The sequence below is a fragment of the Diadema antillarum genome, unplaced genomic scaffold (genome assembly GCF_040938485.1).
Source record: "Diadema antillarum isolate AM-2024a unplaced genomic scaffold, OU_Dant_1.0 scf00000140, whole genome shotgun sequence".
Classification (NCBI taxonomy): Eukaryota; Metazoa; Echinodermata; class Echinoidea; order Diadematoida; family Diadematidae; genus Diadema; species Diadema antillarum.
The window spans coordinates 1,068,661-1,212,839 of record NW_027271029.1 but is presented as its reverse complement, the minus strand read 5'-3'; the positions used below and the strand labels follow the sequence as shown (position 1 = coordinate 1,212,839).

General features: G+C 38.1%; 2 protein-coding genes across 2 annotated transcripts; one reads left to right on the top strand and one right to left on the bottom strand.

Moving 5' to 3' along the window:
- Nucleotides 1–33,400: 33,400 nt before the first annotated feature.
- On the top strand, nt 33,401–122,034 carry LOC139721239 (sodium/calcium exchanger 3-like; the record flags this gene model as incomplete). The annotated part of the gene is made up of 17 exons (XM_071632561.1): nt 33,401–34,120; nt 51,069–51,163; nt 51,705–51,755; nt 82,561–82,644; nt 99,932–100,089; nt 101,026–101,125; nt 108,084–108,111; nt 109,654–109,812; nt 112,594–112,756; nt 113,977–114,100; nt 115,729–115,858; nt 116,870–117,036; nt 118,072–118,194; nt 118,980–119,055; nt 120,313–120,466; nt 121,069–121,244; nt 121,915–122,034. Coding segments are annotated over 17 exons (2,628 nt in total), but the record flags the coding sequence as incomplete, so codon positions are not given.
- Nucleotides 122,035–132,243: 10,209 nt separating this feature from the next.
- Nucleotides 132,244–139,402, bottom strand: LOC139721238 (fructose-1,6-bisphosphatase 1-like). The gene is made up of 6 exons (XM_071632560.1): nt 139,228–139,402; nt 137,572–137,827; nt 136,629–136,769; nt 135,547–135,684; nt 132,898–133,017; nt 132,244–132,432 (listed from the first exon to the last, which is right to left on the bottom strand). The coding sequence occupies exons 1-6, from the start codon at nt 139,395–139,397 to the stop codon at nt 132,244–132,246; spliced, it is 1,014 nt and encodes a 337-aa protein (XP_071488661.1). The 5' UTR covers nt 139,398–139,402.
- Nucleotides 139,403–144,179: the final 4,777 nt, after the last annotated feature.

The following is a 144,179-nucleotide window of genomic DNA, read 5'->3' as shown; positions in this document are numbered from 1 at the left end:
TGATTCCCTACTCCGTCTACCGTCGTGCTGCATGCGTAGGTCAGTGACTGTAGGTCAGTGACTGTAGGTCAGTGCTGAACAAGAGACGTTTCAATCATTTTGCGTTTCGATTCTCACACAGTGAGTTCTTGACTCAGCATACTGAGTCACTTGACTCATTTAATGACTTTAGTGAGTAAACAGACTCAATATTCGGCAAAAGTGTGTCACCACACGGACAAACTGAAGACTCACGCAAATGAGTCATTTGACTCAGCTGTGTGACTCGGCTGTTTCTCTACTGAGTCAAGTGACTCAGTAAGCGTGAGTGAAAAGACTCAATAATTGGAAAAAGTGTGTCGCCTCACGGACAAACTGAAAACTCACGCAAATGAGTCATTTGACTCAGATTTTTTTTTTTGTGTGTATATATGCATACTATTATGATATTTGGTAAATATGATGCTATCTATCAAGGGTAACCTCTTCAGTGTAAACTCTGTTCTCCCACCTACCCCGCCATATAATTACCCTGTATCATAGCCAGGTATATACCAATTTATACCTATTTGTTAAAGGTACGTATCCATGCCCCAGTATACAATATAGGGGAAATGCTTAATGAACAAGGCATTGCTCATCTGATTCAAATACATGTCGCAGCTGTTCTTTATACCGGAAGGTCAACTGCAACACAAGTACCATTAACATCCGAAAAAAAAGAATAAACAAAAGAAAGTTCCAGAATTCTGCGATTCATCCTGCTTAAACGAAACTTCGATGTGAGTGACAATCACATAGGCAAATTAGTTGATACGATGACGTTATCGGCTAATCATTATCCTGTCGGATCGTAGTTGCATAAAGATGTTACAAAATTGTTCCTTTTAATCAATAATCCTCAAATATGACCTCCTTCTTTTTCAAAGTCATTATTTCTAAATCATACCCTAGAATTTTGAGAATTTCGATATGTAAGTTATGATTTCAATTTTTTTTAATTCGCCTTACAAGTTTTGTCGAAAAATTTAGTGAAGATAGGTGTGAAGTCAAATGTGAGACTTATCTTACCAATTTATTTGGTGAATGAAATGTGTAGTTGAATGAAAACACGCTTTCTGTATAAATACATTGTGTGGTATTTGAAATTTCGATAACTTCCCATTTTAGTGATCCAATTTGGATGAAAATTCAATCATTCCCTTTGTTAGTATTTACTCTTTTTGTCACTGAAGTTAAAATCAGCCAATAAATTGATGAACAATGGCTGATGCTGGCAGCCTGTAATTATCTTTATACTCTTTAAGGACTATTTTTTTCACTTTAGTAGTCGATGTTTCGTGTTTTGTTTTGTTGAATCACTTATCTCTGCCTTTATTTTCTCTCTACGAATTTCATTCTCTCTCTCTATTTCTCTGTTTCTCTGTCTGTAAAATGTCTCTCTCTCTCTCTCCCTCTCTTTCTTTCTCTTTATCTACCTCTCCCCTCTCTCTCTATTTCTCTCCCTCTCTCTCTTCCTCCCTTCCTCTCTCTCCCTCTCTCTCTCTCTCTCTCTCTCTCTCTCTTCTCTTCTTTCTTTATCTTCCACGGCATCGTATCCGGTCGACCTCTGCTCCTAAAATGACTGTCATATCACCACCTGTTATTATTTAACCCGGATTGAGTCCCATGGCTGAGCATTAACCAATTACGATATCTATTTTTCTTTCTTTTTAATCTTTGATCGTGATTATAAGGCATGCCACCACCTCCCCCCCCCCCTCCCGCAAATACGTGCGATTGGATAACACTGTATATTTCGTTCTGTCTCCATCTATTAAAGACGGATGAACGAAGACGAATAAAAGGAAGCAGACGCTGACTGACTTTGAACTTGGCTTAGGGTCAGACATGAAATCGATTCCACCAGCCCAGTCGGAATAGCGGCTCTCAGTCGAAGCAAGAAAGATGTCACGACTTCAGAGAAACTGCCACATATATTATACCAAAATGGTATCTCGTCATGGGCCACTGACTCTTGACATGACCGGCCTGTGCCGGCTTGCATATCCTGGGCATGCCGCCTCTCGTAAAATATTAGAGTGATTCATTTTGGGCTTCATAGAGACAGTTGCCATGGCAACGCTCACCACTGTCTCTACCCTGATGGGAAGCAGCAATGAGAAGGCGCCCTAAATTGATTATGTTCATCGGCTCATTACACTTGGTATGGACAGTTTCATAACCGAATGAACGCGCGGAGGTCTGATTGTATATGCTGAAATGATTGCCCCTTTCGTAATGACACGGCTTGTTAAAGCGCCAGAGATTCAAAAGTTTGGTGTCTATATTTGTGTTTGTTTGTTTTTTAATTATTTTTTTTTGCAATACTGTTAAGAGTTTAGAAGAACCTGTGTTAGTCGTCTCTGATGATGTAACACCACCACTGCGTTGCGACGAAGTATGAGGTATAGATTCACGCAAAAGGTCATGATACATTGGAAACCAGTTACAAAGATATATAGAATTAGTTTCCTCTAGCATTTCTATTGAAGTTTTCTCTTCCTATTCTGTTGAGTATTCATCTGCCCGCCCTAGTTTCTTTTTGTTCTTCGTACAGTGTCCTCATCTTTGTTTTCGTTGGGGTGTCTCACTTTTTCGTTAATCCTCATCATGATCCTCAAATACTTTTTCATCTTCTTTATCCTGTTCTCCTCCTTTTTCTAAAGAGTGTATCCCCTGGGATAATGCGTGGTCGTAATCATTCATACAGATAAAAAAAAAATCGAGTCCTCACCTTTCGACGCCTTGTGTGTGAGTGTATGTGTGTGTGTGTATGTGTGTGTGTGTGTGCGTGTGTGTGTGTATGTTTTGTATGTATATGTCCCTTTGTCTGTCTCTCTATCTCTCAATCTTAATACACGCACACACACGCACACACAAAACATATATATATATATATGTGTATGTATATATATACACATGTATATATATATATATATATATATATATATATATATATATATATAAATATACGTGTATCAACATATACAGTAACTGCTGAATATCTTTAATCTACCGCTGATAGGTTTCGATGGTTATCTGCTCAGTTATCTGAAAGGAAGGAAGCCATCAAAACCGGTTGCTAGGCACCCGCAAGCAGTTAGCTAATGGCGGGCTGTCTGATGGTGACAGTTTTCGACTGCCTGTGATGCCGCGATGGTGCACTCAGCTTCATGAAGTGCACATAACAAAAAGAAAAAGAAGAAAAAAAAAGATGCACCGCATCATGCTGGATAATAATGATGTCCTGCAATGAACCTCCATTGTCCAGCTCAGGTATGGTCACGGGTTGCCATGCCAACACAGTAGAGGTAATTAGGCCTAAGTGATATCAATGCGAGTGTCATTTCTTTTTTCTTTTTTTTGGTCATGCGAGTTGGCCAACAGCATCCAGCTCTCCTGATAAAAATCTGATTTCGAGCATGGAGATACAGGCTTAGAGTAGGTAATCATAAGAATTCTGAAGGATGATGACGTATGTATATATATATATATATATATATATATATATATATATATATATATATATATATATACATGTATACATAGTATTCGATATTGACAAAGATATATAGATGAAGATGTGGAAATATATCAATGTTGGCTTGTGCGCGCACGTGATTAGAACGCTAACGGGGAGATTAGGCGTGTTTCTATTTAGAAATGACACATAACATATCAATTATTATAGGCTCGTAAACGAGCTTCCTTTCCTGTCTGTAATAATTGTTAAAAAGTTTCTACATTATATTTGTGTCTCTTTGAAATGCCTGGAAATTATATATATATATATATACACTTGTATATATATACATATATTGGAGATGATGACGATGATAACGATGGAGGTAGTATACAGTCACAAATATCGGAAAAAACCTTAGTGTTCAAAAGAGTGGTTTCATAAACTGACCATCGAAACAATGACATCAGCAATAACATAAATTGCTGCTTTGTGTAATCATGTAAATGATTTTTGTCTTAATTCTGTAATTGCGTTTTATATTTGATCAATAAAAACTAAAAGAATAAACATAAATTGCATATTACACTTATGCATAGTGATATACGTGTACCTTTATCTTGTATATTATATATATATATCTAACCAGCGCATTTTAGTACACATTCTCACAATGTCACTTTGCCGAATACATGTACATTTTTTTTTTTATGTCTGCGTGTCAAAATAGCGATAGCTAAAACCACCTTGACCTTAAGTTGTAATTCTCTTACCCGTTTGGGAGAATGGCAAAATAAAATAAAATTGACACATTGATATAAACAACATTGACAAAGAAATTTGCTCAGAATCATGCTATGTAGATGGTTACGTGCCATCAAAACGTAAGTTATCATAATGGAAAACAGACGGGTAATTATCGAGAAATTTATAACGCACTATGACATTATCCCGCTTTCATTGTTGGATGATATTTTCATCAGCGACAAATTTATCGATCGGAGTAGTAATGTTGCTTCTTCGAATGATTAAAGTGCCATTAGGTTAACCATTTGTGTGCAGCTTCATTAGCAAGCGCCAAAACAACAGATCGATATGATTATTTTTGGTTCTGGCCGCACGGTACAGCTAGGATCACGACCGCAGGAACGTGGCTTTGGTTTTGATACAAAAGTCATCGAATTTTGTCGACTGTTTATCTAACTTTGTGTCTATATATGCGTGCGTGTATGTGTGTTTGTGTGTATGAGTGTGAGTGTGTGTGTGTGTGTGTGTGTTCGTGTGTGTGTGTGTGTATGTGTGTGTGTGTGTGTGTGTGTGTGCGGGCGCGCGCGCCTGTTTGTGTTAAGTGGTTGTTTTTTTCCGCACGTGCTCACGTGTGTGGAGTATTCGTCAGTCCCACTATCCGCACTGTCTGTCTGTCTGTCTATCTATCTGTCTGTCTGTGTGTTCCACTCTCCGTATCCACACCGTTTTAAAAAGATTCATTTACACGAGGCAGATCCATTATTCTTCTGTGTACACTTTTTCGCTATTTTTTCCACTCCGTTTGGATCCAAAACGGATCACCCATTCATTAGACCAGCTGAAATGTGACGACTATACCCTATCACTTGCTTGCAGTGACAACGTCAAAATTGGGTGAAAGCTCTTTAAAATGAATAACCAACCAAACAAAAAACAAATCTACAATGATACTGATAATAATGATAATAGTAATAATAATGATAATGATAATAATAATAATAATAATAATAACAACTATTATTAATATTATTATTATTGTTATCATTATTATTGTTGTTATTATTATTATTATTATTATATTATTATTATTATTATTATTATTATTATTATTATTATTATTATTATTATTATTATTATTATTATCATTATTATTATTATTTTGTTTTGAATTTGTTAAGGCAACACATTATGAATGTCCCGCCCCGTCCATCAGCTGATGAGGTGACACACAAACAAACACATCACCAAGTCAACTCATTAGGAAAATGAGATAGAGGAAAGGATCGAGGCGTGCTTTGCCATGTGATTTGGGGTTGTCTCATATAGCACGATGAGCATTCATCATTTTCACACTGACATTGTGGTCTCATCCGAACATAATCTATATTGAAATCTTAACCGTTACCTTTAATCCCAAGAATTGTCTTATTCGATATGATTTTTTTTTTCGGGAAATTATCACCTGATTTTGTTTTTGTTTTCCAGCAGATGAAATTCTGATTACTTCCTCATGACTCTCGTCAAATAAAAAAAAAAGATTATCAGAATTTTGCAGCTATCCCCTATTGCAGCTGAATATGGGCTATCAAGCCATCTTCTCAGGTGGAAATGAAACAAACAAACAAACAAACAAACAAATATTTTGTAACTGTGACGTCGTAGTCATAAATATTATCAGCTAACCAACTGATTAGACCACATCACATTTGTTTGCTGGGTTTTTTTCTTGTGCTTTATATCCGCATCTTACCTCGAAAAATATAAACACAAATATAACAATAATAACTAAATTACAAACTATAAGTTGATGTGATTAAACATGATAATGCAGAAATCCTTGTCTAATCTTACAATTTGAAACTTGATTGGTCTGATTGTAGGACACATTGCTTCTAGCCAACGGGGAACAAAAGAAAGATAAAAATACAGGAAAATGCCAGCATAACAAAACTTTACTCAGATGTTAGCCTCGAAATTTTCTTGAATGTAATTTTATGACATATATGATATATTGATATATATTATTGTTGATATATATTTTACATAATGATATATATATATATATATATATATATATATATACATATATATACATATATATGTGTGTGTGTGTGTGTCTATTTAAAGAATATTTGTTATCTATAGATATATAGATATATAGATATCTTAGATATGCATGATAAAGTATTATGTATATGTCCCTCCATTTCTCTCTTCCTCTCAAAATAAATATGTATCATTATAGTAAACATACATTATGCATATGGTGTGTGCATTCCATGCGGGTTGTATAGATATGGTAAAATCATGGAGTATGATACTGTAATACCCGTTTATACGGCTGAGACATTACATGACACGGTATATGCAGATATAATCCATGTTGTGACATTTATTCAAATTTATGCATACCAGCTTGATAAAGGTTATCAACGTCACATCTTACATTTGCCAGAAGTGTGTCTCAGGCCTCAGGCCTCCTGACCCACTGAAAATGACGGTATGCGAAGAGAATTCTAGCTGTATATAAAGGTAAAGGTAAAACGTACAAGAAGGAAATAAAAGCACGCACACCCATCCGCACACACGCACAACCACGTGAATTAAGTGGCTCGCTGGGGCTAAAAACATTCATCAATTTCAATTCATTAAGAAATGTGTGTTATTTGAAGGAAAAGGAGCCGGTGAACGGGGCTATTTTTGTTTCAGAGTTGAGTGATCACATCTCGCGCTTTCGTTTTTTTGTCCGACCGGAGCGATTTCCGCATTTCTTTCGTCGAGCACCTGTCCATCAAATGTCATTGGCATTTTGTCACCTTGGCGACCGCACAGAACTGCGCATCGCAGTCTCTGACATTTCAGCGACTCCGTTTCCCGCTTCCCGCGCGCCCGTCCGGACACAATTCAAACACGTAGGGTATTTTTGTTTGTTTCGCAGACAACAGACTTTCTTTTATTTTTGGTTGACCATTTCAGCGCAAATCAATACCACCTCTTAAGAACTTATCCTTCGGCGCGGCTGGCTTAAATCTGCCTTTCAAAAGGTGACAGAAACGTGCATCGATTAGTTGATTACGCCGATTAAAGGCGAGCTGGGAGGGTCCCACTTGTAACGTCTTGAATAATTCAAATTGTTTAGTATTTTGTGTTGTATGTCCTCTCATTGCTCCGGGTTTAAAAGCCAAGTTAGCAATACTGATGATTGGAGTAATCTAGTATAAGAAAAGAAAAAGGAGAAAGGAAGTTTTTATATGCCGACCGAGGATGAAGGATTGAGTTACGAAAGCGACGCGGACGCCGTCGCCTTGGCAACGGGACTGGCATCTGCAGCCTGAGGGATGGAATGGTGTAAAGGATGGTCGATGTCGAGCTTGTCAACGGGCACGCCGACGTATACCGTCTCTCTTTATCGACCAGAAAGTACATTGCGGTATATCCTATGCTGAGTTATTCATTTTTCCATGTCTTCTCTCCTAACATGTCAACATTATGCGATGCCTTTATCCGTCACCCACAAGCGAGTCTACTCATAATTTGCTCTCTCATACGATGACATTTATGACCATGTTACAGACCTATTTAAATTTCATACCTGCCTTTAGAATAAATGTTGTTCCTTACAACCAGAGAAATTGCCTAATGCCTGCCTGGCATAGCAACAAACAATGCATGCAAACTGGATTTCAAATGGGGACACTTACTTGATAGAAGAAGGTGAAATTAATATCTTGTTGTTATTTCTTCAGGGGAAAATATTAACTACATCTTTATTTCTTATTTCACACTTCAAAAATGTATGAAAAGAACCGACTTCCAAAATAATCCTTGATAGAGCGTCAATTGTCCTAGCATTAGATTCAAAGTGCTTATATATATATATATATATATATATATATATATATATGTATATATATATATATGTATATATACATACATACATGATACATACATATACATACATACATTTTTTTGGGGGGTGGAAGACAGTGACGCCATAATGATAACATTTCGGTTTTGTGTTGGTCAATATCGGATGTTGAGGGGCTACATAATAAAGGGCCTATCACGTCCGTGAAAGTGTAGATCAAAGATACTATCATTATAACTGACTGCATAATATGTTTCTTCAATACAAGAAATTTGAATACAGACTCCTTCCAGTAGTTGCAAAGATGTGAGATTGGAAATTGTTATTTTGTCTGGCTGTTTGCTTCGATTCTCTTTCTCAAAATGTTCTACTGGAAGACTAGCAAAAATGTACATCTTACATTTTAGTAGCAAATTGAATAGACAAGAATAAAAAAAAGATTAAAGTGACTCGTGCTGTCCTCTCTATCGGAAGAGAAAGCAACAAAAAATAAAAGAAACAACACCAATAGCAAAGGGAAAAATGACTTTTAATCATCATTACTTCCGTGGGTGGAAACTGGAAACAAATGGTTTGTTACATCCCGTTAAAGACTAATGTAGGCTGAGTGACATTTTACAGACGCCGGAACTGCGTTATTACGGCAAAATCAATTACTTTCATTTGACGCGACCCGTGATGAGCTGCTGAGCAAGCCCAATGAGCACTTCATTCATTGATTTGCACGTAAACGCATCTGGCTGTTGTTTGAATTATTTAACTTCAATAGATTAGAACTGAATTCAGCATTTTTTTTTTGACCCGATGCCTACAAAAGTCCCCAATTTGCGAGAAAGACAATCATGATTAGGTGAGATGAAAACGAATTTTAAAATACAAGAATTATGTAACTTCAATAGCTAAGAACTGAAATCAGCATTTGTTTTCACCCGATGCCTATAGAAAAACCCACATTTTGTGAGAAAGATATGATTCAGAGAGATGAAAATGAATTTTAAATAAGACACGCGCACCGACAAATTCGTACACACATTCACGCAAAACAACCCGAAGTAAACACACAAATGATTTTAGGAAATTATGGCTGATGAACCAATATGCAACCTTTCCATAACGTTTTCTGTCGTATCATACACGCCTTTACCCACTTTATTTCCCCTGTATGCATTCCAGGGTTATCCGACCGAGATGCTTACGGAATCTCAACTTCACGCTCAAATTTGTTTGTTCGTTTTCACCGTTATCTTTGTTAAACTTTCATTAATTTCATAATAGATATTATCATAACATCGAAAGTTCACACAGAGTCATGTGTTCGACTTTGTGAAAACAAAGTCCATATATACATACAAGTCAGAAAGTACTCGAAAACTATATGGATTGTGATAGTTCACTTTTGAATATACGCATGCATGTACACACACACACACACACACACACACACACACACACACACACACACATATATATATATATATATATATATATATTCAATATATGTGTGTGTGTGTACATGACTACAATGAGAAATCATGTCAAAAAATGAATATCTATGAACCTTGACTATTCAAGTCATCAGGGGTTGATGTAGACACACTGCACACATTCTGTTACGACTTCCACCAGGTGTCAGTGAAAGGGATTCATAAAAATAATAATAAAACTTTTTGGTGAGAGCGAAATGGGGGGGGGGGAATGATGAGGAAAATGCGGACGAAGGGTTAACAAAATCATCAGTAAATTGGTGCACTAAATCACACAATGCCTTCTTCAAAGTGACGAAATGACCCAGTATCATCGTGACTATCGTGACTATAATTACGATACTGCCGTGAGCTTTCGTGGAGTTTACTAGAAGTTTGTTGTCATTTTTTAATCATTTCTGTCAATAAGCATTTGAAACCTTTCTGACGTAAAAGGCAAATAATATTCTTTCTCTAAGCCACCTTATCACTATCGCGTGTAAACAGATTTATTACTATATACGATTATAACACCAATGTACATTTGTAACTATTTCTTGTTTTGTGATATTACGCGACGTTATGTAATGTAATGTCATGCCTTTCATGTTTTATCGTACTCCGTTTTGTTGTGCTGTGTTATGTTGTACATGTACATGGTCCAACAAGACCCCCAGATAAAAGCAACTGCTAGACCTAAAAAACAAAGAAAAAACGAATAAACGAGAAAAAAAAACCACGCTTGTTATGGCCAACGATTTTTACCAGATGATTAGATTAGATTCACCCTGCAGTGTATCAAGATATTTTGCTGAGGCGTCTTAAACAATTCTTATTCATTCGCATCCCCTCTCCTCCTCTTCCCGTCTCCCATCAAAATAAACATTTCTCCACCTCATCACCTGTTCATGTCTAACTCAAGTTTGCTTTGATTGATCGTAAAAAAGCCTGAGTCTTTTTTTTTTGTACCCACATGTAAATCCTGGCAGATTTCGCCAAAGATTTCGGCGAATTACCCCTGGATACCCCATTTGCAATGCTTCGGCGCATCTCACCCAACCTATACCGACAATCTACTGCGACCGATTTCGAATATAACAGGTTTGTGCCTTGATACGACCATACATAGCTTTGTCTTTCATTGAGTTTCTCCTTGCAACAACACACGATCTTTTCAAACGTTAACAATGCATTTTATCAAAGAAAAAAAAGCGAAATTTGATGTCTCGAATAGATGCCAGAAAAAATCTGTCACTATAATAATAATGCGATGAAGCGCATGGGCTTAGGCACGTGCACATCATTAGTTCCGCTTAAGATGAACGTCGCTGTTTGGTGAGTTTGTCTCTTCGTGTCTGTGTCTGTATTTGTGTGTTTGTGTTTGTGCATATGATTGTGTGTATGTAAGTTTGTAAGGGATTTACCTATATCTTCAACTATCAGAACATCGGATCATAATATGTTCCGTGTATCCGTTTATATAGAAATTGAACGTTATTCCTGACTGAGCAAACGAAAACGAAAAAAATAAAAAAGAAGAAGAAGAAGAAAATACAAGGCGATAGAGTAGTGGTAAAGTGACATTTTCAAGCATTTGGGGTGCTGCATCGACATGGTCGGATTCATGTCATTAACTTTGTCCTCTTTACTTTCGACACAGGTCACACATTCACACACAACACACACACACACACACACACACATTTTTTCCTCATTTTTTCTCTATTACGATTGCATTCTTTACTATATGCATTCCATGTTTAAATATACACACAGACACACACTGACACAGACACAGACACAAACATATTATGTATATATAAATGAATAAATAAATATATATATTGAGTAGGTTGTCCACGTGTTGGCGTGATAATAAGATAAAAAACAAAACTGGAACAAAGTTCATGCTGTATTCACCAACAGTTTATTTCTGCAAACAAATTTTCGAGCGATTCGCTCTTTCTCAAGTGTTGATACTGCGAGAAAAATAACAATTGTTATCTTTATTGTTATAGTTCTCTCAGTTATTGTTCATTGTTATTGTTCTCTCAGTATCAACACTTGAGAAAAAGCAAATCGATCGAAAATTTGTGTGCAGAAATAAGCCGTTGGTGAATACAGCATGAACTTTGTTCCAGTTTTGTTTTTTATCTTAGATATATATACATGTGTACGAAGTAATAGCAAATGAGCTATAGTATAGGCGCCATTCTAAAACATTTTAAAGTAAGTCCATCATCAGATGAAGCAAGTGACACCAACCTGATCAAAAATAGGTTATGAAGCGAACTTATATCTGTATGAAAACAGTCATTTCACCCTGCCACCCTTATGGGCAGAGTGGAAATTCAAAAATGCTGTTCAAGCTCGGTACGATCTCCAATAATTATTTATAGCAAGACAGCATGCTTCTGAATTTCTTAGATTTTCAAGTCAACCCGAAAGCCCTCATACCCTATGTTCTTGGTGTTTGGTGTCACAGCTGGGCATTGTTCCCCTCGCACGACATGGGATGCGCTCCTCACTTCCTAAATTAATCCATCTCTCCTGCAATTACAGCCCTCCGTGGCGAGCTGATGAGCTGTGAGAGAATTCAATTGCTCGCTCTTTTCGGGACACGTTAATCATGACAACGCATAACGTCAGAACAGGTTGTATATGCGCCACTGTCTTTTACTGCTCTCTCTTTTTTTTTCTTTCTTTTTTTCTCAATCCGAACTTCGTCAGCGCAAATTTGTCTATCGCCTCCCGAACAATTTTCACGGTGCGATATAAGATGTGTTCGCCGTGTGTGTTCGCGTGTGTGTACATACTATACGTGTATGAGGATGTGTGTATGTGTGTGCGTGTGTGTGTGTGGGGGGGGGGGGGTAATGCAGAAAATGAGAGGCTATCGTTTCTCGAAGGAGGCGCCAATTTGCCCTGGTAGATCCATTGGGAAACAGACGCGTTTTAGGCGTTTGTCTTCCCCCTGTTCGTTCTTTTGTGCTTGTCGAGATTCGATGATCAGATGTAAGCTATCTATAGACAGATGGAAACTCTCTTATGTAGCCCTCTTTCTACATACATGTACTCTAAGAAATATCAATGTGTGTGGCAAATGCTATCAAAAAAGCTGGAAAGACCAAAGTTCTTCTGAACGCCCCTGTCATTTTTGTGATCTTTACTTGCATTTGACATTTTGAAAATACACACACAAAATGTATACATTTTCACATACATAAACACATATATAATATATGCATATGGTCTGTGCATGTGTATGTGTGTGTGTGTGTGTGTGTGTGTGTGTGTGTGCATGTATATATACATGTAGTTACGTCTAAAGATGTGTTCTTACTCATCAAATCAATTTCGTATCATACCTGCAACATGCATGTTGTTTTGCTAACGGACGTGGTATATTTCATAGATGAATTGCATGGACTTTAATACCTTTGAAGGGGGATATCAGTCTTTTTTTTAATGAAATCTTGAATTTGTGCGAGCTCTTATAGAATCTCGAGACACTGAAGTTTGTTTTGTTCAGCGAGGAGGACGCTCGATGTCCCTTTAAAAAGAGAATAGGGGCGATGGTTCAAGGCTTGACTTTTGAATTCTAAACACAACGATCTCTTGGAATTCCTCTTCATGTGATTGCAAGACGAGGTTTTTAAAAAACATATAATGAATGAAAATGTCAAGGACATCAATCCGATATATGACGTAATGATACTGTGCGGCATATTTTTCCCCCTTACCCTTCAGCATTTTGTATGATATCAAGACAAACAGATATCTGAAGAAAAAAAACTGCATAAAAAAAAATCACACGACGAACCACCATCTCTATTTTAACATTTTCTGAGCCTCTCGCTCGTGAGGTGCTTCCTATACTTTACGCAAATATTTCATGCAGTATTCAACCACATTATATCAAGAAAAACAAGATCCAATTTGTATCAAAGATTTGTTCTGGCAACATGAGGCAAGGAGAAAGATCATGTTAAGGGAAACGAAATGTCAAGTGTAAATCATCAACTTTATCACGGGGATTAAAATGGACTCATATAGCTGACATATCTTTGCGATCTTCAGTATATCATAGAGTTTGTGTTATTGATAAAGATGATTCGAAAACTTGTCAAATGCGTGATTTAGACGATTCTTGATTTACAGGATCTTACGTGATCAGAAAACAATGAAACATGGTAGCAAGGAGAAGAATATATTCACTTGCACATAGCTTTATTACATCACAACATTTTGAATCATAAAGATGAAATATATTGTAGGGCTATTTCCCGTGGTTCAAGGAAACGATTCGTTTTACTATAGGTTTCATTTATGAGGACGAATATCAGTGGTCAATCCGTCTTGCAAGCAAGAGATGGAAATGTATTTAGAGCCTACATTCTCATGTTTTGGTATTGCGTAAGGATTTCTCTCATGTTTCTCTTCATGTTTTTCTGCTTTTTTTTTTACATCTGTACAAGATCAGTTCAAGTACGATCTTTTTGCTGCATATTTCTTCTTTGAGATGTAAAAAATGATCGTCTTTTTGTGCATGTTATGAAGTTGTGCTACCGTTATATATCGTTTTTTTTAATGGAAATAAACCATGAAATTGAAACTGAAAGCATTATGGCGGCAAGTTATGCATAAGTTAGAGTTACTGGAATGAAAGGATGTAAAATGGGAAAATATTTACAATAGCATGCCGGGAAGCGAGACACTCTCTGAGAATTAAATAGTGCAATTTAATTATTTTCAAGGTCTAATAAATGTACATCTATCCGGGTCAGGAGCTAATTTAGGAGCTGTTTCATAAGTCGTTAAAATACATGAAAATAGGGAGGAGGCAAACAAAATAGCTGTTAAATAAATGGTAAATTATGATTGCAACTGCTGAAAAAGTATAAGTGTAAAGGTTGTTTGATTTCTTTTTCTATCTCTTTATACACCCCTTCCTTTCTCCCATTATATTGTATCACAGTTTAAAAAAATGTTAGTGAAACTGAATTAAGACTTCTCGATTGTGGAAAAAAAAAACAACAACAGCAATTCCCTTTGAATTTGTCATTAAATATACGATTACTTTCATTAATAAAGTTAAAAGGAGCAATTTTGGGGGGTCATTTTTGGGGGTATCTTTTGTACCTTCATCAGTGACGTTTACTATTATTCTATTCCTTCGGTTCCTTAGTGTATGACTTCGAATTATATTCATCTTCAGACACATTCATGTTGTATTGTATTATCATACAAAAACAAGATCAGAGGTCTTCTGCTAATAATTATGAAGAACGATAATCTTTTTTAGTGAATTAGTGAGAATTTTGAAAATGAAAATGTCTTTTTTTTATTCATAAAACCCAGAAACAAAAACCGAACGGAAATGTATCGTGACGGTGTGTGTGTGTGTGTGTGTGTGTGTGTATTATGGGATGACATATAGTTTAGTATGTGCCTTTAATATGTGCAGAATGCGGTGGGTGCACGGTGAGGGGGAGTTTTACGCGGAACGACAGATTTTGACTGCTGGTTTCATTCTTTAAGATAATCCTCCCAATTAAGTTTGTAAACTTGTTTTGAAATGATTGATGATTGAATCAAAAAAAAAGAAAATCTATCTCAATACAAATATTTCCAATACAAATTCAAGTGAATGCTCGTGATTCATGAATAATGCAGTAACCCTGACATTACACATAAATCCTGTGTTTATTTTAATTTTTCTGTTTGTAATAGATTAGGACATTTTCATAATATGCCTCTTAGGCAATAAAAGATTAGGATATAGTTATGATTGATTTAGTAAGAAACATTATTATTCTTATTTTTTCTTTTTTTAATATCCTTCTTTTTTCTCTGTCCCATAATAATTTTGATTTTATGAGATTTAATTACAAACTTTTTTTTAACATTTTTCTTCTTTTCGTTGCTTCCAGGAAAGATCTGTTATTAATAATTGTACGTAATAATGGTACATTAATCTTTTTTTTGTGTGTGTGTGTGATAGTTATTGATAGGTAATGAAAGTACCAATGAAATTAGTGAACGGTACAAATTCTAAGATTGTAGTTTGAACATAAGGTTATTTTACTCCTGTGCTCCTTTGGAGAGACCGATGTGACTCCTTAAATTGATAGATGTGTAAGTCCCCTTATGACGTTGATGTGTATGAGTACATTGTATGTGTGTGCGTCTGTATATGAACGTGTGTGTGTGTGTTTGAGTGTTTGTTTGTGTATGTGTTTGTATGCATGTGTTTGTATGTACCATGTGTGTGTATGTATGTACACTCTTTCTTTTCATTCCCTCTTCTTTCAACAGGTCAGTAGATTTCTCATTACAATATCAATTAAAGTCCAAAGATGTTAGCGAAAAGTTCTCCCTGATGCATATGAATATAAGAAGTTTAAATAAAAACTTTGAAAATTTGCGTATTTTTTTAGATAATTTTACAGACTCATTTTTTTCTGTAATTGGGCTTACAGAAACATGGCTCACTGATAATACTGCCTCTTTAATTAATCTCCCAGGATATCATTTGATAAATAACGACAGATATAATAGAAGTGGTGGGGGTGTTGCCTTCTATGTTAAATCCAATTTTGATTTTTTCATTCGAAAAGATATCTGTCGAATGGAAAGTTTTGTTGAATCCTTATTTATAGAAATCAAAGTGCCTAATCGGAAAGATATTTTATTAGGCGTAATATACAGGCCCCCTGATGCTAATATAAAATTATTTTTTGATCATTTTAATGAATTATTACAAGAATCTTCAGTTTTGAATAAGGAATGTTATTTAATGGGTGACTTTAATATTGATTTAAGTAAATGTAATGATTCTTATTATCCCGAGGAATTTCTCAATATTATGCTCTCTACATATTTCTCACCCTTGATTTCAAAACCAACCCGTGTAACAGAACAATCTGCCACTTTAATAGATAATATTTTTTGTAATGTAAACCCTTTTCCTGATTCTGCTATTATACTTACGGATATATCTGATCATTATGCTATTTATATGTGTTCATCTTTACAGTTAAAGACGAAAATACCTCAGAATTATGAAAGAAGGCGTAAGTTTACACCTCAGAATATAGCCCAGTTTCAGGAATCTTTGATGGAAATTGACTGGTCTGACTTATATGTGGTGCAAGATACGAATGTAGCTTATGAAATTTTTATAAATAAGATTGTTATTTTGTTAGATACACATATTCCATTAGTTAAAAAGAAGTTGGGTAGTTATAAACGTGATCCAAGATTGCCATGGGTGTCAAAGTCATTATTACGTTCAATTAATCGTAAAAATAATTTGTATTATGTAAGTAAGGCTAAAAAAACACAGCAATCTCGTGATAAGTATACTGCATATAAAAATACTCTCACTATGGTATTGCGTAAAGAAAAAAGGAATTATTATATGAGAAAATTAGATTTGTTTAAAAATGATATGCGCAATACTTGGAAATTGATAAATGAAACATTGAATAAGCATAAGGAAAGAAATGTTATTTCTAAAATTAAGAATGATGGATTTGAAATAAAAGATTTACGTATGATAGCAGAAATATCTAATTCACATTTTTCAACTGTTGGCCAGAATCTTTGTGCAAATATTCCGTTGTCTACTAAAGAATTTTATGATTATCTGGATGTAGGTAATCAAAATTCAATCTTTTTTTCCCCTGTAACAGTATATGAGATTTTAGATATTGTTCATAATTTACCTTCTAAAAGAAGTTCTGGTTATGATGATATTGATAATATACTGTTAAAAAATATAATACCTTATATTGTTGATCCTTTGTTTCACATTTTTAATCTATCAATATCACAAGGGCAGGTACCAGATGTTATGAAAATATCAAAAATAGTTCCAATTTTTAAAAAGGGTAATAGGGAAGAATTGAATAATTACAGACCTATTTCTCTTTTGCCTAATATATCTAAAATATTAGAAAAGATAATATATTCTCGAGTTATAGATTTTTTAAATAGAAATGACATTTTGTCAAAATATCAATTTGGATTTCGCAAGAAACATAGCACAGCACATGCAATATTATCTTTCACTGAAAAAGTATCTCGAGCAATTGATAAGTTTCAACATACTGCAGGAATCTTCCTGGACCTCTCCAAGGCCTTCGACACGATTAACCACGACATTCTTCTTTATAAACTTAATCATTATGGTATACGTGGGAAGGCCTTGGAGTGGTTCAGAAGTTATTTGAAAGACAGAAAACAATTTGTTTGTATAAACAATGAAAAATCTTCTTTGCGCTCAGTTGATTGTGGAGTTCCACAAGGAAGTATACTAGGGCCGTTACTTTTTATTATCTACATCAATGATTTTCCCAAATCTTCAAATGTTCTTTCTTTTATATTATTTGCAGATGATTCTAATCTTTTCTTTTCTCATTCAAATCCTCATACATTAGTTGATGTCATGAATATAGAATTGAACAAGATAATGCAATGGCTAAGAGCAAATAGATTATCGCTTAATTTGCAGAAAACAAATGTGATGTTGTTTAGTAATACCCTTGATAAATTGCCACATGATATAATTTTTGAAAATGAAGTGATAAAACAGGTTTATTCTATTAGATTTCTTGGTGTAACTGTAGACAGTAAGCTTTCTTGGAAACAGCATATAGATTGTATATGCCGCACTATTTCCAGTAACATAGGTGTAATTAATAAAGTAAAGTTTTGTTTTTCTGTTAAAAAGTTGCTAATGTTATATTCAACGTTAATTTTACCTTATTTAACGTATGGAATTATAGTATGGGGAAATACACATTCAACTTATTTGGATAAATTATTATTGTTACAAAAAAAAAGCACTTCGAGTAATATGTAATACCTCCAAATATTCCCATACTGACGGATTATTTGTGGAGAATAAGGTTTTAAAAGTAAGGGATTTGTATTATTATTACCTTGGTCAATTTATGTACAGTTTGTATAATAAGTCACTTCCTTCAGTTTTTGAAAATATGTTTAATAAGAATAAAAATATTCATAAACACTCCACTCGTCAAACAGATGAATATCATTTGCCCCTTACCCGAACTCTATTTACAAAATCCACGTTTATCTACAGTGGCCCAAAATTTTGGAATTCCCTTGAGAAAAATATAAAAGATTCCATTAGTTTGAAATCATTCTCTAGTAATTTAAAGAAATATTTGATTAGCTCATATGTACCCCATGATTAGTTTGACTGTTTGGAATTGTTGTTCTTTTTCTTCACCCTGTATCGAGAATGTTGACCTGCCCTTCGCTCTCTCTACTCCCCCTCTCCCCCTCCCGCCCTCTCTTTCCCTACTCTCTTCTGTGTGTGCACAATGTATGTGGATGCATACATGTGTGTGTACGTGCGTGTGTGTGCGTATGTGTATGTGGGTACGTGTGTGTGCTTGTGTGTATGTGTATGTGTATGTGTATGTGTGTGTGTGTGCATGTGTATGTGTATGTGTATGTCTATGTCTATGTGTATGTGTATACATGTGAAAGCGTATACACTGTACTTCATGTAACCATCCGATTTGATTGAATGAAAACTGTATACTTTCAATGATTAGATTGTACGGTACATGCATCGTTGTATTGTGTTATAAAGTCATATATAATTAATGTATTGTAGTAATGTAACGTAAGTGAGGGGACTGCAATCTACAAGTTCGCTTTTTAGCAGCCCCTCAATTTCCATTTCCATGAATTTCTTTTAAGAACCAATATGTATTATTATGTTCCAATATATGTAATCATGTCAAAGTGTATTACCTGTGTTTGATTGGAAATGAAAATAAAAAAACATGCATGTGAACATGCATGTGTGAAATGAATGAAATGAAATAATGAACTCAAATAGAGATTATTGAGAAAAAGAATGTGTGTGTGAGTGAGCTTGTTTTATACCTATGTGCTTGCTGGCCTTGCATAAGGAATGGGACAATAAATAATTATATCCGCCATGTGAAGTTGTTTCTTAACAACTCCTTTTTCTTTCTTCTATTTCCTTTCTGCTTCTTTCTTCGTTTTCTTTCTACTTTTTTTTTTGTTATATTCACTGTCCTCCCTTTCGTCATGTCTGTGTGGTGTCCTCTCTGTTCATTCTTTCTCAGTTTTATCTTTTCTATTGAATTGAGGGTCTCTAATTGCGTCCTACCATCATTTATGCTCACATTCTTGAGTGGTAATTAGCCCCGACTTGAAGTTACTGCAACTTCTCATTGTCGAGCCCTGTTGAACGAAATGGTATAATCAATGTGTAATTAGTCCTACGGATGACACCGGATGCACTTCCGCGGCTTTGTGACGTCATAATTGAAGATACTGTCGGCTCTGTCACGTTCGAATGTCATCGATTTCGCAGAAAGATTTCTTTTTTTTTAATAATTATTATTATATTGTAGACCCGCGTCTTAGAACGTGCCGTGTAATCAACTTTTGATTTCAACCTTTTATCATCCACTCTCTTAAGATTCTCGGGGCAGAGTAACCGCCTGAAGGGATATTTCGTGTCTGTGATTGAAACAGGTCGTTTCGTCTATCTCTACGCGCGTAAGCATTACAAAAGTATTTCCACGAACGTTTTAAAAAATGATGTGTCAAATAAAGCTAGCGTGAAAAGGTGCAGTTTGTTTAAATGTATCCGATTTGAAAAGTGGTGTTGGGTATAAATTTCAGCCTTTGAGTGTCTAAATTGCCGTAATTCGCTAAAAACCAATTTGGTAGGCCTACAGAGCTGTGAAATGTTGTGGATTTTCCCATGGAATACATCGTAGGCACACAACACTTATCGTGAATAATAAATAATCTTCCATTGGCTGGTTTTGTGGGAGTGAATTTTCACATCCGAGAAAGAGAAAATAAGAAATACCGCCGTTTCGGGACATTGTAATACTATAAGGAGTTAAGATATCTTGAACCTGTCAGAAGTACATTAGAAATTCTTATTTAAATACGTTATTCATCATTCGCAGATGACACAAAAACCCAGCTTTAGTGCTTCAAAAGAGTTCTAAAATGTGAGTCCGGGATAGAAACAATCAATGTAAAAAGTTGAAGCAGTATAATCAATGTTAAGAATTGTTAAATAGTCAAAGTGTGAACAATATTTATAATAAGAATGTTTCTAGACTAAACCGTCTACATGGTTTATTGAGAAAAATAGTGATATCTCCTTACATTTTAGGCTTTATTGGGAAATTTTTATATGATTGGATGTTTTGTGATGCAACTGACCTACACATATATGCATCAAATGAGATATCTTGAACATTTTTAAATCACTGCTCCCAATGGTAAACAGTACATTTAATCCTACTTTCCTTGTAGAATCATTGCTATTTCAATTATCATGTCGTTCTTGCCGGGAAATATACTGAAATACAGTACATGTATTAAAATGAGAGAATAGACTGGGTACACAGCAACATTTAAAGTAGAAAATGCACCTATGTACAAACAAACACGAAAGAAACCTACCGAACGAGCCTGTCGTGTTTTTAGCCTTGTCGTGCCAAGAGGCGATTCAAACAAGTTCAGCTTGTAAGGCTTCTTTAACCTTGTTGTCCTATGTGTTCTGAAATAAAAAGCGAAATCCTCCAGTAACGAGTGTTTCATGTTAGGATACAGGCATCTGACTGCTTTACCTCCGCTTAGTGTATATCAGTGTATCACAAGTTAGTATTACTTATTCATACAAGTGTTATTTTTATACATCATGCATGTGTTTACTTGTGCGTTCATAGGTGTGTGTGTGTTTTTTTTTTCGTATTGTTCACCCTTTATTTCTCAGTTCTTCAAAACACAGATAAACAAATTTTATCACATAAATTATGAAAGGTCTGATGCTGTCGGACGATTAATGCAAGATTATCGAGACGTTGTGTCTGATTGGTCTCGTATCAGTATACGTCGTATTATATCCCTATATACGTCGAATGATTATACGATAACTCAGTGTGAATTGTCTCATTTCGATACGTTGTATCCATACGTCGTCTGATTTTACGATAACTAGGTGTGCAGGGTATCAGCATATACGTTAATTGTATACTAGAGTACGTCCTATAAGATTACCGTATAAGATAACTCGTGTGAATAGTCTCATATCAATATGTCGTATATTCCTACATCGTGTGAATATACGATAACTCAGTGTGAATGATCTCATATCAATACGTTGTATGTCCAGACGACGTATTGATAAACGATAATTCGGTGTGAATGGTCTCATATTAACATGTTGTATATCCATACATCGTATGAATATACAATAGCTCAGTGTGAAGGGTCTCATATATCAATACGACGTGTATCTACAACGCATGGATATACGATTATTCGGTGTGTTTGAAAGCGACCATTAAACGTCGTTTAACCGTACGCCGATCGTATCTGTATGCGTCGTATATCTATAAGAAAACTCTCTATAGTTAGGGGGGGGGGGGGGTTGACCTGCGTACGAACTACCTCACAGCAATGTCGCTGAACGACGAACTTAAAGGGAAAACCTATCAGGACATCATGTTGTTCCATATGAAAACAGTAAAATCAGAGATATAGATCAGTGTAAATTTTAGGAAACAAATCTTAGTTATATACACTTAAAAAATGAACTGCGAACATTTAGAGAGTAAGACAAAAATTGATAATAAGCAATTTTGTGTGATCTATATAAGGTGTTGAGCAGCTCTCCACATATCTGCTTCTCTGATTTTCCGTTTTCATACAAAGCGGCATGATATCAGGATGAAATTAAGAGACGCCGTTATCCGGCAACTATCTTGTAAGGACAGGAAATCTCTTCTTTAAAGTGCCGATAAAATGACGTAAATGGATGGGAAATTCTCAATCGATGTCCATTTCATATTCCTCAACAAGCATCCTATATACGTTTTATAAACACTTCATGGATACCCTAAGTATACATCTATAATCATGTCATCTAATTTCACTTCAAACACTTCAGCGTATACATTTCATATAACATTTTGTAAAAAGGAAAATCTAGATAACACTTAACCTCTTTGCTTAAGGAACTGATTTCGAAATATTTTCAGGTTTTGCCATGTTGAATAAGTGAATTATTTGCGGAGCAAGAAAAAGGAGCAAAAAACGTTATCCTTCATAAAGTGACTCGGGATTATTCTATCTCTCGGCTCCTTGATTGTCCGCGGCTCTCCCCGACACTTCTTGGCTCTTCATGGCTGTTGACGGTTTTCATTACGCCCTCGCAAACAGCATTTTTCCTCTTTTTTTTTTTCTTTCTTGTATGAAGATACGTGACTGTATATGCGTATGATGTTGCCGAAAAACCTATAGAGAACAATCTGATATAATATGAATGATCCTATGATCATGAGTGGTATATTCAGACGCTGCTCGTTTCCTCACACGTGTCTCCATGGTTATCTCTCATATGGTTTTTTTTTTCACTTTATAATCTCTCCATGTTTTCTTTTTTTTATGTCGTCAAGATAATGGTCACCCAGAGGACTTTCTATTTGTCTCTAGCATACTGATCAGATGCAGGGCAAATAACACATCTGTTCATGCGTGGTATTGTCTGAGTATATTAGGAGCATCTCTTAAAGGAATAGTTAAGTTTTGGTTGAGATGGGCTTCAGGTTTTTAATTTTTTTTTTTTGTGTGTAAGATAATGAGAAACCACTTACGAAATATGAAGGAGCGTACAATTCTGAGAGGAATCCAAAGTTCATTTGTGGAAAATTGGTTTTGAAATGCCTTAGATAATAAAAAACAAAGTCTTCCTGATAAAAGGTGGGTTCCATCTTCTTTAGGACCTTTTTTTTTGTTTCTTTTTTTGGTGGATACCTGCGCCATATCGAAACCGATTTTCAGCAAATAGACTTTGGATTCCTGTTAGAATTGTACGCTCTTTCATATTTCATAAAGTAGTTTCTCATCATCATCACACAAACAGACACAAACACACAAATCTGAAGCACCATCTCAACCAAAACTATACTTCACTTTAAAGGGTGTGTACAGTTCTGGTTGAGGTGAGGAATTAACTTTTAACGTTTTGCGAGATATTCAGAAACCACTCTATGAGATGTCAAAGAGCATACAATTCTAAGGGGTATCAAAAGTTTATTTGATGAAAATCGGGTTGGAAATGGCTGAGATATCCAAAAACAAGGTGAAACAAAGAGATACTAATAAAAGTGTGACCTGTCGCCTTTTATTATTATCACTTTTTTGGATATCTCAGCCATTTGAAAACCAATTTTCATCAAAAAAACGTTGAATCCTTCTTAAAATGACCTGCTCTTTCATATTTCATAAGAGGTTTCTCGTCCTCTCACGTAGGAATGTTCAAAACACGAATCCCCACCTCAACCAGTACTGTACAGTCCCTTTAAAGCCTTCTGTTTGCAGCGCACTCTTTCCCTCTATCTGCCTCCCCCCCCCCATGTCTCCTCCTTCGCTTTCTATCTCTCCGATGAATTATTTTCAGCCGAGTGACGTGAAAAATTGGCAGATATATAGATGGTGCGATCGAAATAAGAGTGTGAAGAATAAGAAGAGAAGAAGATGTGGGGATTTACGAATCATAGGAGTGGAATATGACGCCGAACCCGAGCCGGCATCCTAATGTGATTTATGGCAGCTGTAATTCCACACTCCTATAAATTACTTCCAAGACAACATACGCACATTGAATTAAACGAAAAAAAAAAAAAAAGACACACTCGCAATAGAACCACGGAATAAGTTTTGGTGAAGAACATCAACCGAAGTGACAATTAAATTTTTTCAACGGGGGGGGGGGGGGGGGGGGGGGGGGGGGGCGTGAAAAATCAGTGATTTACACTTTTATGCTGGTGTAAATTCACAGCGAGTTTCCACCAGCCCTGTCTACTGTAATAATTGCCACTAATCTCAGCATTAATACCATCATTATTTTGCATCTTTTTGCCCTTAAAAAAGACTGAATTCAAACACCATAATGTGTACGATTGGTACACAATCTAGTGTCGACATTTCGATGTTTAGTGGTAGCTCTTTACCAGGATCTGTGTTTTTGTGGAAATGAAGTACATAATTACTTGGATATAGGCCTATACTATCTGGAGATAAGTAAGTACGAATTATTCTTTGTGTGTAGCTTCTGCAATACATTTCACATTTCAGTTGTTTACCGGGAAAAAGCTGACTTTTCAAATTAAGTTTAGAATCATAGCGAGACTAAAGAAAGGGGTGGCAATTATCAATGATGAGGTTTAAAAAGTGTTCTGTACTTACATAGTTCAACGAACTCGAAGTATTTTTTTTTTTACGTTAGCTTTAATAAAATGTGAATCTGGCTTTGACTAAGTATACTGTAATCTTCTTTCAATGCACAAATTAGGACGTAGTTTATGCCAAGTGCACATTCCAGGATCCTTTTTTAGTGTAATTCTCTGCATAACCACAACATCCTGTAAAGATGGTCAGAGTCATCGGATTGGGGGAACTCCCTCCTAACTAAACCTCAAAAAGGTTGCGGCGATCTGATGATGGGAGTATGACTTCAAATGCATCGCCACAAACAAACCCATGTTACGTAATGTCCCTCACACCACTATTTATTCAGTACACATTTGCCATACAGGCGCGGTTACTATAGTGCTAACTTCTTCTTAATTGGTGGTATTGTGCGGCCAAAGGGCTCGTCCTTCGGCGCAGTATTGGTATGCAAATAGAGTATTATCGTCTCTGAAAAGACAGACTTTCGCTCGTCGATCGCTTTCCGCTTGGCGACTTCTAACTCCGCTCGCTGTTGCGTACTCACTCAGAAAGGAGTGCGTATGGATGTAGGCGTATGCGTGTGAGTGTATGGTTTCGGCATTATCTAGCAATCTGGGTCTGCCCCTCCGTCCGACTCGACTCCTCAATACGATACCACCACTCAGTGCGCGATAACAACCTGCACGGTCGCGCGGCGTGGTACCCGCGATCGCGACGAGTTGGAATTACCCTACTTCTTGGATCTGGACGTAAGTTTGTGTTTCAAATTCCCATCAGCGGACGTTCATGAGTGGATGTACATTTACTGTTGTACAAGGAGCTTACGAGGAGGGAAGTGGATTATGCTACATTTTTTTTTTCGCAGAAGTGAAATAAAAGTTTGTTTTGTCCAGTGCGCGAGGGTAATCGAGAATCCCGAGCGCCGCAGGTAGCTCTGAGGAATAATTGGTGTCGCGCGCCTAGAGCTCCGGGGAAAGAATCCAGCCACTTGGGAGTTCTTCATTTGCGTCCACTACCGCTGGCCACTCCAACATGTCACCAATAATCTTATACCGTGTAACGAGGAATAACCGGGGACGGAGAAAATAATTGGAATACAGAGGTGAAAAGTAGTATCCTCTCGATGGTGGATGTTTCCTTTGGTGAGTAGGTTTTTTTTTTTTCAACATAGAAATTAGAATTAAAGTATCGTTCGGTGTCTCGCAGCAGTGTCATCCGTCCGTGTTCTTTCTATAGGAAACCGATTGGTTTGAAGGTTAGAGCACTTAGTCGCTAAAAAGACAAACCAGCTCATATGCAATATGGTATTATTTCCTACATCTACATCGTATCAATAGCCGTTGTGAAATCGAGTTGTCTCATCCCTGTTGTTAAAACTGTACTATATAGGGCCTTATCAAGGGAGTGAGTTTGCCCATTTATTTTGATGAGGTGTTTTGGGTGGTTTTTTTTTTCAGTTTACTGCCACTCGATGGCCCTGCCCATCCATCTTTGGCTTCAACATTTAGCTCTTGGATGCAGACATAAGCATTTGATTCAAATCGTGTGATCTTGATACAAATTCAGCATTTTAGAATGAAATGGGAAGTTAATTCTCATTAATTTTGATGCTGAGGTTTGGAGGATTAAGAATTCATGGTGGGATACATGTTTATTTAATAAATCAAAGGTGATTTCTGTTCGTCCATTTGCCATTTGTATTCATCATTTCCCATTTGAGGGTGTGGTAAAGTCATTAGAAAAAATCCTCAAGGAAATGTTTTGGTGCTGCAGAATGAAATGTCATGACATGTGTAGTTACTTACGGGTTAAGATGTGTTTTCACAAAGTGATATAAACATTTTATGAGATTCAACAGGAAAGAAATGTTGACCTCCCTTCTTGATCATGGCAAGTAAATCATTAGGCCCATATACCCAGATCAAATTACGCATGTGTTATCTCTTGTTTTTGTGTAATGCCCTATCTGGTAACTATTTGCTCATTTTGGAGGAAAGAGTCGTGGTGTGATAACTATAAAATACGAAGGGCAGGGAACATTACAAGGGAGTTGCATACAAATAGGGTTCGCTCGGAATACCAGCTGACGCGAGGCATGATTTTGCGATGTTTATCACTGACTTTTGTGGTGCCAGAGGACAATAGGCTATCCTCTCAAGGAAAATGGCATCAAAGGTCAACAGCTGCCCAATGTGTCGATGAAAAATAGGGGTAATTGTATCAGATGAGTGGTGCCAGAACAGATTTTCAGTGGAGAATTATGAATAGACAAGAGCTTATTATAGATGCGTGCTGATTCACCAGATTTTTACAATGGTGACTTGCGTGTTTCCAGTGCAGATACTGTTTTGTGGTCATGGGCATCTTGTGATCAGATTAACTCAATATCAGAAGAAAAAAGAATTAGAGAAAACATACAAAGTCATTTTTGTGTAGTGATATATTCAGATGTGGATCATAAGGCTGTGCATTTGGAAGAAAACAGAAGTTGAATTTCCTTTCTTCCAGTCGTGGTATCACACAAATTCGGAGGGGGTTATATATCAAATTTCAAATCTAGTCTACTTGCATTGTTTGAGATGACAGGTATGGTTCACAAGTGAGTGATTTAAAAAAACTGCTTTAATTTTCATAGAAGTCACAGAATGCAAAGAAAAAAGTGATGAATGCTACGAATGAGTTGCAGTTTATACAATCTTACATAAAAATTGTATATATAATTAATATTTGTGGAACACAGGGAGCAAAAGTAGTAGTGTAGGCTTTGGCTCTGACTTGATCCAAGGACCTATATGTTTCCTTGTTTTGTGGCCAGAGGGAATAGTGGACCCCTAAAATGTACATGTATGTCATGCACCAGTACCTTTGTTGTTTGAATGGAGAAACCTTGAATGATGTGCTATTCCCACTGGGAATACCTGATATTTGTACGTCTGATCACTAAACTGGGCTCCTGTGCATTGACCCTAGAGTGAATGCTAGAAACTCTTGACTAGTCTTTTGTGCATGCCCAGTGTGAGGAACGTTGCTTCACATTTCTTGTTGATATGTTTGGAAATTGAATTCTTTCACATTTTCAACCCTATCAAAGCAATTGTAGTATCCTGTCATATAATTTTAGAAACACTGAAATATATACTTCATAACCACTTTGAAATATTACCCATTTATCGACAAATGTATTTTGATGATATACAGGTGATTTTGTAAAAAGGTCTGCTAACACAGACTACTAGGCACCCATGTGTGTGTTTTGCGACACAACAAGCGTCCTGTTGATAGGGGCACTGAATAGGGAGCGACACGTCTCTTCATTGTGCCACGGACCTCGTCGCTCTTTTCTTCGCTAAAGCCCGTGGACCATGGCACACAAAAGCAAGCTATGCATATCAGTTTGTCATTACTGACATTGATAGGATTTTGCAGCGGTGTGGTAGAATGTCAAGTAATTTACTCACCAGAGTGTTACACATGTATACACCCGTCATCTTTTTCAATCTGAAAGATTTTACATACTAGTAGAACAACAGTTATTGCTGGAATAAACTAAAATGATGCTGCTTATAACATGAATAAATTCAAAGCTACTGTAGTTATGCCAAGGAGTTATTCACCCTCTTGAATACCTTACTAATAAGTTGTTTTTTAAACAATGTGGGTGAAGAACCAAAGATTGTTTTGTCTTTTGACAAAAAAACAAAACTGTACAAACCCTTTCCACAAATTTTGCAGGCATTGTTACAACTCTTTTTTCTGGTGATGCTTTTAGTAAAATGTTAGATAACAGCTTGTGCTGTGTTGCTTGCTAGTGTTGTGTCATATCCACTGCTCCAAGTATTTGCTTATAATCACACAAGGGAAATGGATGGCATTTACTGGGATAACTGTCATGGATTAACTGCTAAAAGGACACTTTGTACCAATGGGAGTGGGTGGGAGAAAATGTTCAGCTATATAAAGTCCAACATAAATCTTCACGCAAGAAATGTACACAGAGAATTTGTGTAATTCAAGATGTTTGTTCGTATCTCCATGGTTCAAATGTCATGTGTTCTCTTTACACCACTGAGATGATCCTCTTGTTTTCGGGCTCTCCGGTTTCAAGCGTGGCTTGATGTGATTGGATTTGAAGAAAGTGGAACAAATTATACAACGTCTTCTCCCTTCTCCGCCCAGAAACCCTGATGGGCAGATTGAACCGATGGATGAACATCTGTTGGTGCTGAGAGGAAAAATGATACATGTCTGCCAGGAATGATGATTAATGGGAGAAAACATCATGTTTGACTTACAGTGTGATTGATATTGACACAAACCTAAAGATAGGGTATGGGTGAATGAGGTGACTGGTTTTGGGAAAGTAGTGCCTCATCATGTTCAGTTTTGGGAAAGCAAAAGAAAAGGAATAATACAACACAAATTTTCACATATTTTTCATTATTGTAGAATGAAAGCTGATATCAGTGCATGATTATTGATACATGTACAAGTCTGAACTAGAGCTGACTCATATCTTGCGCAAGGTTAAGTTGCTGTCATAAACAAAAACTGAGTCCCCCCCCCCCCCCCAAAAAAAAAGGGAGGAAATTTTGTGAGATTTGTGCATGGGTCATGGGACTTGTAAGCTATAATGATGTCATGATTTCATCCAATTTGCATGATATAATGGTTGTCACTGACATGTCTTTTTTGATTTTTAAAATAATGAAAATATGAAAATTGAATGATTTCACAATCGTTTAATTTTAGGTGTAATTGCAATGAAACATACATAAAGCATATACATACGTACATTTGTACCATACATACAGTTTGATGCATTTGGCTGTGGTGTAGCTTTTGAAGCAAGAGCTGCAAAAATGCAATGAAGTGAAGTACATGATCTTTTCATTAGGTATTATGTACCTGTTAAAAAAAAAAATTAAAGTTTATCGGATTGTGATTATGTCCATTGAGATCTGTTTTGAAGAAGTGAAATAACAGATGACAATAATCTCAAACCATCGTTTTCAGCAAAAAAGTCACTATTTTGTTTGGATTGAAGTCACATGGTATGTAGATGGTCTACTTTATTAAAGAGTGAAATGAATTATGATGTATACTTTATTTGAGATGTGTTCTTTTATGTTATAAAAAATAAACAGTGGTGTTGTACTGTACTGATTGTGCAGCTTTTAGATTACAAATATGCCACAAATGTTAGTAATCAATTTTGATATATTCTATTATAGACTAATTTATCATAAGAAGGGAAATAGCAAAGTAGTGTACGATTGTAACAGGGATGTGCAGAGTGGGCTTTTATTCTCTTATTTATCATCTTTAAATTATTTTTTTGTTTTGTGTTTTTCTCTTTGTTTGAAATTTGAAATTATTTTGCTCTAAGCTTCCATCTACTGTACCAGTCATTGACACATTGGACATGTGTGAGAATAGCTTGTGACGTTGCTGCGGCGCAGTGATTTAGTTCATTTGTAGGTGTGATGAGACTAAAGTGCTAGATGAACAACGGGGGAGACCTGCGCCGCTAATGAGCTCATGCCCATATCCGTGGACCCTTATTTGATTAGGGGAGTCAGGTTGCATGCCATCATCACCATAGTGATGATATAAACAATGACAGGAAAGATTGCACTGGTTACATCGTGAGAAGTCAAACTTGATTAAGACATTAATGCATATCAGCTTCTCGTATTGCTTTCATGAGCGATCTAGTCAGAGAGCCAGAGAGAGGGGGGGGGGGGGGGGGGGGTCTATCCACTCTTCTAAATTCTATAGTCAAGGATCAGACGATCCATCAGTAAAGAATATTCTAGATTGATAAAAGCCATTAGCTTCACTACTTACTTGAAAAATGCATCAACAAGAGTATACATATCTGCTTCTGCTTGTATGAAGAGCAAATAACAAAAAGTCAAACATATGCTAGTTTAGCTCAGACAGCCGATAAGTGAACACATTGTAGCTTCTTAATTTCAGATTAGATTGCAGATGTATAAAAATGAAAAAGCATTCACATGATTGTTGTGCATTGACAATGAAGAAAAGACTAGGAAGAAAGAGAGAGAGGAGGGAGAGAGAGGGGGGAGGAGAGGGGAGGAGAGGGGAGGAGAGGGGAAAGAAAAAAGACTAGACATGATATACTAGTCATGATATGACCATTTATCAACTTTACTGACAATAGACAAAAAAAGCACCCTCTCTGAGAACAATATGCTTGAAGGTTGATTTCAGTCAGTTCACTTCGCTCCAAAGTTACCTAGCAGCAGCAATTACTGCTAATGCGTCCACACCTTTTAAAAGATAACATGACTAACAACAAACACCAGAAGGTATTGCCATGGCAACGCATAGATCAACAATACCATGTTTGCCTTCCTTTATTTTTCATGCTTTTGGTCAGTGTTTTTTGTTATTTCAAGACAAAGATGTTTTTCCCCTCTTTCCATCTCAAAAGGGATATTTGTAAGATCAGGTAGGCATGTAATCATTCTGTAAGGACTCCAAGCAAGCTAGGAATGTAAAGCCATGGAGGGGGTAACTACGGAAGAGCAAGCACACGGCTTATAATGCCCAGATTTGATTACCACAGGGGCCTAGTTAGTCTGATTCATGTCTGCCAAAGGCGAAGATGGGACGGGATTGTCTGACGCACGTGACTAGAATTCCTTCCTCAGTTAGAAACCTTCTTTTTTTTCCTTTCTCTCAGTCTCAGATGTCCTAGCAGTCAACAAAAAGCAAAATTAGAGAAAGAGAAAAAAAGGACAACCTGCAAATTATTTGATCATTGCACATGTGTTTGAAACTTACTACTCATGAAGACTATACATCCTGCCCTAAAAGAGAGATGTTACAGTGTTCTGTCAAAAAAAAAAATATTCCCACATTCTGAGCTGATTAAGGCTGCATTTATCATCTTTCCCATGTTTGAAGCATGTGTCAATACCTAGCATCAAAACGTTTGCAAGGGGCTTTATAAAAACGGAGGGCATTTCTCAAGTTGATGCATTTACATGTATCATCTCTATGGTGAGGAGAGAGGGAGACCTTGTCACTGAGCAGCTTTACTCCACAGTTTGACCTGAGGAGCAGAGATGTGTTGTTGGCAGTGTTGATGTTAGTAGGTCCAAGCTTGAGATAGTTTCAAAATGACTCTTCGTTTATCATCTCCACAGAAATACATACATGTGTAGTATGTTTCTGGCTCAAACACGTACATTGTATACAGTATGTGGTTGCACTTTTTTTGTGTGTGTTTCAAAAATGCTTTTCCAACCCCATAATCAAAACAGCTTTGCATTGTTCAACTGCCCATCCACGTACATGTATCTCCATGAAAGTTATTTTAAAAATGTGATTCTTTGCCAAAAAGGAGTACGTGTAGTTTAACACACCCTTAGTCTATCTTGGTGATCAGAGGGTGTAATTCTTGCAGCAGAATTACTATTTTTCAAAATACATACCTAGCTGAGATGGATTTTAATATATCTTTGACCAGCCATAGCATCATGTGGATCACCACTGTCTGTCCTGGCAAGAAATGCCTCTAAGAATTCATTTTTATCCCTTGAGATGCTTGTCAAAATTGTTATGTTTTAAGAATATGAATGAATCCATACATGTACAGACTAAAATGTTTAGGTCAACATGTTTTTCATTTGATTAGAATTCTAACTCTAACTGAAGTGGAAGCATTCAACATGTTTTTGAAATTCTGAAAAAAAAACACCCTGATCTAGAGAAGCAGTTGAGTTTGGATGTTTTTCTATAAAACAGATAATGTGGTAATGATTGTAAAAGTTAAGAAAACACATTCTTGAATTTTCTTTCTTTGGCAATTAGTTAATACTAGCAATTTGCCAAAGCTGTGAAATACAAATACTGGTACAGTTGTACGTGAATTGTGTGAGTTGTATTTGAATTCTCTTTCAGGTAGAAAAAGGAAGAATACTTTGTCCTGTCATTGACATGTGTATGGTTTTACGGGTAATAGTACTATCTTTATCATGGAGGTACTATTGTTTCAAGGGAAGTCCTATTTCCTCTACCAGTTTAAATGCACATACAAAATGTATGATCCAAAACATGTAGAAAACTTTGGGTGCTTTCCCTATAGTTTACGTGATCAACAGCTTGTGTCATTCTCCGTACAGCACAATGAAACTCATTGTGTGAAAAGCATTGTCTGATACATGTTTCTCAGTGGGGTCCCTGCGCAAACACACATATATATTAATAGTGTAATTAATCATGCAGAAAACATGAATTTCTGAATCATACTATTCTTCATTGTCTGCTTGTAGTGTTACATATTCAGTGGAAGTTCTGAGTGGTTTCACAAGAGGCAAATAGTCACTGAGTACAGTCAGTGACATCCGGTGCTTTAGACCACAAATAAGTCATTGATTACAAAAAAGAAAAAGAAAAAAGAGAGCTAACTCTTATTTTTCTCTGACTTTTCCTCTAGATTAATCTCTTGCCTGTAGCTGGCCATGTTTACCCGAGGAGGATCTTGACCAATGTCCAGGACAGCCATCTAGCACAATGACGGAGTATGAGCGGTACTACAACAACTACAGCAATGGCTACATTGTGGAGCTGGTCCCCGTCAACAGCACGCCGTGTGAAAGCTGGATCCTGCTGCCGGCCGAGAACCTGTGGCCTGCATGGTTGCGGGGCATCCTCTACTTCATCGCCATGTTTTACATCTTCATAGGGATCGCCATCATCAGTGACATCTTCATGTGCAGTATAGAGGTGATCACCAGCAAACAGAAGACAATCATCAAGTATGACCCCGAGAGGAAAGTGCAAGTCAAGAAGGAGGTGCTTGTGTGGAACGAAACGGTGGCCAACCTCACGCTCATGGCGCTGGGAAGCAGTGCGCCGGAGATCCTCCTCAGCACCGTGGAAACGCTGCTCACCATCACGGACACGCCCGACAGGAAGGACAGCCTCGGAACTTTCACGATCATCGGCAGCGGGGCGTTCAACCTGATGATTATCACGGCGGTGTGTGTGGTCAGCGTCCCCTCACCGGACATCAAACGCATCAAGGAATTTGGCGTGTTCATTTTAACAACAGTATGGTCAATATTTGCCTATGTATGGATTCTAATTGTTGTGCTCTGGAGCTCGAGAGGAGTTGTAGAACTATGGGAGGCATGGGTCACATTGGCGTTTCTACCCATCCTTGTTTTTACAGCATATTGTCAAGACTGTGGGTGGTGGTGTAAGAGGGGACCATCTGTTGGAAATGATCCCAACTGTGAAAGTAGTTTGGTAAGTACATTTTCTCTTTTCTGATTTGTCAAAATTGTGAACTGACTAATTTAGCTTTAGACTTGTACCGTCATAATTGGAGAGTCAGAAGACATCTTTGAAAAGATGCATTCATGGCTCCATTTCTTGGATGCCATTTAAGACTTTGATGATCTTGATGTGGTTGTGTGGATGAGCTGAATGATCTTCAAGGTGTATTCAATAATGTCAAGATATTTCCTTTCACATGACACAAGGCCCATTCACACACACCCCAACAGGGATAGTTTTGGAGAAGTTGATTTCTTAACCCTTTGAGGATGAGTCCCAAGTACAATGTATACCCAGGCATGTGTCTATGGGAAATTTGTGTTGTAGCAAAATCAGTCCATCCTCAACAGGTTAATGTGATGCAGAAACTAATGATTCTTCTTTCTTGTGGCTGTGCCTTGTGTTTATTAGGACATTGTACAATCATGCAAGTCACCTGTCAGGACACAGCACATGAATACTCATCCATACTTGTACACATACATAATGTCTCTCTGCAGCAAGTTGAGTGTGTATATTGTCATACTGTATCAGCAGATTGTGCTAGCTGTCAGAAGATATGCTCCTCAAGTTGTGTAGTTGATGGGAGGGGGGGGGGAGGGGGTGGGTGGGGGGAGGGAAGCATGAGATGGGATCAGGGTGGAGGTGGAGGCAACATGACAACCAAAATCCCAAACCACAGATGCACAGATGATGTTATGGTTTTACAGGGTGCTGAGAGAAAAGAGAGAGAGACCTCTGAGGCCCCTTTGACTCTGCAGAGGGCACCCCTAAACACCTTTTTCATCATCTTGGTTGAGAACTTAATTTATTAAAGGACAAGTTCACCTTCATAAACATAAGGATTGAGAGAATGTAGCAATATTAGTAGAACACATCATTGAAAGTTTGAGGAAAATCAGACAATCCGTTCAAAAGTTATGAATTTTTGAAGTTTTTGTGCAGTACCCGCTGGATGAGAAGACTACTGCAGTGTATGAATAACTTAGATGTCACATGCGTACAACAATATAAGGAAAATATAAAGAGAATTTCACAAAATTCCATCTTTTGAAAAAAGTACACATTCCCCTGACTCGTTACCGACAAATGTTATGGGTAATATTATTCCCCCTGCCTTTAGAAAGAGGCAAGTCAAGTGCTCTTTTATTATGCGAAAAAAATGAAAATATGTTGAATTTTCTTTTATATTTTCTTTATACTGTTGTACGCATATGACTCACAAGCTGTAGTAGTCTCCTTATCCAGCGGTTCCAACACAAAAATTTAAAAAAATCATAACTTCTGCATCGATTGTCCAATTTTCCTCAAACTTTCACTGATGTGTTCTACTAATATTGTTGCATTTTCTCAATCCTTATGTTTATAAAGGTGAACTTGTCCTTTAACCCATTCAGGACTCCAGTCTCAAAATTCCATCTCTGTTGCCTGTGTACTGTAAAACGAGAAATTTTCGCGTGCATTTTAATTTCGCGGGCGCCAAAATTCGCGAAATTAAAATGCACGCGAAAGTTTTTGTCTACACTACATGCATTGAACGCCAGTGGCAATTCGCGAAAATTTCATGCCGCGAAAAAGGCTGTCAGCTCCAATTCGCGAAAATTTCATGCCGCGAATATATCATGTTTTACAGTATATTCCCATACGTGGCTATGATAGAGCGAAGGCAGCTTGATCATGCATTGCAAAGCAAGGTTCCATATTAGATGAACTAAAATTGATGAGAATGAAAATGTGACTTTTAACCCCATGTAAGTTTCCTTGCTGGTGAATCTCACTGAGGAAAATGGAACATTTACCAGACTGTTAAGTTATATCTTGAGTGGCAGCTATCTGTGTTCTTAAATTCAAAGTTCATGCCACTGGAATCAACTGACAGTGTTCATTAAAGATGATATCATTCAAATCCAGCTGAGCAGGATGAAGTTAACTTATTTCCCTTTAGAAGTTATCTACATTCAAAACAGCAGGAAACTGCATGGTGGTACATACATTACCTATGATACTTGTATTTTCTGATTGCCCAGAAAAGGAATAGATCTGTCCTCAACCTTCCATTCATATTACAAGTATGATAACATTGTAACATCCTAACATTCTTCTTTCATTAATAGAAGCATAAAATTTAAAATGTGTTGATCCAGGTGAATTGAAGCACGCCGTGTTAAAATTTCCACCTCACAGGGCATTACTGACGTATTGCGTTCAATGTAAAAAGACATGGATAGAATTTGACAGCTATTCTCTCACTGATGCTGTGCATACAGTGTAATCCATTTGATACCAAAAGAGGACTAGTCTTCCCTACAACCACATGAAGATATTCCTGTAAATTGTATCTGGCCAGATAAAGCGTTGTCTACGGACAAACAATGTGACATTGTGTAAAGGTTACATGTGCAGAACAAAATCAATTTGCGGCGTCTATGTACCTGTACGTGTAGAAGCATTGATCAAACAGACCCAGCATTCTCCATCTCGTGGGCAACCGGATCAATAGTCTTTTCACTCTATTGAACAACTTCGGTGTGCAAGATGAATTGTGTATATCTGTTGGGGAAAAAAAAGTTTGGTCTTGTTACAAGTCTTGGCTGTGGTTGCTAACAGCCTTGTATGATATAGGGCCAGGTCCAAGATTTTCTTTTGGTTAGGAATTTGAATACCCTTCCAAACAGGCTGAGCACCTGTACAGAATTAGAATCAATAGAACCGCATTCTTGTATTTGTAGTTTGGCCCTGAAGCTACTTGTGTATTGTAAGTTTATAACTGTGTTAGAGATATTCCATAAAAGGCCTACATGTACATGAAACTACAAATTTTGCTGTAGCAGAAGAAGGGTTAAAGGGACACATCTGCATGGAAACAATCAAATTCAGCAAATTTGAAACAATAATAAAATATCAGTAAAAATTTGAATGAAGAGGGAGAAAAATTATGCCAAGCCAGATTCTGGTAAATTATCTTGTACAGCATCACACATAAAATTTCCACAGAGTTGTCATGTTCATGTGGTTGCGGCATGTCTGTCATAATGCATATTCATTTTACTTGTACCATAGTGGTTCATATAACATTCTATATGACACATCTTTAAATTTTCAGCTCATTTAATCTTTCAAATAAGCCTGCTTAGTATGGCTCATGTATGTATGTAGATTGTTTTCTTTAATCAGTTCATCTTTTAAGACAACAGAAGTTCATTCCCTAAATGCAGTTCATTCCCTAAATGCAGTTCATAAAATTTTGTAGAGTAATATTTCTTGGATTTCCATCTAAACTGCTCTGTCTTTGCGGTGAAACATTCTCTGTAGACATCTGTTAGAATTAAAGGTACTGTTTATCATTGGTAGAAGTGATTTTAAATATGTTTGAGTTATCACTTATGATGCATACACTGTGTAGGTCAGTTGTAGCACAAAACAACCTACCATATAAAAAATTTGCAATAAAGCCTAAATTATGAGGAGATACATGTATTTTTCTCACTAAAACATAACTGTAGATGGTTTATTCAAGAAACGATTTTATTATAACTATTGTTCACATTTTGTATATGTATCTAACAATACTTAACATTGATTATACTAGTGAGAATTTGTACATTGGTTGTTTCTATCCCTAACTCACATTTTAGAACTATGTTTGAAGCAAAGTGTCTTGTGCTGCTTCTCCTGCTGTCCCCAGTGGACTACAGCCTAATGTAAATGTCTGTCAACAAGCAAAATATTTATCCGTGCTTGAGAAGACATGACCAGTTGAGGAATTTTCAGAGAAATATTGAGGAAGTTGTCGTGGTCTGGGAGGAAAGCAAAAGCAGAGAATGAAATTTAGATGTAGCAAAAGAATGATACCTCTTTCTTCATGGACTTACCCTTCCTGCTAATGCATCTCCACACTACCCAAGGTTGGACCGTCTCTTCCCCAGTATTCCCCGTACACCGTCTCCAATCCATGGTAGCCATCTGTCACTCTGCTCTATGATTTCTGTTCAAATTTCATCCCTAAGCTCTGTGCATTCTCTTTACAGACCAATACTATGCCGTCTGATATATATCACCCCTTTAGTTATCATATCTTTTATCTTTCTTCATTTTCTTCATGGAGCACAGAAGCAATATTCCTGCAGAAGGGGGATACATGTGCTACCTCGTTTTAATCAGTGTTGCTTCTCCAGCTAAATGTTCCCATGGGGTGTCCATGTTTTCTTTTTGGAAGTGATTAAATACATTTTAGAATGGTTTGCTTATACAGTGAAACCCCGTTATAACGAGGTCCGTGGGACCGGCGATATTACCTCGTTATAACCGGTACCTCGTTATATCCGTACGCATCAAAAACAAAGAAAAACATACGCACGAAATTATATACCCATTAATGAAACTTAAGGACATCCTTTGCGTTGTTATTACACAATCATGGATCATTATTATTGACAGAATAAAGGGAAATTATTTGTGAGAATAAAGGGAAAGTATTTGTGAATTAGACGAAAAATTAGGGGCTGAAATGAGTTAAATCTTTATTGCAATAATTCTTGTTTGTTAAGTTTTTCTAAGCACCAGCGCGAATAGAGTAACATACAGGCCTTGTTTACCGTAACTTGCGAGGTGTCTTTACGCTGTTTGTGCCCAGCGGGAATGCGATGATTTAATGAATCATTTCGGCTGTAATCTTGTACAATGTATGATCGTTGCGCCCGAAGGGATTAAAAATGCGTTCTTTATTTTCTTCCCAAAAATCTCTTCGCGTTTTGTACATCCGTTCTTGAAAAATATGCGGCAGGATTGAATATGGAAGGTTGTGATCCTTTTTACGCAAATCTGTACCTGGTAGACCATTCTGAAAGAAAGAAAAATCTTCATTGTGAAATGCAGTGTTAAAATTGTAATAATGAACAAACCCAGATCTATTCAAACTAATAAATGCGTTGGTTTCTTTTTCTGATTTAGGTTAACATGTGTCATTCAAATTTTTTTTTTTTACGCTACTGTCACCTGGCGAGATCGCGATGATTTCAGGGTAACATACATGCGTTGTTTACCGTTAACTTGCGAGGTATTTTACGCTGTTAGTGCCCAGCGGGAATTCGATAATTTCATGAATCATTTCGGCTGTAATTTTATACAATGTATGATCGTTGCGCCCGAAGGGATTAAAAATGCGTTCTTTATTTTCTTTAGAAAGTCTCTTCGTGTTTTGTACATCGATTCCGTTCTTGAACTGTTAAATGCGTTTGTTTCTATTTCCGAACACCGATTAAGTAGGTTAACATGCGTTATTCAACTATCTTTTACGCTACGGTCACCCGGCGAGATCGCGATGATTTCACTAATCATTTCAGCTTTAATCATACACACTCATATTTAAATTATCATTTGTTAAATGATAATGAACAAATCCAGATCTATTCAAACTAATAAATGCGTTTGTTTCTTTTTCTAAACACCGATTAAGTAGGTTAACATGCGTTATTCAACTATTTTTACGCTACCGTTACCCGGCGGGGTCGCGATGATTTCATTAATTATTTCGGCTTTAATCATACACACTCATATTCAAATTATCATTTGTCAAATGATAATGAACAAATCCAGATCTATTCAAACTAAATAAATGCGTTTGTTTCTTTTTCTGAACACCGATTAAGTAGGTTAACATGCGTTATTCAACAATTTGTACGCTACTGTCACTCGGCGGGATCGCGATGATTTCATTAATTATTTCGGCTTTAATTATCCACACTCATATTTGCTAACCAGCAAAAGAACTGGAATTCGGAACTAAAAATGAAAAGGATATTAAATGATGAGTTGACACGCATTCCAATTGTCCATTTTTGGCCACAAGTGTCGCTACATGAAAAGTTTTTGAATGCGTTATCCTTTTTTTCCTCGTTGCGCTGTGGTCTGACCTAATATCACGCACGCGTATCTCGCAAAAAAGAAAATCGAATGATTATGTTTAATAATTCAGTAGGAACATGGGAAGGCATTCCTGTGTCTAGCTGCGTGGTTTAGAAGAAAAAAAAAATGGAAGGAACGGCTCTCTGCAAGACGGGAAAAAGACGTGGATAGCGTCAATTTAGTTTTCAATGTTTCGTTTGTCGCGTATTTGAAAGCGACAATTTAGTCAAGAAATGGAACCTCGTTATATCCGATCAAATTGCTTATGTTTTTCTTTATCATGATGCACCGAAATTGTCCTCGTTATAACCGGAATCTCGTTATAATCGAACTCGTTATAACCGATTCGTTCTACCATAGGTTTGCATGCAAAGGAAAACGGGACCGAAGCGATCACCTCGTTATAAGCGGTTCCTCGTTATAACCGAACTCGTTATAACGGGGTTTCACTGTACTGATGTAGGATATTTCTAACCATGTGTCACGTGTATGAAATGCCACCACTAAATGGTACTTTTATATGCAATTGAACAAAGTTTGCTTCTGGGTAATCATGTATATTTGTATTGCAAGAATATGTTTAGTGCAGGTCTTTTTTGTTTTGTTTTCTTTCTTTTTTTTTCAAATCAGATAGTATGTGTACAGAGCAGATTATTGTTTTGATACTATCGTTTTTATATCTTTATGCCCAGTGTCTTTTATTTACATTGAATGAGCACAGTAGTCATAATCTTTGACATTTCGGGCATTTATGTTAAGAGTGTGATGTGCCTGATACCACCTGTCATAATTTTGAATTAGGAACAAGAAGACTCAAACTTTGTTATGTCTTAGATTTCTGCTATAAAGGTCTAGACGTGAAGTAGTGACATGATACACTCACACTCTGATCTTCACTGATCTAATGCCACTTGCAAACTAATTACTGCAGTGATTGATCATACTCAATGGATAGATGAAATCATTTAGTAAACCTGCAAGTAGCCTTTTAAAGATAAGAAGAAAAAGGGCACAGTTTGAGTGCCATCTTTGAACAGAGTAAGATTTAAAAAAATATATAAATACATAGACACAAAGGGATCTAACTTGAGAGATAATCAATCATCACCAGTAAGTGTATATTAGTGATTTGAGCTGAACTATTTCTCAAGGAATGCAAGAAAGTATCTTGGAGAATGAAATATTGGGTGTGGTAGGCTGTTGTAATGACATTTAGCTTGCATCAGTATAAACTATATGTTTTACGGGAGGGGATGCTACATACGTGTACCCACTTGTCCACTCGTGCAAGGCAACTAAATCTGGCTGTCTGGCAAGTAAAGTGGTTGGGTACTGGCTTATTTGAAAGTATAGGGTCATTGCTCAAATGCCCGGGGGGGGGGGGGGGGGGGGGGGGGGGGAGGGAAGAAGAAATATTTAGTTGGAATAGGTCTTCTTGATGTACAATGTAATGGTGCTCCTGCTGTACAACCTGTGCATGGGGATGTGAAACCCAATAACGAGGGACCGCCAAAGGAAGTGAACGAGGAAAATTCAAGGGAGCTGCACTGAGCGATGATGTTGTTATCTACGTCGGATGAGATAAACGGAGTTTGCCTACTTCTCTTGTGATAGAGAACACATTGACTTTTGCTCATGGGTTGACATTTGCCTGGTTTGTCATCCCCCTGGAATGATTTAGCCGTTGAGTTTTGTGCATTTGCTCTGCAGGAGTATACATTTTGTAACTTTCCTTTCCCATGCCATTTGACTGTGCTTGAGACATAAAACAAATCTCAGTCTAAAGTGTTCAAAAGCAGAGAAGTTTCACACCTTAATGCATATTCAAGGAATAGCACTGTCTGATTTTGATTTGCTTTGTTTTTTTCAGTGAAGTAAGGAGTAACAACACATGTGATGGGTACATTGCTGGACACTATTCCAAATGACCTACAGCTGTATAAAGTTATATTTTTGGGTTCACGGTATTGATAAAAAGTCACATCAAGTGGCTGCCACCAGTTTGATGAAAAGCAATATTCATCTGTGGAAGATACGTTTCTCTTTAGTGAATGCAGTAACAAGAGTCAGCCACATTCAAGCCATATTTGCCACAAAGATAGAACTTATACCTTTTTGAATTATCATAATACTACATGTAGTATGGTGTAGCAGGACTTTGGCATGTTTAATGCAAACAGTAGTACAACATTGCTATCACTGAGTCGGAACGTGGACCTAGCAAAAAAATTTAGGTCCATGGTCGGAATGGCAGACAATTATGACTTGGCTCTGGTGATGCAATTGAAAGAAATTCTCTTAAACAAAGTGCTGGTTGGGTGTTCGCCAGATGGGGTCTGATGCATATCTGTTGTTTAGGAATTAAAAAAAAAGTGATGTACTTTTAAAGATGTTCACAAGGAGGTTTCAGAAGTGAGGGTAGTTTGACAGGCATCTGTCATTCTACAACAGTGACTTAACAATAAGAGGGATAACATTGTAGGAGTGGTCCAGAACACACACTGTCATCTTTCTCACTTTAGTATATTTCTCCTACCTCAATATTGAACAGCCATGTGTGATAGGTCTGCTGTTACAGAAAGTCACGAGCCAAGAATGTTTAGACCCATTTTCAGAATGCATATATTTTTTTTTTCTCACTGATGACAAGAAGAGATTGATGTGTGGCAAGACCATCTTCTCATTACAGTGGAACATTTGCTGACAAGGTTATTTGTTCACACTCTCATTTATCATTATACTTCTACCTTTACTAATATGAGGCTTTTTTTCTTAAGGACAGTTTGGCATGGTGGCTCTTGATGGTGACAGGTATGAATGGGATATTAGATGTATTGAGACGATGTGCATTTTAAATTTAATATTATAACTTACCTGAAGTGACTCTGGTACTGCAACTCTCTGAGTATTCAGTGAGAGTTTTTCAATGTGCAGCTTGTGTTATAGAGCTACACAGTTTGCCAGGGGTATTGTAACTTTGAGATCTAATGAGATAGTAGCTGGGGCTTTTGGCACTCAAACAACTAAAGGATTGTGTTTGAGCTAGACCGGATTTGTACTCCAACGTGACTGTTGCCACCTGTATTATAGTCAGTATTAATGCTGTTGTTGCTACTTTCAGCTTCTTTGCATACAATGTCAGTGGCTTTTTGAAATAGTGGCAGAGAGAAGGTTAAGTTGTTTACTGCTTCAGGCATGTGTGAACTGTAATTACATCCCCTCATGCAAAAAGAGAAAGAGCACTGCTCACCTCAAAGATGGCCGGATTGTGTCCTCAAGTGGCTCTCTCTCTCTCATACTTTGGGATCTCATCGTCTTTGCGGTTTGACAGTTTATGAACCCTTTTCAATGTCAATGGGAGTTCATTGCCATTTGTAAGAATTATGTAGAAAGCGATTAATGATTTCTATCATAGAAAAATCAACTACCCTTTGCAATTGAATAAAACATTCACAGCACTGAGGTGGGCATGCCATTACTATTTCACATCAACACATCAGTTCATGGAAGATGTCTTTGTCCTATTCCTCTTTTAATCTACATCTACATGTACAATGTAGTTCTTTCTGTCAATTTCTGTGTGTCATTGTAACAGTGTTTTATATAGGCCTAGTTCTTAACCTTGCTAGAACCTAAAACTACATGTATATTCAAAGGGAAATACTCTTTCACTTAATGGGAACATTTGTTGCTTTTGAAGGCACAAAGAACAAGAAGGGAAGTATGACAAAGTGTTACAAAAAATGACAAAGAGGGTCAGAATGAAAGATCAGCAGGGAAGACTGTTATCCAGATCTCTTTTTATTTCTTTTCTGTGATGCTGTGTTTTATCAGGATTTCTTAACTTGGCAGATGGTTGGTCACCTTGATATGCTTTCCAACTGTCATAGAATACAGATCAACTATCACATGAGCAGCAATTTTAAGAGCAGGAGGATGCATCAAAACTGAAAGCATGGCTTTTCTGGGCATTAGGAAAACACATCAACCATCAAGCTGGATCAAGAGATGACTCGGAGAGTGCATCGGCCATTCAATCTGGTGGAGTGAAGTTGCATTACAGGATAAACAGTGCTTTGTTCACACAAGCAAGTCGTTTTTAAATGCTACAAATGCAAACTGATAACAGTACTTATTGAAACATTAAAGAATATATTCACATCATATGATTTTCACATTGTATAGTACAGTGGTAGATAGACCATCAAACATAAGAACAAACATGCGATGTAAGTGTCGAGAGAGTTCATTTAGACCGTCAAATGTAAGAACAAACATGCCATGCAAGTGTTTATAGAGTTCATTTGGACCATCAAACATTGGAACAAACATGCTGTGTAAGTGTTTATATAGAGTTCATTTGGACTATCAAACATGAAATTGAACATGCTGTGTATGTGTGTCGAATTCATTTGTAATCTTTTCAAATGTACCTAAGTATCTTGTCACTGTGTTGCCCCATGCAATTTTCACAAGGCTGCTGATGCCATGTAAAGAAATAACGAAGGGTTTATATCTAGTTTCTCTGTGATCGCGGTTGCTATCTATTTTTTAGTAGGTCCTTACCTGGCTATCCTAGCAAAAGCTTTCCATGCCACCCGTATAATAGATGATTGTTGAGCTGCTGTGGCGGTTACACGTTTACATGAATGCTAAATTCCGCCTCGGGGTTTCGGTCGGCAGCTTACCGAGTACTGCACCTGCACTCTCCCTGCCCGTGAAATGGCTTTGTCTTAGCTTGTGTAAAACTAGACCCACCGGCACTCACTTTTGGTCATCGTGTTGCTCCATCATGTTTGCATGAACAGAGTTCCTGGATACCAATAGTCACCATATAAGCCCAATTACTTTCAACTCTTACATAACTCCTAAAACTGATTGTTTGACTCTACTTTTTGTAGATTTGTGATTGTTTGCAGAAATGGAAAGGCGACAAATTTGTAAAGTGGCTGCAACCTATAGACTACATTATATTTAATCGCCATGTGTACTACAGGTTTCTTATCTTTACTCGAGAAGTCATAGTAATACATGTAGGCCTATGTGCTGGATGTAACGTTAAAACATGAAACCATGTTATATCCTATTGATTGTCAGAGTGTTCAAAGTGACTGAGAACATATACTACTAGGGTGGCTTGATGGATGGAGTATTCTGTGATTGACCAGTGATATTGGCTGTTCTCATCATGGTTATGTCATCTAGTCATAACATTATCCAAATACTTGTAGTCAGCTTTACAGAATAAACGATAAACATCCTTGACTGAAGTCATTTATCTTCACATGAGAAAGCGTATCATACATTGTGGTTGTTTTTTTTTTACACAATGATCATTAACCTTGGTTAAACAGTCATAAACTTGAACAAATTGATGACATCAGAAAAATTGATCACGCCCAGAGGTAATTAAAATTTAATCACCTACGATATTGTTGAACGTTCAAGAGCACATTTATCCTGTAGGTTCGTTGTGGTATTGGTGAAAATGTTGGGTTGACTTTTTAATGAACTCTAATCCTAGTTGGCGATATTCCAACTGTTTTGCTGCAGTGAATTACAAACTGACTTTCAATGTGAGAGTAGAATCAACAGCTTCCGACATCTCTCAGTCCTTAAAAATCTTAAGTTGCACTTGTACCATTGTCATGTCTCTCTCTCCCGCTGCTCCTCCGTAACTACCAACATCATCCTCCACAGAGACAGAGGCTCCTTCTATGGAACCCCCCCCCCTCCCATTCCCGTCATACAGTTATATTCAAATGTCATTTTTAGCACCGCCTCAGGCTGCTGGTTACAAATCCCGCACGAGGCTGAATAGCTGGGCGCAACACTGGCGCACCGAGAGACCCACTTTGGTTGCCTCTTGAAGACAGCGAAAAAAAAAGACAATAGGGAAGAAGAGAGACAAGAAGGAGGGAAGGAAAGAGCAATGCCAAAGGCACTCACCTACCGGTCAGAAGCAATTAGTTTGACCATTGTTTGGGATGGGAGTTGTAAATGAAGCTGAGAGGACACTAGCACAAATGTAGGGTATTCTTGCCTTTGTTGGAGCTTGCTTTGGTGATGGTTCCGAGCTGTAGAGAAACCCTCCATGTGTAATCGCATCAAAAGGTTTTTATTTTGCTCAGTTTGTTTTGCATCTAGTTTTCTATCCACAAGTGAAGAGTACAAGGATAATCATGTTGCCATAACATTAAGTGCAGAAGCATTGAATGCCGGTAGTACTGTACCTCTCCATGGACATACATGATGTAACAAAAGTTGTAACATACACTATTTGTGACGTACAGACTTATACTTAACAAGATATTACTGTGTTTAAGTAAGTCAAGTGGCCAAATAAAGAAGGGAATTGTCCATTGTGTGTTTTCCTCAATTCTCTCAGCTCAGATTCCAGGATACAGTGACAAGTAAGAAAACTTGGAATACACCACTTAATTCTAAATTCTGAAGACAAGAGAAAAAGGAATCAAATGTGTTCAGATCATGCCAAATCAGACATATGTGTGGAGTGGCACTAAAAAATGGTATGAACTTCAAGGATTCTTATTTTTATTCATTCTTACTGAAAAAAAAAATGAAGTGATAATTTTTTATTGGAGCCACAGAAAACAGGTCAGTGTTAAAAATCACAAGTAACTTATAAATACAAAATTATTTGTTGTTGTAGACTCATGCAGTTATATATTATACTACATTCCATTATTGATTTTTGACATTTTGACATTTCTTGCAGAACAAATCCTTAATGTAGCATAGTATAGTACCCATTACAGAACCAAGATTTCAATGTCATATCAGTGGAAATACATGATGGCTGCTGTTTATGACATTTATTTTTAGTGTTGATTTCCTGTACCTGTGTTTGAGTATATGCCTAAAATGTACAGCATTGTAAAGTGAAAATATCTTCAGCTATCAAAGATCCATAAGAGGTATCTGTGGTGGCAAGGGCAATCACAAACGAAGTACTCGGTTTCCCCCCTGGCAACGGGGGTTCTAATAGGATTAAAAGCAAAGAGAGAGAAAGAGAAAGAGAGATAAAGGACAAGTTCTGTCAGAACACTGTACTCGTGAAGTGTTCAATATGACTGAATAGAATGCCTTAGAATACATCTGCATGGACTGAAAGATTGTGGCAAATCGATCAATCTTCACTGAGAACAATGGAGTAGAGTGTGAACCGGGCACTTAGAGCCTCATGTCTCTTACGTTATTTCATGCCGCACAACGGCACTTATCTTCTGGAGGTCACATCTCATCCCCTTTTAGGCTCTATACTTAACTATACGCAGCAGTCAGTTCGTACACAAGTACACACCTGTATATAAAGTCTGTGATGCAGTGATGTACTGTATGTATCTCAAATGCAGTTTGATTCTTCAATAAATCTACTTCATGTATCAGGAACACAGAATCTAAAAAGATGTCTAAAAAATCGCTGCCGTGTTGTCATCAGCTGGACCGAAAAAGACACTGATGTCTTTTTAATGACTCTCAGAGTTCATGTCCGGTCCATCCAATTTGAGTAGCTCCTTACAAAGGGGCTGGAAGGGGCTCCAAAGATTGCACTGGGTCCTGAGAGGAATAAAGATTGAGATTCTGTTTGTTATGGTATCTTTTTGTAAACCAGTTTGAAATGGTTGAGGAGATAAAAGTGTCCTGATAAGATGGTATGTGGAAGATGTAGGCAAACAGTGGCCAGTGATAATATGGAAAAATGTATCCGTTTCAAGTAAATTAATCCCATATGCCACAGCGATGTGCAGTTCAGTGTGACGGTCAAGAAAATGTCAAGGGTTTGTAGACATGCCATATCACATTTGCCCCAGAGTTTGGGGAGGGGGGGGGGGGGGAGGGAGGGAGGAGGGAGGTGGAGGCTTTTGAAATATCAAAATGTGAACTTTCATAAGCATGTAGGTCAGATATTATCATTCTCTCACGGCGGATGCTCAGTGGGTACATGCCATTTTTCTTGAAGGTCAAATCAATTTGATGGTACACGCATCTGTGTCTCATCACTGAGGCAGACAAGATGTCACTGTGCAATGTCAATTATATTCTCCTAATTGTGTGCGTTTCCCTTGTTTTTATGAATTGCCATTGTATTTGTACTTCTTGTAGTCAAGCTGGGCAGGAGATGCCTGATTTATAGTTGAAAAAAAATCACCATCTTCTGCAGACTAAACATTCTTTTTTGTAAAAAAAAAATGAAAATATTGAGCAAGTAGGGGGGCATGTGTGGTTATCCAGGAATAAACTTTGCCCCCCCCCCCCCCCCCAAAAAAAAAAAGAAGAATAGACGTGATGAATGAAATAAGTGAAGTACATGTAGTTATAACTACAGACCAGCAAACTATGTAGGAAATCAGCAGAGAGTTGAGAAATTTACTATTTGACTATCAGTAAATCATCTGACCTACTGTAGAAATGAACTCGTAGTCACATCACCACGACGTAGCTCAGATGGAAATCTTTACATGCAACATGAGAGACATTGATTTCAAAATGTGACTGCTTTTGCTTGTATGTGTACAATTGCAGATGTAGATAAATCCCATGTGCCTTGATGGATGAAGTACTATAAAATCCTTAATTTTCTTTTCCTCAGGCAACTTTATGGGGACATGCATTTCAAGCAACTGTAGAATCACATAAGAAAAATAAGATAAGGAATAAAAATATGTAGAATTACTTTAAACTTAGCATTTTGATAGCAACTGTAGCAAATTCATGGAGCATTGAACACAGACATTGCAGATGCTGTGCACAGATTGTCCTTTTCCAAGGTATCAACCACCCACATTAGATTAACTGGCTGATTCATAATACAGTCACATGGTCTACTCAAAGCCCTCAGAACATTTGTCGGATCTTTCCTCAAATCTGCACTAATCTGCTGGACTCTGATTCTGTTGTATTCATAGAATGCAAACTGTCTTGAAGGACAATGTTCACTGATGTATGTAAATGACATGTTGTATTGTCTTTCTGTATGTGTGTGTGTGTGTGAGTGACTACGCAGGTGTCTAAGATCAGATAGGATGCAAATTTCCTAGTTACCATGCCGACACACTATCAAAGCATGCATTTGGTGAGAGAAAGATGAGGGCAGAAGGATAGATAGAGGAGAATGGAAAGGATACGTGCAATAGATGCAATAATTTGCCATGGCAACCACTGAAAGAAAACAAGTTGAATATGAGGAAAAGATATATTGAGTGAGAGAAAAATAGATGAGCAGACAATAGTATTGTCATTGAAGGATTATTGAAGAATGGTCTACTGTAAAAAAAAAAAAATTATCATGAATTGGAGCCAACAGCCTTTTTCGCGGCATGAAACGTTCACAAATTGCCAGTGGCATTCAATGCATATAGTGTAGGGAAGAACTTTAACGTGCATGTTAACATGAATCTTTGCTCGTGAAATTTGCGAAATTAGAATGCATGTGAACATTCGTTGTTTTACAGTATTTTTTAATTGCTTTCATACATGTAGTCATATGGTTGATGTCCTCATGGGAGAAAAAAAATGTATAATTCAGCTCCATTTATATGAAATTCAGAGTAGGTTGATGATGATATTAGTCAGAGTAAATTTTTCTGTCTTCAGTAAGATATCAATGAACTATATTCATGGAGATTTCCTTCACACTTACCACTGTTGCAACATTCTTAGCATCCAGCACATCAGACAGCAGTCTGAATATTTGTTATTCATGTGTCAAATCATGGTGTGTGGATACAAAAAGTGCATATCTAGGAGGTGCAAAATGCATGCCCCCCCCCCCCCCCACCCCGACCATCAACATTTCTTAATTGCCAGGGGATTTTTTGACTGGCTGTGATTTTTGTCACAGAGTGCTGACATGATGCTACTGCAATAAAATTTGTTGGGTATGATGAGCACAAGAACAGAGGTGAAATTTAATCAGTTCTTCACAAAATTAAACGTAGCAAGAAGCCATTCAGAATGCTGGAAAATATTGGGCTGCCATTACAGGAATACACAGTATGCATCTAGGGCAGTATCTGTTCACCTGTGTGATATATGACACCCACAGATTTAGTTCTTTGCCAGTCTTTTTGCGCAATCATTGAACGATTCTTGGATAGAGTGTCATTTTGCTGGCGGGGATGGAGTTCCATGAGGTGCCTGCCGCCAAAAAATCCAACCAAGAGACATCGTCTTCTCAGACTTTTGTCGATCTTTGTGCCCCGTGGCATGCTAATACCTTGTGATCTTTTGCGCTTCGTTCTACTGCTGACTGAAAACCAAGAGTCTTCCGGATTCTTTCTCAGTCTTTTCTTGCACAAGCTAATAGGCATGAAATTTCAAAATGCATTCTATTGTGCACAATGATTCTTTTGTTTCAGGTTTGAATTACGTGAGTGTTGGATTATTACATGTATGCAGTCGGGTCAGAGTCAAGAAACGTTGTAATTCCATTAAGTTTTGCTGAGCTCTCATCTGTTTTGTCCATGCAGCACAAATAATTTGTAACTCTAGCCTTGAATTTTGTTGTGGCCTTTGCACAACTTTTTTTCTTCTATGCAAGTATAAATAGAATTTAATTTCTGTCATATAAGGAATTATCTGATATTATCCCCTTCTTATGACATTTACAGTTCATCCAGTAGCTCCAATCCATTGTAGAAATGAAAGAAAAGACACAAACTTGAATCTTTTTGACAGTGTGATAATTTCATTCATCCAATATAGTTTTCATTTATTTCTATCATCTGCATGAGAGGATAACACTTTGTGAAATGAATAAGTTTCTTGTATGCATTCAAACTGTTCTTTTCTCCAGAATATGTTTAGATTTTAGTTAATGAGTAGAATAAGTCTTACTCTTATGTCCTGTTTGAACCTGTCTTAAAGATATCTGTGCCATGATTTTGCTTTTAGTTTGTTTTCTAATTACGATTTTGAAGTTTGTGAAATTCATCCAGTTAGCTAACTACATTTAACCTTTCTTGTTTTGCTTTTTGTTCATTTTCTACAGAATGTGAGAGTTATAAATGGAGGAGCAAAGAAAAACACTGTTTTCCATGGGCCATCTCGTCAACTGCAGGCTTTAGAAGCCGAGAAAACCCAAAGGTAAGAATTAAAGCCTTGCTACATTTTTTTTTTTTTCAGTAGAGAATACTGGTATGGCTTGTGGGATGATGATGATATGGTGGTTGGGGGGGGGGGGTGTGTGTTCATTCCAAGGCTTCCATTACTTACAAGAAATGAAATGTTTTGCTTCCCCAAAATCTGAAAATTCTGACTCCTGTAAAGATGATACTGATTATTAGATTATCAGCTTGATGGCTTTCCACGTAAATTGTCATACTGAAGAAAAGCTATTCATGACAAAAACATTTTTGTTTTGTTTTGGATAAGATAGCATTTCTGTGTAAATTAGGGAATGGATTTATTAATAGACTTTGACAAACAGAAAGGTAGGTTGGATTGGGGGTTGGTTTGTTCTTGCCTGTGGAAGACACTGATACAAATAGTCATTGCTGATTTCAAAAAAAAAATTCCCTGTGACTGCACCAGTGGGCCGTAATGAGATGACATAATGTGCTATATTTGATTTCCAATTTTTGTTGATTTTTCATTTCTTCTTTCTTTTTTTTCTGCCTCTTTGCAGCCAACTTAATTTGAAGACTGCTACAGAGGAGAAGTCAAATGGGAATGACATGTAAGTCTTTATACCCTATCAGAGAAGCATTTCAAATGTAATAAAGTGCTGTGTTCATATCTTTGGTTGAAGGGAGGCCAGGGAGTTGACATGAGCATTCAGTCATGTATGAATGATGGCGTATCGGTCCCACTCAAAAGCGTATTTCAATTTCCATGGACAGCTTCCAGCAGGGATTTTTTTTTTGGGTCCTTTTTGAGAGCTCTTCAAGCCGATAAAGATGAATCATTGTGGTGCTTTCATTGCTTCTCGTCTGTTGCATATTGGCCCGTCTCTTTCTCATCATTTCTTCGTTTATTTGTAATTCTCCTTTTTTATTCACCCAATTGCCAATAATTCAATACTTTAACAAAATCTATGAAAAATTCAACAATCATCATAATTATGGCCAATCTTACATGTAAAGATTAAAAGAAGAATTATGCAGATTTATTCAGCATAACTGAAAGTGCTTCTTTACTTTCTTTTTTAATGGCTGTATTTATACATGCTTGCATATTTTTGTTCAGTCAAAGTAACAAATTTAAAGGAGTCACAGTAAGATAAATGCATTGTCACACATATAGGAATTATATCCCAAGTTTACAGCAGTTCCACATAGAAGAACAAATGCTTAACAAGTTCATGCTTCCCCCACGAAGTGTCGCTGGAGCCATTATGTTTTGCTATAGATGAAATTGAAAATGATTTTTTTTCTTATATTTTCATTTCTTTACTTTGCAAATATGTCTTAGATATCTTTGAATAACTGAAAAAAAAATGAGATTAGTTTTCTCAATCTTTCTTTTAGTGATACATTTGCAATTCATAATGCACAGAAAGGAATCTTGTCAACAGAAATAAGCACTTATTGAGTGCATCGGTGCTTTGAAAATGTATCATTAGAGAGAGATGTTTCCCAACATGTTTTTCTTTTGTCTGAGTTATACTTGTCCCACTAATACAAGCTGATTTTTATATTTTTCTAGTGAAATCAACTATAGCATGAAAATATATTACCTTTAAACTGATTTATTATGGAGCTATGGCATAATTATCATCAAAGGTATGTGCTGAATAGTGTCTATGTATGAGATTACTCTGCTGCACTGTGATATATTGACCGGATATTCCCAAGGGTGAATGCTTTATTCTTATGTGATTGCTTGTGTGTGTGTGTATGTATGTATGTATTTGTGTTTGCATGTGTGGGTGTTTGTGTGTGTACCTTGTATGTATGTGTGTTGTATGTATGTATGTATGTATCTTTGTGTTTGTGTTTACATATATGTGTGTTTGTGTGTGTGTATGAATGTTTGTATGTTTGTGTTTGCATATGTTTGTGTGTGTGTGTGTGTGTGTGTGTGTGTGTGTATGTATGTATGTTTGTGTTTGTGTTTGCATGTGTTTGTATTTGTATATGTGTGTGTATGTACAATATATGTTATTAGCTGTTGCTTTCTCGCAATGTATTTCTCTTACCCAGGGCTCCCCATCATGTGATGAATTGATGGCATGCGATATAGGACCTCACTAGGGCATGATTATCATCTTTCTGGTGAAGGTGAACTATGATAGCAATCAAATAACGGGCTTCCTCCCCATGTTCTTTGATCTGCGCAAGGTAGCAGGTGCAAGTGTACTGTACATAGGTGGAACAGGTGGATCCGTGGAATGGCCACTTCATGTATTATGGAATTTTGCAATATGGCATACAATTAATTATGAAGGATAATAGAATTATGATTGGCCAGATGCTGTAATGGATTGAATTCCTGGGAAATATGAGGTGCTAGCTGTACAAAGTAGGCGCTTTCACATCAGCCCGATGTTTCGAAATAACGCGCCATTTGATAATGTGAATACAAATTAGCGCGCTAATTTTATTGCTCTGATCGAGAAAATTTCTCGAGTCCAACTCGGGAAATTTCCGAAATAGCGGGATAATTTGCAAACTAGCGCACTGTTGATAACGTGAAATCGCCTCAAGAAATTAGCACGATACATCCCATCATACCTAGCGTGTGTGATGGCGATCACGCGGGTAATTTTTTTGAAAGCGCGTGCTCTACTGGTATACCCGACACTGTTTGCACATGCTCAGCTGTCAAATTACCTCAAAAAATTTGGATTTTTACCGGGATGATGTGAAAACGCCTATAGTGATACACATTTCCGGGAATGACGTACAATTTCAGGATTGCTTACTGATTGCAGTCATCAGAGTATGGCGTGGAAATACTATAGACCAATTTACTAACATGTGAAAGGCATTTTTTACCATTGCAGATGAAATCCCCTCCCCCCCCCCCCCCCCCAAAAAAAAAAAAACACAAAACCTAGCTTTAGTGCTTCAAAATAGTTCTAAAATGTGAGTAAGGGATAGACGCACCAGTGTAAAAAAGTTGATCAGTATGCTGATAATAATCAATGTTATGTATTGTTAAATTTACAAAATGTTAACTGTAATTATAATAAAACTGTTTCTAGACTAAACCATCTACAGTTATGGTGTGATGAGAAAATTAGTGATATCTCCTTATATTTAAGGCTTTATTACAAACTTTTTGTATGATAGGATGTTTTGTGATACAACTGACCCACACATATGCATCAAATGTGACTGCTCCCAATGGTAAACAGTACCGTAAAAAATTGTATTCATGCCTATGTTAACAACAACCTTCCCTGGCAGCCAGAGCCTTTGCCTGAGTCTTGCTTGATAAACAACTAACATTTACAAAGTGCATTCCAAGTATTAAATGCATTATTAAAGTTTGTACAGGTGGATGAAATGCTGTAAAAGTGGAAATTTTTGTGCATTTCCTGCTAAGTGAATGTAGCATGAAAATAAGAGCACACAGTCTTTTTTTTTTTTTGCTTGTTATAATGTAGTATTAGTTTATACTTTTGATTCCATGGAATTGAAAACACACAATATTAAACTTAACTGGCCAAGCACGAAAAATTACTTGCATAAAAATATCATAGATTTGAATGCACTGGCAAAGTATTCTGTACAAAGAACTGCTGTAGATCTTGTGAAAAGTGACTTAACGTTTGCTGCAAGTGTATAGTAATAGCAAGAGATTTATCAGAACGCCAGGAAAAAGTATGAATACTGTAAAGTGAGAAATGTTCTCGTGCATTTTGATTTTGCAAATTTTTGCAAAAAGCCATGATTTATGAAATTAAAATACATACGAAAGTTTTTGTCTACACTATGTGCATTGAATGCCAGAGGGCAAAATTACATGCTGTGAAGATGTCTTGCTTTATAGTATTTATTTCTTGTCAGAATTGTGGTGTTGTAGGAAAGGGTGCGAAATGGGGGAAAAGTCATCAAAAAAGAAATGATCTTTTGCTGATAAAATGGGTATTGTGTACCCCAATGTATCAACCCCTATTGAAATGTCTGTCTTACCCTCTCATATGTAGTAGATTCAGTAACTTATAGAGTACTTTATGCTGAATACCAGACCGCTATGGTCATTGACTTTTATCTTGTGGATCCAATTGCTTTGCATTCCGGCAGGTGATACCTGTTGAAATTGAGAAGTTTTGGTGGTGTTGTTTTGTGGTGGCATCAGTGTGTGAAATATATGTGTCCATCGCAACTCTGCCCACCCTATGGGGCTGTGGGCATCAAGTACATTACTTCCCCTGCGAGCTCTCTCACGATGTTCGTCACGACGTCATGCGATACACCCTTGCAAGACTGGCGGAAGAGTATGCACGATGCTTCTCACGTTAGTGCCTGGCACATCCTGAAATATTCATGTTGTGCGCAGCTCCTCCTTGTAATTCTATCCTCTTCTTCTGCTTTTTTTTTTTAAAGCGGAGAACATTTCATTGGGCAGCAGCACGCTCATGCTGACTCTATGCCAACCTTCGTTTTACCTCCATCTATTAGGTTCTATTAACATCCCTCATACATGTAGGCCTATGCATAGCATGGAGCATTTGGCGTTTTGACCTCGTAGAACTGGCTTTGCTAGTATTGCAAGGGGTGTCATGGTCATCTCGAGTTAAAGTGAATGATGGAAAATTTCAAAGTGTGAAAAGTCACTGATATGTTAGACCATGAAAGCTGTTCTTTAACTAACCATGAGAGCAGTATTGGGAAGCTTTGACATTCAAATCATTTTTCTAAATATAATCTTGTATATACAGGCTGTAGCACTGACTTTTTTCTCTGATTGCCCTTTACAGTCACTAAAATCGTTAAACTTGAAATCATAGTGGCCCAAATAAAGGAAACATAACAATTCATTTTGATTCATTGTTGCCTGATCGGGCAACCGAAAGAAAGCCTTTTTTTTGAAATTTTGTGGCCAGACATCAATATTTAGTGGCCCCTGGGCCACTGGGCCTCTGGAGAAATTATCGTCTGATTGGGCAGACTATTTGCTTGAAAGCTGGATTTTTTGTAACATCTGGGCATCAGATTTCTCTCAAAGGAGTAATTTTACGAAGTGCGTGGTTGGCCACTTACAACTGAAAACATGTACTTTGGTATGCGCTATACATGTACTAAACAGAGTATCTTGCCTAGTGTGTATCAAGGTCAAGGCTGTATGAAATTATGTCTTGTTTTCTTCTTCCAATAGGGCACAAATATTGTGGTTTGCAGCCATATTGGAATTTTGTCGTGGGCTGCGGTTTATATCGCCCCTTTGCAACTGATTTCTGGTTGAGGGTTTGGTGATGTCCCTTTAATGCCACCCCAATTCAATTAAGCTTAAGTGCTTTTGCGCAGCTCCATAATGAACAGTCCAAACTAGCAATTAGATAGACAACCTTGTTAACCCATTAACACCCGTGGATTGATTGCATGTGTTACTTGCGATTTCGTGCTGGGAAGAAGTGAAGATTATTGCATTTTTTTTTTTTTGCCCCCATAATTTATAAAAAATTGCAAATGTTGACTTCTTTGAAGATGGATTGCTCTTCTGTACGGAAATGAAAATGGGTGATTACAGCCTTAATGATGGCTTTTGTGATGGAACATCACGGGATACAATCCATGATAATAAATCAATGATACTTAATGTTTGATGACTTGCTATGGCCTTAAAGGGAAGATCCACTCCAGTTCCAAATTCACTTTCATAAAAAAAAAGTCAAAAAGATACAACAATGAGTCCATGGAATCTATGGGATCTAGTGGAGTTCAATACCTCTTTTCTAACAGGGATGAAATGAATATCGTGTGAAAATTTGCTGCCAATAGCGTACGAACATGACTTGTGATAGCCCACTTTATCAATGCCTGTAGTGTTTGAAGTGAGCATCGATGGTTCTTGCGGAACATGACAGGCAGTTTTGAATGTTGTTTCAGATGCTACCTGTTTGGTTAAAGAATGGCATCCAAATTTCGACAATGGTCATCTGATAGACTTTTTATAACTGGGAGATAAAGTATCCAGATTATATTGTATACAGTGATGGGTTTCATATTTTGTTAACTGGACAAATTTGACTAGGAATAATAACAAGACCCTCATCATAAGATTCCTATCAATATTTTTGTAATAAAGATGACTGTGTGTAGAGAGAGACTACAGCAGGGAGATGACTGAAAGAAAAAGGAAGAGAGAAAGGGGGAAGGGAGGGATTATTTTGATAAAAACCCCATCTTTGCACCCAGCTCCTTGATAATCTGTTTCACGATACCCGATGCCTGCAACATAGACCCTTGACAAAACAGCGTATCACTTGTATGTATACATGCTCCACATCTGCTCATCCTTTTAGATTGATGATATTACATTCCTGCGACTATCTGTCAAAATTCTTGATGGTATCGGGGGCCCACAAAGAAAGCAAGGTTTTGCCCCTCTACAATGTTCTGTTATGTTTATGTCTGAAGATGTTGTCACATCTAGGGAGGGGTGTAAAGAAAACAGTCATCTTCAAGTTTTGTCATAAACTGTTAACCTGTTGAGGATGGGATGATTTTGCTACAACACGCATTCCCATGACACTTGCCAAGTATACTTGGGACTTGTCCTCAATGGGTTTAAAGCGCAGGATGTAGAACTCTTGTCAGGGATGTCTCTAACTCATATGTTTCTCTTTGAAGGTACGGAGCTTAAAAAAAAGTAAGGCACTGTAACTCTTACCACAACAAAGAAGACATTCTACCTGTAACTAAAGAGATACTTAGAGTATCCCAGCATTCTCTGGTATCTTCTACTATCAGCAAAATACAAATATACTTATACATATGATAACAGTGATATATTTCATGAAATATGTTTGCTGTCATATTTGACAGAGAATGTTTGACCTAAATACAGGATTGTGCCTTGTTGAAAAAAAGAACAAAAACATAACAAATGGGCATCTGAATGTCATGTTTGAGTTGTAACACAACTTTTATTAATATTCACAATTTCATAATAATATCATATATGGAATACTCAAATCCTAATCATCAGTAGAGTAATTGTGATCCCATGAAAGTGAAATATTTGTTATGTTCTCTGCTTGGTTAGACACTATGGGATGCATGGGGGAACATTTTTGAGCGAAGAAATGGAGACAATTATAATAATAATTCACAATATTTATATAGCGCATTATCACATTTTATGTCTCTAAGCGTTAGCTGATAGTGCAATATTCTTAGCTCAGTGGCAGAATATTTTTTGTGATACTTGAACTTTTAATTTTGATGATAGAAGTGACAAAGACAAATTGTTGTGCACTTGAAGTGTTACCTATATTGTATAAGTAAAGTAGATGCCTATTAATCTTTCTAGTTATGGATACATGATGCACATTTTAATGAGGTGTTACACATTTTGGTGCCATTCATATTTTCAAGGACAGGAAAAGTGAGCCAAACAAGACATGAAATGATGATTTGAGTGAGACCGAAATTGAATTGTTCCCACTATCGGCCATCCCTGAGGACATTCAGATGGTACCTGAATTTGATTACCAGTTTAACACGAATATTTCTGATGCTTGTGTGTCCCTCCGCCTGAGAAATGGTGTCCGAGTTGTTCAGACCGCACTATCAGGGCATTGACCATTTACGAAGACTGTAGCTCACTCAAGAGATTGACACGCTTGCCCTCAGCGTTCACAAGATGGTTAGACGACTCAAGTGAAGTGCGGGAATTATCATGATGGGTGTACTTGAAGAATTTATCGCTCATCTCATTCCCCCTTCTGTTACCGTTCCACATTTCCCCGTGCGATTTGACATTTATGGTGTTTGGGGGAACAGTTTCATCTCCAACCAAAGTGCGAATCAAACTCTATGAGAAGCATCGGGAGAAGTTCCATAGGGACACTGCAAGTGGTTTGGAAAATATTTATTTATTATTCATCTATCTATCTTTATGGGGAAGGGGGTAATGGAAGAGGGATGTATGTAGTGTAGTGGAAAAAAAAAGAAATGCATGGATATTGCAAGTGATGCTAAGTGAAATGACTGCAGAAGAATGTGTAGGCGAATAGATGGCGACTGATTCATCATCGTTGGCACAGACAAAGTGGGTCTTCTGTCACCGTTGTCATAAGGGCCTGCATCAAGCCAGCTTTGGCTAAGTGGCCTGTAGCATAGAGAGAAAAAAAGAGAGAATGGACAATCAGAAAAGGTAGCTTTTTACAAAAGCTCATTGCGAGTGCCTTTTGCATCAGTGAAAAGGTAGCTATCATTGGTGAATCTACTTGATCACACACATGCCTTGCTTCAGCACATCTCGAATATGGCATGATTCCTGGATGCGAGAAGTCATCTGCTCGCATGCTAGCCCCATTCACACACAAGAGTTATCTTTCTCTTAGCATCAGGGTGTGAAAATAGATTTCATTCACCCCTGTCCACACATGGACAAAAAATTGTAATAACTTGGCTGTAAAAGAAGTGCTTTGAATCTGTAGACTGTGCATGCCTGAACAACGACCTCACGGACCTAGTATGGGAAGGTGATTTATGGGATTAAAAACAAGATTGATGGTTGTGTGGCATTCAGACGTGGGGATTTTGCAGGGGAATCATTATGAGAGTCAAAAAAAGTAAACCTGGACTGATTTTTACATCATGACACATGTAAGAGTTAACAGTTTTTGTGTGTACACATGAGAATTACAGTTTTTTACATCATGTTGGAAAAGTCAATTTTCAGAAACTGTTTATTTCAGGTGAGTGTGAACAGCGCTAGTGTGAACAGCACCAGTGTGAACAGCGCTCTATGAATAAGAAAAGGAAAAAAGAAAGAATGTAAGGAATATGATACAGCAGTGGTATACTTGCAGCTGTAGCTATTGTTTTCTGACACCTGTTTTTCATCTCACACCTGCTTTGCTGAATTGCATGGTGATGACACATCTATGTTGACACACAACATAGCAGGTCATTGTTCGGTGTCTTAGTTTAGCATTCTTACACATTTCAAGGAGTGATAGTAGAAAATGAAGATTAAAGCATTGAGATGGATGGATTTTTGTATTGTTTATTTTGTTTATGAAAAATGCTGCTTAAAATGATGACTGCCATATTAGAAATCAATCAATGAAAAACTTCCCCCAAAGCAGTGAGTGACAGTTCTAATGTATGTGGGGTTTACAACTCTGTGACATGAAGTTCATCAAAGAAAAATGTGTGATCATCATTAACTCCAAATTTAGTGTGGCATAATGTACTATGTCACCCAAGCGTGTTTGAAAACTTTGTGTACAAGTGCATGTTCTTTGCTTTGGATGGATGTGTATTTTTTTTTTTTTTGATTTTCAAATTGCAAGTAATTGTGAATGCATGATCAGTGGGAAACAGGCACAAAACAAATTTGCAATGTATCTCATGTTCACAATGGCTCTTTTGTCTTGTAAACGGCGGGATATGTTATGGGAGACCGCACCTTTTCTTTTTCTTTTCTGTGCATGAAAGGGAGCATTAGGAGGGATTTTCTCCTCTAAAGAAGTTCATATTCATTCTCACATTTGATTTCCCCTGAGGCAGAATGAGATCGGGAGCGCAAGGCTGAGGCTCTCCTCAAAAGCCCCTCCCCCACCGGTCGCTAAGGGGATTGAGCAGCGTGTGCTGGATGATCGTTCGTGTGGCATTAATACTCGGGGATGACAGGAGCTATCAATCTAATGAGACAAAACATAAACAGAACTGTTGCTGTATAGTGCCTGTCAGGAGAAGTTTGGATTCTGAGATAACAACTTAATAACTTACATGGCAGGTGTTATATTTTGCTAATTTTCTGAAGAATTTTTTGTCAAAATTTACCTACAATTCCTGTAAAAATGATTTTACACAAGTCATGTGAATGCAGTTTAATTCTGCGTGATCTGATATCAGTTGTCTGTAAGATGATAATGACATGATGTCAGACTTTTTTATGAGAGTCCCAATTTTAGAAATTACCAGTCACCAAAAAGTAAGAGAAACATTTGAGTGTATAATAACAAAGGGGACCATATGTTTTGGATTTGTTTTCTATCATTTTCTTCTGTGATCTTGTTAGAATTCATACACATTTTTTTTCTATAGATGTTTTCAACAACAGACCAGGCGATCCTGTCAGTAAGATGTCTGGTAGTCATAACGCCGCAAACCTCGTCATCAGTTTGACTGGATCAAGATATTCCAGATTAAATGTGCTAGTTTGGTTGCTGGGGATGATGTCAAGATTACCTCGTCACTCACGTTCCCGTTGTCCCGGGGAAAGATTAAGTGTGCCAATAATAATTCACCATCACGCCATTGTTGATCCAATATGTCGTTGACAAATGAGCTGTGCCCGTGTTTGAACAGAAAATGCAGGGTGGAGGTACGAATGACGCAATACCGAAAATGGAACCCAAGAGTCATATTGAAATTTCCTTCCATTGTTGATTAACATATTAACATGGCACTGAAGTGCCTGAGAAATTTGTGACTAGACAACAGACAGGTGACTAGTGTACTTTGCGCACGTAAAAGTTATGCTTTGTAAGACGGGAGAATTTCTTGTAGTTAACTTGCAAGAGATCTATTTTATGCATCTAACTTTAGGAAGACATAAAGACAGGTCATTTATGTGATAAATGTACAAATTCTTTTTATTCACTTTTTTTCTATGTGTATTATTTTCTTTTTCACATAGTGTCTGATGTGTAGTTCCCTTTACAAAGACCGCAAATGTCAACACTGTAAACTTTTGGTGTGTGTACATTGCTTCAGGTCTACGCACGTGACTTAGGCACAACTGCCTCTATTGCTAAGCAACTAACCTCAATTTGTTAATTTGTTACTTATACACTTGTACCAAGTACATATAATTTGAATTTGAAAGGAATAAAGGAATGATACATGTATATATATACAGTATGTATATATATATATATATATATACTAGCAGCACCCGTGGAAATCCACGGGTCTGAGGGGTTTTATTTTTTTTTCTCATAATACGATTTTGCACATTTTTATTGAAGAAATAAAAAGAAAAGTCTTCTCATTCTTTCGTTAATTGTGCTGTCTTCTAAATGACCACCCTTCCCAGAAATTTTATAATACATTTTTGTAGTATATGCCAGGCGATCCGGTCCATTGGTAGGGATCATTCCCGCCACTACTTGCTTTTATTATAGAACTTGAGTTTCGAGGGGTTATTTGCACCCGTTGAAGTCCACCAGTTGTCTTGTTGCCCCTCACCCCTCCCCCCCCCCCCCCCTCACGCACACACACATTTCCACCTCCGCAGGGCAAAAAACAAAAACATTCAGGGAAAAATTACCAAAAACGCAAATGAGATTCCCCGAAAGTTCTGCCCACAGGTTATTCCCGTCGAAACGGGAAGATATTAACACTGACTTTGATTACCCCCTGCTCTTGCATCCACGCGGGCACCCGCGGGAATCCACGGCTGGTCTCAAGGCCTCGGTTTGTTTTGTGTTTTTTTTTTTCATGTTTCTTTTCCCCACGTTATGAGAGAAAAATAAGATATTTTCGTCTTCATAATTTTGCTCCCTCCTTTTTGTTTTTAATCACCAAAACTTGGCTTGATATATCATATTAATATAGAACTACATCTGCTTCAGATTGTACATTATCATAATTAATATTAGGCCTACAATTATTGCTCCTATTATTGTTATTATTATATCATTATTATCATTATCCTTATCATTATTATTATTATTATCATCATTGTTATTATTTGGGGAGGGGGAGATCATAGTCATCAGGTTTAATAGGCACCCGTGGGAGTAGGTTCTCTCGACCTCGTATTTTTTTTCTTTAATATTTTTCCCATGTTATGGAAGAAAGAAGAATATATACATCACTGCATTCGTCTTCATTTGCTCCCTCTTTTTTTGTCACCAAAACTTGGTTTGATAGACCATAGAACCACACATTCTATTTCCACTTGCAATTTTAAAAATAGGCGGTCGGCAAAGCGAGGTTTTCCTCTACGTCCGCTCATCTTATGAATATGTATGATTACAGCAGCTCTGCAGTAAACGAATGGACACAGCTGCGCGTGTAATCTGATATGTAAGGGTACGATCGGCAAATATATTTAGCCGCGTCCTAAACAGTCTGCGTACAAATGACACCGGACTTGAGAGCAAACGGCGAGCAAATTAAATGACGTACCTGAGCTGCATATAGTATTCTGCAGTTGTGCAAAATACAATTACATAACCAACGTTCGTTGTTTTCATTTGGGGACGCCAATATAAATGGCGAACTGTACGTAAATGCCCCTGTAGTCCATATCACGCACACACAGATTCGTGTAACCATCGTCAATACATTCAGTACACGTAACAGGCGGAGGCAAAGGTACATCACAGAACTATATATACACACAGTGTAGAGTGTGTATAGAGTTCTGCGAGGTACATTGTGTGTGTGCGTGCGCGTCCGCCGGAAGATGTCAGCGATTTCGCTGCACCATCATCTTTAGTATCCCCCAGTGTCTCTGCAAGATAAAAGATGGAAGATCGAGAAAGTAGGAGGCCAGCGCAGGTTCCGTGAATATTGAAACGCTCGGCTCTTTCGTCACGCACAAAAATGCATTATGCATGTAGCTAATTAATTTTTCTTTTTCGTCCTCGACGTCGACACGGAGGCGGAGAGGGGACGAAACCCGCGCCATTCGATGTAGGATACTCTCCTGCGGCCGACGGCACCGGTCGCAACTGCCCGGAGGCGACGGCTCGGGAGGAGATAGAGAAACCAGCAACGCCGAAATAAAACAGGAAGTACATAAAGGCCGCGACAACAACAACAACTTCGAGTATTATAGTATAGGATATATATATATATACACACACATATATACATATATATATATATATATATATATATATATATATATATATATATATATATATGGTACACACACACACTCTATATTGTATTATATAAGCTATCGCATGCGAGGTACTTGAATAGTACAGTTGATCCTGCAGAAAATGAATTGGATATATAGCTATTTAGAAATTGATGAGAGAATATCTGAGATCTAATTAGCAAGGTTTGAAGGGGATTTGAAGTAGAATAGGCTACTGCCACCACTAAGTGATGCACACGGTGCTGCTGAATCTCATCCCATTTAATTAGTTTGATTGTGATGGAAAGGCTGAAAAGCACTTTAGCCATTCAAATCCAGGAGCAGACAGTGAAAGGGATACCAATTTCTCATCCATTTTCTCTTTTTCCTATCAAAACGGGTCCTATACATAGGACCTTGTCGGAGCAGAAGTTATGCCTATTGAGTAGAGGTAATAGATTTATCTCTTGGAGTTAATAATACAGATTGTTAATAATACATATTGAAAGGTACTTTTTTTTCTCTCTCCTTTTGTTTTGTTTTGTTTGTTTGTATGTTTGTTTGTTTGTTTGTTTTTGGTAGGGATGGCATTTGACAATGGGAGTTTACTGTTCAATGGAAACACAATTAATTTTTGTGTGTTTTTGATTGTGTATTTTGTGAAGTTGACTGGCAACCAGTAGTCCTAATGCATTCTGCTTCAACATGGGTTAGGATCAACTGAAGATTTGTCTTAAGAAGAGGAGGAATAGGAAGAAGAAAAAGAATGGATGAGGAGAAGGAGGAAAGAGGGGGAAAACAGAAAGAATGAGAAGCAGAAAACAAGAAAGAAGGGGAAGAGGAGAAGAGGAAGAAGAAGAAGAAGAAGAACAGCCAAAGGAAGAGGAGAAGGAGGTAGTGGAGGAGGAGGAAGAGGAAGAGGAGGTAGTGGAAGAGGAGGAGGAGGAGGAGGTAGTGGAAGAGGAGGAGGAAGAGGAGGTAGTGGAGGAGGAGGAGGAAGAGGAGGTAGTGGAAGAGGAGGAGGAGGAGGAAGAGGAGGTAGTGGAAGAGGAGGAGGAGGAGGAGGTAGTGGAAGAGGAGGAAGAGGAGGTAGTGGAGGAGGAGGAGGAGGAGGAAGAGGAGGTAGTGGAGGAGGAGGAGGAGGAGGTAGTGGAAGAGGAGGAGGAGGAGGAAGAGGAGGTAGTGGAGGAGGAGGAGGAGGAGGAGGAAGAGAAGGTAGTGGAAGAGGAGGAGGAGGAGGAGGTAGTGGAAGAGGAGGAAGAGGAGGTAGTGGAGGAGGAGGAGGAGGAGGAAGAGGAGGTAGTGGAGGAGGAGGAGGAGGAGGAAGAGGAGGTAGTGGAAGAGGAGGAGGAGGAGGAGGAAGAGGAGGTAGTGGAAGAGGAGGAGGAGGAAGAGGAGGTAGTGGAAGAGGAGGAAGAGGAGGTAGTGGAGGAGGAGGAGGAGGAAGAGCAGGTAGTGGAGGAGGAGGAGGAGGAGGTAGTGGAGGAGGAGGAGGAGGAGAAAGAGGAGGTAGTGGAAGAGGAGGAGGAGGAGGAAGAGGAAGTAGTGGAAGAGGAAGAGGAAGAGGAGGTAGTGGAGGAGGAGGAGGAAGAGAAGGAGAAAGATGAAAGGGAAAGGAAGAGGAAAGAGGTATTGAAAGGGAGGAGGATAGAAGAAGAAGAAGAAGAAGAAGAAGAAGAAGAAGAAGAAGAAGAAGAAGAAGATGAATAGTAGAAAGAGGAACGGCAGTTAACATGTCTGTCCTCACAGCTGGCAGTGTTTACATTGCTCAGCTGTGGGAATGCTGTACTCTCAGACTGATCATGCAAAGAGAATGTTGGGCAGACTGTTAGATGGAGTCAAATGTTTTGTGGCGATAGAGTTTGGATTGGGAGGGCTCAGTGTTTATCCAAGAGGAAGCTGATAAACAGCTTGAGGAAGTCTGATAGGAAAGAAAAAAAAAACCCTAGAAACGTTATGTTTGACAGACTTATGTTGTATGATTACATTCTCTGTGTATTCGCTGGGAGCTCTTTCGGAAAGAGCAACAACCAACCACTTGTCGGATGTGAATAATGCGTCAAATGTGTCAACCTCAAATGGCAGAACTGGATTAAAATGTGTCAGATAGGTGTTGATGTAATTTAGCAAGTCTCGTGCATTTCTTGAATGATGTGAGTGTCATCCAACCCCCCCCCCCCATTCTTGCAAAGTTCATAGTGTATGCATGGAGAATTTTAGCGATAAAAGAAAATTGCCCGACATTCCTAAAATGCACCTTTTCTGGAGAGAGCTTCTGGTGAGTCAGGAGATACTGCTTAGGTCAGATAACTTTCTCTCTCTCTCATCTATGCAAATGAGGCTACAGCTGGCAGAAATCAATCAGATGATACAATATGCAGATCTTGGGTACCAGAGCCGAATTTGGAGGTGACAAATATTGATGGATTCATAATGCAGCACTGGCTGCAAGTCATTGCGGGCAAAATTACACATTGCCTTCATCATTGACAGAGCTAGTTTGCATAAACAAGGTTATACAGCCAGTTGATGACTGACAAAATGTGTACTATATTCTTGATGACAAAACATGTTTGACCACATAATGTAGTCCTTGATTGTTGTCTAATCACCCAATCACTAAATATTATGCCTGCTGTTTTGGCTAATTAGGATTTAGCATCTTCATTGATCCTTTCTAAAAAGGAAGAGTATGTCCATGGATGCACATCTGTAGATCCACAGAACACAAAGGTACACTGTAGTACATTTTTTTTTCTGGAGGTAAATGCTGTCAAATATTTTGTTGTGACAACCGAGTGGCAAAGCCTGCTTTCACTGTCTGCATTTCTGACTGATGATATCGAACAGCAATTACATCGAAATCGCTTAGTGACATTTGAGATCGGTCAATTCTCCAGGCAGTTGACTTCACTTGCAAATATATGTTCAGCACAATGACGGTGTGCGGCCATGTTAGACTCAGGATGGAAAATCTTAGACTGCCCCACCCATCCATCTGACTGTGTGTATCCTTCAAACTTGTAAACCTGCAAAATTGGTTAATGCTCACTCAGTATTTCTTGTATAAGTGAAGACTTTAAAAAAAGATTGTTGAGGGTCAGGAAGGTAATGTTGAGCAATTCCGCGCTTGATGTTATATAAGGTGATATTGTGTGTTGTGATGTATCAGTTCACAGAAGGGCGGAGTGAGATTTAGGTCAATTACCACCTCTAATGAGCTGTGAAGGGGAGGACTCGACATCACCCCGTAACATTTATCAAAAATTATCGTCCCTCCACACTCATGTAATTGTCCATCCATTACGGTGCCATTTGACGAGAATTTTAGGGGCTTGTTGTCAAATTAAAGGAGAACATCACCTTAAGCAAAACTTTGGCAAGATCAACAAGAATACAGCACTTGATGTTAAAGAGACAGGTTAGTCGTGCACATACACAATTCCACAAACAAAAGGGAGTAATATATTCTTTTTTTATTTGACAAAGTGTTGATAGATATGTATATCATCTACAATTTCATTGCTTCCTTTTGGTTTTTCCAAGTAGCTGTGATTGCTATGTGGCTACAAGGCTTGTTCCTTTAACCCAACAATTTGCCTGGCACAAAAAAGAAAATAAAAGAAAGTACATGTTTTGGGCTTATTTGCAAACTTGAATTGACTTCTTAATGGATAATTAGACAAATACTGTATGTTTCAGACACGTCTCTGACATGGCCAGATCTCACCTTATGGTGATTCACATTTTGTTTCCTACCTTTCCCATAAAAGTGTTGATTGTTTCATTTTTCCATCAGAGAAGATGGCTGGATAACCCATATTCAGCTGCAGTAGCTGTTCTTCAGAGGGGTTCACTTGGATGTGAGGCCAGCCACTTCACTAGGTTATACACCCTTCTCTTTGCGATGAATGAATGAATGAAAATGGAACTTTCATGTGCGTGACTCGTGGCTGTTTCACAAAGTTTGCTTTACTCTCCGGATTAATTTGTCAAACATAACTCCATTTTCCACAGCCATTTTCTTTTCTTCCTCGTTTCGTTATTTTGTTGCTAAGTCAACATCTGCCTAAGATGGCAGATTTGATATGGGATGCCATGTCCTTGGGACACATGCAGCGACTGGCCGTTGCGAAAGCATTGTTAATTTCAGACAGTGTACTCACTTTGCATCAATGACAAGTGTTCATCACTAATTGCCTCGCCATTTGAGCGCCAGAAAGGCATTACCTCATGAGACTTTCTGGCATGCATTCACTCCATTGTGTTTCTGTCAGAATTGATGATGCATTGCTCAGATTCCCTCCTGCCAATTACGTTAATGGCAAGTGAAATCATTCATACTTGAACACTGTGTAACATACTATATAGCAGTGTGCATCATACTACGTTAAAGGGATCGTATGGTTTTGGTTGAGACCTAATTTCAGGTTTCTAACATTTTTTGGTGAGATAATGAGAAACCTCTTATGAAATATGAAGAGCATGTAATTCCATGAGAAATTCAATGTTTATTTGATGAAAATTGGTTTTGAAATGGCTGAGATATCCAAAACAGAGCAATTCTAATAAAGTGTGAGACCCACAATTTATTACAATCGCTTTGTTTTACTTTGTTTTTGGATGTTTCAGTCATTCCAAACCCGATTTTCATCAAATAAACTTTGAATTCCTCTTAAAATGGTATGCTCTGTACTATTTCATAAGTGTTTTCTTGGTATCTTGCAAAAACTTAAAAGCCCAATTTTCATCTCACCAATACTGTACCATCCCTTTAACTTACAGTGTCATGATGAAACTACTGTAAAACCAAGAATGTTCACGCACATTTTAATTTTGAGAATTTAAGAGAGCCAAGATTCATGAAATTAAAATGCATGCAAAAGTTCTTGTCTATACTATATACATAGAATGCCAGAGACAATTTGTGAAAATTTCACGCTTCAAAAAGATCTTGCTTTACAGTATGTAAGGATCTGTGCTTTCTAATTTTCCGTCTTTTTTGTTCTCTCTTTCTTTCTCTCTCTCACTCTCAAATACTCCAACCTGTGATGAAAAAATATAGTCTTATTTACCGATATTGGAGCCTCAGTGAATTTTATAATGCCACAGCCTTCAGTGAAATGAGCTCCTTATGAATATATTAATCATGATTTAAAATGCCTTTTCCTTGCGACAGAAAGAAATGGCACTCATGTTAATATCAATAACTTGCAATGAAACTGTTAAACCCATTTTCACTCACAACTGCGAAGAGACAGTGTAGAAAGTTATTCACCTTTTATTCTCCCAAGGTCTCCTGTTATATGTAATTTGTACCATATAATGTGTCAGCAGATTGCTAGCCATGAGAAAAAACTTCAGGATAATTTATTATTTATTATAATGGAGAGCCTAGGTCTCTGCATTAAAGATCAATATTCATAAGATCGATATCATACGTATCTCATCATACTGCATCTTTGAGTGCTGAATTTTCATTTGATGCTCTGCGTTGAAATGAGCGAAATTGAATGGGGTTCAAGAATATGTATTATCATATGAGATATAGAAACTTGCATTGAAGAAATTTACTACCAACTGTAACTATATGTGATACAGGGGCTGTATTCTGAGCTGAAATGCTTTACCGTCAGGTATTGTATGTGGTTGAAGGTGGATAAAGATGATCCTGTCTCTCTGAGCAAGCTGTTTCTTGTTTGGAGCACTATTTTCCCCATAGGCTCCTGTCACTTTCATCATTATCCCAACACTGTATAAGGCACCTATTTATGTATACTCCTGTGCTAAGAGGGACATTGGGTAGTTAGTGGAATACCTTGTGCATGGATGTGTATGCCTGGCAGGCATTGAACCCAGGGCCTTCTTGTGTATGAGTCCAGAATCTTGTCTGCTACACCATAGGAGTCCACAATTGTATCTGCTACATGACAGGAGTCCGGAATTTATCTGCTACAGTGAAGGAGTCCAGAATTTTATCTGCTGTATCATATCTCTCTCAAACATTTATATCAATTTTGAAGCATTTGAGTGCTTAGGGTTTTATTCATATTCTGTGCAAAGAAGATGCATTGAGGTTGTTGTCTAGAAGATCATGCGTCCCATGGGTTTTATCTAATAAGTGAGATGCCTGCAGTAGCATCACGATCTCTCCTTGTAGAATAGCAATGATATGCACGTCTTACAAAATGAAAAAAAGAAAAAAGAAGAAACCCCAAATGCCACGGTTTGGCTGATTTACCATATTCAACCGGAGTCAGATGAGGAAACCTAACCGCAACTTGAAGGAAAAAAAAAAACAAACACACCAAAAAACAGAACAAGACAAAACCCCAAACCAAACCCCCAAACATCTTCAGATGAAAGGAGAATATGAGTGTGATTAAGTCTTCCGAGAAGTTTTGCAGGCCTGGCAATTTTAGCAATACGGTGAGGGGAATTTGAGAAGTGCCTTTCCTTGTGAACGGGATACCAGAGAATGTCGAGTGGATGACATCCACTGTGAGAGTTTGAACTCCAGAATCTGTAAGCGTGCCGGCTGAGTTTGGAAGATGCAAGAGCCATTGAGCTGTTAGGGATCTTAATCAATCTACCCCTCACCAAATCAGACATCTGCTTGAGCACATGACAAATTAGAGACAGAGGTAGCCTGAACAATGCGACATAAATGTGAACGCACCACTGCCTCTATTTTCAGCACTTGAGGATGAATCAATAACATGAATTTCAAGAGCTAACTGTTCGCAGACTGCGGGCGGCCATGAGGAAACTGGACACCACTTTGCGGATTTCGGTGTGGATACGAGGAAATGTGATATTTGTCTCACGTACGCATCCACAGATACATTGGATACATAGCAAGAGAAGGAATGATGTTATATTACTTTGAGACTTAACCGCATGTAGTTGAGTGGGGTGGGGGGAAGGGGAGTGGTTGTGTGATTGGATGGGAAGAAGGGGGGGGGGGGGGGTGAATGTATACAATGTATCACAACTCAAACTGTAACTTTCTGGAAATCTTATTCGTTTTTTCAACCAAATTAAATGGTGATGATTCTGAAAATGCTGAAAAATGCCGGTGCAGCATCTGTGTGGATTTTGTTATTATGGTTACATTGTTGTGAAAAATAGGGAGAACACTGTACTGGTATGATGCTGAAATATTTTCTTTCAGTATCTAGGACAGCTTTTTAAAAGTCAAGCAGGTAATTTCCATCTTATTCAATTCCACTCTGATATTGCTTCAGGACTTGTACTTTAGAATTATCACAGAATGACCGATATATTTTCATATTGTTTTCTTTATACTTATTATATTTTTCCTTAGTCATGTTTTATGACAATTCACTGAATAGTTACTGCTGTAGAGTGTACTTTTTGCAGTTCATGTGAACATAGCTTTAATGGAAAATATCTGAAATGATCTGATGTATGTTATTTCATTAGTAAGTGGAATACTGAAATAAATATATGCTCCTCATGTACAAAAATGCATTATCAGTCCTTATTTCACCCTTGCAAAAAATAATGCATACATTGTAATGTTTGTGTAAAAGATTAATTGTAGTACAAATAATGTGATATATCGAGGGAACACTCTGTTCAGATGTATCAGATTGCAGACATGAAAATTGTTGTCTGGACAAGGCAACATGTGAAGGATAAAGATGTTTGTTTCATTGAAGTAAAATATGGTAAGCAAATATTGGAATTTCCATATTTGGTGAAATTAGTGGTTTGTCTCAGTGTCATGTCCCACCATGCTCAACTTTGTAGTATATCATGAATATGCGGTAAAGTAGAATGATTTGTGTAGGTGTGCAATATAGCTGCAGTTCTTCATAAAAGAACAGTGGTGTCCACAGTATGTAACCCTATCTTCATATCTTTTTCAAAGTAAGTGAAATATGACAGTGAGTAATCATGGCATACTAGGCGTAATGAGCTGAAGACATTCACAATCATACAATTAAATTCTATATGGAAATCATTTAAAAAAATTAAAGCAGACTTTGGGGAATATCTTTTGAGCATTCAAAAAAAGTTATGAGACAGTGTGTAAAAAAAGATGGCTTGGCTGTTAAGGCTACCTAGTAGAATGCAGAATCCAGCTGATTTCTTAATCTCTGCAAGTGCAGCTCAATGTAGGCTTTCCCTTGAGATGGAGATACAGCAATAAGGAGGCTGGAGTAACAAGTGTGCACTTACAGGATGTCTTGTCTTTCGCTGTCTTTCCTAGCAGACAAAGCAGACAATTAGCCCTTCCAATGCAAACAAAACTGGCAAGCAGTCTCAAATGTATCTCTTTGCTCCTCTTCCTTTTCATCCTTTTCCCGTTTCCATCTAATGCCTCTGTAACAGCCTTGCCACTAATTGGTCTCAAAGAGACCAAGCTAACTTACCATCACAGCTCTCCTGGTTTCTCTTCTCCCGCACCTCCACTGCCCTTGTCCCCCCCCCCCTCCCCACCCCTTCCCAACCATTTCGCTATAAATGTGTTACACTGAAAGAGTGGAGCTAATGTGTAGAGTAAACTGTCGCCGTGTCTGGGCCGGAGACTCCAAGGAAACGTTGCCCAGGGCATCCCATCCCCTCTCTGTCTAGCTCTTGATGGGATTGAATGACACTGAAGGGAAAAGAGTACTAAGATGAAGAGGGTCCTTCTTATGCTAATTATCGGCGATCCCTTGATATGCTCTACCTCTTTGTGAAACGGCAACGAGTTATCAGGATTTTGCTGGAGTGGGTAGGCTTTTTTAGCCTCTCAGACTAGCAAGAGATGTAGGAGGAAACTGAAAACAGTGATCATTCTTTGCATTGTCACGAGGATTAGGAAAAAGGGTTTTGAAAGTTTAGTTCCCCTTTTAATGAATGGCGCAACAACTCTAAACAGATTGTGCCATAAGTTAAAATGGGGGAACACCATGGTAATTAAGCCAGTCGTAGCCAAAAGCAAGTTTGTTTTGTGTATCAGTAGTGGCATTTTCAGACCATGATCTGCACAGGGGTTAATGAATACTGAAGTACAATAACAAATTTTGTCCAAATTGATCTAGTCCTTTTGAAAACAGAAAAGTAAACACCATTTGATGTGTCAAGAACTGTTGAATTGGTTCTTAAAAGGATTGTACAGTTTCGGTTGAGACCTAACTTCAGATTTCTAACATTTTTTGGTGAGGTAATGAAAAAACTCTTATGAAATATGAAAGAGCATGTAATTCTATGAGGAATTCAATGTTTATTTGATGAAAATTGGTTTTGAAATAGCTGAGATATCCAAAAAGAGTGATTCTAATAAAGTGTGGGACCCACACTTTCACACAATCGCTTTGTTTTACCTTGTTTTTTGGATGTTTCCGTCATTCCAAACCCGATTTCCATCAAGTAAACTTTGAATTCCTCTTAAAATGGTATGCTCTGTACTATTTCATAAGTGTTTTCTTGGTATCTCGCAAAAAGTTAAAAGCCCAATTCTCACCTCCACCAAAACTGTACTATCCCTTTAAGCTCATCTGCTGCATTGTCAAAGAGATATTTTCAGTTTCCAGGGTTGAGGATGTGATCTGTAAAATCTTAAAGGTCTAGTCATAAATGCCTTTTAGAGGTGTGTACATGTCGGTAATTGATGCACGTTGAAGAAATGTAGCTACATCCACAATCTTTGAATGTATTATTGTGTTTTTGAGAGGTTTCTTTAGGAGTCTTTTTGAAGGGGATTCAGTGTTGGGTGTGAAATCTCTTTGAGCAACAAATTTGCGTGCACCTGCAACATCGAGTTGGAAAGGGTAGATTGGCTGTATCACCTCTCTATTGACATTTTCTTTAGAGGGGATGGAGTAAACAGTTGAAAGAGAGAAAGAATGGACGAAAACTTGCTATGGAGAGGAGTGGAAACGGTTGTCAAGTGATGGAGAGAATTATTCACGCATGTTTTCTCATCCAGAGGGGCTCTATTCGCACCTTGTGTTTGCCGTAGTGCTCATGTGATGACGTGATGAGTCGTGTTTGCTTTCAGCGCGGACTTGTCTGGCCGAGGTCGTCTCGCTGGATTTACCCCGGGACAATTTGGATGTTTCTTATTCCTCCTCTGCTGTGCCTTCCCCTCCCTCCACTCCTCCCCCCCCCACTCCATCCAAAAGCTGGCTGCTAGCTATTTCCTGGTCTCTTGGACCGTCCGTCATGGGACACCGTGAATTATGCAGAGAGAGAGGGCAATTATTATCGTAGAAAAGTGCGGTCATGTTTTCCGACCAAGTCTGAGCACTCTCCTTTATTGTGGGCATGAGTAGATGTTGCTTCTAGAAACCTGGGGGGCGTTTCATAAACGAGTTCGTCGGAGGTTTTCACCGACAAATTTGCTATCAGCCAATCAGACGCAAGGATTTCAGTAGCTTTTAACAGTTGTCGGTGTAAACCACTGACGAAAAGTTTCATGAAACACCCTCCAGGTCTGTACAAAAAAAGGGATTGACCGTTTGAGTAGGTAGCAAGATATTTTGTATGGTGGGTTAGATGAAACATCAAAGTTAGAAGCACCAGTCAGTACTGTCGGTGATAGGTGTTGTTATCGAACATGAATATTGTTCTTGGTTGTTTGCACTAATGTGCTGGGTCTTAAAACTCTGTGATGTGTAATATTCCTTTTTGATTTAATTATGTTTGTTTCCTATTCCCATTTTAGCTCTAATACGTCATGGCTGATAGTGTGATATTGCCAACCCTCATCATGACCCAAATCCAAATCCCATGCACTGACTCCATTTCGTAGAGCTCTAGCCCCCCCCCCCCCCCCCCCCCATTCCTACCCTCATCTGTCTAATCCTGAGCCCCATAAGCTCAGCTGGCCTCTCAGACAAATATCTATAGCTAGAAAAATGAGCACATACTAGTCTAGCACATGGTACAAGATCAGTTTGACATTTAACTCTATCTGGATGCTAGAATCCTTAAGTAATTGAGTTCTTGAAAGATTTGTAACTTGAATACGATGGGAAAAAGATTATTCTTATTTGACACAAAAACATATCAGACTATCTAAATCATACATATCAGATATGTATACAGTCTTGAGTCATATAATCCACTATGAAAGAGTTGCATGGGTGAATTTCTCTGTAGGCGTGGAAAAATATGTTTTGGGTCAGCGACATTGATTTTCATTTTGTTGTTGTTTTTGTTCTCTGAAAGAGGAATCATCCTTGTATCTTTTAACTTTTTTGAAGTTTTTTGTTTAAACCATATTTTGTTTCTGTCATTTCTCCATTTTCAAATCTTGTGGCACTGGAAAGTACTCATGAAAAATCCTGAACGAAATTTCAAATAGGTTTGCAAGAGCAATGAATTCATACTCTGAAATTCCTACAGCAAGAATATACACTTGTACCTGATGAGTATTTTAAGTATCAGGATTATCTGGTAATCCTTTCTTAGCAGTGAGTTACTTTGGAGTTTTTAGTTCCCCTTTTTAATGCATACAATTTTATTGACAGATTGTTAGTATAATTTAATAGATCACCTTTTCTCATTAGTGAGAGTACCGTTATTTAAATTTTCTATGACTTACTTCACTCAATCAGGAACTCTAACATTTTTATCAAATATAGGAAATTGACATGATTTGAAAGCCGAGAAATTCTTCTTAAATACATCACATTTATATGGAAAAATAAATTCTCACCCAACCTGATACTTTTTGGTGCCTTTGTGATACAAGGTCAAATATGTGTATATGAGTTTGTGTATGTGTATGAGTATGCTTGTGTACTTGCATGCTATGTGCGGTTCATATGCTTGTGTGTGCAGAGAATTTAGAGCAGTTGTCTAGATCAATAGGAAGAATGATCATTTTCGGGCCTTAGACTTCTACTGAGAAATAAGAGAGAAAATAGAAATACTTGTAATGGCAATTGCTGAATGTAGGATTACTCTCGTTGGAAGATTCTGATTGCCATAGCCGGGGTGACCATCTTGACCAATTTACCTCTGCTGATAGTACTACTCCATAGTAGCCACCTTTTTTTTCAGTCATGTCTCTTGCAGTGCCAGGAATATATCATCTGTGTGAGGCATTTCATCATGGATTCTTCAATATCAGATCAAGTGAAAAATTAGAAGATGTTAGTTTTCAGCGATGCCCACTAAGTGCTCACACTGAATCTGTTTCAGAAAATGATACCAACATTTAAACAGTGCCAACGTGTGATGGAATTCAACTGAAGTTTTCCGTGCATTTTCTTCAACCTGTCAAAGACTAGTCCTGAATGTACTTGGGCAGATGTCTACGGGAAATGCATGTTATAGCAAAATTAGCTCGTCCTCAATGGGTTAAGTTGGTATTTGTTTCTGTAATTAGGAAAGCCAGGTTGATAACAGAGATTATAACAGAGAAATTTTCTGCTCTATAACTCCTAAAGCATAGCGCAGGATGTGGCGATATTTCTTTTGGCTTTGGATGGTATGGAATTTTCATCTCCTCCTCAGCGATAAAAGCGTTCTTGGCATATTTGCTTCCTGCATTCGGTCAGCTATTCATCATGGAAAAATGATGGCAAATGCAGTCCTTTGTACTTTGCGTACCACGGAGAGTTGTCAACGGCAACTGATAATTACCCTATCTGTCTTGCTTGGGGGCTGTATCTCCTGCTCCCTGACACATTTTCATCGTCGTTCATCTGCTAATTAAAAAAGATAAAAGTTCTAAAGTTGCGGGACACTCATGCCGGGAGATGCGAATGTAAGCTGATATATCATCAACCGTCTATTCCTCTTTGGTATCTAAGACATGCACACAGTCATTAGTAAATTGCACCTCATCCATGCATGCATCGGCACACGTGAGGATGGAAATAATAGATGTTATTTTATATCGTAATTTCGTGAGAGATTACGTCATATATGAGATCCCGCTAGTGCGCGCGCCACTCAATTCGTTAGTCGCCGCCATCTTGCTAACACGCGAATTTCTGTGCTCGGAAAATTCGCCGGAATTGCACTTGAATATTCAAGTTTTCGTTCGAGTTGGATCGACGTAATAGCGAAAGTTACCTCTACGGGAGGTTTTGCCAGGTTTTTTCTGGTTTTAACGATCATTCTTCAGCTGAACAGCAACGGAATTTATGTCTTCGACCAACGTTCCAAACGTGGGCGGCGCAGCCGCACCACCGCTGCTGACAGCAGTCGCGTCCCCGGCAGCCACCGGCGGGGGTCGCGGAGACCAGCACGCACAAGAGTGCAAGCAGAAAACTGCGACAGCCAAAGGTAAAACGCCTACTAGAGCCGGCAAGGCAGGTACTAGTAATAGTACTACTACAACAAGCAGTGCTAACCCTAGCGGTAGTACCGGTGCAAACAAAACAGTGAAACCACCTGCCAAACTGGCCTCTAAAGTTTCAACTTTGGAAGATAGACTCGGCAAGCTTGAAGGCCAATTAGCTGTGGTTGTTCAATTTGTGGAGGCACAGTCGGCAAAGCAGACACCAGCCCGTGAAGGCGGTGGCAATGGAAAGAGTATCAGGACTCGTTCTGAATACTCCCCTTCAGACTCGGCAGATACTGACTGCCATTATGATGATGAATATGCGGCACCATTTCTGGGCCGAGATATGGATGAAAACTCTGTGATTATCCAACCAGGTCAAGGGGATAGTCGTGATGACAAATTTGATATTGAAGAAGGCGAAGTTCCCCCTTCTGTAGTGGAGAAAGTGCCAAACATTGCAGCCAAATTTGCTGTGGCTGAGGAAGTTGGTCCCCCCATTGACCCAGAAATTGCTAAGTCTACAGCCTACCTTCTGACCCACCAGCTCGAGCCCAAAGTGGTAGATGAAACGATCACTAAATACCCCATTCCCAGCAACTGTGAGCTGGTGGATGTGCCGAAAGTCAACCAAAGAATCTGGAATGGGCTACCTGCCTTTTCAAAGACACGAGACCTCAAATTTCAGAGACTCCAAAAGAATCTCACGAGAGGCATCAATGCCTACATACATACAGTGTCGGCACAGGATATCACTGAACAGCAACAAGATGCACTAGCACTTCTGTGCAGTGCGAATTTCGAGCTAAATTCCTTGCGTAAGGAATTCATGAAACCAGACATTGGTTATCAATTCCAGCATCTCTGCAAGCCCTCTACCCCGGTCTCCAAATTCCTTTTTGGTGACGACCTGGGAAGGCAAATGAAAGACATAAGAGATGAACAAAAAGCAACTGAGGGTGTCCTCAGGAGTGAGCATAGCAGACAATACAAAAAGCAGCGTTTCAGCCCATATGACTATGGCAGGAGTGCATATGGCAAGGGCAGGAGCAAGATTACATCAGGAAGCTCAAATTTGCCCCAACAGTACCGCGACGCGGGCTGGACTACTTCTCGTGCAAGTACAAGTGATGTCACTAGGCCTACAGGTGCAAAAGGACCGTGGACTGGAGCTACCAGCCATGCTTTTTTAGGCCAGCGCCCCGAGGGGAGGGGGAAGCCGTCGGCTCCCCACACCTTCACACATCCCAGCCAGCACCAACCGCACTGCGGCAGCAAGCAGGGCTCAGGGATGAAGAGAGCACGATAACCTCCAGTTCAACTGACGAGGTAAACATGACATCTGATTCTAGTGATTATGCAAAGCTATGTCATAATAATGTAGAACCTATGGTAGGAGGTCGACTGAAGCAATTCCTCCCAAAGTGGCGCAAAATTACTTCAGACCCACATGTGCTAAATGCTGTAAGTGGCTACAGGCTTGAATTCAGTAAAGAGATGGGTGCACCATCTAGAACTAAACCCCCTTACCTTTTTCGGTGTAATAAAGCCGAAGAGGCTGATATTGATCTTGAAATTTCTAAACTCCATGACAAGGGAGTAATCGAACCGTGCCAGATGGAAACTGGAGAATTCGTGTCTAATATTTTTACACGGCCTAAAAAAGACGGGGGTACACGCGTTATCCTAGACCTGTCTGATCTCAACAAATATCTCCAGTACCAGCATTTTAAGATGGAAAATATCCATACTGCTATTGAACTCATTTCAGAAAATAGCTTCTTAGCTTCAGTCGACCTTCGGGACGCGTACTATACAGTACCTGTGCACCCAACACACAGGAAGTTCTTAAAGTTCTCCTGGAAAAATCAACTTTGGCAATTCAAAGTACTGCCTAATGGCCTGAGCACGGCGCCAAGGTTATTCACTAAACTACTGAAACCTGTAATTACATTACTGAGAGAGCAAGGGCATGTAGTAATTGGATACCTTGACGATGTACTCATTATTGGAGAAAGTGAGAATCAAACATTGCAAACGGTTTTTGAAACCACTAGCATCCTTGCACAACTTGGGTTCTTGGTACACCCAGAAAAATCAGTACTATGCCCCACTCAAGAAATACAATTTCTTGGTTTCATTCTCAATACTCAGGCCATGACAATTCGACTGCCTGATAACAAATCAGAGGAAATACAGTCCTTGTGCAATGAACTTATGCAAATGGCAAACCCCAGTATCAGGCAGGTGGCTAGAATTATCGGGAAAATGGTAGCATCATTTCCCGCAGTCCAGTATGGACAGCTCTATTACAGGGCTTTAGAAAGGGACAAAATCAAAGCACTCAAAATGAATAAGGGGCATTTTGACAGAAAAATGAGCCTATCTTTGGAAGCAAAACAAGAGCTGCAATGGTGGACAGACAATGTGCAGTCTACTTTCTCACCCTTACGACACACTACCCTAAACCTATGCTCGAATTGTGCACGGATGCCAGTGGCAAAGGCTGGGGGGCATCTGATCATACCACCCATACAGGGGGTAGATGGAATGAAGACGAGCTGCAAAAAGCCAGGGAGAATAAGATTAATTATCTGGAGACCCTGGCTGCTGGCATGGGACTCAAGTCCTTCTGTTCTAATTCACAAAACATTCATGTTTTGTTACGGCTAGATAACAGTACTGCTGTTGCGTACATTAACAACATGGGAGGCATTAAATCCCTTGACTGTGATCGGGCAGCCCGAGAGATTTGGCAGTGGTGCGAAACTCGTAAAATTTGGGTCACTGCAGCACACTTGCCAGGAAAGCTGAATGTGGAGGCAGACCGCATGTCTAGAATTTTCAATGACCGCACAGAATGGATGCTTGACCGCACAGTTTTCCAAGAAATAACTTCACGTTTTGGGACACCAGAAATAGACCTATTTGCCTCCAGACTTAACAAGCAGGTAGAGAACTATGTCACATGGTTGCCCGACCCACATGCCAAGGCTGTTGATGCCTTTACTCTCGATTGGGGAAAGTGGTACTTTTACGCATTTCCTCCTTTCTGCTTAGTTGCTAAGTGCATTCAAAAAATCAAATCTGATAATGCAACTGGGATACTAGTAGTCCCAAAATGGCCAAGCCAGCCATGGTTTCCTCTCCTAAACAGGATGATGAATGAGGAACCACTTGTTATTCATAGGAGTGAATCCTTACTAACATTGCCAGTTTCTAACACTCCTCACCCACTAAACACTCAGATTGATCTTCTTGCTTGCAGGTTCTGTGCAAGCCCTTCAGAGATGCGGGATTGAATGCACGTATAACTGCTGTAATGGCCTCCTCTTGGAGAAAAGGGACTAAAAAACAGTATGCAGTGTACATAAACAAATGGAAAGCATTTTGTGACAAAAAATGCAGCAACTACTTGTACTCGGATGTTCAAGCTATCCTGGAATTCCTGAGTGACATTTTCTTCGATAAAGGGGCAGGTTACAGTGTCATAAACTTAGCACGGAGTGCTCTATCTTCATTTGTGATTCTTCGAGATACTATGTTTACAGTTGGAAACCATCCCTTTATCCAGAGGTTTATGAAGGGAGTCTTTCAGCTACGCCCACCCAAGCCTAGATACATGGAAATGTGGGACGTTAACCTTGTTTTCAATTTTCTTCGTTCTTGGTCCCCAGCGCACATTTTGGACCTGAAAAAATTGACGCTTAAATTGTGTGTGATTATTGCATTAATCTCAGCACAAAGGATTCAATCATTACACTATCTAAGCTTGGATGGTATGGTGTTAAGAGATAATGCAGTCACCTTTCACCTTCATGATCTCCTAAAACAGAGCAAGCCTGGAAATTACTCACACAGTGTCAAGCTCCAGGCATACCCGCCAGACAGGAGACTTTGTGTAGTCAGGTACTTGCAGGAATACATCAGCAGGACCCGCAGAATCAGAGGTAGTGAACGGTACCTTCTTGTTAGCTACAAGAAACCGTATCACAGGGTATCATCTCAAACAATCGCTCGCTGGATTAAGGAGGTTTTGGAGGCTGCGGGTATTGATACAGAGATCTACAAGGCGCACTCTACTCGGGCAGCGTCTACCTCCGCAGCCAATAAGGGAAATTTCCCAGTATCTAAAATACTTGCGCAAGCCGGTTGGACCAACGAAAGAACCTTTCGCAAGTACTACAACAAGCCCTGTCCTGCTGAGAAAACCTTTGTAGAAACAATTATCAAAAAATAGACTGTGAAGCCCTAAGATTTGGGCAGACATGTCTTGAACTGCCTGAACTTGTGAACTCTTGGAGACACAATATCTCTGCAGCATTCAACCTGAATGAGATTTGCAATGGAACCTCTTGTAAGGTATGCTTCCTACCCCTTTTCGGGGGGGTTGCCTCGAGAATGTAACCACTGGCTTTGAAATCTCATATATGACGTAATCTCTCACGAAATTACGATATAAAATGGAAGATTAAACGAGAACTTACCGTTTGAAGTTTAATATTAATTTTATGAGTAATTGGAGGGTGAGATTACGTCCCACCTCACCCTCCCCCAAATTTCAAACGGTAACTTAATCTCTCGTTATCTTCCTACATCAGTGGTCACATTCTTGCTTCTAATATTGAGTGGCGCGCGCACTAGCGGGATCTCATATATGACGTAATCTCACCCTCCAATTACTCATAAAATTAATATTAAACTTCAAACGGTAAGTTCTCGTTTAATCTTCCATTTCATTGGATTCCGCCTCATTTTCTTCAATGAGTGAGCGTGCAGCTGTATTGCAATTGATGATGATTAGGGTCAGCACTTATAAAAAATGAAGGTGAAGGTAATGGAAATCATGATGACATTGTATTGTGATGAGGATGATGATTGTCTACTTATCATGGCTGTCTGGATGCTGTTAAAAAATACCCCTTAAAAAAATAAACAACATGATACACCAAATCCAATACTGAAGTATATTCTTCACTATGTTTGTATTACATTTTCATTAAAATATATTTTCTTTTTTCCAAAGAATGCATACTAAAATTTTATTTCTTGTCTCTCTCTCTGTGTAACCTATCTCCTGTCTTTCTGTTTATCTCTCTCTTATTCATTTCATCTGATACTTTTCCCCTCTTTGAACTCTCTGTCCTTCTTCTCTGTATTCTTTCCCTTTTCTTCCTTCTCTTTCTGCTCTCTCAATCATCTTTTTTCCTTCTGTCTCTCTGTCTTTCTTCCTATGTGTTTGCTCTTGTCTTTCTCTCTCTGTATTTGATCACTCGTACAGGGTTCTAAGAGACCTAGAGGCTGGGACTGAAGACAATCGCCCACTTTACTTAGAGGAGGAAAAGCAACAATTTGCCAGAGCACGGTAAGCATATTTTACACCCAGTATAAGAAGAAAAACAACTATTACTTGTTACATGCCCAAAGAAATACCCTTTTTAAAAGATGCCATGTATTTCTTCGTAGTTGTTGGAGCAAGGTACTGATATTTTACAAATCTGTCAAATTTGTCTTTACTAGAAAGCAAAAGAATTAAAGCTGCAAACTCTTATCTAATATCTTTGTTTGTACTTATTTTCAATTGTGATTAATTTTCCACAAACTGGATAATCTGATTTATTCTGACAAATTTTCTGATGCTTTTGTTGTATAAAGTACTTAATATTGGTAGAAAGTTTCACTACCATGTAACACATTTTTTCCATGACAAGCGAGATTGTGTGTGTTTAATTTTTATTTCAAAGATCTGCGTACTGACAATTTAAAAGTGAGATTAATTTTATCAGAACATTTTCTTTGTTCCTGCATGTGGTGGAAAGTAACTTGCTTTTACCAAACTAGAACTTCTAACCTTAAAGTACCATAAGAGCCCTTTTAAAAGGCAGAAATGCCACTTTTTATTATTAGCTCATGACAGGGAAAGAGAGTATCATGTATCTATGGAACTTTCTTGTTAATTACTGGCAACCATGGAGTTATGCCCAGGAGAAATACTCTACTTTGTTAACTAATTCTCTATTAATTTTGATTCTGCACCAAAGTTCATGTAGTCATCTTAGTCAAGTTAGTCAGCCAAACAGGACGGCCCGCTACAGGTATAAACTCTTTTCTTCCTCGCAGGGAAAGTGTGAAGCAACATATATTCAGTTTGCTTAAATCATTGTAGTTAGTTTTTCCCCATCTTTCATGGTTTTTTTTTTTCTGATAGATACCCAACATTAGTCATGTTTACTCAATTAACACTTCAAACATTTTGGTCACTTTCATGAACCATTTTGGGTTGACTGCTCCATCAGCACAAAGCCATATATCTTTTTCTCTTTTGCATTTGTCTGTTTTGGCAGTACTAGTAGTATATCACTACCACATTGAGCAGTATGACCCATTGTTACCAAAGTTTCAATTTATCCAGTGCCTGGATACGGTTGCCATGACAATGGCTGGTCATTCATCATCTCACAGACATTTTGCTAAACATACTTCATTAGACCCCCCCCCCCCCCCCCCCCCCCCCCATGATGCATCAAACATCACTGTTGTCCCAAGCCATACACCTGCTATAGAATCAATCATAATAATCCTTCTACAGTAATGTCTGCTGATAGTTTCGTTGTCACCTGTTTATTGGACGGGTCCTTTGCAATTTAAAGGGAAAATCCACCCTGAAAATTAGTTTGTGCAAATGGAAGCAGAAAAATTAGAGGAACAGAACAGTGAAAGTTTGAGCAAAATCTTATGAAAAATGAGAAATTTATGACCTTTTTGAAGTTGACATCAGTCAAACAAAAATTGGCAATCTGTGATGTCACACACGAACTCACTCCCATTTGCTCTGTACTTAAAAAGAAAAGACTTTTGTTTTTCTCCAAGTAAATTTCTAATCATACGTGCACTCTAATACAATCATTATAAATATTTTTCTATACGACCATTGCATGCAAATACTATATTCCAACATAAAAAAGAGATGTTTTACTGTTAGTCATTTCTTTGTTCCTGTTCACACAAGCTAATTTTCAGGGTGCACTACATGGCAGAGCTTTACTATTGCATACATTGTACACCTTTTCCTAATCTTTTTGATGTTTAGATTAAGGCAATATGAAAAACAAGCAACCTGATTATAAGTGAACAGTAAACAGTAGCAAATAATGGTAAACTGTGACTATTTACGACATCTGATAAAATTGATTTTCCCAGTCATTGTTCACATTTGCTTTTTTTTGTTTGTTCAAAAAAGGTAATACCTTCTCAGGAGAAATGGCACAACAAGTCACCTTGGCATTATGGCCAAGGCCATATATCGTTTGAGACTCAGCAACTACCAGCTTACCAAAACAAAACATCAATATTTGCTAATGGCAGTCCACTTTCATTCAGCTTAGAAGAGATGGCCTTTTTTTTTCTTTATCTACCATAGAGAATTAGCAAAACTGATGGATTAGAGGTAGAAGGACATTGACTCAAAAGTAAGGTTATGACCCTTCTGGTTACAAACCAACAATACATTTATTCGTTTGATTTCCTCAATCCCCCCCCCCCCCCCCCCCCCCTGCCTTCCCCAAACACATCACTTTATAAATTTGTTCCTGGGGTATTCACTGGTCCAATCATCATAATTGAAGTAGAGGACGATAATCAGATACATGCATATATTGCCACACAGAATGAAGCAACCCTTTTTCCAACCTTGGTGCTGCCAGGGCTATAGGTGTTTCATTGATTAGATAAAAGGGACACCAGTCTTTACAACAATACCAGCGAAAGCTGCCACAAAGGCAAAATATTGCATGTAGAGAAGAACAAAATGCTTTATTTCTTTCTTTTTTTCCTACAAAGTATATCTAATACAGTTTAGTTTCCATGACCCTAACCCTCATATTATATGCTAGTTATCCTAAGTTGACGAAGGGCTTTTTTGTTTTTATGTTTTTATCGATTTTCATGAGTCATGCAAACAACATGACAATTAAATATGAAACTAAAACTTACAATACAATTAAGTTGAAGATGGACTTTCTAGAGCATCTTAAAAAGCAAAATCCTTTGTGAACAATAAGATAAGCTCACAACTTCAGCAGTGACTTTCAAGTGATGGAATATACAGCGTGGAGAAATGATTTTTTTTTACATTTTTATTGTGTGACTGTGAGTAGATTAGTTGTGTTGTAATGAGGGCATCTCACACAAAGTTGCACTCAAATGAGTTCCTGCCAAAAGCTTTGTAAGGTTAAAGTATTTTCCATTCATTTCTTAACAATGAAATTATCATTATCCATACAACTAAGAGTGTAACTTAATTTTTTTCTGACAATTTTTCAAAATACTTCATAAATTTTGGTATTCACGGAGATTAATCCCTGAGTCTTTGCTTATTGTTACATGTGGTTGATATACTGAATACTTTCCATACTTATACCCAATGTTAAGCTTTTTATAAAAGGGATGAAAGTGAATGAGACAGAAGTGAAGTACAAAGTTTAAACATAATTCTGTGAATGTTCTAAATGACACTTTAAATAACACTTTTTTTTAAAGTTTCCTATCTTCCAATCAGGAGCAGTTTCCCTAGTGTAAAGCACAAGTGTTAGTGGCTGCTGTCAAAATGATATTTACCTTGCATATTAACTTGTAGAACCTTTATTGGATGATATATATATCACTCTGCCATTAGGCTATTAATGAAATTGATGGAAGATTGATGGGACTAAACATGAAGGCTGTATATATGTGCACCAGTTCTGATGCAGTGAATGTTGATGAACATTACAGCCACTTCAATACACCGTGTTCATTGATTTGTTATCCCAGAACCCAAGCAGAGACTTCTGATGCCAATACATACTGTAAAGGGAGAAATATCTGAGATGTGTAATTTTATAAAGTGTTCATCTAACGTACAGAGAAGTCTTTGTATAGTAATCCATAGCCCCAGTATTCCGCTTAACCCATTGGGTATATATACTCACATGATATTAATGATTGCCAAGAGAAGGTAATCTCCTCACTCATGCTGCTAAATGTGATATTTGATAACTATTAATTTCTACAAAGAATTTCATCGTTCAAATTCCAGTCATCTTTGTTTTTTATTTAATTATTTTCATTAACTGTTTATTTCATTCCTAAACACTGAAAATATATCAGTGGCTATTAATAACTTTAAAAAATACTTTTCCATGCTTATAATGGAATTTGAATGAATGGTCGTATTGTGAATCAAAATCAAAATCATGGTTGTGGCTATGTGTATCTAATCAGCGCATTTAAAATCCAAGTAAAGTCTTGGTAAGCTAATTGTGTATAGAGAAAGAAAATCACAGTCTTTTTCCAGGTCATTGTTTAATGAACGTTACTCTATCATCTATCATGTGCACTAGAAGAAGTCAGGGAGGATCATACTTATTTCATTAAAAATATCAACAAGATTTAAGTTGTAAAGAAATTATTTCAGGGACTTGATGATAACATTGTTTTTGTGCATCCTGTGTGATGAATAGGTTTAGTGGTTCTCCAACCCATAGAGATCTCTGTCCATAAAGTAATAAGCATTGTTAGATAAAATGTCTAGTATATAGTATGGTCATGGCTTTGTATGTCTTTTTCCATTTAAGCCAGGTTGGGGTTGTTTATTGAGTAATGTGTGAAACTCACTCACTGTGAACTGATTTGAGTAGCATTTCATACTGTTGACTATGTAAATCAATATTTGAAATTTGATTTTTTTAAATACTCTTCTGGATAAAATTCAAATTAGCATGACTATCTAACTATTTAATGAAGCAAACCTTTGACTTTCACATTGACTTGTGTTGATAATGTTCAATGGTCCTTTCTTCTTTCCAGTTCTGAGGAATTTCAGCTAACCCTACTCATTTGTATGATTTTTTTCCTTCTCTTTCTCATCCTCTCCCTTCACAACTCCGTCCATGTTTGTTGCTGTTTTGTGTGTCTTCGTCTCAATACGTCTCAATGTCTGTGTTTGTCTCATGGAATGGCGATGCCAACATGTGCAGGTCAAGGTAGGAAATGAACCGGTTTCATGCTAAATGTTGTTCACGTCGCGCTTGTGCATGAAAACTGGTAAAGCATAGCTGCCTGCAGTAGTGCTACTACCATCTTTTTTTTTAAAAGAAGTGGCATGTTTTGTGTATTCTTGTATTTTCGTTGCCATAGTGATTTTGCATTTCAGTTTTTTTGTCACCATTATGTGTAACGAAGTAAAGCATGATATCCTTGCATGAGAAGCAAAAGGAGGTTAATGAGGAGAGAGTCTGCGGAGTTGAGGCTCTTCCCAGTTCCTTGACAAACAGAATGTCTGTCACACTTGGAATGGGTCAAGGTAAAATAATGGTTTCCCACGACTGTCGGGGTAGAATCTGAAGCTTCTTCCATTACGTTCAGCGAACGTGCCGTACAAACGTCTTTAGTTTGGGTGAATGGATTTTAAATCCTGCTTCTTATTCTTTTTTTTTTCTTTGTAGTGCAACAGTTGTCTTCCAGGAGAAGGGAATATACAGAAGGAAAATTTGATTTATTGAAAAAAAGGAGGGTAAAAGTTTTGTCATTGCAAAAAAGAGCATGCTGTTATGCTGTAAAAAGAAAAAAAAATAGCATTAAAGCTTGCATTACTCTCCCCCACAAATAAAAAAAGAGGAAGAAAATACCAGAGATTTACTTTCTTTGACTTCTCACAGCTCCTGATATCAATGAATGCAAGTTCTGTCCTGCAAAAAAATTGATCCTGTCAGAAACATTCATCTGTGTGTCCATTCCATTGTATACATGCGCTGTTTCATTTGTGGCAAGTTGCGGAGGGTTTGTGTAAGGGCGGTGTTGTCTGTGTTGCATTGTTGCTGCGGCCTTTGTGGTGGCAGTCCGGTCATGCTCGTCATCCCACACTAACCCACTCAGTGCCACGACTTTAAGAAGTCCATGGATGTCTAATGCGGGATGATCACCAGCGGGAATGGCAGAGTTAATCATTGGTTGTGGCTTGCAATTCTCTGTTTGTCTCCATTGGACTTTAGCAGGTGTTTCCAGTTCAGTGTATACACACATACATATCTTCCTCTATGCTATGCAGTGGTTATATATAAGCGAGGGAATTCAGGGAACACTTCTGCTTCTTAATGGTGATGCTTAGAACACATGTTTAGAATATGAAATGACAGGAATAAAAAATAGATATTAATTATGTAATTTGATGATAATGATGATGATATAGTAATAAAAATGATGATAAGAATAGAAGTAATGCTGTCATAATAATGCTACTGCTGCTGCTGATAATGATGATAATAACTATAATGATAATATTAATGATGATGATAGTAATGATAATAATACTAATAATGTTAATAATAATAGTAATAATAATAGTAGTAGTAATAATGATAATAATAATAATTATAATAAAAATAATGATAATTAATAATAATAATAGTAATGATACTAAATCATATTAGAATAATCAATACAATGATAATGATAACATCATTGACTTTGTTGATGATATGAAATGCGTTTTCAAAGTGTTAATTTAAAGTTTCTGACACAAAATAATGATGTATATTCAGAAAGTTGCAATGTTTGCATTAGATTGGCAATCACGTGCCTGCAATGTGTATGACAGTTTTTCTTGACTGATTCAATGTCCCTGTTACAACTTTATTTTCTCCGTGATACAAATTAAATGGAATCTAGGGGCATAAATGTCACATGCAACCACACATGGAAAAAGCATGTGCATGCAGTCACTTGTGACCGCTTTTTTACTGCTTCGTAAGAGAATTCTTCTTTTCGAGGCTCAGTGACGAGGGTGGAGGGGCTTTTCCATCTTCAAGGCACGATATGTTACAATATCAGCACAATGCATATCATCAAATGAAGATGTGAAATTTGATGTACCCTAAAATTAACTCAGAATATCTAGCAGTAGCAAACAACATCTAAAATTTCTTAAATAGAGCAAGTTCATATAAAGTAGGGGAATAAATTCTACCTTCTCCCACAACAGCAAACAACAACAACGACGACGACAACAACAACAAAAAGTTTTGGGGAAAATGCAGAAGGGATGGCGCTTTTAGCTAGAAGCAGAGAGATTACAATAGGGAAAGTGCATTCTGACATCAACATTTCATTTCCATCCGGTCGTCAGTAATCCCATGATGTCAAAGGCCTTAATAGCTAATTGGTGTGGCTGTCGTAGTACTGCTGTCACAAACACTCAACGCCCCCATGTCATCCGGGAATATTGCACAATAATCCATCTGTACATTTTGTTGCGTCAAATGCTTGTCATGACTTAAAACCATAGCTCAAATGCCCATCACTTTCCAAGCGTGTGTAGGAAGTGATGCAGAATTGGTGTTATCGATGGTGAATGCTCATTCATATTTTGCTGTACCTGGGATATTATATGTTTGGCGTTAAAGTACTTTTCATTTGTTTTCATGTGTTTTCCCACAGTAGCATACCTTCCATGTAGGACTTATCATATGATCATTTCAGTGTGTTTGTTTTTCTGGAGGAGGCAGAATGATAAAAAAAATATCATACAGTCATGGAAGTCAGGGGAACTAACTCTATACATCCTATGCATATTTTGCGAAGAATCATTGTCGAATGTGTATGTTTGTTTATATGTATTTGCTTTATGTAATACGGGTAATACGGCTTGTGTACGTCATTTTTATGCTACTTGTGATTTTAATTTTAATATGTAGAGTATGATATGTTCTGTCAAATAGTCTTCTATGGAATTCAAATAAGTTAGTATTGTGTGTGTTGTAAAGTCTTTGTTACAGGAAAAGAGTGATTTTGTTGAGACTGTGAAGCAAATGAAAAAAATGGCAACCCCCCCCCCCCAAAAAAAAAAAAAAAAACCCAACAAAACAAAACAAAACAAAACAAAAAAACAAAGAGAGACCAAAGGAACCCAGTGAGAAAGCACAAGAAATATTGAGAAATACAAGCCAAACTTAGCAAGACAGAATTGAAATAAAGTGATGAAAGAGAGGGAAGGAGACAGACAGACAGACAGACAGACAGACAGACAGACAGACATACAGAACTGGATGATGAAGTAAAATGTCACATTATGAATATGCTCAGGCACAATAGAGTCCTGGTCGTAGACAAACTACTATACAGGTAGATGAAAAGATTAATTGGCAAATGAGGCAATGAAGTGGAAGTGCAAATATTGGGTTGAGTACACCCAAAGGAAAAACAGTTGGGAACCAACGTGTAATAATTGGGAGTCTTACCTCCTTCCCACTCTGAAACAAATTGGGGGTAAACAGTTCAAAGCTATCAGATCTGTCATCTGCCAGCCGTGATTGCTTTCATTTCAGCTTTGCTCTATCAAAGGACTCAACAAATGCACACGGAGATCACGAGAAAAATATATAGGGAGAGACAGACAGACAGGCAGACAGACAGACAGGCCGACAGGCAGACACACCGAAAGGCAGACACACATACATAAAACAAGAGGCTTTTTACCAAATTGTCTCTGGTGAGATGACATTTTTGGGGAGGGGGGGGGGGGAATTCTAGCCCAAAGTTCCACCTTTTGTTAGATGTCCATGGTTACCTTCAGCGGAGAGATCTTCCGCCCTGTCAGCGTTGGCAGACTTACCACAAAGATCTGCCTTAACCCCCTTGGGACCAACGTCTCAACATGTCATCCACATTATGTATGAATGGGTCACTAGTGATAATGACAGGGTTAATCCATGTGAAGACAAAAATGGAAAATAATTAAGCAGTGACATTACATCCTCTCCCAACATGTAATTTAAGCTAATGATTTTTACATTGACCACAAAAGTGTTCCTGTGATTTCTGATTTCCGGTAATTCTATGGAAGAATGGAAATGGTTCTTCAAATCCCTTCTTTTGTTACAGCTGTACTTGTTTCTATTTTCTAGACCCCTATTTTTGCATTTTTTTTTCTCGCAACAAAAGTCAATGGATGATTGCGCTGTAATGTTTTTTATTTAGCTGTCACTTCCTGTTACATTGTAATGACAGTTGCAGGATGATTACTGATGAATATATTAGGAAGACGAGATTATCTTATCTCGGCATTTATTTTAGATTTGAATGGACCTGTGAAGTCTATGAAGATTATGATTATTAGATGAACATTAGCCTTGTCGTGAGCCAGAAGAAGCACGAGGGAGGTTGAGAGAGAAAAGGGGCAGAGACAGTGTCGTTACATTAGCATTGAATTATCTTGATTAATGTATATATGCTTGCCTGGGATACGTTTTAGCACAGTTTTCACTGTTTGCCATTTACAATATATCAAGGGCAAGCTAGCTGCCAGACCAAACGTAAACACCTTAATTGAATCCAAAATTGGATCTCACCCGATTGTCGTCTTAATCCCACTGCCAATTTTGCGTCGGAGTTTAACTGACAGGGGAAAAATTAGATGGGACAGACTGGAAGTAGATCCGTGATTGTGATGTAAACAGGAAAGAACTTTAAACAGAAGGTGAAGAGATGTATTTATGTATATGTAAATGTCTCTTGTGAAGGTGAAACAATGTTTCAAACAGAAGTATGGAGAACAAGAGAGGTAGAGAGAGAGCTGGTATAAAGAGATGAATAGAACAGAGAGAAAAGGTCTTCATTTGAGTTTAAAAAAAAAAGAAATATGTGTCTGTAGACATTAGTTAGGGCCTAATGAGATATCAAATCTACGTTGGAGTTGTTCATCCTCTTCCTATCCCCACCCTCGTCAATCTTTTAGCCGCCCAAGTCCTTTCCTAACATATAGACCTAATTAACACTTCATGCCATCTGCCAGCCTCATCTTGCTGTGAGAACTAATCAGAGAGTTTGCATGCTATTTACATCTAGGTGTCTTCCGCTCTGTTAACATTGGAACATGCAAAATGCCTTGTTTTTTCTCTATCTCTCTCTCTGCAAAACTTTGATTGTTGTCATGTGCCTTTTTTTATCACACTGTAATGTAACGAGGACATCATTTTTGCTTTATCCGTCAGACCCAGGAAGTGCATTACTGTGATTATGTGCTGTTTCTTATTTGATATTATATGCATGCATATTGGTTTTCACTGTTAGTGTGCTATATAAGGTAGAGCTAATGTATTCTTTTCTTTGAATGCTTTCTTGTTCATATAGACCTGTGTGCTTTGGTTGCAGGATTTTCAAAAAGTCTCTTAATTGCTCCTTCTATGACTGATTTAGAACTCGGCATCACATTTTTTTGGGATCTGTGTTCCTGTATCTCTCACAAATTGGCAATCTTTAGTGATTTTCTTTCAGATTTTTGTTGCCAATCTAAACGAATGCAACCAGTTCCATTGAGTCTCTCTCCAACATCAGATATTCAGTGAAATTCAGGAGTGTCAGTTTAATGATGGCAAAATGGTAATGTCTGCAAGAAAATTCTCCTGGAACTCAATGGCTAATACTGTTTCTTCCTGAAGGGTTTTTCTTTTGTTTCTTTGTTTGAAAATCAAATGGGATTGGATTTTTTCATGCTATAATTGGTGAGAGATATGTTATTTCCATTTTAAAACCCTGGCACAAATATCTTCACAGAAGTAAAATTTTGGGGGTGAACTGTGGAGCTTGGAGACATTGCTTTTTCCTCTTTATGATGCATTTTGTAGTTCTGCACCCCCAGAGAATGATGGGCGCAGTGTCCTTTTACACTGCATCCATCACACTCCATCATAACGTCATTAAAACATTCCATCCAAATCAATATGCATCCATGGTGACCTATGAAATATAGCTTGTATTCATGACATCCTGAGGAATTTACTTTATCTGCCCCCCCCCCCCCCAACAATGTTTGGTTTATTGAGAGTACCTCATCAGCCTGTAATTGAATAGCGAATATTCTTTCCCATCCATTCATCTTTCCATCATTTTGTTGGCTCATCATTTAATGCATCACTCATATCCATTCCATAGCCAAAGTCTTCTCCACCCGCCCCACTTTTCCCCTCCCCAAAGGAAAAAAAAGAAGAAGAAGAAGAAATAAGATATGGTTTCAAACTCTGTTCCTGTTATTTTCATTATCTCATGATCATCCACTGCCATTAATCCATCTTCATTCCGTTTCCTTCCAATTGGACTGGTCTTGGGGTTTGCATGCTTGTCAATCATTTGTCACCCATCTCTTCTTTTGTTGTGTGCCCCTCCTACCCCCCCTTTTTTTTTCCACCACGCCTTGCATCCATGCACCCCTCCTGCATGCACCTCGCCCACACCTGCATGTTTCTGTCACACCTCAGCATGATGAACAGTATTCCACCAGGCACTGATATCATCAGGTGAGTGATTGGATGGAAAAAACAACAACAACAGCATTAAACAAACAATAGAGGAAAAGGGAGAGAGAGTGAGAGAGGTAGATGTAGAGAGGGAAAGAGAAAGATAGACTGGGTGATGAACACTTACATGTATAATTTACTTGGAAAAATAAAGAGTTTGAGTGAGCAAAGATATATGTGTGAAAGAGAGAGAGTGGCATGCTGGCAGTTTATTCTTGAAGCCAGTAAGTGCTTCAAATGAAGTAAAGGGGGGTGGAGGGTGGGAAGAGGCATCTGTGCATCTGATTTCATGAGACCATAGTTTGTGATTTGATCACACAATGCTAATATTGTGACTTAAATGAATGATTACAAGAATGATTAGAAGAATGATTATATATTGATATGTTTTGAATATTATATATCATAGATAATTTCAATATTATGCCATGATGACAGCATACATTCAGTGTCTGTTTTCAGTAATGAGAGAATATATCAAATTTGTTATTCCCTTATATCAAAGCTATGTAATTTTGAGTCTATATCTTGTACTGTCTTGTGAAGTTACATTTTTAGACACATATATGCATTACATCTGCTTCACTGGATATGTGTGTGCTGCTGGACTGTGGTCTTTAAAGATTTTCGTATTATATCATAGAATTAGGTTTTTCTGTGATATAGTAAAAATTTGTTAATTTTGTATTGTGTTGCACTGCATTGCTGACGGCAGATTGTTGGATTGGAAATTGATCGCTTCTTTGTATTCCTTATTTTGCAATTCTTTATGATAACAAAGTCATCTGAATTTCTACAACATAGTGTAGATGTATCTTTTATACTAGAACATTTTTATTTTGCGTAGGAAATATTCAGAGCACTTGTTCACTCATTGTGTATGTGTGTATGTATGTGTGTGTGCATATACTAGTTTATTAGAATTGACTTAGAATTAATTTGATGAAAAGAAAGAAAGGATTGTAAAGGTACTCATGAAAAGCTAGACTCAATAGTCAAATATAGTTTGCATTTGAATTATATAGTTGGTATGCTGAGGAAAAGATAGCTGCATTTCCTAGATTTCTTTCTTATCTCATGCATACCGGTAACTTAATTTTGTGTGTTATAAGCCAGTTCATAACTAGCTCATGTACACATTGGTACAAATGACCTTTCTTTTTTCTCAGTTGGTTAGACACTTCACTTGTTTTCAAAGCGACATGATGCATTAGCTTTACCTGCTGTGACAGTTCATGGGATTCATGTTCATGTAAAGAATAAACTAGCGTAGACTAGGTGACCAGGATAGTCCATCAGTCAACCCTCAGGGAAGCCTTCATGTCATTGCTTTGCATTGAATGCATTAAAAAATTGTTTTCTTATTGCTACATACAAGCCTTGCTGTCGTGTGGATATACAGGCAAGCACCATTTACGAGGATTGCATGAATAGTCAACATGCCTCTCGGCACAAATGACCTTTTTCTGCTCATTCGCAAAGTGGAACTACGAACTGGCTTATTGTGTTGCACGGTGGGTTAGGAGCTTTTAAGCATCACACAAAAATGATAGTGATATGATCTCCTTCTCATTGCTCTTCTAGCTGGAAGCTGAAGGAGGGCAATAAACTTTGAGAATATTCTGGCTAAAGAGAGAGATGAACTTTGAAGATGGAAAAACGGAAACAGCCTGATAACATTTCGCAGAGCTGGCAATAACACAGCAGAAAAGTGAGGCCAAAATCAGTATGAAGGTACAGGTGGAATAGGACACCGCCGTGGAGGTCCGCGGTACCTCATCTTACACAAACTTGGAAGGGTGAGGGTGATGCGGTCTGACATGCCACAGATCATGTAAATGCATGCGTGTATGTGGGCGAGGTTACATCATCGCGCGTGCAGCCAATTTGAAATGGCACGGCAGACAGATGAGGGATAATTTTCGAGATGAAGAAGGAGAGAGAGATGAGAGGAAGATGAGAGAAAGATGGAGGGACGGATATCGATAGGTTGATAAAAAGATAGATGGAAAGCGATAGAAAGAAAGTGAAGCATTTAAGAGGGGCATTAAAAAGAAGGGAACTTAGCAACGAAAAGTGATTGCATTGCCAAGAAAGGCTTGGAGAATGTTCGTAAAGCCGATCGAGAGAGATAGATCTGTAAAGAGAAAAACAAACACTCTCAGTCATTGAGAGCTGGCTAGATTATATTGTAGCGCTTTTCTGGCTAGTAGAAGATCTATGATGATTCATGGCATTGGACATGCCATGACATGCGGGTAGGATGTCCTCTATGTTCCAGAGAAACATTTTTAGGATATTAGGACATGCCTTCAAAAGATATCTTTTAGAACCAGAACTAGCAGCAAAATTTAGAGAACGTTTCCTTTTGCTAATTCTTTTCAAATTACACGTCTATTCAGTCACATCAACTCGGGTTTGTTTTTGGTAGAAATTTTTAAAGATATTGATAGATATTTCTTGCTGATTCGATCCATTAGGGAAGTATACACACACAACATGGCTCCATTTGCTAGTTGGAAAAAACACTTTGTATGATTGCCCTTTCAAAGTGGGACAGGTAAGCAGTCTATCATCCAAAGGTACAGTAGAACAAGGTCAATATCAGTAACGTACCTCTGCAGTGTTCAAATGTGGAAGCCTTAAAGGGGCCCAATCAGCTTTGCAATTTGACATTATACTTCTTTTATCCCATTCACATATCCATTATATATCCCATTACATATGTTGAAGTTGACTATACCTCCTTTATGTCCAATATGTCAGTATCAGTGAAATTCAAACAAATATTGACACCACTGCATTTTCACAAAGTTGAAGATATCTATTGCATTCAATCCAAAGTGAGAATAAAAATATTTGTGTTTTCCTTAAGAGTCTGTTTTTCAAACATCTAAATAGCTTGGGACATTTCCATTGCAATGGATAAATCATCAAAAGGAATTTGTAATATTGTTCCCGAAACTATGAGCTATAAATGGGATGATGGCTCATTTAACCTTTCCTTTTTATGTATATTATCTTTGAGGGGAAAGTGGGTCGGAAAATCGATGACCGCTATAGATTTCACCTGGACTGTTGGCGGTGATCATGACAATGATCAGATATTATTATGTTTGTGAGGATTCCCATTGCCACGGCAACGTTGCATCAACATCATACCGACGGCACGTCACATGATTTCATCTCTCGTCGCGATATTGATTGGTCGATGCCGTCGGAATAGGCCCATGCTAATTGACATTTATCGTCTGAGCTTGTTGCAGGGGATTCTATGCCAATACGTCTCTGACATTTGACTGGTATTTATTTGCTTGTCCCTCCATTGCATTTGATTTTTTTGCCTCCCCTACCCCCCCCCTTGTGTTTCTTTGTCCCATGCATTGATTTAGCATAATCTGTAATTTGTTGTATATATCTTGTGTTTAGCCAAGTAAATTATAAGCATTTTTTCTTCTTTTTACATGGGTGTACTAACAGCTTGTTATGCCCATCACTGTTGTCGAAATTAGCTTCCATCCAGGTGGTATGAAAGGGCAGAAAATGCAAAAACAGCTTGTGAACATCTATTATAGACAATTTAGAGATCTATTTCTGGAGGAATGCTGGACATAAATGCAGGATTCTTTCAATGGAAAATTGATTTCTTTCGGGGTTTTTTTCAGGCAGCTAACAGATTTTAGCAATAGATCAATTAATGTGATCCATATAGTTTTTTTTTAAATTCCATCAGAAAGGAGTTTAAATCCTCTTTCAAATCAGAGTGTAAGCAAAATAAAGAACAATAATATATACCGATAAATATCTTCTCTGATACACTTTTTATTCAGCTATGAGAATGTAACCTTCATTGCTACAGCAGTGAGAAGACACAGTGTAATGGCTATTTCAGTCATTGCGATAGAAGAACCCGGATGCTCTCTCATTTTGCAAGAATAAAGTCTTTAGATTGATAATAGATAGAAGCATCAATATAACATAGTAATGATTATTAAGAATTTAGATTTTTCCTATAATATCACAGGTTTATATGCTTCACAGGTGAATGTGCCTCTTTGCATTATTACAGAGAGTGGACATTTTTTTCTTGTGTATCTTTTCAACAATTACTTTATCATGAAGGGTTTCTCTATTGAGAGATGTGTATATTCTGTTGCTATGTTTATTTTTATTCATAACGGAGTGTATTTTAGAAATACTTCATTCCTTCCTCACTTGCGCCATCAACAAAGTTGCAAAAGAGCAATATAGGCTAGCTGCATGATTTTTCCTGCATTTCAAGTACTTTTTACTTCCATTCCAGCATCATTTCAATATTTCAGTATTTTTTGCTCACCATGCTAGAAGGGCATCATTTTGGTCACATGGAATGTAATTACTTTGGAAACCATATATGCAAATCTGCCTTTCATGGAGTGTGTCACAAAGGACCTCACGTGCTTCATTTATTCCATAACTCTCCATGCATTGTATTGTGTAGTACCTCTTCTACCAATTGCATCCTTTCTCTCCCCCCCCCCCCCCCCCCCCCGGCATGATATATTGTATCATACTTCCATTTCATCATTCTAATCATGCAGTCATTTTAGCATAAGTGCATTAAATTTCAGTCGCAGTCCTTCCCGTTGCATATCCCATACCTGCTTGTGTATCTGAACTCATCTGCGCAAAATGAAAGCTCCTATCTCTTTTCTTTTCTTTTTTTTCCTTCTCGGATATATTCTCGATGGATTGAATATATTTTTCAACGAAATGCGATCAGCGTGCAATGATGAAATGTGTGCATGTATTTTGTGTTGCATGTGTGTTGAAGCATTGCAAAATGAAGTTTCTTTCCTTGCTCCAGACACTGTTCAGTGTGCGGTGTGTGAATATTTCATGACATTCTCCCATAAGCATTTCCATGGCCTTCATCATGCATCTATACATATTCGAATTCACTCTGCATACATGTATTTATATATTTGTGTGTAATGTGATGGAAAAGTATCATGTGCATTTTTTTTGTGGGATATGTCAGTATATATGCATATTTTGTGGGTTGTGTAAGTATATATGCATATATGTTATATACATGGGTGTATATGTGTGCATTTGCATTATACTCATTGCATTTAAAATGAATGAGCTCAGTTAGTTTCCCAATTTTCTACTTAATGTTAATTCATACTCTTTATGTAGTACATCTTCTTCTTTGTCAAAGTGTAATCTTTATATCAGAGTGTTACAACGTCATTTACGATATCTTCTTTTGCCGCTGGCATTACTTCTGCAATAGCGGAAATAGATATCAATATTAAACCCCTTTGGTGCCACGGACTTTGTACAGTGTGTACAATGCTATGGGCTTTTCTGTACCAATTGGCACTTAAAGGATTCAAGGGTTAAGGGCCATGTAAGAAGTTCATTCAGCCTTGAGACGCTGTAACTAATTGTACCGTACATGCGGTAGATAAAAACCCTCAAATATTTGCACTTCTTGGACAAACCCTGTAGTGCTATCAAATCCTGACATGAGTGATTATTGGGTCTTTTCCATTGTCTTCACCCATGTCGCCTCTTGTGACACACGGGTTTTAAACAGATAATTGAGTTACGCAAACCAGCCTGCATTGACCCCACAAATCATGTAACACAGTCTGGTATTTCAGCTTTTATCTTAAGCTTTTAATGTCATTAAAGATATGCCCTGTCTGGAGAGAATTAAGGCAGTAGATGGTTTTTAATGAAAAGTAATGGTTTAAATCTATACTTGGCTTCAAAATCAAGTGTTAGAGGTAAAATTGGCACTATATTCAAGTGGTATGATTTGATTAGGAAATGATAAATAAAGTAGCTTTGCAATCAGTTGTTTGGTAATTGATCCATATTAGCAAGGCATATGAACTACTGACACTGCGGTATCACTATCAAGTTGATATCAAAAGGTAAAAGAGCAACCACCAATCAGTTTAGTTACCAGGTGATTGTGTATTTGCTGTATCGTTTTCCTTTTTTTACACTGTGTGGCTTAGTATGAATAAGATAAAGACAACCACTTAAACCTTTAACCACAAACAGAAGTTTTTCATAAAGGGATGAGTGTCAAAACTGAAGTGTTTCACATCATGACATTGATCATTGTTCATCAACTTTGGTATTAACCTGAATATTTTTTTAAAATGTGAACTATTCTTCAACTTATTGAGGATCCCTTGATCGTGTCTGGTAGTCAAAAAGCGTGATAGGGGCAATATAACAAAACTACTTAATTTTTTTTTCCTACTTGATGTCATTATTTAATTTTGCTCCCCTCCTCTCTCTCTCCCCATCACAAACTTACAGATTCAGGCATGCTGTGGTGCGGTCCATGATAGGGGGTAAGAAGCATTTCATGGCCCAGCGGATAGCAGCGGGCGGGGCCGTGGGGAACCAGCCACGCCTACTGGCCCTGGTAGACAAGGTGCAGGCGATGCAGAAGTCAAGTGAACTGGCCATGTCAGGTGCGCATCTGTGCAAGCAGTAACTTTGGTTTTCTGCCAGTCCATGTGTCTATCCTTGGAATTGTCTTCCATGCCACCCTATCTATTTGAAATTTTTCAAAATTCTTATCATCATAGTGTATATCCTTAGCCCTTTCAAAAACACTTTCTGGTCTAATGCATCCATTCAAGATCAATACCAAAGGTAAATGACAATGACATGTATGATACACCTCTCATTTTGTTGACCTGCATCATTGCAAATTAACTGTATGTAAAAAACAGGTTGAAGAGCACATACTTTTAAATACAATGTATGTCTACACAAGTGACAAAATGGTGTGTTTTAGTTGGTGTGCTTGTACATTGTGTTACACAACACACACGCACGCACACACAATTATACACACACAAACATTCTGTACATCTTGTCAAGTAGATTGTGAAATTTCTGTAGAGGTGACTTCCCGAGATATAATGCTGCATTAAACAAATGAAGTGCTGTACAATCACAAGGAGTCAAGCGGTAACCTTTGACCCCTCTCCTGCATCATAAGTCCTTTCCTGTTGACTGGAAATGGCTTCCTTTATGAACTAAGGGTTTGCAATATGATATGGGTGTGTCTTTGTAGACTGCAGTCTTGTCCATGAAGCAGGTGCTATTTATGAAATATGTTGATGTGTCATTACAGCAAAACATAAATGCTGTGAAATCTTCAGTCCCATGAGCAATCTGTTTCTATACGATGTCAATAGGAATTTTAGGTTTCTGCTGCTATTAGGGTTGATGCCATATAGAAAGCAGGGTTTGCTAGATGCAGATTTCATAACATGATTCAGCATATTTCTGCACTACTGCTGCTGCTTGTGAGATTTTGGCTGTTACCATACACCTCCTACCTCTCTCAGTTAATGACAAACTTGACCCATTTGCATTCTTTTCTTTCTCTGGTACAGATGACTTAAAGGGGAAATTCACCTTTGCCCTGCCAAATTACACCGTGTTGGAGAGTGCGGGCAAGCTGGAGATTAGCGTCCTCTTCCACAGGGCAACCCCGTGAGTGCAGAGATTCCCCTTTCTCGTACAGGCCTAGTGTTGTAGTTCTCCCGTCAGATCCTCGGTTAACAAAAAGCAAGCAGACAAAACAACAGACTTATCAAGAAAGGAAAGCTACAAGCTGGGCTTCATCAAAAATATGTGACACAAATTGTGAGGTGCCCTAATGGCTGTAGTTTCCTCTAGATATAGTACTAGTAATCGAAGGTCACTTTTTTTGTCAAAAATTGTGTTGCCAAATGGTGATATTGGCAGCTAGTGAGATTCGTGTGAAAAGGTCACGATAATTTCCCTCGCATACACGCGTGTCACTGTGCTGCCAATAGAAACTTGTTACAACTCCCCTCCCTATTTCTTTTGCAATATGTTTACTTAGAGACAAAGTCAATTAGTGAGCTCAATCCCAGAGAACATACCTGGTGTGTAATCTCTGTTTCTCCGTGTGATATTGTCTTATCCTGTCTCTCCCCTCAATGAACCCCTTCTTTCCCCTCCCTATTCATCCCCTTCCCTCCACAACTTTTCTTTTCCCTCCCCTCTCCAACCCACCCTCCCCTCCTCTCCCCTCCACCCCTCCTATCCCTCCTATCCCACCCCACCCCTCCCTCCCTATCCCTTACTTCCCTTCCCCACCTCTCCCCTTCCACCCCTCTCTTCTCCTCCCCTCTCTACCAGGCTCCTCCCACCCCTCTCTACCCCTCTCCACCCCTCCCCTCCCCTCCCTAAGCTCATCAACCCTCCCCAACTCTGTTTCTTCCATTTCTAGCCCATTCTTTTTTTTACTTTATTATTCATTCTTTCCTCTCTCACCCACTGCGACTCTCTCTATCATTCCCTCTGTCTGTGTGTATGTCTGTCTGTCTGTCTGTCCGTCCGGCTGTCTGTCTCTCCTTTCACTTTTTAATGAAATGAAATATTGAGCGTGCGAGTTTGCATGCATGAGTGGCTTGGCATCAGAGAGTTGGAGGGTAATTAATGACAGAGCTGACTCTTAAATGAATGGACCCAATATTTTTGAGTTTGCCAAAGTATACCCTGCCGTTGCTAGGAGATACTGGTGATGAAATCGGAAGGGGGCTTGAGCCGCTCGATATAGCCCGAGATTAAAAGAAATGACAGTCAAAATGAAGAGCTCTTCGAAGATGTGCTGGATGAAGGGACGAGGGCTATGTCACTGTGACAATTTTGGTGGTATCGGCTGGGACCGGTGATTGTAGATTGCTAGGTAGCCGATATTTGCATTCATTGATGGGCGGTTTGAACGACTGTTGTATATGTTATGTCCATGCACACACTTCAAACTACTCTACTTTGGTTACTTCATCAAATTTTTCACAAAAAGCTTCTTCAGAAGGTCCATCTTATACATACAACTTGTTATCTTTTCCTTTAAAAAAAATAATATCGTAGTTCTTCAGTAATGACAGATACTTGTGCATCCAAACACGGATGGATAGTTATGAATATAGTGTTTTGCGCTATTGAATCCATGGCAATTACTGCACACTGAGAATTCCATATTTTGCTTTGTTACTGTGGGGAATACAGGGCAGGGACTATAAACTACACAGCAGCTTTAGAGGCCAATGCAATCAGCTGAAAATATACTATTTAGCAGCCCCAGCTAATTTTCTCTGAATTTGGGGTGATACCACTTAATTTTCCCCACGGGGAAAATGAAATTCAGTTACAATGAAACATAATTGATGACATGCCATCACAGTTGGGGAGTGGAGGGAAAGCTGTTGGAAGCAAGTGTGTACCTTTGAAAGCCAGGGGAAAGTCACCTATGAGCAGTCAGGCCAAAGTGGGAAGGGGAAGGTCGAAGAGCAAATGGGCGTGAAAAAAATGGTTTGCTGAGAAAGACAGCAGAGTGACAAGAAAGCATGTCGCTGGTCACTTTGAGATGAGTCCTTCTGTGCCAGATAAAGCGCACTTCTCCCCTGGGGTCAAACCCTCTCAATGTAGATTTTATAATGAATGTGCTTCTCGTTTCCCAGTGAAAATTATGCCTCTCTCTCTCTCCTTGTGCTGAATTCTGCCTCAGTCCTCTGCTGAAATAATGGAAGTGAAGTAAGAGTTATGAAAGTATGGTAAAGCGGAGGAAGTGTATTTTCATGGTGGCAGAGTATGCATGTCTATATATAAGACGTGCTGAAGATTACTGTAGTGCAGTTTTGTAAGTAGCACAATGTTCTGGCACTTGTCGGTAGTACAGTCAATCTCTTGGACTGTTCTGAAAAAGAAATAAAAGTCTTACTTAATGAAATGCTGGGTTTCAATGACAGCTTTGATGACCATTTTCTGCCAAGTTTAACCACCAGCGTGCTCTTTGCCGAGGTCAACGTCATCCTAATATCGATGCTCTAATCTATTATGACATCATAAGTATGATGGGCACGTTGTAAATTGGCAGCAGTAGAAATTACTGACAGTCGTAAGCTGCTGTGAGCATGGCATGTGACAAGCTCCTACAGATCTCCCGCCATGCTTTTGCATTGAGGGGAATATTGTTTTTAATTGGACTCGTGCTGCATGAAAGTTGACGGGATGTCAAGAGATGGCAAGAAATCCATAAACTCGCTGTGCGGCCACATTCCATTGGTTTGCTAGAGGTAGAGGGCAGCAGGTGTGTAGAGATGAGGTGAAATCAATGCTAGATATGGGCACGTCAGACGACAGCCCAGCTTGGATGTCATTGATTTTGCTGACGTACGACCAGACATTCAGCTTACGTAATCACTTATCACTTGTGATCAGAAATGATTGGGAAGCTTATTAGGTAGATGACATAGAATAAAAGTAGAGAGGGGGAAAAAATCTTCATCCCCTCCATGATGTCCTTGTAGTGTTACCATTCAAAATGTGTCTGGGAATAGATATGATGTGCATATGTTTGTGAATAGTTCACCTTCTTCTGCTGATGTTGAACTGTTTAAGTTACATTACTCAAAAAAAGAGAGAGAAAATGAACTGTAAGTAAATATTGTGATGATGTAAGCCTGAATCCAAAATTATATCACTCCATATTCACAGTTAATGAAACATTTGCTGACCAGCCAAATTTAGCATTTTCAGGTATGAAATAGAAGGAATTACTAGAATCACTTGCCAGAAATAGAAAACCGGATGGACATACAGTGCACTCCCATTATAATGAATGTGGTTATAAGAAAATTATTATTACAACAAAGTAAAAATTCAGTTCCCAAAATTATCATGTATATATCTGGAAGTACGTTATTGTTAGGATATGATAAAATTTCAATAAAATGAAAGAAAGCTGCCGATCCTAAGGACTTTGTTATAATAAGGGTCCACTGTATGTAAAGTTACCAATGTGGTGGTCTTTAGATTTCATGATGAAAATGAGGGACTGTGCTAATGATACAAACCAATGCATGCATGGGAATAAGGAAAACTGTATTTTTTAATGAAATATGTTATCATCTCTGTATACATCTCTGCCCTGAAATGTCATACAAAACACACTGTGCGCTCCACTCAGGCAAGGAAAATATATTTAGGTAACTGAAGTCTTTTACGACAATCATTATTCATGAAAGCTCATGTAAATGTGCACAGCCATGATATGCTACTGAATCGGGCTTTGGCACATCATGCTGTGCGGAACATTGTGAAGAATCCTTAAAATGCAGAAAATAGCATGCTAATGGGTTTGCATACAGAATACAGAATATATATATATATATATATATATATATATATATATATATATATATATATATATATATATATATATATATATATATATATACATAGATATATCATATTATCGAGGGAAAGGGATAAGAAGAATATAAAAATAGAAGGAATACAAAGAAGTGAGGATATGCGTGGAAGTGAACTTTTAATGCATGCATTCATGTCACACACAATATCTATCACTCTCCCTGACTGTGCTTGCCAGCAGACAGGTGAGCGTTTGTGGGGCCGACTGCCAATATTGAGCACCGAGCATTTCTAGCCAGAGGATACCATGTACGCCACTGTGTATATATGGCATTAAGCAGGTTGATAATGGATTATTGATTGGGCAGCCTGGCTAATGCTGGCTGTTGCCGTGTGCGACGAAAGTGTTTGTATGGAGGGGGAGAAGAAAGGAGAATGGAAGGGGGACATAAATGGAGAAAGAAGAGAAAGGAGAGGAGGGATGGAGAGAAGGGAGGAAGCATTCGGGGAGAACAAACTCAATCAAATCGTTCGTTCCCTTGCACAATCGCAAATCCTTTTGCTGAGTATCTGGGGCTGCAAATCATCGGGCAAGGGGTAGGAACACAATTATTGATTGCCATTTCTTGTCGGCAACTGTCATAAGTGATGTGGAAGAAGGGTGGTACTTGGGTGACTTGGCGTCGCCTTCTCGTGGAGGTTGCATGCTCCATTTTTTTTTTTTGGTTAGTCTGCTTGTTCATATTTCAAACGTAGATTCAAGAACGTATTTGAAGGAAGTTCTCTGAGGTACACGCCATAATCACCGTCACCGTCCACAAAGGATGAATCCATCTGAATGGCTGTCTTTGTAGGCTAATGTTCCTCGCTGGCGTAGATGAAATGGCAAACGCTCGGTCATTATCTCGAATTTCAATCAGAGCACTCGGCTTCAAGGTGAAATGACTGCAATGAGTGGTGTGCGTCCCCGTACAAAAGGACTTCTTGTGGCTTGTAAGGCCACGTGAGGACAGTAATATCGTACATAATGGGTTGATACATCAAGGAAAGGCATATCCTGTCATTAGTGAGATTAAACCCATACATAAACGGTCTTGTAAATACCACGTTTTCAAAACTTACGACTGGAAAGTCTGTAATTGCTTGAGAAAGAAAAGGCAGAATTTCCAAGTTGGCATTTCATTTGTCTCTGTAATCGCGAAAAAAAGTCTGCGTTACAGCAGTGCATACTTAATGCACATGGTGATAATTGCTTTCTGAAAAAGAAACAAAAAATTTTTGCTGAGCAAGAGATGTGATGTGGCTGGTTGGCCTAGCCAATTATGTGCTCAACATGATAGGGAGACATTGAAAAACAAATGTGTGTCCAACAAAAAACCTGTTTTCTGCATGTGATATCTCTGGTTATATCTGATTTTAAAACAGAAGTGCAAAAAGTGTATGATATAGGCTGCATGCACAATGGTGGTCTCGAACAAATTCAGCTTAAAATCATCTTTTACTTTGTGAATAATGCTGAAGAATATATAAGGATCTACATTCAACATGAAAGTGATAAGTTTGAACATTACGTGGATAGGTTCCCTTTATCAGGCACTATGAAATCGACAGGGAAAGAAAAAAAATGTTGCCTCAAATCTGTGTGTATTATTTATGTCATATGAGAAGTGCATTTCATGGTTATCATGCATAGAGATCTCTTCTCTTACAAGGTATGAGGGAAATATATTACCCTACCCTTCCCCCACAAAAAAAAAGGAAAAATAGGTTAAAGGGAAGATGGGGAGAAGGCTCCAATAGACAGTCAGTGTCACACGAGATGCATCAAAAGGTCGAAGGTGACAGGGGGTGACAGCACACCGTCAAAGAGGTGCTACGCAACGCCCCTGGTAGGCAGTGATAACAGTGATAGTGATGTATCATTGATCGTGCATCACACCAGTTTCACGCAAGCAACACCAGCAGAGATGATGGGGGTGTTGGGGGGGGGGGTGGGGAAGAATCCCTACTAATGGACAAGCACGTCTATAATGTATTGTTTCTGCCGGCGAGGGAATATTTTATTTTTTCTTACCTTGCGGTGACAATAAGGGCCTGAAAATTATATCCAGCTATGGTAGAACTTGGAGAATGAAACTACAAGAAAGCAAGTGACATAACAGTAGATCCCTTTGCCTGCTGTGAAGGCAAGAACTCTTTAATTGCCGTGAGGCAACATCAATCAGTATACTTAGTTATAATTAGTATAATTAGTGTATCTCCATTGCATTGAGTGGCACTATTTGTGTATTAATTGTTGTTAGAGTTTGTGGGTAAAAGCTTGTACATTATACAGACACAAAGTTGCTAGGCTTCAGTGCCTCGCTCCCGCTTGTCACTATGAGCTTCAGTGTAATCTTCTGGTGTAGAAAAGTACTAGGAATCATTAATTAGCATATGGGTGATTTGTTGGCATTGGTGTACACATTGAGCTACATCATTTCAGATGATGTAAACATTGTGATATGTCATCTCTGGTATAGACATAGAGCTGTTCATCGTTTCAGGTGTAGACATTGTGCTACATCATTGCTGGTGTGTAGGCATTGTGTTACAACATCTCTCATATAAAAATCATGCTATATTGTCTTTGATGTAGACTGTTAGCTTCATTGTCTCTGGTGTACAGTTTATATGCTACATAACATATCAGTTGAAGCCATTGTGCTACATTATTTCAGGTGCAGACATTGGGTTACTTCAACACTGCATCGGGAAAACATTGTACTGTGTCATCCTCCATTAATTACATACTCAGATAAAGTATTATAAAGTAACATTTAATTCTAGCTACAAGCTTTTCAGGAGTTGAAACATGAAATACATAAACAATCACAGTGTATGTCAAATATGGAAGTTTACAAAAAGTGTACAAAAAGGAGCCTGCTCAAGAGAATGAATGTAAAATATCATTCTGTAGTACTGACTATTTTCTTTAAAGTTTAGCTGACATGAAATCTTTCCATATGTGATTGCCTCCATATTTCATTGGAACAAAAAAAAACAACAACCAATAACAACATGTAGCAATTGAGATCCTTAAAAAATTCAAAGTATTTACAATTGTTGAAATATCATATCCTTCTTAGCATTCCTATCTCTAAGTTGTGATAAGCAGTGTTGTGATTTTTTTTCTAGCATGAATCATTAACAAAGTTTCTTCTACCTGACAAAAGAGGTATATGAAGTATATTCATTATTCATCTCGCTTTATTGCTCCATCCAGGAAAAGGCGCACTCAACAGTTCCCAAAGGTAAGAGATTAGCACAACATGTTTTACGCCTTCTTCACAAAACCTATTAATGATTCTGACTATTATACTCTTTCTCTCTCTCTCTCTGTTGGTCAACCCCACTTTCTCTCTTTCTCAAACAACTACTGTAGAAGTGGAAATTTTCGCAATGTTGAAAGCTTTGCACATTTTGTGCAACCAGAAACCAGTGCAAAAATAAAAGCACTCAAATGTTTTTGCTTTGTTATATGTTCCAGTAGTTCGTGTCTTGATTCTCCAGAATTAAAAACTCGTCATATATATTCGGCCGAGCGTTAAAAAAAAAAAAAAAATTACTCACAAGAAAATATCCACTCTTACAGGAGTAGCTTTTTTGTAGCCTGTGTTTATGTTTACTAGGAAAGTGTCGATGTATATATGTAGTGATCTTCTCTGGATTTCTGCTGTCACATTGTTGAAACTTTGTATACCGGTATATGTGCCTTTTATATATATTTTTTAAAGTTTTCTACTTGAGTGTGAATACATGCATGATATTGAGTTGATGTATCATTTTTGTCTTTATGGCAAAGTGGAGTGAGGAGACTTGTTGAAATATTGGAATTTTCCATCTTTGTAGCAAAGGAAGAGCATATGATTCTTGTTTCAATATGATATTACATGTTTGTGTAGGTGTGTGCGTGCTGTACTTCAAGGGAGACCTAACATTAAATTTTTTGCTCCATGTATCCAATTTACTGCTCCATTTATCGAAAAAGAAGTAGTGCAATATTTCTGTAATGAGCGTGCCTTCTGCATGATCAGATTGGCATTTGACTCCACTTTTCCCTTGGGTATACTTTGCTCAGAACAGCCTGCTGCAAAATGTGAAGATGGAGCCCCCCAAAATAGTAAAGATTTCTGCCATGTGCATTTGGGACTTTGGAACATTTACAACTTGCACTAAATGTTTTGGCATTCATTCCCCCGGCTAAGTAGGGCAATAGGGAATCGGGGGAAATGTTCTTATCATATTGTGTGATAAATTCTCTCTCTCTCTCCCTTTCTCTCTTCCTCTCTTTCTGTTTCTCCATCTTTGTCTCTCTTTTTCTCTCTCTTTCTGAGTTAATAGATGTTTTGTCTGTTATAAGTCTCTGTCTCTCTGTCTGTATCTTGTTATCCTTCTTAGTCCCATCATCCTATGTCATCTTTCTGTTCTAGTCTCAACAAGTCCCTGCCTCTTTATACATAGCCAAGTTTTCTTCATCTAAAACAATATGTTTACAACCTGGGTATTCATGCTGTGTAAAATAGTATGCACAACAAGGTCAACCTCATATACCGTCAAACCTGTGTGTAGCGGCCACTCAAGAGAGACAAAAAAGATTCCCACTCTAGACAAGATCTCAAACATGGCTTTTCTATCTGAGGGAATTTCTTATAGTGACCGTATAATGGCAGGTGGCTGCCAATAGACAGGTGGCTGCTAAGACAGATTTGACTGTATACTTGCTGAGTTCTTCATTTTCTCCCCCTGTTTGCTTAAATTATTCTCCCAATCCTTGTCCACCCACATGGCTACAGGAAAATGGCTGGCCCGCAGGCCATGACGTTGTGGACGAGACGAGCGGCATCGAGCACTTTGGCGACAACGCCATCAAGGACACCGTCTATGTGTCGTACGAGACGAGGGACGGCACAGCCAAGAAGGACACCGAGTTCTCCTTCACCCAGGGGCAGCTGGTAGGAAACTCACTGTGGGATGGGGCAAGGTTCTATCCAAAAAGTCATTATGTGCCACATTCACAGAGACTCCAACCCAAAGCACCTTCTGATCTGGAGATTCTCCCGCCTGAAACCCCTAGCAAACGGGAGACTCCAAGTTGATGTGCGCGAAGTGCACATCACGAGCGCAAAGTTCCTTGCGGCCGGGGTCCAGGGTCTGCTTGGGCCCTAGAAGCTCTAATAATTAGGGTTCTTGATGCTCTCTTGTGCTATCTAAAGGCTTATTTTTCAACACACGAAGACAAAAAGTAAGAAATCATTTCAAACGGGAGACACAGAGCCAGAACGGGAGAAATTAAATCTCAAACGGGAGAACGGGAGACTTTGCAAAAGTGGGCTTTCGGCGGGAGATCTCCCGTTGAAAGCGGGAGAGTTGGAGTCTCTGCATTCACACATCCAACTCAGTTGGCGCCTTGCATAATTTGTATGTTTTGCTGAATAATGCACAACCCTGCCCAAACCAATTCATGAATTGCCAATATGCCATGGTACGATGAAAGCTTCACTCTCGATTCCATTCCTCACCTAGATACACCTAACTTGTGTTAATTGCGTGGTAATTGAATAGCGGTGTTCCATGGCGTTTTTCGAGTAGATTCTAATTTTCTGTTGCAGTTGTGTCTGCAAAAGTCATGCCTCCAAGACCTGGACGATAACACAACTATTGACCATTTACAAGAAAAATGATCATAGCTTTGTCATAAGATTGAGAGCTTTGAATTTTTCCTACAACTTTACTCACTGCATGCATGTCTAACATAAATGTTACTATAAAAAAAATACCTGGCTTTGAAAAACAGAATGTTTTCCAAATGCGTCCATTCGTCGCAGTCTCAGAATAATGTGGTACACAGGGGGTTTACACCTTGGCACACAAAGAATCAACAGGAAGATACATAGTTCATGATTTATTTATGTTTTGCTATGGGCAAATTAAATCTAAACTTTCAGCATATTAATGATTCTGTGACTGTGGGCATTTCTGCACATAATTTGATAACTCCCCCCAAAAATGTAGTTCACATTCATTTTTTTTTTGTCTGAGTGTAGAGTATGATGTATGTGGAAATTTCCGCACCGCAAGATATTCCATGTGAACAGTATGACCCTCAAGGAAACGACCCATTTATTGATCAGTGCTGCTGCTTTTTTAACAGTTAGGCACGTGAGGGAAATCTAACTTTTTGAAAAAAATATTGTAAATGTCATGAGGTATGGGCTTGAAATTTCATGTGGCCTATCATGGAGATAACTTTGTACTTGTGTGGGGTAGCAAAGGGAAGTATATACTGTAAAACAAGGAATTTTCGTGTGCATTTTAATTTCGCGAATTTCGCGAGCGCCAAGATTCGCGAAATTAAAATGCACGCGAAAGTCCATGTTTACATTATATACATTGAACGCCAGTGGCACTTCGCGAAAATTTCATGCCACGAAAAAGGCTGTCGGCTCCAATTCGCGAAAAATTCATGCCGCGAATATATCATGTTTTACAGTAATTCACAGGCTGTCCTCATATAATTAGCCTTGGTGAGGGTGTGACAGTTAGACCACGTTTCATTCAGATTTGGTTTGGTTTGGTTTGGTTTGGTTTATTTCTGCATTTAATCAAATACAAAAATCAACACAAATTTCAAAGACACAAAAGAATAAGGAATGCAGTGATTGAAGTGATGAAAACAAAATTACATAAATAGATACACATACCTAGTAAGTAACAGTGTTGTGCAATAAACATATAAAAACATGTAAATAAGATAAATATACAGTAAAAATAAAATAAGAGAAACATACAGTATAAATAAGATAAATATGTAGTAGATACTTTTCCAGTAAATATGAGAGATAATTGAATGCAGGAGACTGCCATCACGAGTGGTTAAGCTGAAAATGGATGGGGCCTCATAAAAAGAATGTTAGAATCTTTCATAAAATTTAAAACATATAAGATTAAAGTTATGGTATATACCTGCCCCCTCCCTTCCCCCAAGAAGAGTCCTTGAAAAATGGAGGATGTGTCTTATTCAAGAGATTTCTATAGAATGTTGGTCTAATGTGAGGAAAAACAATGCTTTAATTCATTTTCATGGATATTTTCAACCCCCCCCCCCAAAAAAAAAAAAAAAAAAACCTGTCCGTGCAAGTTGGCCTTACAGTAAGGTACAGAAACTGATTAGATTCTGTTGAATTAACATGAAAATCAAATCATGGGTTGTCTGTTTTCCTTTCGGCCGGGGCATGTGGCTAGCCGCGGCTCTTGCCAGTGGATTGAAAATTCAATTTTCTCTCTCCTCGGAGTATTTCCCAGTGGAAATTGTGTTAACCATTTGCTCTACAAGGTGAAAAAATCGATACCACGGCATCTCCGCATCATTTTCCCGCGTCTAGTATTTCCCCGCAAGATGCTGTGTGACCATTGTACTAACCATCCTATTGACGAAAATAAAGTAAGCGGGGGGAAGAACAGTAGTATCTCCTGAGATTTTATAGGGTAATATGTGTGCTTTGGGGTGCTGGCATAAAGAGGGGGAGAAAATGATTGATCAAACAAAGCAAATGAAGAGACAAATGAACAGAGAAGCTGTTGACATACTTCTATGGCTTTTTCCTGTCTTAATTAAGTGAGATGCTAAGATGAGTAATAACTGAAGAGTTGAAATACAGAAGCGGCAAAGAAAAAGGTTACAGGAGGCAAATGATAACATATCTGTCACAATTTCTCTGTCACTGTCCGTGCAGTGCTTCAAGGAGACGGAGTGGAAAAAGACGATCACCATTCCCATCATCAACGACAACCAGTACGAGAACGACATGGAGTTCTACGTCATCCTCAAGTCCCCGGAGGGCGGAGGAGTCCTTGGGGACCCGAGCGTTACCAGGGTGACGATCATCGATGATGATGGTAAGAGTTTGGAGAGATGACCGTGATGAAACCACAGCCCTCAATAACCTGTTGTTGATTCTTCTTTTTCTTTTTACCCTTTTTTTTTGGGTTGATATAGGGGGGGGGGGGTTGTTTTGGAAGTTGAAGAGCAGGAATTCACGGTCACTAATTCGGATTTGCCTGGAGCAAGCATGCTTTCCAGCTCTTCTGTGTATTAAAACCAAATCATTATGATTGTCATAATTATTATCTCCACCTGTTGCCATGGAGCATATGTTTTTGTCTATTTCGTTTACCTTGTTTTATTTGATTTGATATGTTTTGGTTTGGTTTTGCTTTGCATCTTTTTCTTTTTCTTTTTTTAATTTAAATTTGGTTTGGCTTTGGGTGAGCATAAACTGGGATGAGTGATTGAGGGAAACATAATGTAGGCTGTGTGCCCGGAAGATGACTGATGTCATTGTTCTAATAACCTGTGGCCATAGACTGTTATATATCACCATGCCAATCCAGGAGGATCTTATTATAAGTAGTGCTCCAATGTAAACACTTATTTTATTATCTTTATATATATACTTATTCAGGGGAATTTTAAGAAGGGTTCCCAATGAAGTCAAAGGCACAAAAACGATTTCTCATCCTCAATACGTCGTAATGTAACAGGAAATCACCTGAAGCCTCTTGCTATTCAAAGACACGGTGCTTGTGTTTTGGCATGTATTTGTATCTAATCGATTGGCATTTACGTGCAGTGTCATCTGATGTCATGTAAATTGTTTGTGATGGATGGCAGTGGATATGAATGAGCTTTTTGTAAGAAACGTTTGTGTACTAATTGATTAGTGGTCTGTATTGGTCTTATATTTGCTTTGACCAAACACCGAGGAACCTGCATATCAGTTGTAATACTAGGTCTGCATATTTGAATTTTCTCACCCATACTGCACTGCTAAGTTCAGCATGTTATGGCTTGCAGTGGGCAGTGCGTTGACCTTTAAATTGATGTCACTGCCTGGTGAGTGTCAAATTGTCAATCTCCTCCTTGCATTCAAAAAGTTTGTGCTTTAGATATTAAACAATTATCACTTTTAACCCAAAAAGAGATCGCTTTAGAGCATTCTTGAGATGTGGTCTAGACTTCTCCTTTTCCACACCCCTTGTTTTGGATTCAAGTGTCATGCTTTATGAGCAGTAATGATTAACGGAAGAAACACTTTTTGCTATTCACTTTTTTTCAGTACCAGGCGAGTTTTCGTTCGAGTCTCCTACATACACCGCAGATCTGGAGAAGGGTGTGGTATCCGCCACTGTGACCAGGACGAAGGGTTTTGATGGAACGGTCACCCTTCAATATGCAACAATGTAAGTTTGTGCCTCCCAACACTGTAGGGCCTACTCTCATCCTCTATTGTCATGGCAACTGGCAAAACATGGTTATATATCTCGATCAGTCTTCGTGGAATGTAGCTCATTTGTTGTGTTGTCAAGATGTTGCTACTGAGTGGATGATTGATTACAATTTTTCATTTCGTGTGATGTGGGTAATTATATATGCTATTCTCCATCCCACACAAATTGAGGGAAAGTTATTTGGCAGTGGGGGCAAAAAGAATGACATTGATGGAATCCAGTTTAACTGGATTATTGAAGCGACAGCCAATTAAATATTTCAGGTTGAAAAAACACTTCTGACAGGATGAGAATTTGGCACTGCCATTTCTTCCTGGTATCCTATTTTTCATTCTGTTGAGTTCAAGAGCACATCCTGAGCGGAAGACGGAGAAGTGACAAAACTTTACTACCGGCAACACTCCATTGTCTCTAGGCGGGCGCTAGGAAACTTCGCTAACCAGATTTCATGCGCATTCCGCCGTTATGAGTCTTGAGTCGAGGTGACTCCCCGAAAAAAAAATGACACCACGTCCTGAAATGAGAGATTGGTGCTCAGAGAATCTTTTAATTAAAAAAGTGTTGATTGTTTTTATTTGGTTACCTCAGTATCTCAAGATGACTTGCCAACAGCGAAGACAAACAGGGCGTGCAATTAGTGCATTGAAAGTTGTATAGGGATTAACCCAGTGTTTGCTCTATGGATTTCTACTTGAGTGGCTGTGTAAACATCTTCCTCCTTTTATGAGCAAGGACCAAATCAGCTTTGTTTGATATTATCCTTGGATTGTCACGATCTGTTTACCATCACCAAGGATGTCTGGATGTTTGACAAAATGCTTTCCACGTAGGAGAAAATTTATTGCTCTCTGGTCGTAACATGAATTCAAAAAAATTAATTTTCATGTTGCGTAAATTATCTGCCTAGTTTCCAAAATTAGCCCAGTGATGCAAAAAGTAAATAACCGTCATTGGTTGCATGGCAATGTCATGTGTAGAAAACTTTTAATAGTCAGGGCCTACCTACATTATTCTGCACTTCAAGATTCATTCAAGTTCTTGCGTTGGATGAGAAGGGGAAAAAATTATTTTTTGGTCACTGCAGTTTGTTACGGACTACTATATTCCATATACTTAGATTTATTGTTGGGTTAGCTGGAAATAGAAATAAATAAAAAAGATTAATCATTTAAAGGAATCCTATTATTGTGACATGAAATAATAATCTGATAGGATAGTTGAAACTCCTGTTTCTATCAATGGTTTAAAATTTGTCAGCAAATATTAATAATGTAAGTATGTATGTATGTATGTATGTATGTATGTATGTATGTATGTATTTGTCTATGTATGTATGTATGTATGTGCATATGTATGTATGTATGTGTGTATTGATACATGACTGCCAAAGGCTGTTGAAACTAGCATGCTCTTCTTTCACTATGCTGGTCCTTGCTTACATTAGAGTGTGATATGCAAGTCAGTGTATGAATATGCTTGTTATTTTTTTATATTTTGGTGTTGCCACATTGCCTTTTACTGATCGACTATTAAGTTCTTCACCCTGATATACTTGGACCAATACCTTATTATCTATGTAGGGATGGGACGGCCAAGGGGAGTGTGAACATGGAGGGGGAGGCAGACTACAAATCCATGTCAGGGACGCTGTGCTTCAAGCACGAGGAGAAGAGCAAGACCATCGAGGTCCCGGTCAACAAGGAATCAATGGTGAGCTCAGACCGCAGTCTGACCATACGGTTACCGGTATCTATCCCACACATCACACCACTGTTGTAAAAAAGAACACATTTCCTTATTACAAAACAAAACCAAAAAAAACAAAAAAACATACACACACACATGTCTTGCATCATATAGTAATTGTGCATGTCGAAACATGCAGTTCAGGGTTGAGATATGATAATCATGCATTTGAAAAATAAGACTTAATATGATCAAGAAAGAATTCAAGTTGGGCAGTGCACTGGCTGGATTCTGGGATGCTATGAGCTATACGTGAATTCAGGAAGTCCAAGAGCTAAATTAGGTATTTCTGTACAGAATCAAATTCTATATAGATAAAAATTATGTGAAAATTGGTAGAACTCACCCCAAAAATAGCAAAAAATAATATAAAAAAAAAACACTGGAGTACATACATGTGCACCTGGAGTTAGCTTCAGAGGTACAATCAAACTGAAATAAATAAGATGTTCAAATGAATCGACGGCTCAATTAGGAAGACAAGTTTGAGAAGAGGATCTGCGATCTCATGAGCGTATTTTTCTTGTATTTTTTAATGATATGTTTTTTTTTCGTATTCTTTTATGTTCCCTGCAATGTTTCAGAAATAATGCAGAAACAAATTTTAAATTGTTTCTACTGTTTCTCTTCATATGTATATGTACTTATCTATCTACCTATCTATCTTTCTATCTATCTCTCTGTCTATCTATCTACTTGTCTATCTATCTATCTATCCATCTATTCATTTATCTATCCATCTATATGTGCTTATCTATCACTCTATCCATTTATCAATCTACCTATCTGTCTCTCCATCTACTTATCAATCTATCTGTATATATATATATATATATATATATATATATATATATATATATATATGTTCATCTGTTGATTTATCTATCAAACTATCTATCTATATATGTATGTATCTCCTTATTTTCCCTTCTATCTCTCTCCTTCTCTCTCTCAATCACTCCTTCCTACTCGCAGGGTCTGAAGAACTTTGTGATAGTGCTGCGAAATCCAAGCGTAGGGGCCAAGCTTGGGGACCACAGTGCTGCAGTAGCAAACCTCAGACCAGATGACATCGGTGAGAGGGTGGCCAATATTCTCGACGACGACGAAGACACGGAGACGTGGTTTGGACAAATCAAGAAGTGAGTAGCGGCCGGTAGAATTCCTGGAAATGCCTGTTGGGTATTCACACATTCATTTCTCATTACACAGATGTTCCATCAACACATACAGATATGTCTGAAATGTTAACAAGCATTCACTGTAAAACATTCGCCCCAGGTGACTTGCAATAGTAAGCAAACGGTATCAACCAGGATTCGAGAAGAAGAAAAAGAAAAAAAAAACCACATACCCAAGGAAACTGCCATGCATACAGTTTTATGGCTAGAAGAAGTTACAGAGTTTTCTTGGGAGTGTATTTTGTCACAAAAGTTTTTTTTTTTTTCTGGCAAGTAAGCAGATACCAATTTTTTTTTTAAAATTCAGTCTTCATCAAAAGGTAGAAGAATATTGAATTATGCAGAATGAAAGAGGAGCATGAAAATGAGGGGGTTATGATTAGATCTATATTCTTTACCAACTGTTATCATGAGCAGCATTCTGTCTGATCTTAACTAATGCACAACAGTCAAGTTTTAATTTCAGTTACTGAGTTCAGTGTTTGCAGAGAAAATCAGTCATGTTTACACATATGAATCCAATTATCAGCAAAGTTATCAATACTTACTCAACAGTATGCGTCCACTTACACAATATGCAAAATTTTCAAATAAATGCTGACTGAAATAGATAATTGGTGGGTAAGAAAAGTCACCAAACTGAAGAGAGAGCCTGCATGGGTTATATCAGAAAAACTCCTCCGTTAGAATTGGCTCTCACTTAATTGATTGATGCTCGATATGCCCAGATACAGTAGCATACTGTAAAAATTGATATTTTTGCGTGAGTAATTTTTCGCACTCTGCTGAGTAAGAAGAATGTGGTGTGATTATGATTCCGTGGAGTCAAGACATTACAAAGTGGTACATATAACAAGCAAAAATATTTACGTGCTTTCATTCTTCGTGCTAGTTTCTGGTCGCGCAGACATGTGGGAAAATATCCCACACCGAGAAAATGTTGAATTTTACCGTAGCCAGTGGGTTAAATATGTTGTTCTCTGCCTCCTCCTACAGTGCCATGACCCTCGGGGGAGACCTCGATGACGAAGGCAAGGAAGTTCCTCCCTCCAAGATTGACTGCCTCATGCATTTCATCACCTTCTTCTGGAAGGTCCTCTTCGCTTTCGTTCCGCCAAGGTGAGTTAACGCTTCTGAGATTTCTGTCTTGTTCAATCTTTTGAAACTGACAAGTGACCAACATAAAAGGCATAATTTTACCATTTGCAGATGAAACAAAAACCCAGCATTAGTGCTTCAAAATACTTCTAAAATTGATCAGGGATAGAAACAACCACTGTAAAAATTTGAATATGTATATTTGATGTTAAGTATTGTTAAATACACAAAATGTGAACAATAGTTATGATAAAAATGTTTCCACACTGAACCGTCTACAGTTATGGTTTAATGAGAAAAGTAGTGATATCTCCTTATATTTTAGGATGTATTGCAAAAATTTTGTATGATAGGATGTTTTGTGATACAACTGACCTACACATATGCCTACATATATCAAAAGTCATGCCTACATATATCAAGAGTCATACCTTGAACATTTTTTTAATCGCTGCTCCCAAAGTTAAACAGGACCTTTAATGCTTCTGAGATCATTGGAATGTTAAACAGATATGTTTAGAAATGTGCCTTAGGGTTTTTAGATGATATTAAGCACAGTTCAAGAGAAATCAAACTCCATGTCATAGCTACAACGACAGCCATTTTGCTTCGCCTTGCATAGAGAGTTAGATCGGTTAATTGCTAGCCCCAAGGAATTGCTCAGTACAGTGGAGAGCATGCACGTATCCGGAAGAAGAAAGAATGAGAAATGAGAACAAATCTAAAAAGAAATGGATCAGCCCTATAGCCCTCAAGTATGTGATATTCAAGAGTAATGTATAGATGTATTTTTCTCTGTCTCACAGAAACTATGCTGGTGGCTGGCCGGCTTTCTTTGGCTCACTGCTCATCATTCTGGGGCTGACGGCTTTAGTGCAACAGGTGAAAAATTTCCCACAATTTCTTTTCGCTGCATTGAAAGTTTTGTTCAACTTTTTTTTTTCCTTTACCCATAAATATCCAAGGTATTGTGTATGGTGTATCCTTTTTGTTATACCCCCGCCAAACGAAGTTTGAAGGGGGTATATAGGAATCAGCGGGTGGTCGGGCGGTCGGGCGGTCGGGCGGTCGGGCGGTCGGGCGGTCGGGCGGTCGGGCGGTTGGGCGGTCGGTCCGTTGCAAATCTTGCGTCGCGAACTACTTCCTCAGTTTTCAACCGATTCCCATAGAACTTGGCACAGATGTGTGCCTCGGGTTGTAGATGTGCAAGACGTATTTTTTGACAGTACCCAAAAGTATGTTGCCATGGTAACGGCATATTATGGGCAAAAATGGGTACAAATCTTGCGTCGCGAACTCCTCCCACAGTTTTTGATCAATTTTTATGAAATTAGGTACAGATGTTCATCTGAATATGTTAATGTGCAAGACACATATTTCCGCAGTGGCAAAAAGTGCGTTGCCATGGTAACGGCATGTTATTGGTATAATATAGGGCAAAATGCTTCATGGCAAAACTGCTTCATCAGTGTTCTTCCAATTCCCATGGAATTCATATTGAATGTTTGTCTTAGGATATAGGTCAGCATGACACATTTCTTGACAGTGACAAAAAGTATGTTGCCATGGTAACAGCTCACATATTATGAGCCAAAATGATGGAAAATTTTGTGTTGCAAACTACTTCCTCAGTTTTTGCCCAATTTCCATGAAACTTGGTACAGATGTGTGCCTTTGGTTGTAGATGTGCAAGACGCATTTTTCGACAGTACCCGAAAGTACGTTGCCATGGTAACGGCATATTAATGGCAGAAGATCAAGGAAAGATCTTGCAGATTTAACTACTTCCTCAGTTTTTTGACCAAAGCTTATGAAATGATGTTTTGACCAAAGCTTATGAAATGTTGTTTGGCGGGGGTATAACCAGTCGCTGTAGCGACATTTCTAGTTATTTCTGACAGTGGAAGGCAGATTTCTGTAATTTGTCAGACAATAAAGAATCTCGAGTCTTAATTTTTTAATATCAGTAACACCTGACACATTTGATTCCCATACGTAACTGGTTATAATGTGTATCACAATCCTGTCTAACATTATTGCATGATACAAGTAGGTCAAATATGAAACACAATGTAGAGATCTCTGGAATAAATCATTAACGCTATTCTGTGCCACGTGCTTGCAATTATGTGTTAACAGCTGGCAAATCTTCTTGGCTGCGTGCTAAACATCGAGCCGAGTGTTGCTGGCATCACCATCGTCGCCTTAGGCACCAGTGTCCCGGATATGTTTGCCAGTCGGACGGCGGCCATACAGGACCAACATGCCGATGCTGCTATTGGCAACATAACAGGTAAAAAGCCCAGGGTGGATGTGTTAATATCTAGTGCCTCTTTTTGTCCACTAGGCAGGGCTCAACACTAACGGTGGCCCAGGGTCACCAAAAATAAAAGTCGGGCCACCAAATTTTGAAAAAGGGTAAATTTGGTGGCCCGCCTCAGGCCACCACAATTTTTTGAAAAGTGTAATTTATTTATGTTAAGATGTTGCAACCCATGTGCCTGTCAATGAATATTTGTACTTAGTCTTACCATTCAGCAGTTAAAATTGTTTAAAGGATGGATGAAAAGTAATGAATGAGTGCCTGAGAGTGAGTGTTGCGACTTTGTTGAGGTTTATATATGAGCAGACAGATTATGTCCAACTTCCAATTCTTACTATGATAAAACTTAAATATTTGACTCATAAAAAAACAACAGGAATTCTAATGTTTTTTGTTGTTTTGGGGGGCCACCAAATTTTTCTCTCTGGCCACCAAAAATTTGAAGTTGATGATTTTGGTGGCCCCATCAGGCCGCCAAATAAAAAAGTTAGTGTGGAGCCCTGCATTAGGGATGTAATTACAAGTAATGGTGTGTGTAATCTTTGTGGATGCATATCTTTCTTATCCTGCAGGGAGCAACAGTGTAAATGTGTTCTTGGGGTTGGGCCTACCCTGGGTCATCCGGACCATGTACCTCCACTTCCGGAACATCCCCTTCCGTGTCGGGACGGAGAACCTTGACCTGTCCGTCATTCTCTTCACCTCCGTGGGCATGGTTTGCATCGTCCTCCTCATCGTTAGGAGATTTGTAAGTGTCCTCCCGCCTCCTTTAATTCCGCGCAAGATGCAGTTGGCAGGTTAACATCTTGTTGGTTGGTCTGTGGCAGGCAATCTGTCATACTGTACGAGCTGAAATTTTCGCGTACAGATATTTTCGCGAATTGCTACTTGGAGGACATTTTCGCTCGTTGTTAATTTCACGGTTTTGAGGGTCTAACTGAACTTAGTTATTCGCGCGTGTTGTTATTTTCGCGGTTCGAAGGCGATTCGCGAAATTCGTGAAAATAAAACCACCGCGAAAATTTCAGCTCGTACAGTAGTACATGCTGGAAACTTGTGAGGATTGACATAGGTGGAATTGGCATGAAATATTAGCTCAAGAATAGAGATCGGAACAAAGCTTGAATTTCATTGCATACTGGCTCTCTGTATGACAAATCAAATAATAGATCATGTATTTTGTTCTTATTTTCTCATAATGTCAAAGATGTACTCCAGTCAAACATATCATGGCTTGAATAACATTTACTTTTGCTTTTTCATGTACATATGTAGGGGTTGCAAATCTTAATGTGATTGCAAATCTTAATGTATAGAGTTGAGTTGATTTTAAATGTCATCTATGAATGCACTGGCAAATCAGCAAACCAGAATTTGTTCCAGCATTGATTTTTTTTGTCCTTCTGTCCTGATTTCAGGTGTTGGGAGGAGAGCTTGGGGGCAAAAAACTGACCAAGTACCTGACGGGATGGTTCCTGGTTCTTCTCTGGTTCGTCTACATCATTGTTGCTTCGCTGAGAGCCTATAAAATCATATAAACTGAGATGGATCCGCTGGAACTCTATTTAAAGATGGCCCAAAGCTGAGTAAACTGCCAACCAAATGAAGGACTCGCTTGAAGCGGTTGTGTCATTTCATACGCGGGATCATAGACAATTATGCAAATGGTGCATCAATGCACTTTTGTGAGGAACTCGCGCCAAGGTATTAATGATTATATTGTGCCGACAACTGAACTGCAAAAGTGTCGCTAAATTTTGTCCGTCTGCCGCAGTTTTGCTGCGACAGGCAACAGCCGTCGCCTTGGTTACGCTAGAGTTTGCGCAAGCACCACGTTTGAAATTTCGACACATTTATCGCACCACAACACTGGCTTAGAGGAGGAACAAAAAGCAGAACATATTCAGTCAGAGCTATTAACTCCGGAGTGAGCCGACATGATCTCTATGTTTTGCAGAATTTCCCACACTGTGCGGAGTCCAGGTGTACATCAAAGAGGAACACACTTAACTAATCAAGTAGAGAGACTCCTTTCTAAGATTTTTATATACTCAGTGACTGAACAACAGATGCTCCAGCAGATTTTAAATCTGCTGTAAAGATATCTTCTTATTTATTGGAGAGCGTGCAAATTTAGAATGTGGAGAGACCACATTTCTTCTCCTTCGATTGAGCAGCAAGCTAGACGATTGCTTAATGCTTGCTTTGTTTTGCCCTCTGGGTTTACGTCATGTGTGCTGTTAGGAAATGGATCCCATTTTTAAACATGTTTTCATTTCTGATGGGAGTTTGTTTTTATGATGTTTTCTTATACATTCCATCGTTGAGCATTGATTTGTAAATGGTGTACTACGCTTGCGATGTGTGCAAGGCTTGTGTGGAGATTGTATGTTAGATTAAGAATGAAACACAGGCATCTCTTAGCACTATGCTGGAGGGCTTGCAGATTCAGCTGAGTTTAGCCAATCCTGAGCATTCCAGTATTTTCTAGTATTAAGTGCCCGGCCTGTTGAAGGTTTGTAGTACAATATGTGATCATGTCACTTAATCATGGTTGACTCATTCTACGATGAGGTTTTTCAGTTTCATTCATTCAACATAGGCAACTTCAAGGGTGTATCGTAAGTTTCTGATGCCCACCAAATATTTCTGATTCAAGCAACTTCACAAATTGTCCACCCACATCAAAACAAAACAAAACAATAGCTGGAAAGGCAAATGGCAATGCGCATGTTTAGAATGGAGTCATCTGCATTGATGAACCCGACTTTGTCTTTTTATTTTTGAAATCCAGAACAGTAGTTTTGCCATGGTTTGAAGTGATAAAAGTGATATGAGCTACTTTGCATACTGGTTTGAGACATCAAATGCTCCTCTTTTTCCAGTACCCCTAATTCATCCACTGCAGCTAAGTAACATCAAAAAAAAATTATCGCTATATTTCTGATCATGCATTTTTTTTTTCATGAATGGGGTAGTTACATTCACATGAAACCAAAATTCAATCATATTTTCTGTAAGTGTAGTCAGAATTGGTGCAAGAGGCACTACTTTTTTTTCCTGACATTCCTTTCAATCCCATGGTGTTTATATTTTAGTGAAAAGAAAACATTCCATTTATCTATCAACGACTTGCAAAACAATGGCAGCTTGATTTAAACAAAAAAATTATAACTTTGAGAAATAAAATTTTTTTGAATCTAACTTATGTAGTGCCATACTGAAATTTTGCCCGACTTCATGCTCAACGGCACAATCTATCAAGCATTCCACAGAATAATCAATGTATTTATCGTATAGATGACGGCGTATTTGTAAGTTCTGATATCACAGGCAGCATTACTGGTATTGTTTATGTCTCCTTATTGTATAGCTATGACATTTGAGTGTAAATCAAATGCCAGGGATTAACACGGAATAAAATGGAGAGAGACTTGTGTTGTCAAGAGAGAAGAAATTATTCTAGCGGTCTAGTAAAGTCCTACTCTTCTTGAAAGACAACAGTGGCCTAGTATGAGATTATATGCTGTTGCGCCAGAAGAGATGTTCTCATCTGTTTAGTTGTTGTTGTTGAAAGGATGATTGAATGACAGGTAATGTCACAATGGATATATGATGCTGATTTAAATGGTAGCTTGGTACAAGCTTGCAGGCAGCTTATGAACTCTTTGTATGCATGGATGGAACTTTTTTTTAAAATTCATATCAGAGTATGAGAAACCAATTGTTATCTATTTGCAATGCATTGCCTTTTCAAAGTGTAATTATTCTAGTCTTCTAAAAGAAAGAATACCAGAGGAGCGAACTGCGTTTTAGTCTGCAATACGGCACGCTGTACTTTTACAAATGAAACATATTTTTCATATGCTGTGTAATTTTGAAACAATTACATATATCTATCAATGGAGAGAAAAAAAAGAGAGAATAGAAGCAAATAAGTTGTACATGCCATTGCCAGAATGCTATAATGCCTTAGTTAGTACTACATCACACTGGGATGTGGAAATATTGATAGTTCAAAGCATTTCAGCATGTATTTGTTTGCATGTAATGTCTGCTGTACATTGCATGAGGGGAATAAATGCACAGAAATAATTTATTCCTCTCAAAAGCAAAACAAACAAAGCAAAAGAGAACAGAACAAAGCATGCTTCACCAAAGTTTCATTCAATGTCATCACCTAAAATATTTGCTTCATTCAAGGTGAATAAACTTTTTTTGAGGCTTGACGGTGTACAATTGCAGATGCCAGGCAGACAAGAACCAACTACTTTAGATTAAAAATTAAACATTTATGGCTTTGGTATTCTCTCAATATGCTCTTGGTATCAATATTGGATTTATTATATTTTTGAGAGGGCATTGCAGAAGGAGAGCAATGGATATGTGAGGTAATCATGACATCAATACAGGAAAATTGTGTAACTCAGATATATGCATCTTTTCAAACATGTCTCAAAACTGCCATGGTTATGCAGATTTGTGTAGCTAATGTTATCGATATCTATGCATGAATACAATAGTGGACAGAGTCAGTAATATGTGCAAGATTGTGTAGCTGTTGAGGATTTGGGATGTAAAATACCCAGAGCGGTATTTATTGACGGCTGTAGCAATGCCCATGCTTTCCACGCGTCAAAGAGAAAGTGGATTCCGAAGATAAACAGTGATATATATATACAATCATTTGCATAATTTTCTACATTTTAACCTGCATTATCATATTTATGATGACATTACTGTGTATATATAAATTGTACATAATAATATGTGTATATATTCACTCTTATGTAATGCATGATGCCTGACAAGAGATAGAATCTAAACATGTACGTGTAGATACAATGTTTATGTGAATGATATTGGATTTTAAGTCTTCATCTATTTACATTTAGTCTTTCAACATGAAGAAAAAAAAAGTTATGTTTTGCTGAACTGCGGAGAGTTGCAATCTTAACATAATTATTGGATGTTACCCAGAAGTTTTATCATCTGTTTAATGCCAACCCTGAAGAAATTTGTTAGCTTAGTTCCTACTTTGACTTTTTTTTTTTTTTTTGCATTGCATCGCAAATTTATGATTAGGCCTAATTATTTGATGTCCATGTTGACTGATTTGAGGTAATTTGCTGCTAGTCGAGTATGAGGAGCAGGTAACATACATGCAAGTAAGAAGTTGAAACATTCAGCTAAAATGGACTATACTGAAAGGGATAACTGCACACCACTTTACAGATGGTACTTTTCCCAAATAGTGCTTTTTATGCAGTCAGCTGCCAAGTTGAGACAAAACAAAATAGTGCTTTGATGTCAAAGAAAATCAAATTGCAGTGTCTAAACACTGAACCAGATAGATACTGTTAAATCAAAACGTTTGTGGCATGGAACTTTCGCTTTTTGGAGCTGACGCCCTCTTTTGCAGCATAAAACTTTTGTGACTTGCTTCTGGTATTTAATGCATTGTGTACACAAAAACCTTTTGCTTGCATTTTACTTTAGCAAATCTTGGCTTCTTGCAAAATTTGCACAAGTTTCATCATGCTTTTATAGTAGTCCCTCATCTAAAACAACACTAAGCTGATTTTTTTTTTAAATCCCCCAATTGTGCTATGCAAGTTATGACCTCTACACTGGAAATAACAATGACATAAACCTGTTTGTATGAGATGTATATGAAGTGTTATGACTTACATGGTCATTGACTTTTTGAGATTGCAATATGTTTTGTCTAGGAATATCAGCGAAAAACTAGTATTGCATGGGTTATTTGGAAGATATAGATGTCGACTCTAGAATCATCACATGTGAGAGCCAGAAAGGGTGGACACTGTAGAATCTCTGTAGTATTCATATCACTCTGGTTCTCATGTGAAAAAATTCATATGAATCCCCCCCCCCCCCCAAAAAAAAAGAAGGAAACAACAGCAAACAAAATGAATGAACATCATGGAATGCACTTGATTGGTTTTCAGGAATAAAATTAAAGGGAATAACATGCAGTGTATGCATATTTCACAGTTGATAATGTTGATTAGGAGGCTTGTAATGTAAAGGCAAGGGAAAAAAACAAACATTCTGTACTTCAAGAAAACAGACTAACTTGTGTGTGACAGTTTACAATGAACTTGTAAGTGCTCGTATGTTGGACATGTTCCTTACGTTGTCTCGTGTTTGTGTGTGAATGAAATTAATCCAGGACTATTGTCCAGTTACTGATGAAAATTAAAAAAACTAAAATATATATCTTTGACATCAATGTCAAAACATGCATGCTTTGAATCCTAGAGAGAAAATGTACTAATTAAGGGTTTGTAAATATAATTTTGTTGTGTGTCAGATGCAATTTCATTTTTGTCTCATGTTCTTTTTCCCCCTTTTGGGCATTCCGTAAGTTCACTATAAGCCTGGAGGATTTTGAGGAAAATCAGATTGCTTTTAGAGGCATTCAGTGGTAAAAACCAAGTAGTGTAGAGCTTTATCAGTACATATCTATGAGTTTAATTTGATCTGCAGTTCTTAGATTTATCATGACTATGTGAAGTGTGAGTAATTTGTGGAGTAAAACCGACAAAAAGCATAAACACCCAGATAAAACTGATGTCACCGAAAAGACATATTTGAAGAAATAAATGAGTAAGCAAGATTCACGAAAGGAATGATCCTAAGTTATGGTAGAAAAAAAAAGGAGATACTGAATATGCAAGGAGAATGCAGACTCTTTAAAAAATTACTATGTTCTAGTAATTGTTAAAAATATCCTTATTTTGTGCTATTTCAGTTTCACTCTATTTTTTTTTTCCTTGCTCAGGATGGCTTATAGCATGGGCAATAAATTTCTACTATGCTCTAATGTGGAGAAAAAATATGTATTGTGCCACTCTTTGATTTGTGTGTCACTTCTGGAAACGTTGCAATTCCTTCGATTGTACATGTGCCTTTTCCCCTCCCCGTGTCAGAAAAATATCCAACACATATACAATGTTTTGATTTTATTAATATTTCTCTCCCTCTCTCTTTGTATGTGTGTATGTGTGTGTGTGTATGTACTAGGTGTTTCAAAAAACATTTCCCACTTTTGATCACTTATTAGTGCAAAAAACTATTCATTCGATGAAACTCTCATTGATATGAGTAATAGCTGAATAGTGTACAATTTTGTTGAAGGTAATTTGGATGTGAAAGCATGAATCAGAATCGTGAAATCTAAGATTGATTTTGAAGTAAGGTTTCAGATTTTGGTCAAATTTTAACCCTCTGTACAAAAATGAACAGTGCACAGGAACCAATGATGTGTATGTGAGTGTGTGCTGACAATGGCCCTGAACAATGGACATGCCTGAACCACCTGTTCACTAGGCGTCGGTCTCACGCTCCCAGGCACATGAATGCTTAATCAATAATTCATGTGGATCGCCCTGGGCACTGCTAGTCTGAATTCATGCACGGTATTAAAGGGTTAAATGCAGGCACATGGAAAAAGTAAGCACATGTTTCCATGTGCTCGCAAATACATTTCATTCCAGCTGGCAATCATTTTCAAATTTTGCTTCACCATATCACAAAATCTGTGATATAAATAAGCATAAATGATCTAGAGTTCTTAATTTTGATACAACTGTCTACTAATTATCTGACAAATTTGTCGCTTTATCGATAAAAAGAGATCATTTTTGGTAAAGAGTTCAGCAGCATTTTTCAATGGGGCGATTTGTTTCACAGTAGATTTATTGAAGGTTCCATATGCACAAGTGTATACTCTATTGATTTTCATTGCTTCCTGTCACCATGTTTACGACAGAACAGAAGGTATTCATTGTAATTTCGTTTTTCAGAAGTGGGGAGAGCACTGTCGCCACTCAAGGACAGTATCGGCAGGCGTTTGACTTTACTCAGATACTGCAATAGGCTGAATAAAGACTAGTTGTGATAGTGGAATTTCTCGTGAATAAATAATGAAGCATTCAAACCCTGGCCACTGTTCAGGACCATTGTCAGGGTGTTAACCACACACTCCCATACACACCCATTAACCCCTGTGCAAAGTGAAAGTTTTGTACAGAGGGTTGAAAATAGAGCAAAATCTGGAACCTAACTGTGAAATTAATCATGGATTTCATGAAACTGATTTATGTTTTCATAATACACCACCTCCAACAAAATTGCACTATTCAGCTATCACTCATATCAATGACAGTGTTATCTGATAAATACTTTATGAATTATTAAGAATCAAAAGTGGGAAATGTTTTTTGAAACACCTAGTATGTATGTATGTATGTATGTATGTATGTATGTATGTATGTATGTATGTATCTATGTATCTATGTATCGATCTATCTATCAATTTATCTACAAGTTGTATCTCTTTCCATTGGCAGTTGTTCACTGCTTCCGAAGAAACAATGTACATGAACTTGATTTCCCTTGATTCCTTTCCGTCCGAGTTGCATATGAGTCAAGTTACATCCGGTCACATAGGCAAAGTGGTAAATCACAACTATCTAAACACAAATGACCTCATCTTACACAAATGCTTCTTGCTGGAACACTATTTTATTGAATCCTCATGATTTTCTCATTGGAACATCAAGGTAATGTTAAATCTCAGGGCAGTAACTGCAGGGTAAACCTTCACATCACTAAGTCAAGTGCCATGAATTTGGCAGGGGTGATCCTATCCACCATTAAGCAACTTGCATGAAGCAAATCACATTGTATTCATGCTTCATATTTTGCGGTTTTCATTTTTGCACATTTCGCAAGCTGACTGATACTGTGTATACACAAAATATTTTGCAAGGTTTTTATTATCGCGAGCCAGGTGCTACTCGTGAATTAACTATAATCCCAACATTAATGTCGGGTGCATTCATAGATTTTTCCATCAGGACCGTACTCTACGATCGCAAATTTCAACCACTCCCGAAATTGTCGGGAAGTCCCGATTTGCAACAGCTTAGATTCACTAAATATATGGCACATACAGTATTCATGTAAAAGTTGCCTGAAGTATCTGAAATGCAACTCAACTCATTTGAGATGTGGGGAAATAAGAAATTTTTCTTTTGTAATGGGATGGGAGTTATTCCTCATTCTTCTTCGTTTTTTAAACTGAAACTTCAATCAGTCATGAATTATTATGCTTACAAAATATATTGCTTATTTTAGTCCCTCCACCTATCTATAGTATCATCCTGTTTGTTTATCTCCATTTGGAGATACCGGTATTCAATAATTTAGTGCCTTTATTGCAGCCTTCATTGGAGGGAAAAATACTTTGAAGCTCAGCAAATAAAAAAAAAAAGCAAATGATGACAACAGTCTTTGGCAGTTTGAAGTCTGTCCTTATTTGGCAAGTTGCTCATAAAATCACAAAGGTGTTAAATTTACTCCCATCACCAATTGCACAACTTGCTACACACATCGAAAGAAAAAAAGACTTCTGTCATTCCGTGACAATCAAAAGCTACAAGATTTGTTCTTGATTTTGTCATCACTTAAACACAAAGACATGTCTTAACACTTCAACATCCTATCATTACATCACTGAAGCGTGCAAAATCAAACTATCAAAAGCCATAAACTGTAAGTTTCGGAATTATATTATCAGCCAACAACAGGTAATACGAAAATAATGTATGACACATTTTTCATGGAAGACTCCCAACAGTATCTAAACCTTGTTACAGACAGAAGTTCGAAGTTTCACTTCATTTTACAGGATTTTCTCTTCTACCGTCTACAAAATCCAACTCCTTCGACAGAGTATATCACATATACTCCATTTCTAAAATAATTAATCGTCCGGCCACATTATAACCAAAACGGGTTTCACAGTCCTGGAATACAGCTTCAGGGGATCTCCAATGATCACCCCTGCTCTCTTCATTGAAGCATCTTTAATGAGGTGCTTGCTGGATGAATATTGTCACTCTTCAAAATTTACATGAACAGCTCCCTCTATTTCAATCTATTTTATTATTATTATATTTTTTTTTTCCATCTCATGTATTAAATGCATATAGTATGACTACTGAATGCCCCTTAGGTAGGGTATGGTACACAGCCCTTTTCATCCTCTTACAGATGACATACAAAATGAGCACAGTAAAACAAATACGTGTTTGAGAAAAAAACAACAACCAATGATCATGATACACACGATACACAATACAAATAATTGTTTCCAGGAATTATCATGTCTTTTTTTTTATATCTTCAATCATTCTAAATAGATCCAAAAACATTTTTTTTAATTCATAAAGCCTTACATACATTTTTCATATTCTTATCGATGGCCTAAATTCATGCATCACGATGATGGGGAAAACTTTTTTTGTTGTTGTCTATGACCTTTAACTTTGGTTAAACATCTATATCCTTTATCACGCTTAATTCATGGCAAACCTGAAATAACATTTTCCTCTCAGCCATTCTATAGTAAAAGCAGTACATAACTTGCTGACAATTTGTGTGTGTGCGTGTGTCTTCAGCCATGATTTAGAAATAGATTGTCTTGCACTGTAAGAATATACTTCTTTATTACACTACACAATATCAAACTAATATCAATGTTTTGCGCACTATCGCAACAGGAGGAAACGGAATGTGTACACTGAATTTTCAAATCAACATTTACAGAGAAATAACTGATACTAGTAATGAAAGGACATGTTCCAAATGACCCTGGCAATTGTTACAATTTCATTGCACTCTTAAATTGAATGTAACTGCACACATTTCAAAACCTAGCACACTGCTATGGCACACTTTGATTTCAAGATTTAACTGCTATAACAGAGCCAGATTTTTACAGAAAAAAAAAAGGCAGGGGAAAAACAAAGCATGTCCATCAATAACATAACAATGATAAATAAAGCACATAAACACTGCCATTAATAGAAAATATGGTGATCAGAAAAACTGCAATAGGATGTGAATTTGGTGTTTGGGTAGCTAGATTCTTGTTTTGTAATTTCATTGTTTTCAATTGAAGCAGTAGGCCACACTAACAAAGAAATTCTCTAATTCATTTAAAACATCACCTGAAGATGGCATTTCCTTAGTATGATACTTGAAAATGATAGTTTTGTGAGTGCTTTTGCCAAAGATATTTAAGTAAACATTCTCTAATTTCTACGCATTAGAAAAATATCGTTTTATACATTTGCTGTATATCATTTGGGTTCCTGTTTGTTTTTCATGCTAACTTTGTGATATTGGCACTTAAAAAAAATAAAAAAAAGCCCTAAAGCTTTTCCTGTGCAATCTGAGTAAATGTGAAGTGAATGACAAACAAAACATAGCTCACATTCTGTCCATATTTAGTGCAAGTTGTTCTTTTTAACCATTTTGTGAGAGATGAAGACATGACATGGAATATGCAGATATGCACTTGTACAAGAAAACAATTTCTAGATAAACTCACACCCATCCAGAAATGAAATGGTATGAAGTAAACAAACAAAACCAAATAAACACAATACAAAACTTGACTCAACTATTCATTAGTTTCATCGATACTTTGATCATCTCTGCAGAATTAATAAATACTTATGCAGATGATGATATGCTTGAGAATTTTTATCAAGTACATGTTTGCTAGTACGAAACTGCAAATTTTGAGAAATGTTTCAGTTAGCATGCTGTCTGCCTATCAACACATTTGAAGAAAAAGCTCACTTGGACAGGTTTGATTTCGCAACAGGAACTTCATGGTCAGATCAAGCACCGCCCTCGCAGGCGGATTATGGAGAGTGCTTCTTGACGATGGCGAGGAAGTCCTCGACGTCGTCTGCGGAGCCCATGATGACGGGGCAGCGCTGGTGGATGGCTGTGGGTTGGATGTCCAGGATGTTCTCCTGACCGGCGATCCCGCGGCCGCCAGCTTTTTCCATAATGAATGCCATTGGGTTGCACTCATAAAGCAGGCGAAGCTATACAAAAGACAGAAGACATGAATGGTCAAAATTTATGAGAAGATTATATACACCTTTTAAAGATGGTTTCTGATATGAAGAAACCACTTTTTTTTTTCATGTTCTGGTTTGAAACTACAAGTATCTACCTCAAGAACAAGCCATGTCTTGCTCAATCAGACACACCTTAAGAAATACTGAAATGATAAGAAACGGTAAGTGCAGAGGCTTGCTTCAATAATTGAAATGATTTTACATAACTTCAAAGATAGGTGACACAGTGTAGTCTATTTTGAGTACATGCTTTCATATACCTGAGGGGGGAAAGGTATAAAGTAATTCAATGACATGATAATGACATGATATAGTAACATAATACAGCAACAGACTAATCTTATCACTCCACGATAAACTCATTTTAGGTTAATTCCCTTGTAATGATCCAAAGAAACTTTCACATGGTAAAAAGTGAATAAACTGCACCTTTCCCTTAGGGCTCTTCTTGTGCGCCGGGTACAAAAAGATGCCGCCATACTTGAGAGTCCGATGCATGTCTGCCACCATGGAACCGATGTACCGTGCACCGTAGGGGGCCTGGCCATCCTACAGGTGGGAAAGGTAGAAGGATAAGTATAAAAAAAGGCATATTCACTGAAATCATCACTAAGGTTCACTTATGAATGAAAAATAACTCATGGACTATAAATTCAGACTCCTCTCTCCAATTCTAAAGTCTCTGCATATCTTGCTAGTAACTATCCACGCACAGACTTCACTGAACAAAGATAATGTGGAATGTGAAGCTTTTTTTTTAATAGCAAATGTGGTAAAGAGCAATGGATCGATACAAGTCTACAGGTCTGCCAACATTCCCACATCCAAATCAGGGAGATTCCACACAGCAATCAGGAAGATATTTGTGTGTTATATGCATTTCAGTGGGTGGAAATAATTCTCAAATCAGGGAGATTTTAATATTTTCTTATTCAGATATGAACAGATTTTGACATTTTCAGGGAGACTCCTGCAGAATCGGGGAGACTTGGCAGCTCTGCAGTCGAGAATGAATGAAGCAAACTGTCCAGAATGGCATCCTATAGGGAGCCCCTCAAGTCATATCACTCTAACACCCAGTGCTTTGTTGGAACATTTCCAGAACTTCAGCCTGTCATGGTATCTCATACTTAACTTGATCTTTTGCTCGTATCTTACTGCCTATATTGACACTATCTCCAACTCCCACTATCAGGACAGATATGAATTGCTCTATTGATGTAGAATCTTCACTCTTAACAAAAAGAAGAAGCACAGACAAACTACACAATGGGTGATTTCAAGTTCGGTGCTAGTGTTAGTGCTAGTGCTATCTCCCATCCAACTGCCTGAAATCAAGCTCCAACACCGACGGTCAGATTAACGAAGCAATACCGATCACAATTATTGATCCCCAGCAGTGGATGCTGAAATCACAGCACCGCAAAGTCCGCGAGAATTGTGCGACGAAAAAAGTGATTGCGCATGATTGCAGTCAAATATTAACAGATGCAGCCATGACTGCGTAATTTTAGACACATAATGAGGAAGACAGATCAAAATGCCACAGATTTCATCCCTTTTTTGAAACACAACTATTGTAATTTTGCTCCCAGGCTTAGATTGATGTAGCCGTGTCTAGAGTGTTTGTGTATTAGCACAGACTCTGCAAGTAAAACGTGCATCCCTTATGGAAGTGATCGAATGTGGGTCTTGCACGGCAATGCTAACACCAGCACCAAACTTGAAATGACAAAGATGATAATCCCTAGGGACTAATGTTAGCCCATGGGGAAACTAGATATATCGCTACGGCGATTGATATGCCTCCGCCATAATGCATGGTTCTCCTAATAGGTCTATAGTACAATGTCTTGACAATGTGTGATGACAGTTTCAAACAATTGGCAAAATATTGAAATGACAGGTTTGACACAAATGTGCTGAATGTTCACTTTCCTAGAACTAGGTTCAATTGGATGAATGATTAAAATGTCAGAGTGCAGGTATTTGGGGAACTGATGATTTTTACTTGACTTTTGACCCTTTTATAAGTTTATGCATTGAGTAATTTTTCAAGGTATTGAGAACAAGTATAATTTCAGTATCAAATGGGAAAATAGCATTATCTAAACCTGGCCTTTGACCTTTGACCTCACAGTTCCAAAGAGAATCACTGTTAGGTTGAACATGCATAAATATGTAAGTTTCATGATGATACCTTGAGTTACTTTTGAGATATGGAGGAAAAAGTGCAATTCAGCACTTTCACTTGACCTTTGACCTTTTGACCTTTGACCTTTTGGCAAGAAACTTCCCACAGAATATATATTTGGTAATACATGTATACATCAAGTTTAAAAAAAAACAACCTTCATTCATTGCATAAATATAAGGAAAGTAGTGATATTTTGAGGAGTTGACCTTGACCTTTGACCCCCCTGACCTTTGACCCATGACCCCCAACCTCCCTAGATAATCACTGCCCATCGGTACAAGCATATATACTTAGTTCCATGAAGATACCTTGAACCATTTGCGAGACATGGAGAAAAACATGAAATTTAAATTTTTTTTTCCACAAAATAACCTGTGACCTTTGACCTTTGACCCTGTGACCCTAAAATCCACACAAAGTATTATCCCCCAAGGATATACCCTCATACCAAGTTTGATGCAAAACCACCACACGGTTCTTGAGATATCGACAAAAACAAAACGGGACGGACGGACGTACGTACGGACATACGGACGTACGGACGTCCGTACGGACATACGGACGTACGGACGTCCGTACGTCGTCCGTACGTACGGACGGACGGACGGACGACCCGAAAACATAATGCCTCCGGCCACTTCGTTGCGGAGGCATAAAAAAAAAAAAAACAGGTACATTGCCAACACAACCAGCGGAGCTCGGCTCAGGAGACGACATTCAACACTCAGTCCAGCACCAGCAACTAAAAAATATGTCATAATTTTGAGGTCACCCTCCTTATCACCAGTGCTAGTGCTGAGATAGTACTAGCACTGGCACAGAACTTGAAATCACCCATTGTCCTCTGATCACTGTGGTTGTGATGCAGCTCTGTCACTCACCCCTGGGAACTTCTTGGACTTGACGTATTCAGTGATAGCCTCGTCCCAGTACTGTGCATAGCCCTCGTTGATGCTGAAGATTTTACCTCTCGGCTTCACCTTCATGTCCCTATCGGTCAGGACAAACTCACCAATGGCCTGATACACGAAATAAACAAAGATAAATAAATGGTGGTAAATAGATGCACAGCCAAACAGATAGTCTAATAGTTAGATAGATAGATAGCTGGATAGATAGATGGACAGATAGATGGATAGATAGATAGATAGATAGATAGATAGATAGATAGATAGATGGATAGATAGATAGGTGGATGGATGCAGGGCTCCGACATTAGCGGTGGCCTGGTGCTACCAAAAATAGATAATGGGTCACCATGTTTTCAGGAAAGGTATTTGTTGGTGGCCAAATCAGGCTATCGAATTTAATTGTTGGGCTACTAGAAGAAAAAGTTAGTGTCAAGCCTTGCTGGATGGATGTATGGATGGCAATTGGGTAAGTAGATGTACTGATGGATAAATTGAAGGACAAGTTCACCTTCATATACATAAGGATTGAGAGGGTGCAGCCATATCAGCAGGACACATCGGTAAAATTTTGAGGAAAATCGGACAATCTATTCAAAAGTCATTAATTTTTGAAGTTTCAGAGCCGCCACTGCTGGATGAGAGGACTACTACAGCTTGTAATGTCACTTGCGCAGAACAATATAAAGAAAAATGAATCGATTATTGGTGTGATTTTATTTGTATCAGATACTTAAATGTAAAGCCTTCATACCTTGCCTGTAATTTTGAAGTGTTCTTTTTATGGCAATACAACAATGAATGACTTTGGACAAAAAGCACATCGGACAGTATCTTCAGATTTGTGTAGCATTTAGTAATGTTATCAGAATAGGCTCACATGAAATGGTGGTAATTCTAGTTTATGAACTCTGATTTCTCACATTGAATACTGTAGTCTTTTTCAATGATTTGACATATCTTTAAACAGCTTAGCTACAGAGGTTGCAAGACTCTGCTCTATCTCATTAGGTGGGGAAAGCTTTGGTTTAAGAATAGGATCGGCACATACTCACCGGGTCCAGCTGGAAGCCATTGACCCCGTTACCGGTGCTCAGGACGACCATCGTGGCGCTGCCGTAGAGGGCGTACCCCCCAGCCACCATGTTACGACCGGGTTGGAGGTAGTCCTTCTCTGTCACCGGACCATCACTGGTCTGTTGACATCAAGTGAACGTCGGTGTACAGACAACAGAAGAATAGAATATAGATAGAGAGAAACACAGATGTAATTAAAGGATAAATACAGTGTCCTCTTGGTATTCTCGCTGGATACTTTTAAACTCGATGAATATATCTATTAATCATATTTATTAATTGTGCACATTATGGACAATATGCCAACTTCTCACACACTTACAGCTGTAGGCAGGAATTCAAAAAGGTGGTTTAAATCTAGTCCAAGGTTCACACTAATTTCTTCTGTGTAAATGCGCGTGTAAACTCAGATAAGCTGACAGAGATCAAATAATGATGGCATATTGATACTTAGGTGTTAAAGGTACGCCCCTTTTGCACTTCATTTACTCCATGGAATAAATTTACACCATGGCTTTGATTTGAATTACCTTTGTCGATTCAAGTCTATATGTCCATGGGCAATACACTAGATATGCTAAAAAGAAAATAACTTATGTAATTTCATCCCCTATGTTTAATGAATCACGAAATTTCCTTGAAGTCAGTGTGCTGTCATAAAACGTGTTGACTGTCCATTCCTAGTACTTTGGACACAATGTGCAACATAGGTCTACATTCATTTAGTTAAAAAGCAAAACTGTGTTTGTTTTGGGATTTATTCAACATGAACACTAGGAAGCACTTAAAAAGATTGTAAGCAAGCTGCCAAGGGACGGACAGCTTGGAACATCCTCTATTGAAAACTAAATCCCAGTTAATGAAGATAAACATAACACAAAGTTATGTGAATAATGTAACCAGAATTCCCAGCATGATTACCTTCCTCCAAATCCCAAAGATGGACCCAATAGAGACGAGACAGTCGATATTTGAGGAGCCATCCAGGGGGTCAAAGGCCACGATGTACTTCCCCCGTCTCTCCGTCTCCACTTCAATGACAGTCTCGTTCTCCTCAGAGATGAGGACGCAGGTCGTGTACGAGCTCTTGAGGGCGTTGATGAAGAGGTCGTTGGAGATGACGTCCAGCTTCTTCTGCTGGTCACCAGTTGTGTTCACTGACCCTTCAATGCCATACCTGAACAGACAAGGGGCAAAATGTGTCTAGAGTTTTCACCTCAGCCAAGACAATAAAGCATAACTTTGATGTTGGATAGTGATAGAGACTAAAACTGCCAGTAATTTCCCTTGGTGGGTTTTATTTGTTTGTGCTCTCCTCTACTCTCTCAGTAGGGTGATGATCTTTAGTGGTTGGTCTACTCTTGCTATGATCTGCTGCCCTGCCCCCTCCCACTTTAAAAAAAAAAAGTTCTGCAGCCCCTGTATTCCTGTAAATCCATGATTAAAAGTGATAATTACATCATCCCAATCTACATGACTCTTGACACTGATGACAAACATAACTTGTTGGCCATTATCTGATTATTATATAGTATGGTATATGAGTGATGTGTGCAGGTATACAGCAGGAGGTTCTGCACGGTAAATTTATAGGAAGAAGAAGAAGACAATGTCTCAACAAGACAAAACAATGTCTCAACAACACAAAACAACCGGGTTTTGATCCTTGCCCTCCTCAGCTCATCTCATGCCCTCAGGCTCAGCCTCACGCCCTCAGGCCCAGCTCAGTTCGGGAAACCCACTCACAAGGGGGGCCCCTCCTTATAAGTAACCCGTCCCCCTTATAAGTAACCCCGTCCCCCTTATAAGTAACCCCCGGGGCACCCCTTATAAGGAGTCTCCACGCTTTTTTGCAATGCAACGCGAAAATGAAAGGACTGCGGCAATTTGCTTGGTTATGTCCATAAAGCTTCACAAGTTTCCTAGTTACTCACGAAATTTGAGCAAAATCGGTTTGAGGCATCATATCTAAAATCATGGATTTAAATGCGATGTCAAACGACCCATGCGAATGCTGAAATGCGAGCGATTACTGGCGTGAGTGTCGCCAGGCGCGGCGGCGCGGCAATGCTTGAGTGCAGACGTGGCGACTGAGTACGAAAATCCGTATTTATGGACATAATCAAGCGAATTGCCGCAGTCCTTTCATTTTCGCGTTGCATTGCAAAAAAGCGTGGAGACTCCTTATAAGGGGTGCCCCGGGGGTTACTTATAAGGGGGAAGGGGCGGGGTTACTTATAAGGGGGACGGGTTACTTATAAGGAGGGGCCCCCCTTGTGAGTGGGTTTCCCGAACTGAGCTCAACATTTGTAGATTGCTGAATCCAACCAGGCTCAGACAACATAAACATACTCGAAACCCTTCAAGGAATTCCATCTCTGACACTTTATCTGACGTGTAAATCCGTATATGGCTATGCCATGGCAGTACAGTACCGGTAATCTTTAATTTAGAATGTATGGCCTACTGCTGATACAACACAGCACAACATCCAGCGCAGTGACGTCAAGAGTCGCACCCCCTAGTCCCATATACAGAAAAAAGTGTCCCATGTTACTGAAGTGAAATGTGACTTACAGCCTCGAAATACCGGCTTTTCTCACAGCTGATGATATTGCTTTGATAGCGGTCAGCAGAGAATTCAGGAGAGTGGTCAGTTCTCCCGTGGCCTGAGGAAAACGCCTCTGTTCGGCCAACACAAAGCGTGTTAGCGTCACAAAATCGGTCTGCACACCTTGCGTAGACATTCTGATTTCGTATGTTTATAAATGCCACGCACGGGGGTCTCGGTCATGCACGTACACCTTTCACATGAAATCCTTATGCAGAATGAATGCAATGCAATGGATATCGCAACAGGTTACAAGTACGGTGTCGGACGAACCAGCAGATATCCAATCAGGGTGAGTCTTTCAGACGCGCCCCTTTACGTCACAAAGATCGGCCCCTTCCCGCCTCTTCACTTCATCAGGGAAGGGGAGGGTGGGAGTAGTAGAGAGGGGAGTGAGAGAAGGAAACAAGAGATCCCGAGAGGGACGGGGGGGGGGGGGGGGGGGGGGGGGTAGAAAAAAGAAAATACTGAGATGCGATAGAGTAGGAGCAGTGGAGTAGAAGAAGGAAAGGGGTGTAGTGATAAAACGAAAATAGCAAGGGATGAATATGGAAGCTAATTAGGGCCTACTTCTTAGTTTTTCTCAACTGTTCAACACTTTAAGAGAACTCAAAAATTAAGCTGTAATGCATTTCTCACCAGAGTAATGGCATTCTTTTTTTTTTTGTAAATCGGATATATCTTAAAACTTCTTGATTTTTGTTTGTGTGTCTTCCTCATCAATAAATCAATCATCAAAATTGGTCTTAATTTTGTGACATATCCATATCCACCTCTAGCTCTTTTCTTCCCACAAATCATTCATTGTGATTACGATCACAACACTCCATCATGTGAAGAAGTCTTTCAGATTCACCTATACTTACACACACATACACACAAGTCACATTTATTGTATTCTCCTGTGGCATATTAGAAGTTTACTCCAGTGGTATTTTATACTCAACAGGTATCACCAAATAAAGATGATCATTGCACTTTTTTGTTCTCTGCAAAACATAAATCAATCTATATGCAAGTACACACACACACACACACACACACACACACAAACACACACACACGCACATTCATAGACATAGTTGATACACACATAAACAGATACAAGTCATGTGCATACACATTCATACTCACGTGCTGATAAACATACACACAGACATACATACATAAAAGGATGCACTCACATGCACACTTCAAAAAGAAAAAAGATTCCAAACACATTAAAATTACCACCATCACTATCATAATCCTCACCTTCATACCATGGAGGTGCGAGTGAGAAACATTCTCCCACCACTCGATATAGACATGAATAATAATTTGAGCACACATTATCTTATATTGTAGAGATTTTATTATATTCTGCATATCTTTCATCAATATTCATCTCGATTGACAAACAAGCACATACAGGGATTTTTATAACTTACACAGGGTGTTCCACTGCATCGCAAGAACAGACCCTCTTCATGCAAAGTGCCTATTCCGACAATCTTGCCTCCAGTTGCCAAGAGACACTATGGCATAAATATTTGTCATAATGATGATAAAACTCAATACTTTAAAGGTAATCAGAATCCCCTGCCCTCATAAAGAAAACTTTAAAACAAATCATTATTACTATGCTCCTTCAAAGAAAAGAAAAATGTACAAAATCATGAGTGTTTGTAGTAGGAGCAGAAGAGCAACATAAATTTTTGGCAAAGGCACTTTGTAATTCTTTCCCCCTTTCATTGTAACTGCTGTTTATGCCTACCATCATGGTACGTTCTATTGATAACAACCAGGTCATCAAATTTCAAGTATAGTTTTCGACACATAAAACAACAAATTAGCAGAGAGATTAGTTGAAGTTAAGTCCTAGATAGTTGAAAACTCATTTCCCCATATCTGATCTAGAGTAGCAAGAAACCAAAAATAATAAAATGCAATGCTCCAGAATGACAGTGTGTACTCAAAAAGCGCTCACATATACCTGGACATGTGGGATCATGACAAGATCACATAAAAAATATCAAGAGTCAGAATTGCAACTGGCAAAATTTCGGTGTCAAAGACATAAGACAAAATGTCTTCTCTCGCATAATGATACACAGCTGCTGTTCAGTTTCCTATGTCCTTGAAAAAAAAATACATACCAGTACTTTGTAATCCGTCTACAGACAAATGTTCTTGATTTGTTTACTTGACCAGAGCGCCTGGAGAAGCTATGGTTTGTTGACCTCCCCCGCCCCCTCCCCCCCCCCCCCCCCCCCCAATCCCAGTATAATCCTCCTTTTGTGCTGCACTTTCCTAACCATGTATTCATATTCCCCATTTACTCACAAAACGACACCATCGGATCAATCTGGTGATCTCACGCTCAAGTGCATTACAGAGATTTGAGAACAATTTGAAATCACACACCATATTATGTGTGCACAATGAAAAATGCAAACTCAGCAGACCCCAATGTTACACTTGGTGACAAAATATTAGTATTCTATACATTGTATCACACACACATTAACTCCTTCAGTATCACCAACAACAAGTTGGCATATGATGCAATGACATTTTCTTCAGACATTGGACCTGAGCAGGCTATACATTCTGGGCCATCGATTCAATTTTATTGTTACAATAACAAATCAGGGGGGCGTTTCATGAAGGAACTTGTCGGATAAAATGTCCGACAAGTCAATTATATCCGACAAGTTCAGAGAAATCAGCCAATCACACTAAAGAATTTCTCAAAACTTGTCGGATATAACTGACTTGTCAGATATTTTATCCGACAAGTTCCTTCATGAAATGCCCCCCAGGTCTGACATTTCAAAACCTACACCCTACAGAGACAAATCTTTGAGCAGTGGTAAGTTGATATCTCTAAAAAAGTCAGGTGTAAAATAGTTTCTAAGAGTGCCTGCAATACCCTTTGAGTAGGAGGTGCTTTAAAAAAATGCAAAAAAAAAAATAAGTCATTTTGGTGAAAGGTGATCGCACTGACTTATTATCACACTCTTCAACAAAGTTCCTACAAAATTGATAAGCATGAATTTTGATTATACTTATCTGAGTTTGAACAATATAAAAATATTAGAGTTTTTGCTTAAAGTCAATTTTTAAAGTTCGTTACCTAGGTCTTGCACAATCCCAAAATGATCTCATTAGATATCTATTTATTCTCTGATAAGCTAAAAAAACATCTATCTATTATCAGTATAATCTTTTGACAGTCAATAGAGCAGGTACACATCAGATATGCCTCACAGAACTTGCGCTTTGTGTAGAGCATAGAGCATTTACTTTACCATATATTCATATGAGATTCTGGACAACAACAAAAGAAGAAAAGAAAAGAAAAGAAAGAAAAATCAGAAATTCATGACCATAGCACATCAAATGTGACACTTTTTAAAATGGACAATATGATCAGGGTCAAACATTCACAGTCATTTACAGCTGCCTTTTAATATCAAGTGGTTTTTTTTTTTCTTTTTCATTTTCTTTTTAAGATACATTCTGGTACACACACACTTTAGCGCGTTCAAAAATGGACTGCGTTCACAGGTAGATGCCACTGTACTCTGGCAAGTGCCCCTTTTATCACTGACATCTTAATTTGAAATCAATAATGTTGTGTTCCTTATCGGCATACACGAGTTGTGAATATAATCAAGTCACATGAATAAAAGCTGCTTTTCAGAGACCCCTTGGCAGGTATACCATACTGCAACTAGGGATTTCCATGTAACATTGCCGATCATGCCATTCAATCTCTGACAAATCCCCTTGCATTGAGATGTGTGTGTGTGTGTGTGTGTGTGAGAGTCTTTTCAGAATGATTCATAAGATTTGAAAGTAGCCACAAGTGCGCACACACACAAATGCAAGCTGCAGACAGAAACTATTTGTGGTAGCTGCTCGCATTCTTTAAATTCTCAGCCACTAGAACTAACTTGGTAATTCTATACTGTGGAACTTTGCTTCGGTTGGAATGGGACAATCTCCCACTAAATCTGCGTCATATATAAAAACATGATAAATAAATAAACTGAAATGCATCTTTGCACGAGTAACAAAAGCCGTTGGTTTTCATGCATGTATTCTCTTTTGAACAGTTATAGCATGCATTCATTAAACCAAGTATAGATACCACACCAAGAACTAGTGACCCATATCAAACTTCAAGGAAAAGCCATTTCAAAAGTTCTCTCCATTTTTGAAGGACTTACAATGTTTGAAACTTTTTATAAGAGCTATAATACTTATCATCATTAAGAGCTATAATACTTATCATGTTATAATTTTCAGACAGGGCACACACTTTAGCAAAATCAGCAAAATACAAGAAAAACACAATATGTAATAAATGTACTGATAGAAAAACTTAATGCTCAACACCTTTGTTTCATAGCAAAAACACGATCAGATGAATGTTACACACATCTCTTCCAGCACCTACAGTAAAAGCCTCACTGGTCATTCTACATCCCGTATTTCAGTTAAAAGATGTTCTCAAAATAAGACTTTACCTGAAAGAGATAAATCTAGAATGAAGAGAAACCTGTGAAATCAAAGCAACCGATCTAGAAAAGTTTTGAGGGGAATGGAACGACTATTTTGAGAGATATGTCAGTGTGCAGTCTACGATGGCATTATGTGGGCACCTAAAATTAGCTGCATTGTTCAATTTTAGTCAAACTCTCATGGATCTATGGCTTTTGTTTCACTGCGTTGGTGCTATACAAACTAGACAAACCTAGATTCTCCTACAACTCTACTTGCAAGCCACCTAGAGTTCATCTAATCTACTTGGATTGGAAGAGAGTGCTTCTTGAGATGGGTGGAAAAAAGAACCTTCACTAATTTGGGCAGGTGCCACATAAAGGCGCCGTGCTGCAGACGTATACTATACAAATGATAAATATAATGC

What these genes read in the sequence shown, in the direction of transcription:
- LOC139721238 (XM_071632560.1), bottom strand. Translation starts at nt 139,397, where the DNA reads ATGTCTACGCAAGGTGTGCAGACCGATTTTGTGACGCTAACACGCTTT. An exon ending in ATGGCTTCCAGCTGGACCCG is followed by an intron (nt 135,685 to 136,628) that starts GTGAGTATGTGC and finishes TTCGTGTATCAG; the next exon opens with GCCATTGGTGAGTTTGTCCT. An exon ending in AGAAGAGCCCTAAGGGAAAG is followed by an intron (nt 132,433 to 132,897) that starts GTGCAGTTTATT and finishes TCTTTTGTATAG; the next exon opens with CTTCGCCTGCTTTATGAGTG.